The sequence below is a fragment of the Manacus vitellinus genome, unplaced genomic scaffold, assembly GCF_001715985.3.
Source record: "Manacus vitellinus isolate BGI_N305 unplaced genomic scaffold, ASM171598v3 scaffold_22_pilon, whole genome shotgun sequence".
NCBI lineage: Eukaryota > Metazoa > Chordata > Aves > Passeriformes > Pipridae > Manacus > Manacus vitellinus.
Window position 1 is genome coordinate 7,902,526 of NW_021939632.1, and position 144,179 is coordinate 8,046,704.

The 144,179-nt window shown below is 45.4% G+C and overlaps 2 protein-coding genes across 2 annotated transcripts in view; one reads left to right on the forward strand and one right to left on the reverse strand.

The window, feature by feature from the left end:
* Positions 1 to 4,726: 4,726 nt before the first annotated feature.
* On the reverse strand, positions 4,727 to 102,224 carry MARCHF4 (membrane associated ring-CH-type finger 4). The gene is given in 6 exon segments (XM_025895077.2): positions 4,727 to 5,349; positions 23,911 to 24,103; positions 33,090 to 33,245; positions 101,765 to 101,898; positions 101,901 to 101,946; positions 101,949 to 102,224. Coding segments are annotated over 6 exon segments (1,167 nt in total). The 3' UTR covers positions 4,727 to 4,987.
* A 19,602-nt stretch (positions 102,225 to 121,826) lies between these two features.
* Positions 121,827 to 144,179, forward strand: part of SMARCAL1 (SWI/SNF related, matrix associated, actin dependent regulator of chromatin, subfamily a like 1) — a 38,224-nt gene continuing 15,871 nt past the window's right edge. The window contains exons 1-9 of the mRNA XM_029959876.1: positions 121,827 to 121,910; positions 122,594 to 123,554; positions 124,249 to 124,299; positions 126,927 to 127,187; positions 128,385 to 128,435; positions 132,451 to 132,631; positions 133,585 to 133,735; positions 136,512 to 136,670; positions 138,414 to 138,479. Of these exons, the coding sequence (XP_029815736.1) occupies positions 121,857 to 121,910; positions 122,594 to 123,554; positions 124,249 to 124,299; positions 126,927 to 127,187; positions 128,385 to 128,435; positions 132,451 to 132,631; positions 133,585 to 133,735; positions 136,512 to 136,670; positions 138,414 to 138,479 (1,935 nt within the window). The 5' untranslated portion in view covers positions 121,827 to 121,856. The remainder of the gene's footprint in view (positions 121,911 to 122,593; positions 123,555 to 124,248; positions 124,300 to 126,926; positions 127,188 to 128,384; positions 128,436 to 132,450; positions 132,632 to 133,584; positions 133,736 to 136,511; positions 136,671 to 138,413; positions 138,480 to 144,179) is intronic.

Genomic DNA, 144,179 nt, shown 5'->3' on the forward strand with positions numbered 1-144,179 from the left:
CAGGTTGGAAGTGCTAATGGTGCAGCCTCCTCCTACACTCAAGCGTAGTAGTGCTTTAGTTTGCTTTAGTTTCCTCTTGAGGAAAACAGAGGATGCTTGAATGACTGACCACAGCATGTGGGCAGAGGATGGTCTTCAGGACTGGAAAGTCTTCAAAGTTGTCCTCCAGCTACAGGCATTGGCTATGATGTTTTACTGCTGCCGGATCAAGGCCTTTGAGAAGAGTCAGGGACCTGGCAGCATAAGCAGTAGTTTCCTGTCTCCCTGAGTAAAAACAGGACAGCCAACACTTCTCCCAACTAAAATCTATGCTGCTGACTTGCTCTTTCCTTGGGTCATCCATCATAGTAAGCTAAGACATGCTTCAGCACCTTGCTTGGGAAACCACAAAAGGGAACATACCTGATTTACTTCAAAAGGAGCCCATCATTTCTTACATTTTAAATTAGAAACCAAGTGTTACCTGGGTATATGGGTTTTGCTAGCATTATTGTGGTTTTTTGTGGCAACCAATTAACAGCAGGCACTGAGACTGGCAATGAAAATACATACCAAAGAAGACTGACTGATGCTTATAGAGTTTGACTTATTGATACAAACTCTTAATGGTCCCTGTGTTCTCTGATGACCCTTGGGTTAGTGCACGTGCTTGATCCATTGCAGGCACAGAGGAAGAAAGTTTGAACTTGGCAGTGAGTATTTACCAAGAGACAGGATGGCAAGAATAGAAGAGCTGTGGGAGCTGGAGGCCAGCACTGATGTTTCAGTAGTCAAGAACAGCATTGGCAACTGACACAGAGCAAAACACCTCTGAAGAGCATAACCAGAAAAGAATTACCAGAAAGAACTGTCAAAGCTGACAGAAAATCAGGGGACTGGCAGAAATCACAAGATTGAGCAGGACCATACACACACATTTTCTGATGAAGGCTGAACCCACTGACCACCCCCAAACAATGTCAGAGGACCACAAAGCCCAGGAACTGAAGGGTCTCCACAGTGATAGGATCTGGAATTTTCTCCACTGGGAGAAACAGCTGCCAAATTCTGCAAGCTTTGTTTGTCAGTGGAAGGCGATCTGACAGCTTTGTAACAAAATACAGGGAATGTCTCTTCAGGGACCCATCAGACAAGACTAGAGGAAAGACATGGGGAAGAAGAGATGCCTTCTGTAGCATAGCTCTGCCCCATCTCTTCTGTCAGCTAGAATCCCACAACACAAAACTTATTTTTCATGTCTCAGGAGTGTACTGTCTCTGTTTGCACCTTTGAAAGTCCTGCATAGTAGCACAAAGGGGATGGCACAGGGAGATTGTGGGAGATGAGAGAACTGTGCTATGGAAGGAAGAGATCCTCATCAGTGTTTCTTCCATCAATACTTTGGGGAGGAAAGAAAAAGAGAATTCAAAACCCCAACCCCCACACTAAATTTGCACTTGTTCTCTCAGATTGGCAGCCTAGAAGTTCATAAACTCAGAAGTACCTTGTTCTGGAGTAAACTGTTCTGAAAACAGTTTCCAATGCCTTCCTCAAGTTTGCTTTGCTGGTGGCAGCCCTTCGGCTCCGTGCTGGCACGTGTATGAAGCTCTCTGAACAAGTTTTGACCTTCCATTAGCCCCTCTGCCCATCAAGCCAGCTAATGACATGCTTTGTATTGCACAGAACACATACAATTGACAAGTTCATAGTGTTGTTTAAATATTAAACAGTCTAGACAGGCTTTTGAGTCTTATGCCACTATGACAAGGCTCAGACCACACCCATCTCTGAAATTGGGCTGCGGGATCATTTGCACAGTAAGACAGACAAAAAGACTTGTATACATTGCCATGCAACAGAATAGACCCCAAACCGCCAGCCCTAAGTGGAAAGTTTATTTCTAAGCACAATATATGGAAAAAACCAAACCAACAAACCCCACAGATATAGAAAACGTTGTAGCAAATCCCTGGTCAAGTAGGACTTCATGTCTGTCACTACCCTGCACCTCACAGCCGCTTAAAATGTCATGCAATGGAGGAGAGGGCACTTGGACGACACCCTCTGCTTCGGATCAAGGAGGATCTCCAAGCAGGAGAAGGCCGATGGAACTCCTGCTGAGTGATTCAGACTGTAACCAGCAAAAGGGCAGCGCTGCTCACCCCCACCACACACCTCGTGACTACCGGTGGTAGACTTAGCACTTCAACAGGCTTTACCAACGTGGGTTCTCACAACATCCCTGTGAGGTAGGTACGTATTGTTATTCCCCCTTTGCGTGGAGGGGGGACTGAGCCAAACAGCCCAAGGCTACAGAGTCAGTGGCAGAGCTGGAGTGAGAGTATGCAGAGTCCTGTGTGCTCAGAGTACCAGATCACACCACTCTTTCACAGCAAGTTGTGCTTCTGACCTCATAAACTTTTAGCCATTAGCCAAATTAAAGGAATTTGACTTCTCCATATTAAATGAGTGGAGGGCAGGGAGGGAAACAACATCATGGGTTACAGTTGTCCTTTCATCTGCATATGCTTTCCCCTTCCCAAAACCACCATAATTACTCATCTCTTGGAATGGGGACAGCTTCCAGAACAGGTATAGGGGCGAAAGGCTGCTGTGTTTGCTTGCTTTGGCCAGGTTTCTCTCTACTGTGGATCAGAAGCAGTTCTTCCAGAGGCTGTTAGTTGCAACACTTTCCTTCTGGGGATAGCTACTTTCAGAGATGACTGGAACTGCCCCTTCCCTTTCCCTCTGCCCACCAACACCCCCTTCTCCTCTCCACCAAAAGCACTCTTTGGTAGATAGTAAATCTGGTCAGATAAAGGTACAGTGGCCTCAGAAACCATGTTTCACATGGGTCCTCAGTAAATCAGCTTTTTTGAATGGTGTTTCACCTCCCACACTCTCTGCCACAGAAGTACCTGTTCTGTTGCATCCTGATATTTAAAGGGACACTGTCAAGTAATTGAGGTGAAAAATATGGCCTTGCCTTAAGACGCTAACCTCCATCTTCAACGTTGCAGAATGGCTGGTGCGCTCAAACCCAGGGGCTGAAGTCTGACACCTTCTCTGGTCCAGAAACACCTGACCTATGACAGCCTGGGTGCCAAAGGAGCTGGTAGCCCACGTTTGCCCTGTCTCCAATAGAAGCTGTGAGAGGTGCTGGTATGATATGGAGGGCAGTTGAATGCAGCCATTGTGCAACGTTGCTCGGCACTGCTGCTAAATGGATGCAGTTTGGCTGAAGTGCTTATCTTGATTTTCGGGGGAGCTGGGTTCAGGCTTGATCACCACAGGTTCATTGTTTTAGGACTGCTGAGCTGTTGCTCCTCAATTAGCTAATCTCTCTGTTTTTAAGGTTCTTGCTCTTATGCTTTCTTCATGGTAGATGCAAAATAGCTAAACACCACAGAGCTGGGACATACCCTCCACAGAGCCAGGACATTCAGCAGGAAATCAGCAATATGGATTTCCTCCTGTTGCAGAAGAAAGGTGGGGAGGAGAGGGAGAGGGATGATGAAAGGAATGGAGTGAGTGGAGAGAACCATACGTGCCCAAATGGAAAAGGACAAAATCGGTAGGGAAAGAAATTTTATTTTCAAGCTTGTAAGAGAATATTACAAACAATGGAGAGTAAAAAAAGCCCAAACCCTAAAAACTATTAAAAAGTACTTGACAGTGTCCCTTTAATATCCACAAATGATTCAGCCATTGTGCATTAAAAGAGAATGTTCCTGAAGAGCAACCGGTACCTTCGAGGATATATCCCAGAGAAGGAGACTTATTAGAAGTGTTACACAGTCAATCAGCAACTGTGCTCCCTCTTCAGACTAACTCTCTTTTGGATGATTGAATGGAATAGACTCCGTAATAAACTAACAGACTGGATGTGAAAGGATCAGCCTACAAGACTGAGTGAGACTGTTGCAAATTGAGCAGCAGGGATACAGACACAAAAAAAAAAAAAAGTACATCTCTAATGCATGAGTGTCTGAATTGGCAAGGGAGCAGACACCCACAGAGGATGGGTCATCTTGTGATTGGAGTAAAATGGAAGGAAATTAACCTGGAATGTCTGTATGGAAAATGATGTGTGTGAGTGGCAAGATTTGGATGCTGGATTTGGGGTTATGAAGGCATGAATCACACCAGTACTTGTGCTTGAAACACCTGCGGAACGTTTGTACAAAATTTGCCAAAAATGCCTATACGTTGAATAAAGGTCACGGAGCACCCTCCCCCCTCCCAGTTCTACCCTTACAAACCCCTCGTCAGGAACATTATGAAAAAAAAAAGGATTTTTGGTGAAATTTGCGTATGTCTGTATTTTTTTAAGATTTTGGTGAGATGTTTCAATCTCTCCTTCTGTAAATCAATACTGAAAAATCCCCAGCCATTTAACTTCAGGTACCCCATGGTAAATCAAACAAAGCTCCAGTGACTAATGAAACAAAACAACTCATAGCCCTGGTTAATCACAGTCTGGAAAATAAAAACACTCCAAATATTTCGTTCCCTTCCATGTTTTTATAAATCTCACACTATGTGTGTGTGTTTGTGTGCTCGTGCGTGTGTGTACGGGGGGTGTGTACAGAGCGTTACCTATTCCAGGTAATAGGATTTGTAAGACATGCTAAACCGTCTGTTCCTCTGCTTCCCCAGAACTCTGCCTACTCAGTTTGTAGTCTGTATTGCACTTGTTTTGTTGTTTTTTTTGTGATTTGTGTTGTAGGTTTTTTTTCTTTTTTTCTTTTTTTTTTTTTTTAAACAGGCTGGAAAACATTAACCTCTTTAGCATGAGTGTGCAGCTCTCCCTCCACCTGCTTTTTTCCTCAGCTGGCCAGGTGCCGCCTCTTATATCTTGTGCAGTTACTGAAAAATGAAAAGGAGAGGAGGAAAAAAAAAGAGAAAAAAGAAAAGGAAAGAGAAAGAAAAAGGCACACCATGCTCCTCTGCTTTATGAGTTCTTTGTCTCCTCCGCTTCATGTTAAGGCCTCCTGAATTCCTCGGCTCAGACCGTCGTGACCCTCATGACGAGCTCTCTGTTACTACTAGACTGACTCCTCTGTTCGTGAGGCCTCAGGTGGCTGAGTATATGCAGGATGGTATAAGCACAGTGGTGGTCAGAGAGGGTGCCTGTGGCATGGCCGGCAGCCCGTGCCCCGCTGTCGGCTGGAGCGGAGTTAGTGGCTGTACCACCAGTGGAGGACGAGTGGGTGGTTTGGGAGGAGGGGCGCTGATTTGTCCTGGTCCCTGTTTTTTGCTCCTCCATGTCCTTTGTTTTGTCATAGTTCAGCACTTTCCACTGCTGATTGACCGCCTGCCACCGTTTAAAAATCCGGTAAACCGAGGGCCCTTCGTGTATTATTAGACCTGGAGGGAAGTGGGAAAGAAATAAACATAAAACAGAAACAAAACTTTAGAAAGAACCACAAACCTACCCCAGCACCTTTCCCCAGCTAGCTGGTTAATCTCAGCTCTCCCTCAGCCAGTGTTTACTCCATATAAATCCTGTATTTTAATTACCGACAGTCAGAGCACTGGTGCTCCTCCTCTCCTGGATCCCTTTTCCCCCTGAATTAAAAGGATTACAGTTTTATCTCAGCCATCTATAAAAGGATCGTAAATGCAGCACAGTGAGTTATGCTCTTACAGCAACAGAGTATCTGTTTACCAATAAATGCCTGAGGTTCCTCAGTTGCTGGACTAATTTTTCATGATGCATAGGCATGATTCACTGAGCTAACGGCGTGTGTTTGGAGGGGGTGTAACTGGATCCGATGTTCCAGTGACGGCTGCTGCTCCAGCACCATGTGTGTGCACAGCCCGTGTCTCTCCCCACACACACAGCAGCAGAGCAGACACACATGTGCAGGCCAGAGGCAGCAATCAAGCCAAAAAAAAGGGTCCGTCTATTCCCGTAAGTGGTTTGTTATCCAAGGCAAAGTTTTGCTCATTTGCAGAGCAGGTACCTCGCTGTACGTCATTGCTTCGTCTCAAGGGGGAACTCAGCACACTTGACAGAAAGGGCAGATGAGCTCACACAGTGTGTGCTCACAGTGTGTGCACTGAGTGTGTCCTGCTGCCCACCTGCATTCACCAGAGCTGATGTCTGGGGGTGGCACTGGGCTGCACGACACCTGACTTCTAATGGTCTCCACATTCAAAAAAGAATGAGCAGCTCAGGCCCTTCCACCCAGCAGTTATCTCATCTCCCAGCTGTCTCCATCATCCTCCCCAACCTTGCCAGATGAATAAGGAATTAAATAATTTTAGTTGTTTAGATGACGACAGTACTCGAGTATTAAGCTCTGTTATTATTAAGTTGCCAGGCTCTGGCTAGACCCTTAGGAAGCACTAGGTCCAGCAGTGGCTGCAACACAGAGGTGTTCTTCTCCACTCGGGCTGGAGGAAGCTGCAACATCTCATGTAGATTAGCTGGCACGCTGTAATTTATCCCACAGGCTTTGCTAGACAATGGGATTTATGTGGAATGAGGGGGGTCTGAGTCTCCTTGTTTTGCAGCCATCTGTCTCTTAGGAAAGTGCCTTTTTATTCCATGCAACTAAAGCCAGACCAGCAGGCAGGACTGGGTGAGTTAGCACATGGACACCTTCATTGTTCTTAATGACTATGGCTTCACCATTCTCAATCAAGATCAAGATTATCGAAAACATTTCTAGGAAGAGTAGCTCTCTTACCTGCCTGTTGCAAGTGTAAAAGTACAAGAACAAAAGACCCACAAGAAATAAGAATCAAAATCATGCCTAAACAAAGGGGCTGACTTGACCAACAATGTGTGGAGAGATGATAGTCACCACAGAATAAAGTGGTTTATGGCTATTCCCAATGAATCAAATGCTACAGCTTTAGCCACCACCTGTCTTTCCTGGATTGTTCTAGTTTTTGATGGCAGATAATACTGGAGTAAACCCGTGCTACAGCAAAACCCCAAATACCTGAAGGTCATCTTACCCTTAGGGCTGATCTCCTCATTACTCACTGATGGGATGCAGCCACCCCATTTCTCAGGGTCTGCATCTGATGTTAGAGAGTTTAAATCACTGCTTCAGTACAGACTGAGTTTCTAGCCTGCCTGGTTTTAAGCATAACTAGGAGCCCTGCTGACTGGATCACAGATTAGCTTCAGGGGGACTCTCACATTCATTGAAATGGGGTGCCAAGCCTGCTCCCTGGCTGTAGAAGTAATTACATTGGATAGTTTAAGTATGCAGATCTGACTGTTTTGGGACAGGGCATGGCATAGGGCAGTACAGTATGAGAGAGCTCTACTCTCTGGTTCCCATAGGCCGTTGAGATTACACAGCTGTAATCCTGCAGTGGTGCTGGCTTTTCATAACCAAACACCATGACATCATAATAGAAAAATGTGGTTTTCCCCCCCTGCTTTGAAACATGGTTGAGAATTCTGACGTGGTCTGATCAAAGCATCAACAATTAAACGCAGGACTTAGGGAAAGCCTGCAGATCCAGCCAAGGAGATGGAGCTTTGAAGCAGGCCTGAAGTGGATCAGCCCATGACAAGGGACATTAGACATATATTTAAATGAGCTGTCTGATCTGTAATGAATGAAATTTCACTCTGATCAATGAGAGAGCCAGTGTTTCTCAGAGGCCACCTTAAGCCTGGGATAAAAGACTTGAAATCAAATGCTTTCTCTTTGGCTGTAGAACATTCTTCATAGAATCAAATCCATTCTACGAAGTATTAAACACTGAGCCAGGATTGTAAATCTATTCTTAATTACCTTATCACAAATATTTAATGCGCAGCCTGATTCAAGAGGGCTGTTTATAAAATTCTTGTTTGTTTGCCTTCTAATTATAAATGTTTATGATCTTATGCAATTAACTGTGTGATGCTGATGGATGGGTTGCTGAGTCAACTGAGCACCTGCTTTCTTAGATAATTCTGGTTTCCAAATATTTATAAAAGTACAAAATAACTTGTTTTCGTCTGTATTTACTGGGCTCTAAATTACTTATCGATTTCCCAGTGTCAAGCTCAGGAAGCTGTGAAATTAAGAAGAAACCAAGTGGAGGGGTGGGCAGGGAGGCGGAAGTAACAGTGATTCATTTGCAAGAGTAAATGCCAAGAGTAAGCAAGAGTCTGTCCCTTTATATCAAGCTGCAGGATGCTTAATGCTCCCATTGAAACAAATTTTGTCTGCCTTAGATAAATTAGGATTGGAATTTCTACATTCAGCTCTGTGAATCCCCTAACAAAAAAACCCCTCCCTCAAAGATCATTCTTGTTGACAGAAGTGAAACTTTCAAGTTTAAGGCCAGAATTCAGTGGGAAATCCTTCAGGAAGAACTGTATTCAACTTGACGTGTCCAGCTAAAGCCAATTATTCCATAAGTCAAATCCTCTGTGAGGGTGTGTAAGATTGCAGGTTGGTGTGAACTTCTCTCTCTGTGCAGTTCTCTCTTTTCAACACATAGAGAGTTTAAGATGGATTCTGGTAGTGTCCTGGTCCTTTTACACTCCTTCCCAGTTTACCTCACCCTCTTCTGTTTCACAAAATCTGTTCTCAATTGATCCTCTGTGAAAATCATCCTCTTCAGAAGGAAAATCTCTGTAAATTTTACATGGAACTTGTTGGTCCAGACTGTTGCCTGTTTTATGAAATCCTTAGTTCGTGGTGCTGGTGAAATAAAACTCTCATGGAATGTGGACACTGATGATGTGCTGTTCTCATTCCCATTTTCTTGTGTAGAGACCCAGCTGGACCAGCATTGGACAAAATTCCTTGAGCTGAAAGTTGTAGAAAGCTGGAATTCCTTGGTTTAGAAGGGATTGGATCAGCATTGGATCAGCAATGTGACAAAACTGATCAAGAGAAATGGCAGATGTAACAGGGACAACTGTGTTTATGTCTCTGGGTAAGGAAGGGGGAATCAGCTGGTGTACCATCAACTGTGAGGTTAACCAGGGAGTTGTGAACCTCCAATCTAAGGCAATTTTGGAGCAGCAGTTTCCCAGAAATGACAAGCAGTGACCTCCTAAACATGGTCAGACTCCGACACCAAGTTATCTTTTCACCAGGACTTTCAGTCTCTAATTAAAACTTTCCTCTTATTCCAACACTTACCATGCACTTTCTTGAAAGAAATAGGTAAATTCTTGGGAAAGGAACTGTTTCACCTCTTTGCCCATAAAAAACCCACCAAAACAGGGCTTCTGCTGACAGTGGGTGGTACATTATCCCTGCACTGACACTCTTATTATCTGCTGGAGGAAAAATCAGAGTCCATTCCAGCCAGTTACCTTCTCAAAAAGGCCCTCTCTTGCCACCTGAGTTGTCACCTCTTGTTTCCACCTTCAGCAGCACTTTGCTCTTTTGTTTTCCTTTCCAAATGCAGTTTCATCTCAGCCAGACAGCTGCCATGCTTTAGCCTGTTTCTGTTGCTTTCATTACTGGGTGTCAGGGGAAGATTATGGCAGCTGTGATCAAAGCTTAATGTTTGCATCCACAGCAGTGGTGACTCAGGCCAAGGTAAACCAAGCTTTCTGGGAGACAACACTTCTCATTGCCAGCTTTTCTCTCTACTGACATACACAAACACTTCCCTCCCTTTCTGCAAATTCTTTAATCTTTTGTGACAATCTCAAGTTTCTCCACTTTTATTTCCAAAACTCCAGCAGCTCAGCCCTCACTTATCTCTTTGCCTTAATCTCATCCTATTTGCTCCATCCTTAGTCACCTTTTATCTTGACCTAAGAGCAGGAAAGTGGCTCATGATAAACCAGGAAAAGAGAGCCAGAGGGATCTGTTCCAGGAAATACGGGCAGGGAAAGGGATACCTAGTATCTGGCATTCCCCAACATCGTGACCAGGTGAGTTCCAGCATGACATGTTCTTTAAACAACCTAGCATACAATCCTCCTGTGGATGATAATCAAGGCTATAGAGCTGTGCTCTTCAGGCAACAGGGAAGAGGGTAAACCAAGGAGTGGGGAGAGATAGTTTCATAATTGAAAATAATGTCATGGCACCAATGGGACTCTCACTTGGGCTGATTTGGGAGGAGAGGTGTGAACCTCAGAGCTGGCCAGGTTGGGAATGAGGTAATGTCCTTCTTCTCCTCATTCCTGTTCATGATCTCCAGAACTTCTTCATTTCATGCCCCTTTTTTCTTCATGTGAACTCCCCAGGAGGGTGCAGTCCCTAGATCATGGAGGTGCAGAATCTACACTGTACACACCACCTGCCTTTTGATTCCCTGATGAAATAAATTGATATGTCACAGAATTCCTGTCTTCAGCAATGTGACTGCCTGGTCCAGCTTGTGTTTGCACTTCTCTTTATTCGATTACATCTTGTTGATTCCTCCAATTTGCCAGAATCATTTAAAATTTCAAATGCTGATCTGATCCTCCAAAGTGCTTGCAGCCTTTCCAATCTTGGTGTCATATGTGAATTTTATAACAGCACTTCCTCTTTAATTATCTAAGTCATTAATAAAAATATTGAAGAGAGCAGAGTCCAAAACAGTCTCTACTTGAAATGGGTTCCCAGTTTACAGTACACCACTGACAGCTACTGAGAAAGCAGTTTTTCCACTGGCTGTACACTTGCACTATAATTATGTAATCTACAGCACATTTCTCTTGTTTATTTAGGAGAATCTAAAGGCAAGGAATCAAGAGCATTGCCCAAATCACAGCATAACAACCTAACTGCTTTCTCTTTAGCCACTAGTACAATGATCCTTCCAAATCACAAATGGTTATACCCTCATGCTCATCAGTTGGTTAGCTAAAAAAATATTCCACTATCTTTCTATGAATCAGTTAAGCTGATTTGCCCTTCATTTCCTTCATCCTCAATTCCTATTTTCTTTAATGATAGAGGTTATATTTAAAGATAGGTACTCTGCTTGCATTTCCCCAGCTGCCTGGCACCTCCTGCATCCTCCCCAAGTTCCTGATGATGAAATGCTCATGGGTCAGAGACTGTTCCTGCAGCTTCCTCTGAAGTTCATTAGGACACGCTGACAATGACAGAGCTAACTCATTTGAGGCTGTTCTCTTCTGATTCTGCCCTGGGCTTCCTTCTCCGCATTAAAATTATTTTAGCTAAGTTTTCAGGACTGAAACAAAGGCAACATTTAACTCTTTGGCCCTCTGTGTATCAAATATTACTTGAGCTCTTAGACTTGCCTTGTTCTTCTTCTTTACATATGCTTATGGACTCATTTCTTTTTGCCTTTTGTATTCCTGGATGGTCATCTTGGGGTTCAACCCTGATAGCTGCCCATGCCTGTGTGATTTCTAGAGACTTTTCATTAGTTGAAGGTTATTCTTTCTGCCTTTTGTGTGATTGCAGCTTCTGATTTTGGGTCCTCAAAGAGTTCCTGATATAGCTTCAGTGCTCTCTTCCCACGCTTCTGAGCTTTCCCCTGCACAGGCACAGTTTGCTGTTGTGCCTTCAGTATCATCCTTTTGGCAGCTGTGAGCTGTTCACAGCTCTTTTATCCTTCAAGTTCTCTTCCCAAGAGATGCTCCCTGCTCTGGTCCCCTGAGGCTGCTGCCACTGCTTTTCTGGAGTCCATTATCCTCACATCTTACTTTTCTTCAGCTCAGGAATGCTTTCATCAAACAGTCACTTTCCATACAAACTACTGCTACATTCAGATTTTCAGGGATTTTTTGCTTTCTGGTGAAATCGAAGAGGAAGTATAGACTCCTTCATAACTGCCATCTCCACTTTCCAAAACATAAATTTTGTCCCCAGAATGCTTCAAGAGCTTAGTGGACAGTCTACCCTGCATATAGGAGTAGTTCATAGTGAATGACTTAGAACCTCTGGTGCTGTCTTTTAGACATTTCTGGCAGTTGCAAGATGCTTGACCAGTGGTCACAAGACATCTAGCAAAGATTTGCTCTGAATAACACTTGAACTGTACTAGGAGGGTGAGCAAACTTAGCAACTGCCAGCACTGAATGAGAGACAGTATAAACTGAAAATGTATTCATAATGATTAGAGCTCAAATGAATGCTTAACATATGGAAAAATAATTAGCTGATTATAATCAGGCATTTTCTTATCAATCATTTTCAATGCACATTTTTTTAGTATCTTAAGAACTGATTATGTATGAATCTGGACTGTATTTTGTCTTGGCAGAACTGGGATGTCTGCATGGCTGGATTCTAACTGTTAGAGTGCTGTTGATCACTGGATGGCATGTGCCATTATGGAATCCATGGGTCTGGGGAAGATAAAACACACCTTCTGCTCTCTGAGTGCATTCACCGTAACAAGATTTCACTGTCACAGGGCTTTTGCAGCATGTGTGTGCCACGCTTGGATCCCCTCAGGCCACAGGGGCCACAACTCCATTGGGTCATTACAGCACAAACAGGCCAGTCCACAACCTTCAATTGATGACTAACCAGAAAACCTTGTGTTTATTACAGCTTATCTCCTCTTGTTCAAGGGCAGCTGTTCCTCAAAGCTTCCTCAACCCCTAGTGGGCCAGGGTCCCCCAGAAATGCAGAAAGAGCCCTTCTCCCTCCCTGCTTCCTCCGCTCCATCTGGCAGAGCCATGGGAGCAGCAGGTCCCATCTGGGCGGGTGATTAGCTGTGTCCCTGCAGCTCTCTGCAGCCATTAACACCCACCCCCAGACTCAGCAGGAGTCCTGCTTGGTGGGAGATGGATCCAGCGCCGGCATCTCAGAGAATCCCCACAGTTGCTGCTCCACCAGGCGAGTGATCATGGAGCAGAGCGTGGGGGGCTGGGGAGAGGAGGCAGCTCCTTTAGTACTGCTGGCAGTGCTTGGTGTGGCAGCTGGCAGCATCTCTCCCCCAGGCAGCACGGTGATTTTGCAGGATGCTGCTGAGCTATGTGGCAAGGAACAATTGCCAGGTTGTGATGCTGCAGCACGTCATGAGTTCATGTAACACAAGTATGCAGCAGTGATTCCTGTGTGCACAGAATGCTATGGGCTCCTCTTGGAAGCAGGACCAGTTCATCCCACAGACATGGCATTTGTAGCTGTGGGAGGACGAATGCTTTATCCAGCAGGATGAATTGAGTTGACAGGTAGGACTGCCTGTCATGGGGCTTGTGGAGCTTGTGGGAGCTGGGGACAGCATGTTGTAGAAGCATTTCGGGAGCTTTTATGGCTGCAAGGTAGATGCATCTTCTCTGCGAGCTGCTGCCTCCATCCCAGGGCAAACATCCTCAGCCATGTCCCCTGCCGACCCACGTACTCCTCTGCAACACACTGACTGGGCCCTGTAGGGATGAGCTGGTAAGGCCCAAAATGAGGAAAGTCTGGCAAAATTAAGGATCTGACAGGAGATGTCCAGTGGACAGGAAATTACTTTTCATTCAGCACTCCCACATGGTTTGTTTGCAATGGGACATTAGCACAGCCTGTCTGCAGGATGCTGTCTGTGACAGAGGAGCTGAGGTGACCCCAGCAGCTGCACACAGCAACACCCTTGCTCTAGAGATGCCACAATACTTGCAGCTGTAAGCATATGAAATATCAACCACTACTAATTTCTCCTGCGCTGCCCAGACTAGTACTTTTACTCCTTGCCTCAAAACTGCGACAAAAACCACTAAAAAACTAAAAGAAGAAATAACAGTGAAAATACATAAAATGAAACCCTAAGAAATCCTTGCTCGGGCAACAGATAAAACGTAAACTGAAGTACTCCCGTAAACCCAGCTGGCTGTGGACAGCTACAGCAAAATGGATGTTGTGCCCTTAAGGGCTCTTGTACTCCCGTGCTATTTAATTCACAGTGCACGATAAAGCAGAGGATTAAAGGGCAGTCTCTAGTTATGCAGGGAGCAATAAATGAGATTCTTCTTGGAAAAAGCAAGCCTTGCTTCTGAATCATGCCTTTCCAGCAGCATTCCCCACTTGTGAGTCTACCTGTAACTGTGCCAGGAAAGGAGGGATAGGGCTTGGAGGCAGTACTAACACATCCTTTTGCTCTCTTAAATTTCCCCCTCCTTATTTTGTAGCTAGGATTGTATAGATCCTCTTGGAGCCTTTTTTCATCAAATTTGAAACGGAGATCACAGCAACACCCCACATCTTGAAAAGGCTTTGTGCACAACAGGTGAAAGACGCTCATTGTGTGCATGACAGATACTCCAAGGTCTTTAAAAGAAGGGAGTAAATAATCATTTCAAGCTAGATTGAACAGAGCACTGGCTAAATGCACACCCTCATCTCTGGGTGATTTTATGAGTCTTTTCTACCTTTAGGTTTCCAGATATTCCCTGACAGAAGTCTATGGAGTTGAATACTCATGGTGAAAAGGAAAAAAGCATGTGGCTTCCATTTCAGAGTGCTTATACGAAGACAGTCATTGCTTCATGTCTGCATTCTGAACCTTGCTATACCATAGCTAATGTTACTTTGACCAAAACACTGCCTGTGCAGTCATGCTGGATCCTCAGCCATTCCCATGACACTCCTTTAAAGGCAAAGCTGGACAACAGCCCTGTTCTGTGTAGGGTTTGGGAATCTGTCTTCACGCTTGCTTGGAGTGAGATCTGAAAAAGTCACAATGTACCCCAGAAGGGAATAATACATATGTATTTTCAGACAGGTGAAAATGTTTCATTTGGACTTGAATATTTTTAAAATGTTGTATTCTAAAATCTGACACTGAATTTAAAATACTCAGCATGAGCAGTCGTCTCTAAATGCTAAATCAAAATGCTTTATTCAATAATGATCAAAACATGACATTTGCTTATTGAAGGTAGAATTAGTGCCTCCATCTCTGCTTTTATTAGCAAATGCAATTCTGTAGGGAAAAATGAGAATAGTTTCACATTTTTTCATTTTCTAAGGGATGCAGGTCCTGTCTGAGCCCAGTTCCTCCTTCATCCTGCTCCAGCCACCTCAGTACTCTTCCCCTAAGAGGATTAGGAACCAGTTAGGAGAGACACAAAGGTGAGCACGGATCACCCTTAACATCCCTCAGGGAAATACAGGGCACACAGGCTAAGTTAATGGACCTGAGAGTGCCTCTGATGTCACAGGTCAGCATGTGCATTGTGATTTTTTCTACTCCCTCATTGGAGCGAGGTGTGGGCATCTTTCCCTCCTGATGTGTAGGAAGGCATCCCATGGATGTCAGGCAGAAGATGCTCATGGTGCTCTTTGGCTAGCCTTTTGTTGGGATAAATGTATTCCTGGGATACACTGTGGTGCAGCCTGTGTTTGGCCGCTTTGTCCTGCACAGCCATGATAAAATCATTCATTGCAAATCCAGGATTTCTGTGAGATTCCCAGAAGCCTTCCATCTTGGGTGCTGCAGCCTCTCCTCTCTGCTCCTTACGCTGTCCTCACAGGTCTCACCAGCCTGCAAGGCCTTCACCTCTCCCACAGAAGGAGGAGAGATTTCAAAATTAATTAGGGTGGTAGAAGCCAAAAGGACAAGGGTCTATCATTTCTGATCTGTTACTAGCTAGGATCTCTAAGAGAGCAAAACTTTTTCCTTCCTACTCTGGGTATACAAGCTTCTTCCACCAGTGCTGAAGGCCTTTATGAGCTGTGATATCCAGCTGAGTGAATGCTGACGGTGGTTAATGGAGCAGGTAAGAGTTTACCTGCACCTGTGGGATCCACTAATGCTGAGCTGACAAGTATGACAGCAGTGAAAGGAACCAAGAGTGGCTAAGCCTGCAGCAAAGGTCTTCAGAAGAGCCTTGTATGATGCAGAGAGGTCCATGATGTGGCTGTGGCTGAGCAGAGTGAATTGTCCCACTTGAGCAGAGTGAAGTGACTGGACCTTCAGCTCTTCAGGCTTCTCTGCATTCAGCAGGTAGTGATGACTGCTCACTCCACACGGCCTGAATGTCATTGCTGTGAGCTTGTTTGCTGAGAAGGTAAAGTGTTGGCTGGACTATTAGGCATAGGATCCCTGGAGTTATTTAATATTACTGAACAATTTCTACTTAACACTGCACAGTCACAAGGGTATTATGGATCCAGCTCTGCCATGAGACAGAGGGACTCAGGCTATGGCTGCCATTGGTGGATCTTGGTGCAGGAAAAAAAGCTCTGTTTCAGGGAAAAACTTCCAGGAATAATTAAGTTTAGCAACTTTGCCCATGGGCCTGTTTGCAATTCTTCCTTATAGACTATTGTATTCTGGATCTGAAAGATGGCTCTGCCGGTAGGTAGCCGTCATCAGTCAGTCTCTAAGAAGTGATCCCAGAGCTGGATTAATGTGGTTTCATATTAATCTCCCCTTATGTCTGCTGCTGGCTCCCCACAGAGCGGGGGACACACCAAAAGCAGCTCCATCACTGCATGGGGGTGACCTCCTGTGATCTCATCTTTGACCACAGAGTTGAATTCTCTTGGTACAGCCGCAACAGAATGCCATGGACCACAGCTTCCTACCTCCAGGAGTAAAGTGTCTGTGGGGATGCAGGCAGTAGTAGGAGGAGCAATGGGACAGAAGGCAGTTGGAAAAACACAGCCTGGCAAAGAGCTGACTTTTTTTCATCCTTTAGTAGATAGCACAATTTGTGCAGCTGGCATGGGAGATCCTACCAGCTGCCTACAAGGGAATTTCCTGCCATAGTGTAGAAGCTACGACAGGCAGGTAAGTGCTTCTGCCTCTGCCTACGTATGGAAACTTAACCCAGGGACACCAGACACTTCATTTCAGCATGGAGTTTAGTGACAGGGAACCATCATTCTGATTATAACGTATCACACTTGAAAGCACAAGGTGCAATTCACAAGGCAAAAGATTTTTTTTCCCTCAGAAAATGTTAATTACATTGCCCTCATTAAATGCTAAACACATTGATCCACTGGAGCAGAGAGCACCATATGGTTACTCAGGATAAAATACATCTCTGGAGCCCTGTTGCAACAGTGGGACCCCGCATGGAGATAGACGTGGTGAAGGAGTGTGGAGCTGAACAGACACGTGTGAAAGGCCAGGTGCTGCTCTGATTCTGCTGGAAGCTGAGTTTGTTCCCTGCTAAAAGGGAGAGGGTTCAGAGGCAGGTCCAAACCCTGTGGCTCTGCTCAGCACCAACATGCTCACTCTGCAGAGAGCTGCCAGAGCTGCACTGGAGTTCAGTGGGCACATTGAGCCTCTGCAGACATGCCCGCTGGCTAGAGCAGCACCCATGCACGCACGCCAGCTGCCCCACTCTCTTATGGAATAATCAATGCAGCATTAGATAAAAACAGGTCCCATCTTTCAGGAACAGAGGGGTGGCCTGTCTGGATTCTGCCGAGCATCCGCTGTTCCTGGATAGCGGCCAAGGATTGGTTGTCAGATCAGCTGTGCAGCGTTGCTCCTCCTGGTGCCGGCCCAGCTACAAGGCCTGCAATAATTGCTCTCAGGAACAGACTTTGCCCAGCTGGATTGAGAGCCCCATAACATGACCTGTGGGGACTGTTCCTGTCTCCAAACCCCTCTTTACACCTGACAGATCAATGATTTGCTCAGTGGTTTTGCAAGCATGCACATTTGGCTGAATGTGTGCAAACCAGGGTTCACAGCGAAAAAACAGTGAACTGGCTGCCTGATTTTATCCTGACTGCTGGCTGTGAAGGTAGGACCTGGATCTGGTCACTTCAATTAGCTCCTGGTAGCTCCAGTTTACAGGCAAACTGGGTAATAAGTGCATGAAGAGCGTGGCAAGCAGTGCATCAAGTTGAAAGGCATGGAAGACTTCTGTATATTCTCATGGGTGTCAAAGCCACACACATTTGCTGCGTGTGCTGGTGTCAAGTCTCTCCTCCAGACATTTGCTGAACTTCTTTGCCTTGTGCTCTGTCTTTAGGGTGTCATCAAGCCAACACATGAGCTTGGTGTTTCCTCAAAACTGATTCCCTACTGCTGCTGTAAAAATTCTTCCTGCTTTGTACCTTGAGGAACTATGCAGACCTGAATGAAAACATCTGCTTTTCTTTTGAGAATTGGATCGATACAGATGAAGACTAAGACCCTGAAGACACCTCATTTCTCAGTTTCTCTTTATTTTGTTGTGACTTTGTCTCCTAAATCCTTTGAATGCTGAAGGCCCAAGTGACCTGGCTAGAAAATACCCTCAGGCTACCTCAGCCTGGCATTTTCTCTAGGAAGCAAAGCTCATTTAAAATGAAACCACATTAGTCTTGGCAGGAAGCTTGAATTGTCACTGTCTCAAGGAAGCTCCATTAATTATTGTTCCCATTGCACTATGAAAGATCAAATGCTGTGGATCAGTTTTAATTGGCTATTGATTTCTTATGTTATTACCTACGGTTGTGCTGAGATGCCGTCAGACATACTGGATGCTTTTGATTATTCTTTCTGGCAGCTGGGATTTGAAAACAGCAGGCAGACACTTCCTGATCTGTAATGGATTGCCATGGTGTGCCAAAAAAATCGTTGGCTGGATGAATGGTCCTGCTTTGCCTCTCTTGTACTCCTGAGCTGCAGTGCAGTTGCTGTTGTGGAGGCAAATACCGTCAGGGACTGGCTGCCAGGGAAAGAGTGGGAAAAGCTTCAAAGAACACAAGGATTTAGTCCCCATGGAAGTGCACTGCTGTCAGCACTGAGGCAGGGTGAGCCAGAGAGCAAGGACTGGTGGGCATGGACAAAGCAACAGTCCCCATCAGACAGTGATCCAAGGAGAGGCAGATTGGATTAGTTTTGCATTGCTGGGGATAAACCCCCCAGCATGCCAAGCTCAGGGACAGCCCTGTGTGAGCCCAAGCAGGATGGCACACACAGACCCTAATGGCAACAGCCCTGCACACACAGCCCACCCCAGGCCCTCCTGGGACGCACTTCTCCCTCGGAACTGATCTGGTGGTGCCTGAGCCTAGGCTGTGACATGTTTTCATTAGCTGGCAGAGTTCCTCCATGTTTAACAAGAGAAGGTTTCCTGTCCTACTGACACCAAATGACACCCTAATCTACCAATGCTGACTTTCCCTAATTGCACCTTGACAGAGAGAGAGGCAAACCCCTCCTTTCTCCTCCAAGGACTGTCATTTAATTAACAGGCAGGCATCTCTCAGGATTTACAGCCCAGCTCTTAGCTGCTACTCTCCCTACTCAGTAACTGAGGCCTACGAAGGCTCATTCCATTTATCTGTGCATTTCAATAACCTCATTTCTGCTAATCTCTATGCCAGCTTTCTGGATTTACCTCTCATGGACCGTGGAGAGAACAGTTAATCAAATGAACAATCCCCATTTCAATTCTCATTCCCTTCCTGGTTCTTGATCTTAAATCTTTGTGTTGTAGGTGGCTTCACAGCAGAGCAATACCTATGCTGGCACCATCACCAGGTTCTAGTTTAATCCAACTCTCATTATTTGTCCTACAGATGTGACCAGATATAGCACAGATGAAAGAGATCAGAATCAAAGATGTTGAGGCTGGCTGGATATCAAGAAGCATTTAATCGGTTCCTCCTTTGTGAACTGGGATCATCTCTCTGCAACCTGTTCTTGACATATTTCCAACAGGTTCTTAAAAAAAAATCCAGTACTGGAGGTTCCCAGAAATCCCAAGCAATCCTTTCCAGTTCCTCCTGCCCTCCTGTTAGATGTCTGAGAGCAAGGGGGAGAACAATGTTGAAAGACCATCTTTGCACATCTTGCCCAGATGGACATAGCTTCTGGTCCTTGGAGCCACACCGTCTGTCCTGCTGGTCATGAGGAGCCGACTGGTTGCATTTTGGTTGTAGTTTTATTTCCATGGTGGGTGAAGAGGTAGGAAATGGTGTCTGTCCCTTCCAATTGTTTTTGTGGAGCATGCTAGGATCTAGCAAAATCCAAAGAAAAGGAGAGTCCTACTGAATGTTGGTGGCTGAGGGTCAAAATCAGGACCCCTGGATTTTGTTGCAGAGATCAATAGCGTCTGAGTTAACAGACGTATTTTGAGAGCTCAGCTTTGAGACACTCTGACTATTACAGATCAAGTACAGCTCAAGTGAAGGTAACAACAACAAAATGATCTGTACTTAGGGAGCTATACATACAAAGGAGCACTTGTGACCTCTGACTCCATATTGGAAAGACCAGTTCTTCCATGAGATTACCCATTCAAATTGCCACAGATACCTCTATCTAGGCAAATTGCTACCTAAATCCCTTAATGACTTGGTAGAGAGGAGATCACACAAAACAGCTGTGCAGTTGCTGACGCAGGTGTGTATTCCCTGTTTGATGTTAGTCAGATCTCTGCAGATTTGGTGACTTCTCCAGCTCTGAGGCTCCACAGTGCCAGAGGAAGTGTTCTGCTGAGCACCTCCAGTGACAGGGTGTATAAACTGGCCTCCTGGACAAATGACCCTGGCTACCCAGTGGACATGAGACATTCAAAGACAACTGAAGGAGCTCTGTTTCAGAACATCTGCTCTTTAGTAAGTACCTTGTCTTTCAAACCTCTGCTCCTCTGCCAGTGAAAGCAAAACGTGGGGGTCAAACTGGAGAAAGAAACAATTGGAATTAGTGTAGGACCTACAGTATAACCTTCTGCTAGCTAAGGCTGCCTGGCCTGTCACCAAACAATGTACAGACAACGTGTGCGTTATATTAGCTGGAAAAAACAACTCTGTGATCTGAGTGCACCTAATGTCCTGCCCTTTCCCCATGACTGAACATTTCATAGTTCCTAAATCTTTCCTACACACCCACAGGCTGGATAGCAAAAGGAGAAAAGGGCTGTACTGCAGAGGAGGAGACATTGGATTGCACAGACAGCACTCCAGTGTTTCAAGATCTGTTGTCACTGCAATTATCCATGAGAGGTTTTATCCTGAACTTGCAGAAGTGGAACTAAAACCCAGGGAGGAGTAACAAGAGGCTTCGGGCCATGCTGGCAGTCAGCAGCAGAACTTTCAATCTCCAAAGCTGGCTTTGCCCAGTTGTAATCAAAAGACCCTGCATGAAGCAGCCAGGTTTGGGAGAAGGATAAAGAGAGGGAGAATAGCTGATCCACAGTGAAGAACTCACTGCAAATCTTCTAGGGAGCTGGAATTGCTGCATCCATCACAGTTGCACAAAACTATAATGAATGAGGAATTAAATTCAGTTGTGGTGTTCATAGAATTACAGAATGGGTTGGGTTGGAAGGGACCCTAAAGATCATCTAGTTTCAACCCCTCTGCTGTGGGCAACGATATTTTCCACTACATTGGGTTGCTCAAAACTCCATCCATCCTGGCCTTGAACATTTCCAGGGATGGGGCATCCACAAATTCTCTGGCAACCTGTTCCAGTGCCTCACCACCCCCACAGTAAAGAATTTCTTCCTAATATCTAATCTAAACCTACTCTCTTTCAAATTAAAGCCATTACCTCTGTCCTATCACTACATGCCCTTGTAAAAAGTCCCTCTTCATCTCTCTTGTAGGCCCTTTTATGTAATGGAAAGCTGGTATTCCCGGAGACTTCTCTTCTCCAGGCTGAACAACCCCAACAGTCTCAGACCTTCTTCATAGGAGAGTATTACTTCTGATGAATCACTTCCACTGGCCTGACCTGGCCTGGCCTCTCAATGGGACAGACTAGCCTTTTGGCTCAAGCTAGTGCAGCCCCCCAAAATCTGCAGGGCTAAAGAGAAGTCTCTCAGAGGAGAGACCTGACCACATGAACAGTCAGGGAGTCACAGATCCCCATGAAAATCTCATGTCACTAAGTTCAAACTGGGCAGAGGAAGAGGAGGAGGCAGGGAGGACAGTGAACACCCGACCTCAGCTAGCACTGCTCAGAGCTCCTTTCGTCTCCACTGCTGAGCGAGGAGCAGCAGCAGCTGGGACTGCAAAGAACATAGATGTACTACACAAGCAAGTTTTACCGTGGAGTGGCAGGGGCAGAGTGCTGGCACAGATGATCTTTTGTACAGAAATGGATACACAGGTTCACGTGGTCCAGAACATCGCTTCTCCCGGTTGAGTATGGGTGGGCTGCCTGGCAGCACAGGCAGACGTGCTGCACATAGCCCAAGTGGAGCCAGCTCTGGGTAGTTTCTGAGTGCTGAGCAAGAGAACCCACATACAGACATGTTAACTCACTGCATCTGTAATGCTTCCCACTGGCTTTTGAGTTTGTGGGAAAGCCAGCATGCCTGGCACCCCAGCTGTGCTGGGAAGAGCATGAGACAAGGGGCTGCCTCAAGTCACGACTCTGAAATTTTCCTGCAAATGGGATGGCTGCTTGTTCTTTGGCTGGAAAAAAGTCAAAGCTCCCAGCTTAGGTCATTAAGTTTAATAGTGACATTGGTGAAGATGCAAATGGGCTTATTTTCCCTCTGAGAAGGTGGAAAAGAGAAATAGAGGCCATATCCTTAGAAAAATGAACAGAAAAATAAAAAAATGAACCTCAAATCTGAATCTGTCTTCCTGATTCCCCTTCAATTCAAGACTGGCATGGTTTATTCTCTGCTATGTGGGAGGATTTAGCTCCTATTGACAGATGAGCTAATCAGTTCCCCTCAGCTCTTGAAGCTTTATCAAAGCCAGTTAATCATGTTACTGATGTCTGCCCAGGCCAGAGCTCTCCACTTCTGTCCTCCGCCAACAAATGCACACCATACGTGTGTAGGGATAGCTTTTTTCCACTTTCAGTTCCACCAGCAAGAGGACATCACCAGTGGCTATTCAGCCAACATGTGGGTGTTGCCCATCTCTCTTTCAGCCCCTTTGCCACCACTTCTTCCTGGGGAGATGTGGTAGCTCCACCAGCATCTCATGAAGGAGCAGGATGATCTCTACAGGCCAAGCTCACCTCTCATTGCTAGCACAGTGGTGGCAACAGTGGGAGGAATTGTCCTCGGTTTTGGAAGGCCCAAGTCCCATGCGGGAAGGCTGCTGAAGCCAAGAGCCATTTGAAACCAGATACCAGGGTGTGCACTCCAGAATTCTGTCCCTGCCACTGGGTTTGTTTTACTTCTGTACCCAAATTTCACCAACTGCTGCTCTGTCCTGCTTCTCCTGAGGGCTGAACTGGTGGCTGTGATCCTTCCCTCTGGAATGGCTCCATCCACACACACACACACACACATTTCCACCAAGTCAAGAAGATTGCCTTTTCCCACTGACTTTTGGACGGCTCCTTCCACCTTTATACCAATGATGGAAGTTCCCAGACATGAAGAAGTCTCTGGTCCCATTTTTGCTTCCTGTCAGGGTCACCTGAACTGATGTTACCTAGTGGCCTGTGCAGGTGGACACTGCTCAGGAGCACATTTGGAGGTTGCCGGTGTTCACCAGACTGTTTCAGTAACTGTTTCAGGTACTGGCAGCTGCATTCCCCCATCCTGCAGAACTGCACTAGGGCTAAAGCCTGAGCTCCCAGGGAGACTTCTGGGACCAGGCTGCCAGCATCTGCTCTCCCTCCGGGCATTTGCACTGTGAGTGACATGGCTTCATCCTCAGAGCTGCTCTGTTCCAATAACCTGACAAGTACCCCAGGCTGGTCCATGACCTGGTTGGAACCTGCAGCTCCAAGGTGGACCAAAGAAGGGGCTGCCACCTCTGCCTGGCAGAGAGAATGGGTTGGAGAGCCAAGGAGCTGCATGTGGAGAGACCCTGCCATGCCCAACCATGGGGCAGTCCCTAAACTAGCTATTCCAGATAGAAAGGAGTTTCTCTAAAGCCTTATACTTTCCAGCTTCCCCCAGACCTCCCCAGCCACTTTTCGATCTGAGGTGAGATTTGTTTCTCTGTGGGTTCGCTGCAGGTCCCTCTGCCATCCCAGCCAAGGAGACACTCTGGGGCCACCCAGAGGAGGAGAGAGGACAGTAAAGAAGGTGCCATAAAAGCAAAGAGGAGGAAAAGCCATGGATGCTCAATCCAAGCCAAGCTGTATGGGCTGGCTCTCCATGCCATCTCCTGCTCCTCTCCACAGGTGAGCAAGTGGGCGCCCTTGGCTGCGCCGTGAGACACGATCACCCACCTATACAGACAATGTCCATGAAGCCGTACATTCCATAGCAGATCTGGAAGAGCAGGTCCTGGCGCTGCCATTTGGCTGAAGGACTGAAGGTCGACCAGATGAGCCACGAGATACTGGCAATGAGGAAGAGGGAACCCAGGATGGCCGCTGCTATCTGAACCTTCTCAATGACTGTCAGAGAGATGGCCTGCCACTGCAACAGGAGGCAACAGGGAGAGGGGACAAGAGGGAGGGAGGAAGGAAAAAAGATAAGACATTAGTTACTTGGGGCACGTCACTGTTTTACATCATTGTGGTGGTTTTGGAGATCTCAAAGAGCACCTGTAAGCATAGGTGCTTTTACCTGGTCCACATCTGGGATGGAGCATGGCAGTTGTTCACCAGCACATGACCCCATGTTTCCTGACAGCACCGATTAAGAGGCAATGGAGAGGAATCCTGCATCTCACCAGTAAAGCATAGAGATTTGAGCGAGGTATGACAGACAAGGGTGAGACACCAAAAATAACATCCCCATGACAGTAGTTCTGTGATGGTGATCACAAACCAGGAAGTTCAGTTGCTCCCTCAAATAGAGGCCAGACAGCATCCTCAGCCAGGGCATCCTAGCACATAAGCATCTCAGAGAGCCAAGCTTTCTTTCAGAGGCCTCACATGAGCTGGCTCTGTGCCACTTAGTGAGATCTGGCAGGATCACAGCCCTAGGTAGGATCTTGCAGCGTCAATGCACATCCCACAGAACTAGCTGCAAACAACACAAGTTGCTCTGGTCAGGACACCCTGCCTTTAGGTGATGACAAATTCAGGCTGTATTCCAAGGTAAACGTCATTGCTTCTTCCTCAGAAGAAGAAAAAAATAGAAATAACTCCCCCAAATCCATTCACTATGTCAAATAGCTTTGTACAAGCTAAATTATAAATATCCTAAGCCTGGACTCCTCTCTGTCATCCAGCATAAAACCTCCCCACTCAGATTTACACTGCTGAGAAAACTGCCCTATAAAACCAAGAGTAGAAATTGGTGTCTTTAACAAGACTTGGGGATGTGGTCCATAGCCTCTCCTTCAAATCAAAAATCAAGCACGTAAACAGGCTGGGGAGAGACAGTCTCTCCTGGCATCCAAGTATATAGGCCACCTCTAGCTGTGAGATACATGCCCTTGAAATTGCAGTGGGACTGGCAGAAGGATAAACAAAGATGGACTTCAACCTCCTGCAGGTACAGAATATTCAGAGGAATTGAAAATGTTTAGCCTAGATTCCGCCCAAATCCAGTGTCCCCATGAAATGTCAGCTCTTCTGAGACCTCAGCACCCTGCATGATTGTCAAACATATCCTAGGACAGCAGGGTCACCCGTCAAGCTTGTCCCATCCTTCTGCAGGGTAAAAAGGAGTTCAGTTGCTGAGTTACTCTTTAATGCCCAGGTCAGTCAGGAATTAGGAATGTTTTCTGCAAGGTAGGGAGGACTTTGAACCCTGATCGAAGTGCAAGAAGGATAAGAGGTGGCTTGTCTGGTACAGGCATGCATGGCATTGCTACCAGTCCAAAGACCAGACCCCTGAACTGAATGCTCTCCTCTGAAAAGGGCTGGATTTGGAGAAGAACAGATGAGAGTTTCAGCCTGAGGCTGAGGTCTGCGGGCTGCAACTGGAAGGAGATTGCTCCGCCTCTGCCAGCCTTGCTCCTTGGCTTACATCCTGCAAGGGCAGACAGCCCTCAAATCGTCTATCATGGATGTGCAGCATCAGTGAGGTGGGTGGTACCAGCCATTTCATAGTTGGCCACAGAGTAAATGGCCATAGAGCTGCTGAGCAGAGAGAGAGCTTGTTCTGTGCTGAAGCAGGACTGGGTTCAGCTAAACCCAATCCCCTCTCTGGGCTCACTAGTCCCAGTCCCCTTCCTATCATCTGCCCCAGCAGCTGGCCCAGCCAAAGGTAAACACCAAATACTGGGGACACTCAATGATCCCTTCAACAGCCCATTTCCACTCTGCCACAGCCCAAACTGCTCCATGCCTCCACCAAATCCAGCCACACAAGTGGCCTCTTTGTGCCACTAAGATGTTGATGTAGTGAACAGACTCCCCTTAGGGCTGGAAGCTTGGTGGTAGCCGTCCCAATGGGTCAAGGCAGGGTGCATGGGTGCTGGAGGTCAAAGAAAGGCCGCAGCTGTGCAACTCCTCTCTTGACATAAAAGAGAGCAAAGGCCACCTAGCACCCATTGCCCCCAAATTTGTTTTCTGAGGGTGGGATCAGCAGCTATGCCTTCCTCCCATCGGCTCTTCAGCTTTGTTCTCAACAGCACTATAAGCCAATGCAGGACAAATCTGCAGTGCCATCAGCTCAGAGCTCCAGGACTAAATGCATGTGCCAGGAAGGGAGCTTAGATATGTGTGTGGGGTTGCACTTTCACCACTGCAGCTTTCCCCAGACCTATCTCCCTATCCAATAACTGGCTGATGCCGAGGGGAAGGGAGTGGAGGGAGCACAGGCTGGTGCTGCCTGCGAAGGCTTTCCTGCAGGTCCCTCACACTGACCCGCGTGCGCCTGTGCCAGCCAAATCATTCTGCATCATTTCTCTCTCTCGAGGAGGTAATGGACTGACTCCTCACCATCTGTCTGGCACACTGCAAGGCCTGTGGTGGCAACAGGTCCTTCCAAGGTAGCAATTAAAGACAGAAAAAGAAGAAGGAACTGCTAGAACAACTAGCAGCTATGTACAACCAACACCACTGTTTTGCAGAGAAAGGGAGGCTTAGGTGCAGTACTAAATACGCAGTCAAAGGGGATGGGACTCAGAGCGCAGAGAAGTCACACCTGGGTGCAAACGTCAAACCCTGCTCCTCTGGGTTGGGAACAGAGAAGCTGGAGCAGCAGCAGGGACACTGCCTGACACTGCTCAGCTGGCAGTGGCTGCCAGGAAGTTTGCTGTGGTGATAATGAAGAGGCTGGAGTCTGTCAGCCATGGCAGGGGGCAGGAGGTTCTCCCCCTGCATCTGGCACTAAGTGACAGTGACACACACAGCGGCAGTCCTGACTCTGTTCAGGAGATGGCACTGGGGTGTGATTACCCTCTGGCAAGGAGGTAAATGGGTCAGAGCTGAACACTGGGGAAAATAACCAGCTTGCAGAAGAATTTAATATTTTCCAGGGAAAAAAAATAAAGTAATAAGTATTGTATTTCTTCTCTGGCAACCCCAAGAACTGTGATTTAGCACCCTACATCTAGCTTGAGCCACCAATAACCAGAGTAATTATTTCTCATCTTTTAATTCCATTTTGCTACACAACTTAGGGTATGAGGTTTTTGAACAGAGAGGAGAAAAGGGGAGAGACAGAAGATAAAGCCTTTTACCCAGTGAGTGCACACACAGAAGGGTCCAAGAGCTGTTCAGAGGTAGAACTGCAGATGAATTCCAGCTGCAGGAGCTGGGCTTGATGTGTCCCTGCATTTCTGGCCTTGGGAGCCCACCTCAATCACAGCACTGTGCCTTTCAGATTTCATAACAGCCCTTAGAAAATCACCTCTTTTCTTAACCTCTCTCCACTGCCATTATGACCAGCAGATCAGGGATTTGGCAGGTGACCCTGTTAATCCTTGGGTCACCACTAGAGCTGCAAAGGAAGGTCTCAGCAACACTGCAGAGTCCCTTTACTGGTACATCTAAAACCTGCAAAGCTCTTTGTCTGAATGCCTGGCTGCATACACGACCCCCTCCCTCCAAATCTCCAGCTCAAATGTTCAAGCTCTAGCAAGATCACAGTGTCAAGCAATCCAACCTTGTGGGGATAGATCTAAAGATGAGCCCTTCTTCCTTCAGCTGATAATGACTGTTGAGTTCTCAGTAGCTACTGGGCTGCACTGAAGTGCACCATTAACAACCAGCAGCTCACCCAGGCTGTCAGTCAGGGATGTGACCTTTAGGCAGGTAGAAAGCTCTATAGATGCTCTGTCAGGGCAGAATGGGGCAGAACTAAGGACTTGGTGGTACCAGAAAGCTTTAAAGGCTTCTGCAGGATAACAGGAGCAGCTTTGTGAGCTCCAGGCTCTCAATGGCTTTAGAGTATGCCCATGCAGCTCTCTGTGATGGTTTGCCATCCACACTGGAAAAAGGGCTCCAACCCTCTGACCCATTCTGAAGAAGCTGTCTGGAGCTGTCTGTCTGTCCTCTGCTATCACCTCCCTTGGCCAAGTGCTTTGGCACACCACCCACATCTGCAGGTGCGATACACCACTCTCTCTCAGATCAATTTCCCCAAGTTTCTCCATTTTGCCCAAATTGCAAAGCTCTGCAGCCCAGATGCCTCAGAAACGGTTTCTTAGGAGTCCAGGTCTGACATTTGTGATGACCATAGCCAGGGGCCCAGCTGGGACCAGTGCCTGCCACTCATGTAACTCATTCTCTTGCACTGTTTCATAACCTACGTGTAGTACTTAGGACAAACCTGGTTCTCTGTTTGCTTCGGTGCTTCTGCTTGAAGGCTTGGAGTGAAAACCTGCAACTGCTAATGTAACACAGATGAATAATTTCATTACTATAATATTTAGGGCTTGATCTGTATTTCTCTTTCTTTGGCACCAGTAGTCTTCAAAGGTTCCCAAGCACCAGCACTGATAGATTCAAGGCAGTTATTGCCTGCATAAGATGTCTATGTCTTGCTGCAGCAGCTTGCAATGAAGCCTTGTTTGCTGGAAAAGCGTTCCCACACTCCCCTGAGAGCTCCCCCATGCCTGCCTCAGGCAGTTCAGTTTATTTTTATTGCTGTATCTGACACGTCCCCTTAATACGTATCATTAACATCCTGAGCTGTGCTAGCCAGCAATTTAATTCTCAGACCCAGGGTCACAAGCAAGAACAGCTTTTTCCTAGAAGGTTGGAAAGGATCATTTCCAGCACTGCTTAGGTCTGGCTCTCCCCTTGCTGCTGTCCCAAGTCCCTGGCTATCCTCCTCAATTATCTTTTGGAGGATGGCTTTTCTTTTTATAAATTCACCAAGCAAAGTTATGCCACCTCTGTGGCATAGCCTCCCTGCTGTACACTTACAGATGCTGTGGCTTATTCAGATACTAGAAAGGCAACAGAGAGGAGGGAGGGTCCAGTAGAGCCATGTAATGGAAATGTGCAGTGATGAAAACCCCTCTCTTCCATGTGCCAGAGCATTTGGTAAGACTAAGCATCGATATCCTAGAAAGTTCCCATTATAATGCACAGGCCAGGAAGTCTCTCTTGCAATGATGGCACCCACTGCTTGCAAGCTACAGCTGAAGCTCAGCAGGGACCAGGCAGAGCTCACACTCAGCACAACCAATTCAGCAGGATGGGACAGCCAGGAGACATCAGTAAACTTGCCTCAGGCTTTTTAGCTCAGGATCTCAGGCTGAGGTTCAAACACCCTGTGACCTCAGCGTGAGTGAAGTTCAAACACCCTGTGAACGCAGATGTGAGTGTCCTGATGAGGAGGCCATATAAGAGCACTCATCAGCTCTTAACAGTGCACCACCACAGACAAAATAGAGCCAGAAGAGACCGGATCCCAACCCCAGCACTGGAAAACTGAGAATCTTTGGAGCTGAAATAGCCCACAACACAGGACGAGTCAGTGATACCAACTGTAAATCAGTTGAACTCTCCAAGACTGCAGACAGTTGAAGGTCTGGGAAGGTTGGTTCAAACAGATTTTCTATTTGCTAAATAGAAGAAAATAGAGCATCAGAGTGGATGTGGCTCAGGAGCAACTACAAAGGATCTGTATAGATTAAATGCACTGCAGAGCCGCTCCATGGCAGATACCTGTTTCACTATGTATCAGCACCAGGGTGCAGGCAGTACTATCATGTGCTTCTAAAAACCTGTGTCTTCAGGGTCTTTTTAAAATCATGGGCTTTGCACAACTATCATGCAATATCGGAGGAGCATTTAAAGCCTCCACGCCCATGACTCCTGTCTTGGTGACTGGAAGACTGGAGAGCAAGAAAATGGATGGATGGATGGACAAAAGCTCTGAATCTTCTGGTTGCTCACAGCTGGTGGGATATTTTTGCTCATTTTCTGTTTGACTGCTGCTTGGCAGGACACCTGCCATGTTGTCTAACAACTTTAATCCCCCAGTCTCAGCAGGTCAGCAGTGTTGCTGCTTTAAGACCTTTGCTCTTAAATGCCTGCAGTCCAGGGAGAGGGGATGGAGTGGGTTAATTTATAGAGAGTAATTCTGCCAAAATACCAGACTAGAGGTCTCTCTCTGGTATGAAACATCATAATAGCCTGGAGGCTGGAAGGAGTCTGTGTTAATTATGCATGAACCCGGCTGTAACTTCTCTGCCCACACCATGGGTCTCCACACACATTTGGCCCATGCTGTGCTCCTAAGCACTCCAAAAACTGTGCAGATATCAAAATGGGCAGAGAAACATGCAGATCCTGGGGAATATGTGGGTGTTGGATGTGCTGCTCTGCTCAGACCAACTGGACAGGCTTCAGGGAGCCCTGGACCTGCCAGCTGCCTGGGTTTGGCGTTCCAGCAGTCTATCAGATGAGAGGACACAAGAGATAGGTAGGTCATGTTGTTGATTAGAATCCGGGCAGGCTCATATCATCACCCAAACAGTATTCACTTGACAAGGAGGTGAGGTTTGTGGGTCCTTGCCTGTATTATGGTTGGTCTGGAATAAACAGATGACCATGACTTCTTACAGCATTTCTGCTCCAAAAACTGTGTTTGAGAAATTCAGACATTTCTAGTAAGAATAAAGCTGGGCAGAAGTTCCAGCAGACCCTGAGAAGAAAGGTTAGGGACTTTGAGGCTTTACTTAGAGATATGCTTGTATGTCCAGCTGGCCCATGTTATGCACGTGTAGGGTGAAGACTAAGCAGAAAGGATGCTCTTCTCACCTGCACATGCTGTGACATGTTGTTACAGGACACAGTGTCAGGGCATTGCAGCTCCTGTGTCCTCTCTGCCTCCCTTTCCCGGCATCTCACCAAATGGTGGGAGCCACTGAGGAACAAGGCATGTGTAGTAATGGGTTATGGGCGGCCCAAGCCTTTGGTCCTCATGGGAAGCCCAGGCCTGGTGGATCAGCCACTTTTCACAGCATTTTGGAAACTAGTGCTAGTGTAGCATCTGTTTCCCAGCAGTGCCTTTGTGCTGGCACCAGACAGGCATCCAGGCACGCAGCTGTAACTCTACACATGCTGCATGTATTCCGAACCAAGAGACTTTTCACTCCAGTTGCTTCTTCCCACCCTTCAAATCTCCCAGTGCTTCTGCGAGAAGTGCTGTGAAGTCTAAGTCAGCAACATGAAGGTCCAAGCTGGGATCTGTACAGTCCTCTGGAACCTTTGCTCTCCAGAGCTGAGCTCTCTAACTCAGTTGTTCCTGCCACTCAGTTTTTGTGTTCATGGCAAAGGCCAGCAGATCAGGCCACTTTCTGACAGGGGAGCCCAGAAAGAGCAATGCTTTGCACAGGCTCTGAAACATGTAGGTGGGATGTGAGTTTGTCTGTGAACAGCTCCAACAAATTTTAGCTGAGTGAGGAATGGGAAGAAAATCACTGACCTACTGCTCTAAACAACCTGAAAGTGCAGAGCATTTGGAGGTCATTAATTAAAGGCAGTGCTGGCAACACACACGCTCCCAAATCTGCACCCACAAACCTTCAGTGCTGCTCAACATCACATCCTCGACTTGAGACATAGGAAGCATTAGGGCAGTCAAGGAGCAGCTTTTCAGAAATAAACAAATGCTGCTTTGTCCACATCCCTCCTCCTGTGTTTCAATCTGTTCTGAGTTACTAGGGCCAAAAAATTGAAACACTCTGGGTCTGAGGCTTGGGATTAAACTACTGATATCTCCAGATCAGGGTTCACAGAAAATTCAATCAGAAGCTGTAGGGACTCTCAGAGACCACGCAGGCTTTTTCCTTTCCAACAGCAAATCTTACCCATGATGCTCTCCTAATTTCCCTATTTCATTTAAGTCTGAAATCCTAAAGGGTTGTCCCTGTTTCTTCACTGTGGTTAGTGACCTCAGGCCTGGAGAAAGACACACAGAGGCCACAGTTTGAAGGAGAGAGCAGGAGTTTGCATTCCCCCTCAACCCTGTACAACCAGGGACCATCACTAGCACAGTCCTTGCCTCCTGGTAGAACATGACCTGCAGAGAGCCAGGAACTGTAAAGACCGACATCCCTACTGACATCACCCTGGTCTCTAAACCAATGTAATGTCTCTCCAGTCCAGATGATGCTAATTAAGCAGTAGTGCCTGGATGTGATGTGCTCTGAGGCATTAATGGTGCTCAGCAAAGGCATACAGCAATTAATCCATCTTCAGGTGTTGCTCCCGCAATAAACCAATAGCTATTAAGGATAACTTATCCCACTTTTAATAGTCACACAGTTTTACCCTTCTGAATCTTGATTTTAAATTACCAGTCCTCAGTGGGGCCTATTAAACCACAATGCCTTTGAACTCAGAAGAGAAAGAAGGTGGGTCTTTGGATGACTTTCACAGCCACTTCCATCAAGATGTGCTTTATCTGTTGTGTGCACATCTCCAAAAGCCCACCAAGAATAAGGCTTGAAGAGACCAGAGTATCAGAGTCAATACCCCTTGTGCCATGCCACAATCATGGGAGAGCAGTAAAGTGAAAAAGGTGGCAAGAGGAGAATTGTAAGAACCCTCCATCTGCCTCCTCCATCCTTCATGCCAGCAGAGAGGAGTCTCAGCAGGAGGAGATCAAGGTTGATGGAACAACTATAGACAAGTAGAGTCTCATCATACTCTTCTGTCACTGTCACAGACTGTGTCCTCTGTTGCAGTAAATCCCATAATGGCTCTGCCCCCTGGAGACAGGGGTCTCCAGTGGATGAACACATTTGAATGGCTATGGGGGTTATAGCACTATCATGGTCACACTGGAATTTTCAGCAAAAGGCAAGTGAATGTAAGAATTGCCAAGGACAAAAAAAGCTGATTCCTGAAGGATTCCCCTGGAACCACTGAGCAGAATATGGGGCCTCTTTGAACCAGCCCCCGACGACCCTTTCTAAATGTCTCAGACATATGAATCCATGTGCATAGGGAAGGAAAACCCACACAGGTAAAATCCACTTGCTCACAGAAACAAAAACTGAAACAAGAATAAATAGACTTTGAAATGTCTCTAGTACCTTTACCTGCAGAGGGTTCTTTGTGCTTATGGCAATGACGTGATACTTGTAGTAACACAGCTCACAGCTCCAGCAGCCTCTCTCGCTAATCCATTTGATCAGACATGGCTGGTGTGTGCACTTCACCGATCCATCGCATCGACACGGGCTCAGCAACTCCCCCTGAAAGAGAGAGACAGCATCAGCAAGGCTCCCCTCCTCCCCTCATCTCACAGGCATGGCACAGCACAGCACGACGTGGCACAGCATGGCCCGGCAGAAGTTCCATCATCCACCAATTTGATCTTTGTTCCTTTTTACCTGGTTTGGCTTAGGCAATCATGCTGCCTCCATTCACTTTCCCTCTAATAATGCTTGGCTGATGTGAACAGAGATTGACAGGGATGTAATGGTCTCAAATACTTGGGTCTTACATTTTTTTGTGGGAAAAGACAGCTGGGTAGATTAGAAGTGCCTAATCACCACTAAAGGAAAAGCTAAATGAACACAACTCTTACTAGGCACTAGAGGACCCACACTAGATAGACCACAACCAGCGAACACAGCTCTGCTGGCAACTGGATATCACTGGTACACTGCTCAGGTTTCTGTTTCTCTGCTACCTGTTTTATAAAGTGAGGTTGGTGGTGGGTATAGCTGTGAGACAGCCTCTGCTGCAGACTGGAGTCCTGCTCAGCCCAGGGCGGCTTCCTCAAGGCCAGGCAGGCAGGAGGGCGAGCACAGATATGGCAGCCCTTGGAATTTCTGTGCAGGCTGGCTTGTGCCAGCTGTGGAGGTGCTGTTCCTCCCTGGGAGCTGGCTTGAGCCCAGTACCATGCAGTAATTCCCAGGACTTGGCAAGCAGTGGGCATTTGCGGTGTTAGACACAAGACTCTCCTTCCCAGTGCTCCCAGACATGGAGGGACAAACCTGACCATGGGTGGCAGGTGTGTGCCTGGGGTCCAGGTTTTTGCATACTCATAGTCCATCAAGGAAAAGGTCCTCAAATTTCACTTCCCTCTCTGTCCACTTCCTCCAGGCAGTCATACCAATGCATAGCCTACAGGGCTGGCTCTTTGCACCCTAGGAACAAGCAAGATGGAGAACGAATTGTGTCCTGGATTGTGACAGAGATATTTATGAGCGGTGGCCAAAACACTGAACCTCCTGGCTTGCTCACTTTTTTCTGGCATAGCTTTAAATAAGGTATCCAGGAAAACCCAGTATTATTCTGATCCATCTGCTATTTTCCTGTTCTCCATGGGACTAAATTCCTCTCTGCACACAAGCTCAGGATCTCATTTTACAGTTTTTTGCCATCACTTTATTTAGGGAAGGACAGAGTCATTACATTTTAGTCCTCAACTCTTAGTGTTTAAAAGCCACAGTAGAGACCCCAATAGTGTATTTAGCTGTGCTTCAAGATTTAAAAGCTTTTAGAGGCAGAATAATACCTGTGGGACAGGGAAGGCTGGCATCATACTTTCAGTGTTGGGGAGATGATATCTGCTCTTACACCCACAGATTAGCCCCATCATTATCACTGATGGAGCACTGGGACAACTGACCCTGGATTTGGACATTGGTGGATATAGTAAAAGACACCCATTCCAACTGCCTCGGATTAGGAAACAGATCCTGCTCTTGCTAACCCTCGTGGGAAACTACCTCAGCTTCCAGGTCACTACATCAGGTCTCAGGACTTGTGGAACTGAGCACCACACCAGGCAAAGCGATACTCCTTTTTATGAAACCTAATGCAAACATGTTAATTGTTTCATTTGTTTCAGCTAGGTGACCTAGAAATGTCATCTTCTATGAAATTTTAGCAAAACCATAAATAACTGCTTATGTTACAAAACCAGCCTCAGCTCTGCTTGGTACTTGTTTTCATTACACACTGGAGGGACGCAAAGGAGGGTTGCAGGGCCCATGAACCTTTTTCACCTGGGAGGGGGGAACAGGACAAACCAGAAGAAGGGAAGCAGAGAAGGATTAGATGGGAGAAAGGAGCACGTGGGAAGGACCATTTGGCATTCAAAATGCCCATGTGAGGTCCAATTTGAGGGCTCAGGTTCAGCTGTGCATGTTTTTGACCTTTGACGAGACTGGGATCTTGTTGGAACAGCACAAGTGTGGTAAGGAGCCAACACTGGCACATACTGCCACACAGGATGCAAAAGGGAAAGGATCAGAGCTCAGCACAGCTACTCTGATTCCCATCTTGCCAACCTCTTCCACAGCAAGAGCTAGCCTCATACAAGGACCCCTGCTCTGTGTCTCTGGTCTATCCTTCTCATCTCAGACCCTGGTGCCTTATTTTCTCAACAGCTTCATTCCTCAGCACACAAGTGCATCCCCAGCAACAAGGAGGTAGAGCAGAAACCTCCCAGCTCTGCAGCATCCCTGCCTTTCTTTCCACCTCGCTGCACAGCAGGGTCTCCTGCAGGGCTCAAAGTGGTTAAGTGCGGGACCTGGGTTTTGTCTAACGAGTAGCTGGAGGCATCGGTGATGGAGGATCAGGAACAGAGCAGAATGGAGCAGGAACTAAGAGCAACAACCTCCAGGCAAAGGCAGAGGAGAAAAACTGTAGCTGCAGCCTGGACTCAAGTTGAGTCCTTTTTCTTGGGCTCTGTAATAATTGATCTATGAAATCTGAGCTTATCTCTTCAGAGTCAAGAGACGTTCATAGACATCCTACACTTCCATGGGCACCCAGTCCCTCTTCCCTAACTGAGATGCTCCAACCTAGACAGTTCTGCCAGCTCCTGTAACCTCAGGACTCAACTATGGAGATGAATCCCCCAGTTACTTCATTTTTGCAAATCCAGCAAAAACTCTATTTATCACATTTTCTCCAGCCGTGTGAAATATTATATCCTTGCATGTGGTGCACAGCTATTTTTGCATAGTGTGAAGCCCAATTCTGTCCACAGCAGGAATTTGTAAAACAGTGCCACATGCACACACACGCACATGCACTCCTGTACCAGCAGAAAAACAAACACCAGGGGCATATTAAAGGAATAAATCCTTTGTACAGCAAAGGAGAAGGAGTCTCATTGCTGGCTGTACAGAGAGCTCAGGAACAGACCATCGGCTGTGATACACAGGAAGGATTCACTGCCCAGAGAGTTCTGCTGCTAAAAGCTACATGAACATAAGAGCAAGCCTAAAGTGAGATGCAGATCACAGCAATCAGAGATGGAAATTAAATCCCCATGCCTGTTTCTACAGGTTTGTAGAAGATGGCTCTGCATAACATATTCTCCAGTGCTCAAACAGCAGCATTCCCACCAATTCCCTTTGGGGACTGCTCTCCGAAGACCCTTTGAAGGGTCTATTCCCTATTTCACAACACTTATTTTTGCAATTTTGCTTTGTAGAGTTACATCTCATCACTGGGATGAGCCTAAGCAGCATTTCTTCTTTGTCAGCAACTAGTGGAGAAATGCTCCCCAGCTGCAAGCTTCCTCCTCAGCTTGCTCAGTACCACCTTGTTCTTCTGAAACAAGCAAGTGCGCTTTGGATTTAGGGCCCCTGACTTTTTTTTCTGCTGTTGTCTAAGTCTAAATTAGAAAAAAAAAACAGAGTTAAGAAAAAGTGAAGGGTGGTCTGGCTTCAGCCATAACCATCTCAACATATGCGGGAAATACTCTTCCCTATGTATTACTCTTCCCTACCTCTGGGGAGAGTAATATATTAAGCAATTATTTATAATATTGTTTCCTATTTCTGGCTTTAATGGGAGCTCATCTCTAGGAGCAGCAAGGGCAAGGCCAGGCTGAACTGGCTTTACCCTGAGGAGGACAGTACTGCTGGAGATGAACCAGGAGTCCAGGTCTGTTCCAGCTTTATCCTCTCCTTCTGAATTCCCAATCTGTACCCATTGCAGTACATCAAAGTGGTTAATGATTATCTGGCCACTGCTATTTTAAGCCTACTGGGAGGAGTACTGAGAAAGGATGGAAAAAAAATTATCGCCAGTGCGTGCTTCTGGTGCTCAGTATATCAGGGGAAAAATAACCACGCCAGGAGCAGCATCACCCCTGTGGAGTGCTGGTGGCAGTGTTTCACCTGGCCATTTTATTTGTCATTTATCAGTGCTGGGAGACCATCCACACATTGCTACCACAGCTGCAGCTGCTCGCCCACCAGCAGGCAGACATGGGATGTGTTTCTTGGGCCTGGTCTTTTAACTGCAATTAAGTATAGCAAATTTGCCCACCCAGTCTGCTTTAAACACAGCAGGGCTGGGGACAATGGTGTAACCAGGCCAGGATGTGGCCTTCTGGGCTGGCCCAGCTCCAGTTGTGCTAACCTATATCTGCAGCCTGGGTTGCTCCTAAGCACCAGCTCAGCTGGAAACAGCCCAGTTATCAACATCCTGCTACCACAACCATTAAAGCAAACATTTTGAAAGTCAGTGCAAGCTGTACAGAAAACCAAGATAGCTGACGGTGATCTTAAGACCTGTAGTTTTTCTTCACCAGCTTAGGTGTGTAAAGTAGCATGAACATCACCCACAGGACCAGTGCCCTGGACAGGTCAATGAGAAGATGCTGAAGGAGTTGTCCATATGACAAGGGCTACCATCTCTCTCTGAGTGTGCATATGCAGCTGCTCCTGCTCACAGATCTTCACACATGGATCTGACTGCTAGCATTTATCTGAGTTTGTCTTGTTTGGAAAAGGAAGCCAGGAATATTTAATTTCAGGTCTTCAGCTGTGTCTCCTAAATATACTTAAATCTTCACATTGAATTTAAATTCAATGGGAAGTTTTATTATGGCAAATAAATGCCAAATGATTTCTATATTAGGAACATAATTACCGACAAATTAAGTCCGATGGCAAAGAGAAATCCATTTTTGCAGAGCTGGTAAACTTCAATAAACATCTACTAATGATCACTCTGTCTTCACACACAGTTACAAGAGCTGCCCTTCCATCCTTTGAAATTAAACATGTATGTTACTACCACCAGCTCAAATGCTTCCCGTGAGTACCCTCATGAGTGCAAGCACTGTGCCAACCAGCAACAGACAACGAGGGACTTGAAATAGGTATCTATGTGTATGTGTGTGTGTGTATGTATATATACGTGTATATGTATATGTATATGTATATATATATAATGAAATTCTCCAGCACTGGGGGAGATTGATGCAGAGTGTGAACCCAGAGAAGCGCAGACTTAGGTCTCCTGTAGTGTCAGGACAGCACAGGACATGGTTATGTTTGGGGCTCTGTGGCATCTCCCGAGGCCCCTCAGCAGAGCTGGGTGCCGATCCCAATCTCCATTTTGGCAGCAATTGGCTGAGAGACTTTTCTTGACTCACCTGGGGGGATCCCCTGACAGGACAGCACCCTAAAAACTGGAGAACCAACATGAAAATCTATGTGAGTAATTATAAAAAGAAATCATCCAGACTCTGCCACTTCTGTGACCAGGACTGTCTCATCCCACAGCAACCCTGCAAGACTGGGCATCCCTGTGGAATGCAGAGGCAGCGCTGTCCCACTGCAGGCAAGATCTGTGTGCCCTGTGGTGCAATGAGTATCTCCACCCCAGCAGCAAGAGAAAATGAACTCCCTTAAAGGACTGAAGAAAAATCCAGCTCTGGACAATTCTTTGTGTTGCTCAGATGTGGCATTAAGCCTGTGGCTACCTGGTTGCAGTCTCTAGTGTGGGCTCTTGGCCTGGCAGCTCCCTGGGGAAGGACCACATCTCTGCAGGGCTCAGCTCGGTAGAGGTGTGGGTTGCCCTCTGGGGCTCCTCATCCCTATGGCAGTATGAGTGAGCAGCCACAGCTGGACACTTCAGGCTGGGGGCTCTGAGATGGGTGTAGGGGGCACAGCTCTGCTTTTTCATGGTTTTCTGCAATTTTAATGATATTAGCTGTTCTGGCAGCCCTGTGAATGGGGCACTTATCTCTGATAGGGCGATGAGAACTCTAGCAACAAAACGCAGGCATTTCCCTGCCTACAAGCTGGGTGCAAGCAGATAGGCATCTCAGCTTTAATGCACCCAGTAAAACCACCACACACCCCTTCAGGACCATCAAGAGTATTTTGGTGATGTCTGGAAATGTGGGCGCTGGTCAGGAGAGGGATATATCTCACACAGTCCTGAGCTGAAACCCAATGTTTGTTCCAGAGCGAGTCCTGTCTGAAAAGCCATCATGTCTGCAGAGCTCCCAGTTCTCCAAAAACAGCACAAATTACCTTTCCGCCCACGGAGGCTGCTGCTGCAGCACCTGTGAGGAGTGCCGAGGCTGCCACACTACTCAGGCTCTTTCTGCACCTCTCTGATGAAAACATGAAAGGTTGCAGCCAGAGCTGCGAGGAGGGCAGGGTGGGACCTGCCTTGCAGCCTCCTGCTGGAAAACTCATCCTACTGCTACGACAAGAGACATGACTTCCCAGCTGAGCAGCTGATCCTCACAGCCTTTGGCTTTACCATGGACAAAAGAAATTTTAAGTTATCTCTGTTACTTCCTGTCTGCAGTGTTTTGTGCCTGCCACCACTGCTAAGACAGACAATGACAGGGGTGGCAGCTCAGAATTTGGGAGTGGGATGGAGAAGTGGGAAGGGAGACTCCTTTTTCCAATCATTACTGTTCCCCTTGGGGACTCTGTCACTGCAAAGCTGAGGGACCATCACCTCATCTGGCTGCTCATCAGGGCAGCAGAGAAGCTTGCTCATGTTTTAAGTCAAACAACGTTTTTTCGGTTCAAGCAGATGACTCAAGAGTCTCAGCTGCGTTGGAGGCAGGCAGAAGGTGAAACTCCTGTGCTCTCATGCCCCACAACAGTGCAGGAATTTGGGGGAGAGGCATATGGCTGATCCCATCCCAGGGTTGTGCCCTGGGAGGCAGAGAACAGGAAAGTCCCAAGAGAGCCCTGAGCTGCACCATGATGTTGGTTGCCCTCTTTATCAAATTGCTCTGCTCCTACTCTGACACCTCTGAGCAGGGTGTTCAAAAGCAAGACTCCTCACAGCTCTGTCCATGTGCCCCCGTGGGATCCCCACTGCTTATGAACAGGATGGGTGCCATGTCAGAAAAGCCTGAGAGCAACCTCCGCATTCCACCTTTCCCACAGTGTAAGCAATGGTGCCACAGACTCAGCTGGGCAGGAGCAAGGATGGACTTCCTCTGCACACAGATCAGCTCTCAGCTCCGCCAGGGAGCAGAAAAAATGGCTTCATTTCCTCCCTTAATTGCTAAAACCTTAAAGAGTTCTGCAGGGTAGGAAGGTGGGTGAGAGAAATGAAGACGAGGAACAAAACTCATGAAGAAAAGAAGAAGGAGGGAGAGGCTTGAGAAGTCCTGGGTGCAGAAAGCCCAGTGCATTAGAGAGTGGCAGCTCTGGCTCCCTCAGACAGGAACCTTTGCCGTGGTGACTCATCCTTGGAGCAGTCTGGAGTGGTGGCTCTGCTGCATGGCTTTGCTCTCACTCCTTCCCTGATTTCCAGGGGAAGGTGATTGAACGCAGCTCCACTGAACTTAATGTGAACTGTCAGGGAGCTGGGGCGCATTTATGCAATGCCTTGGTAACAGAAAACAGGAAAGCTGCAGAGTTTAACGTAAAATATTTGGACATGACCCTATCCCTTCCCACTATAAAAAGGAAAAAAAGGATTTAATCTAGGCTAGGGCTATTTCAATATTTATCTGACAGTAACTTGCCCATGTGTTTGCCCACAGAATGGCACCATCCAACTGCTCTGGGTGCTTCCCTGCCACCACTGGTAAAGACCAAAAGGAGGTTTTTCAGGAAGGACCAGGTGTCTCATAGCTTACCACCAATTTCCTTTAAAGGAAAGTACTTTAAAGAAGCAGAAAGCATGCATTTTTGTGAGAAACAGAGAATCACAGATTATTTTTTGTTCAATGAGCTATGGAGTATTTTAACACCTGGTTTCAGGCCAGTGAAATGTAAGTCCCACTTGGCTGGGAAAGGGAGACAGCATGGAAAGGGGATTAGTTCTCACCTGGGACAGCCACTGCTGGGGAAATGAGAGGGAAGGACACTCCCTAAGGGTCCCTTTAACTGAGAGGAAAGATCAGCTCCATCTCTGTGTGCAGGTCTTGCCAACAGATGGGCCTTTCTCAGAGGAGATTCCTCTAAACAGGAATCCTGATCCATCAGTTTTCCTCAGAGCAAATCACAACAAATCAGTCCTCAGAGCAAATCTGCTTTCCTCAGCAAACGCAGGTCATGCTGCCACCATCGAACCCATGATGAAGAAGCTGGTACTGCCCCTGCCCTGTGCCTGTCAGGCTGGGCTGCTCTACACTGTGCAATGCAGCACAAGGGCTCTATAACTTCAGAGAGGAGAAAGCACCAGCCCTAACTTCCCACAGGTGTTTTTCTCTAGCTGTTCGTGCCAGTGGTATCCCTTGCTTTATTTCTCATCAAAATGGAAGCCCTCAGTTTGCAGAGTCCAGGTAGTTTAGCCAGGTCTCTCTGCTGCACCTGTACCCAATCAGTCCCTCACAAAGGGGGACAAAGCAGCACAAAGTGTTGTGGTCCCCTCTGCATGGATAGGAGGAGCTTGCCCAGCTTCCAGAGATGGAGGTTACATGAGATTGGAGGTGAATTGTCCCCTGCTCTGCCCACTGAACCAAGCTTCAAACTTTGCACCTTTAGAGCTCCGCCAGCTTGTCATTTCAACATCAGCCCTCTTTTGGGTAGCCAAACTCCATGGAAATTGATTTCCTGAAGTCGGAGAACATCCTTGTTAAGGGATTCAATATAAACCTATTCAACAGAAACAGGAACTGGTGGCCCAATGTTGGAAAGGCCCACACCACTGTCTACATGCAACACCATCAAAATCCACCTGCAAACAGACCCATTGTCCCATTTTCCTGCCATGGAAAGACAGACACCAGGCTGTCCCGGTTGCACACAGAGGTGTTCGCAGACCCCAGCTACAGCCCAGTTGTACCTCTGTGTGCCCTTGCTTTGGTACCTATCACACAGGCTCTTGTCCAGTCTTGGCTATGCTACCAAAGCATGAGTAGGAAACGTTTGTGAAAACCTGTCCCACTAAAGCAAAGCCAAACCTTACCTGAAATATGAAATAAGAAAGGATTTTCAGGAATTAAATATCAATAGCCCAAGGAGCAGGGAGCTTACAATATATGGATCATACTGGTATTTATTTGCTTTTCTCTCTACAGAAGGATTTCCACAAGAAGAATAACTTCACTTAGGTGTTCTACAGCCCACTTCATTCTAATGTCATTGAACATGTTTTTGATTAGCTGATTTAAGTAATTCTTACTAAATGTTGCTCGGTTGCAAGGAATCAAAAGGTAAGCATCTCAAATATCACCTGCTGTGCCTCATCAGGTGTGATAATAGCACCGATTAAGTGAAGAGCCTTCAGTGCATAGAAATCACAGCACTGCGCATGTGAAATCAAGATACATGAATATCCCTGGGTGTTGGAGTGAGTTCAGCTCCAGACTTGTCCTGAATACAGAGTGAAGCTGTTTCAGCATCTTAGAGAAGAAATGTCCTAGTCTGTAGCTCTTGGGCTTTCATCAGAAGTACTGAGGCTTTAAACTTCTGGAGACTTACTGTAGATCCCATTCATTTCATGAGCTAGAACAATCTAGTTACTTCTGAAAGAGAAATCCACTGTTGTTTCACTCTGGCTCTTCTTAATTAAATTTAAAGTATTTCAGACAATACTTAGATTTATCCTGTGTGAGATACAAGAGTGAGCTCAATTTTTCTCCCTAGGATGCTGGAATAAATCTTATGCAACACCATGAAGCCAAACAACTCTTCAGCACAAATCAAGTACCTTTATGTTATGGCTTGTTGCAGTAAATTTTCAACCAATTAAAGAGGTTTTTCATTAATCTTTTTTTTTTTTGCTACAAATGGCTTTTTTACTAGAAAATTCTCAGCTAAACAGAATTCTTCTAAATATACTTCTTTTTTTTTTTTTTTCCATGGGAAAAAAAAAAGACAGCAATTATTCCTTATTATCTCTAATCCTTGGGGACCTTTACCTTTCCACTTCTTCAGTCCTCATCAGATTCATCAATGTGTATTTTAGAAGTTCAAAGTATAAAGCTTTCAGTGTGCAAGTACCATATAATGCAATTCTTATCCGAGATGTACTCATAATTCAGCAAATTGAACTTTGCAGCTACTTCCCTGGGAAGCTCTTCATAAAGATACTCAGCTAATGGCCATTTCAGAAAACATTATGCCATCAGCTGCTGAGGAGCAGCCATGGAAAATCCACAGAAAAGGATGCTGGTTTGACTCTCCAGATGATAGATCCCACTTTTAAAGACAGTGAAACAAACAGAGCAATAGGCTTTTTTTCTCTTTTTTCCTTTTTTCTCTGAGAAAGCTGAAAAACCCTTCAACATTAGAACTGAGAAAATCTTTACTCTGTAATATTTGCCTTATCTTCCTGCTTTCTTCACAAACAAGAAAACTGCCAGGTGCTGTTGGCAGCCTTACAGCAGTGAGATGTTCCTTCCAAAAGTGCAGCACCTGCACTAAATAGCTGCTTCATGCTGGTACCATCAGCTCATCAATGGAGGGGAGTGGAAAATGACAATAGCACAGGATTTGAGGGTTCTCATTTGCCATAGTACCCTCAAGTGAGCCCCAGCCATGACTGAGGGCAGGGGGGTGGGGAACTGGGGGAGCAGGGAACACATTCAATACGTGCAAGCCAATATTAGGGTGCGAACAGTAGCACAGAGCAAATCTCCAGCACTCAATGGCAGCATTTCCCAGCGGGGAGCGGAGATGAGGATGTGACAGGAGGAACTGTCCCAGCCGGTCTGGATGGGAATGGTTATGCAGGAGCTTTTCCTGCTCCATCTGGGCTGGTCAGGACTGGCAGCTCAGAGATGGAAACCCTTCAAATCCATATCTGTCTCCAAAGCTGTCTCCAAAGCTCCAAACCACCTCTCCTGTGGTGCGAGGTAGTTCTTGAATGGGGGCAGCTGTTGGCCTTGGGTGCACCTGGGGTAAAGGCTGCCCCTGGGGCTGGGAACAGCTGGGAAGAGGGCTGAAAGCAGAAGTAAGGTGGGAGACAGCACAACACACACGGGGCTGCTGCAGGGTCAGGGAGCCGCAATACAAAATAATGAGTGTGGTTTGTTTATTTTAGCTTCGCTAGCACTGCAGGACTGAGCTGTTTCATTAAGACGTGGCCTGATCTGCTTTTCCTTTCTGCCTCCCAGACTCAAGGAGAAGAATATGCAATTACAAAGTTCACTCATGTAGAGCCCTTCAATTACTGGGTAGCTCTGTTATGGCTTTTCTAAACATTACAAGACTCGTGCAATAGGACATGACATCTGAAGTAATTCATTTTTCATCTACCGATTAGCAGAAATTAAAATGGTTCTCAGAACATCCCAATTTATGTGAGATCAAGTTCCTTATTACTACACATTGTCTTAGTAGTGAAGGCATTTCTTTTTAATGTCTCAGGCAACCCTGCAAGCAGAGATACTGAGCAAAAATACATGAAGGAGGCAGCAGAAAGGAGAATAGAGGCCCACAGTGACCATGGGGAGGTGGAGCTTCAGAGCCTTGCCTTCCAATCCTGCCATAAGGTCATTTAAATATTTGGCAAAAAGTCAAAATGCTTGCTGGCAAAACGTGCACTGGAGGCAGAGGCACCTCCATTGGAAATGATGCAGCGACAGAGTGAGGCTGAACTGCCTTTACTGGCAGTGAGCTAAAAACCAGACATAAATATAAAGTGTTTCTTCAGGAGGTGCCTGCCAGCGGCAGCAGAGCAGCTGCCTGCAGGATGCACTCATGCAGAGATGATGGATGCTGCTCCGGACCTCAACATGCCAAACCGCCAGTAACAACTCTCCAATGGGATCTAGGGAAGTACTCATGGGGCTGGGGTGGGGAGTGCCTGCAAGACTGGCAGCTCAAGGTCACCCTGGGGGAAGTCAGGGGGCTGTGAGACAGAAGAGCAAGTGGCAGCATGGAGCAGCCAGAGCAAGTGATGGGATTAAGAGAGAGGATAAAAGCAGGGGGTCTCACACCACTTGGCCGTGACAAGTGGTCACAAGCCCTTTTGCTTGCATTTGATTTTCAAGGCATCCCAGGTGCTGGGAAAGCAGGTGAAGTCCCCTGGGGAAAGGCTGGGATTAGGAGGTGGGTGGGCATGCTCTTGCTGACTCTGAGCACCATCTTCCCCATGACTGCAGGAGCATGGTCCAGAGCTCATGAACTCATAGGCTCACTTAGCTGAAGAGCAGCAAAAATGAACCGTGGGAAAAGAGAACAGGCAGCTTAATCCCCAAATCCCTTTGCCTCGCGTGACAACTTTCCAGTCAAGAGCAGCTCAATAGGATAGAGCTGAAGGTACCAGTGGCATTGGCCACACTGCCCCCAGGGGAAGCTGCACAACATTAATTACGTTTTTTTCAATGCTGCCCTGGCCAAAGGCCTCCTGTATGCAAAGTTGCATGAATCCATACACCTCCTGGTGAAAAGCCTTGTTGTGTTTTCCTACTGCAGATGGGGAATCCAGCTTTCCCTTTCCCAGACAGACTATGAAACAGAGGAGAGAAGGTAGATATAAATGTAAGAATTGCCGTAACATCAGTCAAGTGGGCTATAGAGGCCATTTTCTTTTTTTTTCAGTCTTCCTTTTGCACAAGGAGAAGATAAGGTTTATTGTGTGCATAAAAGTGAAATACACTCACGGAGATGTGTATATATAAACAGTGCCAAGGCTTTGAGGTTTCAGCACTGTCAGTATAAAGATATTAAGCATTACACAGGATGATTTATTATCTGACTCTACAATAACCTTTTGAAGATATACTGATTGGCAATTTACATATTAACAAATACATCAACACTGAGGCAATGTCAGATGCTATGCACGGCTGTGTTCCACTCCGGAGGTGGCTGAATTTCAAACAGTGGCCAAATAATTTGTATCCCTCAGCATGAAAGATGCCCTATTGAAATATAAATTATTACCTCTCTGTTGTTGGTCTTTATTGTGCTTTGTCAAATTGGTTCTCCTGCTCACTACACATGGGATTTGCTGTATCAGATACAGAACCTGTTTCTGCCATGCAAGGTTCCTCTTACCACACCTGGATTAGTTTAATTCAGTGAACTATGTCCAGTCAGACTGGGCTGTCACAAGTCTTCCAGCATCCTCCTGTAGCTAGAGGGTAGGCTGTCTTCTGGCAACACATATCCTCTGTAGCAACTTACAATTCCCTCAGCAAGTTGTGCTTTCACAGAGGAAGGGTCAAGTACCTGTTGCTGAGCTCCAGCAAAGGAGGTTTTATTGTCTTTCTAACCTGCATTCAGCTTTTAGGATGGGATTGTCCTTTGCATCCACCCAGCTGCTCTACTCCATTTCCTGGTGCACCAAGCTAGGAAAAACATGAAAATGCCCAGACTGTTTCCCTGACAGTGACCTGCTGTATTCTGGCAGGATTAGTTACTCCTTCACTACTGTTCATGCTGCAAGCAGCTCAGATGGAAGAGGGTCACTGAAGAGAGAAGAGGAAAGAGGGCTGCTGTTCTCGTTGCTTTGCCCTGGGTGTCATGGGTAGAAAGGAGACAGGGTTGGAAGTCCCAAGAGTTGAGTTCTTTTAGTGCAGCGCTCCTGGGCTTTGTTATGCCAGAAAGATTTTAAGAGGTTTTTGAAAGCTCCTGTTTTTTTTTTCCTTGCCTTTGCAAAACTGGGGTTGGTAGAGACAAGCACAGACATTATCACTATCCACACACGTGTGTTACCTGGAAGAAGTCCCACTAACTGTGTAATCAGCTACTCATCTGCTCTTTGGTGTCAAACGCTGAGAAGTTGTGTCTGTAGAGCTGAAGTCATTCAAGCAAGACTAAAGAAACTCATTATCCAGCTATCACCCCTCACAGCGATGCTCCAGGAATGGGAAATACCTGCAGCAGCCACAGACACTCCTCCTGGGCTGCAGCGTGATGGGAAGCACAACCATCTGGGATTGGCAGGGGCAGAATGCACCTTGCCCCCAGCTCTCCCCCTTACAGCTCTGCTGATGACACACTGTTGGATTTGGGGCAATATCCAGCTTGAGATCCTTGCTCTGTGTATCAGGGTAATGACTCTTATCCACCACACATGGACAGCTGTAGACTTCATTAGTCTGCATGTGTCAAGGGCTTAAACTTCTTGAAAAAAATAAGACTGTTGAAGAGAAAATGATTAAATGTGGCTTTCCACCTGTCTGCATGGACATTGACCTTCACTGGTGTGCCTTTGCTGCTCTGACAGTCAGAGCATGTCCCAGCCTTGAACACCGGGGCGGCCCATGTCTTCTCTGGAGGAAGGCCCCATCCCTTGCAGCAGTCCCATTCACTTGCAGGGGTGTTTAAGTGGAAGGTGTCCTTCAGAAGAACCCTGCCAGTGTTCTGTGAGCCTTTGAGGAAAAAAGGAATTATCTTATTACTGCACATTCACCTAGTCGGGGGCTTCTCTTTTTCAGTATGTGTACACACAAACTCTGTCTGACTTCTGTGTTCTGGATAAAAGGAATGTGCAGTGGCTGATGATTTGTCAGAACTTCGTTTCCAAAACAAGTACTACCAACTACCATGAAACCCCTGTGAAGTGCCAGGGCTCAGCAGTCTCTCACTGCAGGGATAGCAGAGCAGGGTCGAGGTACCCTGGCAGAGATACACAGCTCTTGCCCAAGCTGCATCTGCCTTCATCTCTTGTATCCACACATTTCCGCAGGCAGTAAATAGCTTTGAGATTTTTTTTTTTGAGAGGCAGCAAGTATGAAATGAAACCAGTGGTGTCTGCCGGCAAGGGTACTTCAGTCACCCTGAGAAACTGGAGGACTTCTGACAGCCCCAGGGCCTTTGGGGTGGAAACACTCCTTCTGTGTCCTCCAGATCCTCTCCTTGTGCTTGGCCACATCCCTGGGCTCTGGTAGCAGCCAGGGAAGCTGAGCGAGATCTCTTGGTGGGACCTGCATCCTGGGCTTCACTGTTCAGTATCTCCAGCAATTTTGTCCTCCTGCTGCTGGGAGGAGAGCAATATTTTTTTTTTTAATTTTTAATGTAATTTCTTTAATTTCTTTGGAGATACCAGAGATGAAAGTCTGCCTAGTAACAGCACTGATGAGCACAAGCACACAGGGGGGCAGGTCTTGAAATATGCTCTGCTGCACTGCCACGTGTTTCAGGGCTGGCTGTATTACAAACCAAAAGCAGGGTGACGAGGTCCCTCCTGAGCAGCTTTTCTGGTTAAATTCATTGCTTAATAGGAAAAAAATAATAATCCAAGCCCGCAAGTATTAGATCTGCCTATCGTTACAGAGGGGAGCCTCCCTCCTTATCTGATTAGATCTCAAGGAAACAGGGGCACAAGTTGAACGAGCGATTCCCCAAGGTGAGCTGGAAACACGGGCATCTTTGTCACCACGGGAAGGGTTTTATTTGCACAGCCTGCAGGTAACCTGGGCAGGTGAAGGCAAGGCTCAGTGTTTGGGCTGGAGCACAGGAAAGGCAAGGCAGAGGGGAAGCAGTCACCTCGGCGTAATGTGATGAAAGGAAGCGAGGTGTGAAACTGCAAAGGAAACAGAGATGCGGGAGCTGCACTGCAAAGAGTAAACACGGGCTGGCAGCAGCACAGAGCCCTGCCCGCGCTGCCAGCACACTGCCTGCGGTCGATACTGGCCGGCTGTGCAGAAAGAGCCAGGCAGCAGCCTGGGGAGATTTGTTATTTGGTTTTCCCTATGAGGCAGGGATAAACTGCTGCTAGGACCGAATGTGTTAAAGTCATGCCATTTCGAGACCGCCGGCAGATCCAGTCCTGCCTTAACCTGGGTGATGCTTTGGTTATCTGCCTCGGGCCTTAGGATTTTGGGCAGACAGACCTCAGGGGCTGATTACTTGCTCATCGTCCCAAGGCATAAGCCCTTCAGAGCACGGCTGTCTCAGGCTTTCGCTGTTCCCAGCTTTGTACAGACCCTTACACATTGTTTTCCAGAAGCAAACCCAGCACTTCCCCTGCCTTAACTATGAAGCAAGCTCAGATACGCACAGGCAGTCACTCAAACGTGCCTGCCTCTGCCAGAACCTTCCCTTTCCTCCCTCTCTGCTCTTTACAACGCCTCTCTACATGCATGAATTTCTCCTCTTTCATTCCAGACTGTCAGGAGGAGATGGTAACAGAGAGCTGCTTACCCTATGTGATGTCCACCTGCACGGTTGCCTCAGGAGGAAGATCATGTAGTACAGCTGTGAAAGGTGATGGGGTAATACCTTGGGACAGACACAGAGATTGAGGGCTTGCAAGGGAAACAGCATTATCCATCATCAGTGTGGCTGTACTCAGGCTTTTTACACACTGATATTTGGTTATGGAGATTTGTCACACATAGAAAAGCTTCTCTGTCCCCACCAGGCAGCACAGGAAGGATCCTAAAGTGCCCTAGAACACAGAACAGTCCTATTACAGTTTTTAAGTATTAATATTGAATTAAAACTAAAAGCATCCTGGCTAAAGTAGAAAATATTTCCAGGAACCTAACTGCCAAAAATACAGTTTGGAATTCACCAGCTCAGACCTCTTCCACAAGGACCCCACACCATCTTCACAGCCTACTTGCAGATGCTGCAGCACTCCACCTCTCCAAAGGGTGTCCCAGGAGGACTTCTGCCCAAACCTTCTCTTTACCTTTGTTATTAAAGACACCTGTGGAAAGCCATTGGGTTCATTTCCACACTCTTTGAGAGTGGAAAGTGAGGCTGGTTTGGACGAGACAGCAGGGTCTCAGGCTACCTGACCAGGATCCCCCAATCTTAGGATCCCCAGGAGTGAAGTCTCCACAGCTTGAATTGTCTCTCAGAGCAGCTGTGAGGAGGTACTTTCTAAGCCTCTGTTAAAGCAGAGAGCTGGCTGGACTTGGGCTGCTTTTGCTGGCTCTCTGGTGCTGCTGCTGGTATTTGGGTGGCTGTGTTTATGATCAGCTCTGTTGAAAAGCAACACGGGAATTCCTGAAGTCTTTGGTGGGGCCAGAGAAGATGAAGATTTATAGAAGGGAACCTTTCCTTGAAAGCCATGTGGAAGGAGGCTGAGCTCCCTTTTAGGCAGCAGTGTTATGGCTTGGTTTGGCTTTAGTGGGTTGTGGTATGTTACTCTGAGCCATGCAAGATTGGTTTACCTGGTACAGTGACAATGTTAGGCTGACCTCCCTCCTATGGAGAGTTAGGTCACCAGTTTGTTGGTTCATGGAGGGCAGGTATCACAGATTTTTCTCAGCCCCCCCTTTCCTGTCTCCTCTGCTTGTCTCTTAGTGGGCACGCAGTGCCTGCATGTACTCTGAGCTCGTTCTCAGCCACGTATTGTAAGTATTTAATAATGAAATGCAAACTAATTTTATTCCTAGAACACAGCTATTGTCACGGGGAAGAAAAAAAGTACTCTGGAAGCCTGTGATGACCAGAAAACACCTAAAATCACTTCTCATCAAGGAATCTGCCCCTGCCCCAGGCTGAGCAGCCCCACAAGACACCTTGAAGACCTAGGGGACAGATTTGTTGGTCCTGGTCCACAATGAATCCAGGTGCAAATGGAACTATGAGCTCTGAACTGAGCTGACTGGGATTCCTCCTACATCCACCTTTACTCTGGATGCTTCTCAGGTAGAGAATTTCCCAAGAGCAGATTAATGGCTGAATGTGAGCAGGCAGCTGGCATGAGCTTTCTAACTTGATGCTAAACACACTTCATCTTTAACCATCTGTGATTCAAAAGCCCCTCACAGTACTCCGGTCCACAAAGGAGACTTTCAGCTCTGCACAGAGCAGGACTAGAAAATGAGACTGCTATAGATGTAAAAGTTATAGATTGTGTGTAGCATACTCACCCTTGCTGGATTTTAGGCTCCAGACTTGTCTCCTCTATCATGAACCTGAATAGAGACCCTCAGTCAATGGGGAGGAAACATTTTTCACCAAAGATCTGATCTAGTTCTGATATTTTTTTCTCTTCTCTGATCCTTGAGAGTTTGATATGATCTTGAGACTAAAAATCAGTTTTCTGTCCATGAACTCACTGTTTCTCTCATGTTTAAGGACCACAATGATGGCTTTGCTCACCTCTGGTTACAGTTGGTGCTCAGCATTCTTCCCTCTCTCAATTTGGGGCTTGCATCATTTCCCTCCTCTCTTACACTACACTACCTCCCAGGGCTGCCCATCCTCACCTTTTTCTGTATAACCAGATTAAGCCAGAGCCTCTGTATCTGGCCTGTGCTTGCCATAGTCTTTTTCTGTGGTTCAGGATAGTTTTTCACCCATATCAACTCAGCTGATGAAAGCCATTACCTCTCACTGCAAACCTTGCTGTGGACTATGGGACTGCACTTACCCTGCCCTATCTCCAGGCTCACAGAAACAAGCCACTGCAACCCAGCAGCCTTTCAGGTAGGCATTTACTTATTTCTCTAATTTTGCTGTAATTGTGTTGTTTTGCTGTAATTGTGTTGTTTGTAATTGTGTTGTTGTGAAGTGGGTGTTGGCAGCACTGACACTGCTACCTGCATTACTGTGAACCTGCAATAAGGCATCACTCACCTCTGAATTGTCATCTCAGGCTCTCTGCAAATGCAGGCAACAGTCTCTGGGCCACCATAATCCATCTTTAACAATCATTTTTGCAAGTGTGACAGGATAAGGCATTGTGAAACTGAAGACTGAGACTCTTGGGAACAATTATGAAACACGTAACTCAAAGACCCTCATTTTCTTCTTGCAATTTTGTGTTTTCATTTACACTACAAGAAAACTACTGTACCCTGTGTTATCTGAGAGACAAGCACTGGCAGCAGCAGGCTGGAGATGCTGTTGAGTTCTTTGGGATGCTTTTCCTCAGGGCAAAGACTATTTTTTTTCTCTACTCTACTGAATGGCTCATTAGACCCTATTTAGGTGGAAACAGTACTTATTTCACTTGGGAGATACTCAGAGCTATATGCCAGACAAGCACTATCTACCTGGAAGTATTCTGAAGGATGCTCTTCTGCAATACTACAGTAATTGTAAAAATATCACCCAGGTGTATTAGCAAACTGGGAGCTTAGAGTGATAATGTTAAATGAGCAGTAAGTTGTTTGCTAATTTGAGGTTTATTTGCTTCCTCACATGTGTGTGTGTGAGTTTGGAGCTGGTTGCTTTCAGTGATCATGGCTGGTTTGAAGATTGCTTGTCCTGATTCAGATTTGCAAAACCCAGTGGGGGTTTAGCACAGGGGAATATCCATGCTAGAATCAGCAAAAACATTGGAGAGGCACATGGTTTTATGAAAGCCAGGTCAGGGAATGAGAGTGATTATTTAGTAAAGAGAAGCAATCGGAGAAAGTGACCAAAAATCCCCCATGTGGCAAGGGTCCACTTTAGCCTGGATGATGCTCTTCTGTTCTGGGGAGGGTTTTCCCCTCACATTGATTCTGGCTGTCAGGCATTGTGACTTGCAATGCTTCTGCTGTTTCTGTGTGTACCTTTTCTGGGTTGCTTCTGTATTAGGAATAACACACCATTCATCCTTGTAGTCAGAGGAGAAAAAAAAAGCTTAAATGCATTCAAGGAAGGCTCTCCTAGAAAGAGAGCATGGTTGGGTTTGATTTTAAAGGAAGGAGCTTTTGGTGCCAAAATTTTGTTGCCTTGCACAGTGGCTTGACAATATCTTCTTAGAGAGAGTAGATCATTGCAGGCAGATCTGGGCTGTGGGGAGAGGCCCTTGTCCTGGTGTCCAGCCATGTCTTCCCTTCTAACTGAAGTAAATTCCTTTACATTAGGAAACTGAAGCTTGCTTTGAGCAGAAGGATAAGATTGAAGAGATCACTTCAGCAGTCAGCTCCAGCCTCCTGTTATTGCATGTCATAAATTTGCTCTCAAATGTGCTCTGCTTCATTATAAAATCAGTTCAGTTTAATGACCCAGCTCCTCCAATAGCTCCCTACTTGGTCAGTTAGAAACTTGCTGGCGATTTTCACTGTAAATTCATTCAAATTCTATTTATATTAAATATTCCTGCTGCAGAATAATTGGAAGGGGGGGGCTTGAAGAACTCTTTTTCCTACTCAGAGTTATTTCTCTCTTGGGTGTTTACAGGGACAAATCAGGTCCCCTGTCAGCAGCTTCTTTTTCCCTGGTATTAATATTGCAGAGAACAGTGGGGGAGACTGTTTTTCACCATGTTGCAGGATCACATTTGTCTTTTTCAACTGAGAAGCACTTTGGTCATTCAAAATTTCTGTATGTTCAGCAACAACACCAAGACTTGGTGTTACAGACACACAGGTCCCAGACTTCCTCAAGGAGCTCAGTTACCTTCTCTCTGTTCCAGGGGTAGAAATGTCAGACACAAGGAACCATACATCTTTCTGCTTTTGATGCATACAGGACTTTACAGCAGCAAATGCAGGAATATTATTTGTACCAGAAGGCATACACCAGAGCCTTGTGAGACCAGCCTGTTTGAGGTGGAAGCCTCACAAGTTAATAAATTTTTTATTATTTGTGCATTAGAGACTGAGATATTTTATAACAAGATGCCACACCTTTGGGATTGCTCGACACTACATCAGATCCAGACTTGCCCGAGTCTCATCTGGAACTAAACCCCACCTTCTTCTCTCATATCCTACCTGCTCTAGCACTAGGGTAAGGATCTGAGCTACTCCTAAAGCCAAATGGTCTTTAAATGATGGGAACCCCTAGCTACAAAAAGCCAAAAACTGTGAAGGAAAAGCATGAAGGGGCACAGCAGGAAAAGCCCAGATGAGCTGAAGATTTTCTTCAGCAAAGCAGAAGCCTTTAGTGTCCCTCTTGTCTGTGTTTCCCTCCAAGACACAAGGCACAGTGAGCACTTCCATGCACTGAGGCTCTAAGCCATGGAGCTGGGAGGGGGGATGGCCCTGCTGCTGGGAGGACTCTCACTTCTCTTTAATGGTGGAATTTCTGTGTTTCCTGCTCATTTGTTCAAGTGTTACATTGTCCAAACAATTCATTACAAAAGGGAATTGAACAAACATCTCCTTTCATTTTCCACAATAATAGTTTTATTCCCGAGAAACCTTGTTTGGTGCATAATTATTTAATAGGTATAAGACAAATATACTGATTAACTAACTGTTTCTAAATTTACTCACCTGGGGCAACAAAAGGGAGCTTAACCTTGCAATGATGGGATTTGAATGACTGGTACCTTTGAGAGGCAGGTCAGGATATAAGGCCAAATAAGGACCTGTCCTGGGGAAGCCTGCTGCTCTGTTCCTCTGTGCCTCTCCAGCTGTTCCTGCATTTTGGGCAGAGCACTGAATGGGAAGTAGAGGTTCAGACTTCTATTTAAAATACCCTTGGTGCCATTCAGTAGAAGACAGTCCTTCTCCCAGGTGAGCTCAGGCTGGCTGTGGCAATAGTAGTGTCATACCACGATCTCGGGTTCACAAGATGCATAAGAGGAAAGTCTTGTGTGTGTTATTTTCTGCTTGCTATGTTTTGAAGTCTGTGGCTATTTTCAGACCTCATCCTGTGAAGCCCGTTGCAGGCAAAGATCTTGAAGTGCTTTCTGGATCCCTTTGGTGCATCACCCCCCAGAGCACAACAGCAATAGTGCTCAACTAATAGTGCTAGAAAAGCAACAGGGTGGTGAATGCATTTCCTAGCACTTTCCTTCTGCTGCTTTTGCAGAGGAAGGGCACAATCTCCAAGCTGATGTTTCAAGTCCACCATAGTTTGGGCGAATTTGTCCTTTGGGTTTCAGTGCAGCCTGTGAATGTGGCTGGTGTCTTGATGGCTGGTTACTGGAGATGGGCTAACTGTCCTTATTCTGCAGTGAGACATCTTCCATGTCACAGCAAGGGAAAACCCTGAGTCACAGTGATGCCCAATTTAGCTGTGATATCTGGATTGGATTAATAACCTGGTCAGCTTCACATAATTGTAAAGAAGGGAGGGCAAAATCCAAGGAGCTGCCACTAAAACTAGTTCATTCAGGCCTGCAGCCAGCATCCCAGATGTTCTGAATCTTCTGGGACATGTGGCAGAAAGAAAAAAAACCAACAACAACAACAAAACCCCTAGCTCTTTACATTTAATTAACATAATTTTTTATGCTTTTTCTTATCCATGCTGTCATGGCTTGTGAGAGTATGAAGGCACTCTAAGGATACAGGCAAAGATTTAAGGCATAATCCCTTCAATTTCAGATATTTAAAAATATGAATGCACTACCAGAGTAACTGCCCCTCCCTGGTCTAAGAGATGTTAGTAGTCTGCGAAAGGAAGGTCAGAAAGGACAAAAGACTCAATCTTCCTCTCCAGCAAATACAACAGCAAGCCTCTTTTTGACTGCTGAAATTGGGACCTTGAAGAAAGTGTCTCCTGCTGTAACACACTGAGGATATTTTAAAACCAGATTAATAAATAATTGGACCATCTGCATCAGAGTCTGTAAGTGGAGTGACACACGGAGGGTGTCTCTAAATGGAACAGCTTCAAATATGCAGAGTAAAATACACAGAGGAATGGATTATTTTTTTTTCCAGAATAGACATAATTATTGCCAATTTAGGTCTCTTTTGCAAGCACTGCCTTAGAAGATGGGTTGATTTCTCCTAAGAACTGAACAGACAGATAGTGAAATATTGCGCCTGCCCTGCAGAGGTGACCATCATATTAGTAAGACAGACCAGGGTCAGGAGCAATAGAAAGGAAATGGTTTTCCTGAGGCTATGCAGCAGATCAGCTTCCCATTTCCTATAGTCCAGCTGGGCCCCTTTGATTTCTGACAGGAGATGGTATTGCCTCTAAGGCTACCAATACCTGTTGAATCTCCTCCCATCACTACTGGGCACTGTTTGTCCTGCGCTGGACAGCTCTTTTAATTAGTGTTCCTCTTGGGGCTGCAACAGTGGTTGGGGTTAACGTTTCAGAGCCACAATCTTCATAAGAACAGGGTCAAATCACAGCTCATTGAAAGGGGCTGCTTCTGGACCACTGAGTTTAATAACTCCTGATCCCTCTTTCAGGTGTTTTTATTCTTTTTTTCCTCCTGCAACATCCCAAGGAAGTGAGCTGCCCAGCTGATAAAATGTGCTTCCTTCTGCTGCCTTTTGATCTAGTAGCTGGGCACCCTTTGGCACTTGTATTGGAAGAATCAATGAGTAATTAACTGTTCCACATTCTTGATTCTGTTCTTGATTTTATAGCTTTCTCCCCTAAAGTCCCCACTACCACTCCTTTGCTGAGCCAAGGTGAGCTCGTTATTTACCTTCTTGCTTTCTAGAAACAGCAAAGAAAGGTGGTGTATTCTGGGGGTGAAAATGTCTCATTTGCATAATCTATAGATAGTAGCCACATCAGCCTTTTTTAAAACTTGAAATGGAGAAGAACATTGAGAAAGGCACTGACAGCAAGAGATACAGTTTGACTGAGAGACAGAGTGTGTGATTTATCACATCTAGTGTGCAGTACTCCCATGCAGACATCTCCACTGAGGTTGTCTCCCTGGGCTGCTGGTTTAGGAGCGAGTCAAGACAGGTAAGAGAGGACAGGGCTGATTTGGTATATTTTGGGTGAGATGATGCCTGTCCTACAGCCCTCAGTCTAATGAAGGCTGAGGCAGATGTGGGCACCTGCTTTTTAATGTGAGAACACTGATGTAAATTAAGAGTCTTGAGCTGGGAGCTGTAGTGTAACCATTAACTATCCGTGGCAAATGAGTTGGTCTTGACACTTCCTTGCTGTGCCACATCTGTTATTGATCCAGGTGGATAGTGCTTGCTTGCTAGATGTTTCTGAAGGTATGTGGGGTGCAGTGTGCTCACTTTCCTCTGTGCACCTGGAAATTTCTGATCTCCATGGCAGAAATTAAGTCTCAAGAAATCTGAGAAGTGATATTTTTAGGCTTTTTGCTGCACAATAAGGCTGACTAGAATTTAAATTTTTTATAAATGCAAAAATATTTTTGATGAGTTGATGTCTCGTTTACACTAATAGTCTTTGAATATAATTAGTTATTATAAGGATAATTTCCCTATTTTTAAATTGTAGTTGAAATTGCATTATATGTGTGTAGAGGGGGGGACAGGCTTTTCTGTTTCAGTTGATTTAAATATATTTTTACCGTGAATAATGCCCTTCATATTTTTTACAGAACAAAGAAGAAAATCTATATCTCACTTCACTTCTTTTAGTGTCCTCATGAGCAAAAGAAAACAGCAGCATTAGCATGAAGCAGATGCTAAACTTATTAAATACATGCCAAAGACCTTTAGGTCCTTACTTATGGTAGCAATGGAATCTATCTCTAAAAAAATTACAGAGGAGTAGAGATAATTATATAGACATGTAGATAAAACTGTACAGGAATAGAGCATCCCCTTGAAAAAAAGGGAAGGTCCCACCTGGATGGTAGAACAGATAAGGCTTCCAGTAACAATCAGGCCCTAACTTTAGACAGCTGCCAGTGTGTGACCCAAAGAATGGGACAATACCAGGACTGTACCCATGAGTGCACAACTGCAGGGGTACCAGGAGACACAAACCCTGCAGCACCTCTCTGCAGGCACTGCCCTGCAACCAAGCAAGGCCAAGACTGAGGACCTCACCCAAGCAAGCAGTTAGAGATCATGGGAACTAAAAATGGGGGAGAGAATGGAGAAGTGAAAATAGCAGATGTTGCCATGTGGATCCCATCCCTTCACTTGCCTCTGTTTTCCCTAATGTGAGTGTCCAAGAAAAATGCATGGACAGAGACAAATCAAAAGAGTAATTTTTGCCAGGATGGACATGACACACATCCATACTACACCATCAGGATAACCCATGTTCCCTGCTTTCATCTGAGGCAGTTTAAGGCCAGTCCCTGCCGGCATCAGTGGGTGCTTGAGCACAGTTCTACCCTCAGTCCCACCAGCCTCACCATGTAAGATTCTCCAGTGGAGTCACCAGTCACAAGCTGTACTCAGACCCTTCACCTGATGGGATGGTAAGGCAACATTTGTGAAACCTTGGGAGCCTTTTATGCTCCTTGGTCTTATAGTCTTAACCCTCAAGGGTAGGCAGTTGGTTTTCATGAGCAACCTTCACCCCAAACCACCTGACCATTCCCTGTTGAAATTCACAGCTGTAGGTTGGGGAAAGGTGGCCATCACAGTTTCTGTGGGAGACTGGGGACAAGAAGCATAGAGGCAGCTCCAGCTTGCCACTGCTGGCAGGTTTGATAATGGTTTAGTCCTCATGCAATGTCTCCTCTCTGCATCCAGCTATTCAATGAATGTAAAGCAAAAATAAAAGAATTGCCTCATTAAAATCTGGTCACAGAGCTGGAGATAATACCCCTCTCTTTGTCAGATATGAAGTCACGCGAGTCCCAGCAAGGAAGGGAAATGATAGATGGAGTAAACTGTACCTCCTGTCCCTCAGACACCCCGTGCTCCATTGCAATCACATCAGAGGCTGCGGTCAGCACGTAACATCTCTGGCAATAATGAGTGACTGGCAGTGCTGCACAAATCCCTGCTGGAGAGGTGTCAGTCAGGGGCTCCCTGGAGGAAAGACTGAAGAAATGGGATGAACCTGATTGAAGAAATAACCCCTCATGCAGATCTCCAGTGACTAACTGCCCACCCTCATCAGAGGATCCAGGTGCAACTCTAAGGGCTGATGTCTGAGTGCCACTGCAGCTCCTTCTCTTCACATTCAGCACTGACTTTAGGGTTTATCACTCCAAACTCCTGGCTGAAGGTTAGTTCCCTTGCTCCTGGCCTCTTCTTGAGCATGACCCATGCTGGGGAGCCACCTACCACTTGTTCCCCTTTCACAAAAACTCCCAACTCCCCCAAAACTCCCTGACTTCAACCCAGCCCCACTAACACCTAGCTGTGAGCACACCTTGATGTCTTGCTCTAGCAAAACCACCTGGTTCAGGTTCAGCTCTTTTCCCTACAGGACCACCCTACATGGGCATTCGCTGACCAGGATTTAGACCAGTGAGATAGAAAGGAAAAAGCACTAGTTTTTCCTGATTCCAGCCCCCTGAGTGCATGGAAGCTGTGAATGTTCTGAGTTTTCGGAAAGGAAGCAACACCTGACAACAATGGGGATAGACTCCTGGAGAAATCAGGCAGCACTGAAGTTTCTGATCTGAAGAAAGGGAAGGGACACAACATAAATCTAGATCTTAGAAAAACCTTTTCAAAGAGCCTCTGAAAAGGCCTTCTCCCCCAAGGTTTAGCATTTCTAAATGCACTGAACTCTAGAGATATGCCCAGCAGTGTTGTTAGAATAACTGGAAGATGGGAGCTGATCTGAAGTGACCCAAAAGCTGATGAATTCAGGTCTGATGAATTCAGGAATGTCCCATATGGGGATCACACCCACAACCTTGGTGTTATTAGCACCATGCTCTAGCCAGCTGAGCTAATCTCATGGATTCAGTCTGTGATAACAGGACCAGGATGCAGACCATGCAAATGAGATCATTAGTACTGATATGAATCTGGAGCTGAAATGTTGCAGCTCTCTAGACAGGGGTTGGCTTTGCATCTTGGCAGGTTTTCATTGGCCCCAGTGTCACCTGGACTTAATAAGTCACTCACAGCAGCATCCCCCCATCCCAAAACAGCTCACAAAAGTGCCCAGACACAAAAGTCTTAGACTGCAGCATCTCTTTGGTCGATTGCTGAAAATAGAACACGCACTTGGTGGAAAATATAATGTACTGTGACTGTAAATACTATGTGAATTATTAATTTGCTGTTTACTAACTTCAATATTTTTCTATTCAATTATTCTCTATAGATAGAGCAAAGGACTCCACTGATTTTTAAATAATACGCAAATTATTTTTTGTACATATTTACAGGAAGAATTTTTGCACATCTTTTTCCTTGAATAGATTTGAATTATTTGTTGCATGTTTTATTAAAGCAGCTCTTCAATAATTAAGGAGGGTATATAATTATATGTAAGACTACTGTGTGCTCTGTATTGCAGTATTTATTAGCACCATGTTGAAAATACAACCCCTCTCATATGAGTTGTTTTTCAGGATTACTTCAGAGGTAAGGAGAACAACTGTCTGCAATTTACTGCTGGGGAAACTGAGGCATGGGAACGGCAGATGCTTCAGGGGTCTGAATGTGATTTAAGAGTTAAACCCAGGACTCAAGACTCAGTACAGAAGTCCAGCCACCAAACACTGCAGCCTCCTGGCATGTTTTGCATTCCCCTGTAAGACTCTCAACAGCACTCAACTTCTGTGAGCAAAGCAATAATCTTCCTGCAAAAGGAGTGTGCATAACTAAAATCCTTATTGCTGTACGGGCGTTCTGTAGGCAGTGATTGACCTCAGCATTCAGAAGAGACAGGTCCCAGATCTTCTATGAAGATGACATTTAAACACTAATGGCCTTAAAAGCTATCCAGGAAAACTTGCTGACTCAGGAAAAGGAGTGCTCATGTTTAGGCTGAAACCAATTGCACGTGCTCTGATGTAATTTACTGTTCACAATACACAACTTATTTAAGGCCTTGCAAGCTGCGAAATATTCAAATCAGTAAGAGGGTGACTTTGAATGCTGTTGCTGAAACAGGGTGGAAATGCCTTCAGCCTAAGGGTCAGGGAGTTTGGAGCTGTTCTGTTCCTTGCCGGTCATCACAAAATGAGTCCAAAAGGCAGTGGGTTTCTGCTTAAATGCAGGGATCTCAGCCCAGGTTTTCACTTATTTATTAACTATATGCAGCAGTAACCCCCAGACACATAGTGGGGCTGGACAGGGGTATAAATCTAGCTGAAAAAAACACTGTACAAAAAAAACTGTAACAACTGATCTTGTCCAAGGCAACATTTCCTCCTAACTTTTCCTTTTCGTTAGACGCAGTCCCAGCTCCTCAGAGTTATGAATCAGGCTTCCATGAATGCCTTGTAAAAATGACACAAGAGGTCCAGGTTGGAATGGTGCGGGAGCAACAACTGCACACAGTGAAGAGGAGTCTCGGCTGTGGGCAGAGATTTTACAGAGCAGCCTGGCAGGAAGGTGTGCACATCAGGAGCTGGAGGAGGTTTGCTTTCCAGCTTTCCTTGACAACAGGGAATTAGCCCCCCATGCTGAGCTGCTCACCTCTTTTGGTTTTTTGTGGCTCTTTTTTTTTTTTTCCTGTAAGGCCTTTGTATTGCATGAACTTTGTTTTGTCCTTGCTATGAGTTTCAGAGTCAACAAAGACAAAATTCTCTCCTAAACTGGATTTGAGTAAATCTAGCCCACTCTATATCCTTGGCACCCCACAAATATTGCAGCACCTTTGTGCAGATCTTTACATAAAGATCCTGGTAACTGATGATTGGTGTCAGGTGAAGAACACATTTTTTCTCCTGTCTGTAGTGTGTATCTCCCACAGAAATTAAAGGAAACTGGTTTTATTCCACCTCCCCTGCCAACAGGATCTGTTACCCCTCAGTGACAGTCTCAGCTTTCTTTGTGCTGGCAGTTTCTAGCCCTGTTGCACCCAGACTTTCGCATGGATGATCCACCTCTTAGAGCACCACTGGGTTCGTTTCATAGTCCCATTTATAGGAATGGATTTCCAAGGGTTATGTGACCCCACTGGCTAAGAGAACCTCCAATTTGGCAACTAAACTGATGCAGAGGTCAAAGCTGTGGTGTACTGCACAGTGTAGAGACTGGCTTGACACTATTGATCTGGTGATGCCAAGGCTGCTTTTTATGGGGAATAAAATCCTGGCTTCTTTCCTGGAAAAGTGAGACCATTTTGGACTACTCCTATGTGATGGAACAATTTATGGAAAGCTCTACTGCTTTCTGGCAGACAAATAAAAGTGGCAGATCTGGTGTGAACGTGCTTGCTTCCACGGCACTGACACTGGAACTGGTCTAAATCACCATGATGCTGTGGAGCACAGGGGCTTGGTTCAGTCAGCCCATTTGAATCCAAAACTGCCACCCCATGACACCACCACAAAACCAGTGCCTGGACTGCAAACTAACAGGTAAAATTCAGCCTCTGCTGCTAATGGTGTGAGATGAAGCTTATAGAAACTGTGGTCAGATCACCTCTCTCAAGCTTCTTAGTTTATTTATCCAGCTGGTGCTTCCCACACCAGCCAAGCTGCGGACAACGCACCATTGCTCAGGATGTGCCATTTACCTGGGGAATGATGCAGAGCCTGAGTTTCCTACAGCCTGCTGGGAAACAACTGAGCCCATGGCCATGATAGTACAGGAGAACCAGTTCTGGGTGCCAGCTACTTGCAGGAACCCAAGAAGAGTTCATGTTGCAGCCAACCTCAGAGAGGCCTCCAACACTAAAACCCTCCAAAAATCCAGCCCTCCTGGGCACCAATCTCCCTGTGCCATGAAGCCCCAAATTTACCTGCTGCAGATGAAATGAAGTGGCAGAGTTCAATTACTGACACCTCTTGGCTCATGATTATGATGTTACTAATTAACCACCTTGAGCACACCACAAAGACCTTCCCCTTGATAAATGGTCCGTTCTGTTACCATGCCTGGTGGACAGGGCAGTGACAGAGGTGGGCAAATGTCTGGGGCACTGGCCCTAGCCCTGTACAGGGAGCCCTTTTGATTCATCACACTGTTGCCCCCACGATGTAGAGCTTCTCGCATGTCATTCAATCTTACTCTACCAGATGCACAAACTGCCAGAGCATACAGAGTTTCTCACCTCCCCTCTGATCTCCTTCTCCTCTCTCCTCAGCAAGAAGATCAGAAAAGCCACAGTTATCACTGTTTGAGGGTAATACTGGGGTGGTTTACCAGCATGTAACTTGGAGGTCTCATAGTGGAGGTAACTTGGACCCTCATAGTGATAATGATGTCCGTTTTGGATATGGTGTCCAACCCCCACCCGGGACTACTCAGGTTTCCTCTACAAGCCTATATAACAACTCCTCCCCCCAAATAATACCATTCCCAAGCTCTGCTGCTCATTTCTTCCCAAAAAGATGCTGTGGGGTGGGCTGGATAAGGCACTCAGACTCTCAAAGCTGCGCCTTCCTTGTCATTTGGGAGAACTTATAATTACAATTCCCATTACTGTAAGTTGTGTACACAATCTTGTAAAACATGACACTTTAAGCCTATTAATTGCCACGTTTTGAATTCTTGCCAGCAATTTACTCTCTCCCACCCCCAAAGACCCAACACCCAAAAAAGAAATTATTCAATCATATCTGTAGCAGAACATTACAGCCACAAGAGAAACCAGATTCCTGCAGCTGGGTTTGGGGCTCCCAAAGAGCTGTCCTGATGCATGATCCACATGGGCTTGTAGGGTCTTTCTCCCAGCTGTTGGCAAGGTCTGCTCTTCCCATGGGATTAGTACCTTCAAGACTCTGACAAAACCCAGGCTCATGCACGCCAGATGCTTCTCCCCCTCCCCAATCCTGCTCAGCCTCACCCTTCCCCAGAGGGTGTCTGAGCTTAATTAGGACAACCCCTGAGCTTAGACTCCTTTCTGGTCCCCAGTGCTCAGCTCTGAATCATGGTAGACTCTCAATCCAGATCCTTCAGGCTGCCAAGAAAGAGCGAGCTAGCTTGCCAGGAAAGTGGGGGTTCAGCATACCCCAAATGAGCCAAAATGACCTAAAACCTCTCTGTATCCACTTTACAGGCACAAGTGCGTTAGTCCTTATCTTCTGCTCAAACTTCAGCTTTCTTCCTAGGAAGAAGTCCCTGTTCTTCAGCTCATTTTTATTTCCAGAGCATTTTGAGTGTCTGGCCCCAGTTAATGTTGTGCCTTTGATGGCAGTGACCTTCTTCCCTCCCTCCACAAGTTCCAGCAGCAGCAGGATCCCAAGCCTTGTCCTTGCAAATCGCTTTGGAGCCCTTTAAGCAGAAAGTAATGTTGCAGATGCAAAAGATCTGTATGCAGCAAAGACTGAGTGGATTTAAAATACTAATAATTTTTCTGTCTGGAGCACATGTGAGGACACCAAAGGGTTTTGCAAACAGTGGTGAGGTTCTGATCATGTCGTGATGTGGGAAGACAAAGAAACCATGTGTAATCAGAAATCGAAGCAAATGGAGATGGTCAAGAGCCAAAATGGGGACAGGGGTCCTGCTTGCCTTTGGCTTCTCCTACACTTGGGACATCTCACTGGCTTCAGAAGGGAGGAAAGAGAACTCCCTTTGAGAGAGTTGTTCTTCAACCAAACAAGAAGGAGCAGAGTGGAGGACACAAAAGCACGACGTGGAGATCTTCCTCAGAGCCAGGCTCTAGCACAAGAGCCCCAAGAGCTGCATCCAGCTCTTTTCTAATCCCTCACCAAGTGGACTTTCATCATACTCATAATTAGGGATAATAATTTAAAGAGATAGTTGAATAACCAAATCTGCTAATCCTTTAGTGGAGCCTCTTTCCTTTAATCTCTCTCTGGTTCACTAATGCATGAAAATATAGCCAGGCACCCACTGCCCTCATTAGAGGGAAACTTTACCCTCCTCCTCTTGGCCTCAGAGGCATGCCAGTGATGAACAGAGAGCACAAAGGCAGCCCTCTGACTGCTCGAGACATGCGAGAACTTTGAAAACATCAACCTGGGCTTGTTTCAAGACCGATGTCACAACAGAGGCCAGTTGTCATGGAAACAGGTTATCAGCTATCAAAAACCATCCATGAAAAAAGTGTCACAAGGAGAGATGGCAACTGGGGCTGTGAAGAGGCGAAGGCCCTGCACATAGGAAACTCTGACTTCTTCAAGCCTCTTCCTTCATCTGACCAGATGAACATCCTCCCCTTTACCATAATTTCTGTGGTCACAATGAGCCACCCTGCTCTTCTTGTGGCAAAGCTTGGTTTGCCACCAACAGGATGCTTTTGCACATCCCCTCCAGCCCTCTTGTTAGTGCTCTGGCCACTGTGCTCCCACGGTGGGCCATTGGGAGCCCACTGTGGGGACCAGGAATACCAGTGCCAGCATCTGCCTAGTAAGAGCTGATGCACTTGCTGAGCTATGAGCAGTCGCAAGTGGGAAGCCATTGTTAATTAATCAGATACGCCATGTAATAGCATTAATCACAATCAATATATTAGATAGGGATGATGAAGATGCTGTGCAATCTCTGCCAGATAGCAAACACACCCACACAGCACAGCCACACACAGTCCTTGGAATGTCCACGTTCTTTGCCTGATCCTCCTGGCTTGATTACAGCATCAAGCTCTCTTTTCGCCTCTGCTTCTGGGATCTTGTCATTCTCCTCTCCCCTGCCTGCCTCTGGGTTCACCCTTTCAATCTGTCTCCCTCTTCCCTCCATCCTGCCTGCGTTCCTTGTTTTTCTCCCATGACGTAACTTGGAGAGCTGCTCTGAGAGGCACCTGTCTCATCCACACATGCCTCCATCTCCAGAGCTGGCAAAAGCTTTCGGAAAGGATGGAATTGAGACCTTGATGTGCTGTTGTGTAGGTGGGCAGTGAGGGCTGTGCTGTTCCTCTCAGAGGCCCTCTGCTCCACCAGAAAAGCATGTTAGCCTTTGCCAGAGCTGAGTGACAGTAGAGACTGCCTAAAAATGCAACATGATCCCACCATTCATCTCAACTGCTCTTCCCATGTTTTCCCGAGGAACAAACTCCATGTTCTCTTCTCCTGGTGTCCCTTATCCCAGGAGCAGGAATTCTGTGATGGAAAGGCATCTGCACTTGGATAAAGGGTCCTTCCAGAAAAAACACTCCTCCCTTCCCACACACACAGCCACAACCTCTCTGCAGAAGCTGGAAGGGTAATGCATTTTCTCTGGCAGCTGCCACCACAGACATAAGAGGCATGTTTGAGATAACAAGACTTCATTTCAAACAGGAATGGTTTTCATGGCAGGCACAGTGAATAAATGTAAGTCGTCTATTCTTGCTTCAAGTCCTGCTCTCCCTAACAGTGTGGAAAAGAAACCCCAGACATACCAAAAACTTTGACAGAGTTAACGACCAGTCCAGGCTTTAAAACAGAAAATAATGCCTTAATCTTGGGTTAAAAAGGAAAACTAAATGCATTCCATTAAAAGTAGATGAGAGGATATGAAAAATGCTTTTGGAAGCTAAATAATAGTAAAAACATTTTAAACATCCTAACAAATTGGCAGAAAAGCCTAGTGAGTCATTTAATGCTCTCCATGCAGGCGGCATTACTGGCTGGGTAATTTGTGCTTCTTCACAGCATGGTCTCAGGGCAGGTCGCTCCAGGATGGTGTGTTCAAACCCACCATTTTTTCAGCTATGAAGAACAAGAGGCCTCTTCCTGTGCTCACTCAGTCTTGAGGGAGGTTTTCTACCTGCACTGGGGCCATGACAAAGCAGGTTGGGAACTGGTCTTTGATGGTGAACCAAGCAGCTTCAGCAGGAGGTCTGCTGTTCCCCAGGATGGCAGTGCCAGCAGGGCAGGAGCAGGATAGAGACCCCCAGCAGGAGCTGGGACTCTCATGTGCGGAGTGTAAACAGGACCAGGAGAAAGGCTGTTACATGAGAACAGAGAATGAGGGGCATTTGAAGAGTCCTACCACACGTGAAGGCTGAAGGAATAATTGCATACAAGTTTTGCTTGGGTTTGATGAAGGCCAGCATTCTCCTCTGAGTGAAGAAGAAACACAAAGCAGTCGCTCTGGGATGGAACAGCCAAGCATGGCCAAACTCCTCCTTGCTCAGTTGCTTTCTTACCACCCTTCTCGGACCCTGATTTGTTGGGCTGTAGAGATACTTCTAGGTGGAGAGGTCTGACAAATTGTGTGGGGCGACAGGAGACTGCTTCCCCCAGTGACCACCCACCCCAATGACTGTCTCAATTTGTACTTTCCATGTTTTCATGAGGTCTCAGAAAAGTTGAAGCTATCAATTTAAAGCAGACCTTGCAATTTCTCAGTGCAAAAATACAGTCTCTCACAGTGCTCTGAACACAAGCTGAAAAGCCTGCTGCCCCTTGGTCAGGCCCAGGAGGGAGCCTGATTCCCCGCTGCACTTCTTGGGAGTTTCTGAGCCTTTTCCTAGCAGAGAGCATTAGGTATGTTGATAAATTCAGGTGCTGCAGAGGCTGCACTGCCTGGCACAGATGGCTGAGATACAATGGGACCGTCATTACCAGCCTGCATTAGCTACAGGTAATGAGCTATGGCCAATGCCAACCCCAGTTGCCTTCCATTCAGCTGGGTTTGTCCTCAGATAGCATACTGGACATCCATCAGTCCAACAGAAGCTTAAATACTGACCTGAATGATCTACCTCTTATCTCCTCACTTTAAGACCATGTGAGCTGAGACAAAGCCAAGACAAGGTCTTGGTGTCTGTGCCTGTTGTGTTCTCGCTTATGAGAGCAGGAGCTGGACGGAGCAAATCTCCTCTCTATACTTCCTGACAGCTGATCTGGATACTTAGGTGGGATGAAAAGTGTGAGTGGAGATCTAGACCTTTCCCAAATTCAATATTCTGAGTTCAGAGGAAGCTTTACTCTGATTAACACCCATTTCTTTACTAGATGTAGATTACAAAGATGAACTGTCTGATTTATAGTTCTAGTTTTCGAGCAGGGAGAAGAAACTAGAGATGATGAAATAGTCATAAGTTCAAAGTTATTTTTAGTTTCCTAGAGACTGAGTCTCAAATCAGTGAAACAAACAAATCCAGCTGGGATTAACAAATTGCACATATAGAATTGTATACCTACTTTTGCAATCTCACATCCCTCTTCTCCCAGATAAGGCTTTGTGCCACCTTCTTACCTGTAACCACCTAAATTTATAATTTTGGCAAATGAGTGTTGGGTGTGTGAAGAACAGTAGGATTAAAGACTTGGGGACATAAAATGGTGGGTGATTTACATGAGACTTTTCTGAACTGACTGTTATTATGGGGGTGACTCTGAACTTGGATAAAGTTGCATGATTCCACGGCAAGCCTCAATCCCAAGTTAAGGACTCGGTCTTTTACAAGTAGTTTTTCCTTTCATGTCATTCCTATTGAGAAGCTGTTTCTGAATTTCTGTTCCTTTGAGAACCATGCTGACCACTAGTGTACATTGCTCTTTCATGCTGTGGTCTCCCATCTCCAGCAGAGCTGGAACAGTCCAGCATTTCTCCTTCAGACTTTGCTTTCTTAGGCTAAACACATGGCTGGTGTCTTTGTCTCATCCAATGGGTCTTCATTCCTGTGGCCATCCCAGAAACCCTCCTCTGCTCAGGCCTCCCCAGGAGAGCTTGCCAATGCCATGGTCATGATTTCCCCGTCTCTGCATGAAACACCTGGTCTGCTAGGTCCAGCACTGTCCTTTCCAGCTGCAACACTGGAAGTCCAGGTTGTTATTCCCTGTACCCCTAAATACATTTTACATCATTTCTATTACTCAGAGCAATCCAAAGCTGAGGTTCCCACTCTCCTCTCCACGGAAAATGCCTCTGAACCTCATGCCATCAGCAGATTTCATTAGCGCATTCCAGTGATAGCCCACCAAACCACTCTGTCCTTCAATCAGGCTTTTCCTGTCCCTCAGGAAATCTGATAAGCAAAACCCACCATGCCAGCAGCCATGGCTAAGGCTCTGCTAGCAGTGTGGGGACTGCAGTTCTGGTGCTTATTCTGGAAGTGCTCAGAAATGGAGAAAGCTGAAGAGACTCCAGCTCTTTCTCCGTTACACATAATTTTGTTTTCTTTTCCTTTTTTCTTATCTTTTAGTTTTACATCTCATGTTTTCCCAACCTTCTCATGTTCTTTGGTTTTTAAGGTGCAAAAAGAAATGTGAATCCATACATGTATACCATGCCCAGAGAAGTTGTGGACGCCCCATCCCCAACAGTGTTCAAGGCCACGCTGGATGGGGCATTGAGCAACCTGGTCTAGCGGGAGGTCCCTCTGGCCATGGCAGTGGTGTTGGAAACTAAATGATCTTTAAGGTCCCTTCCAACCAAAACCATCTATGATTCTATACTGTGAACACCCATGATTGCTGCATGGAAAAGGATCTTTGCATGGGAGATCTTCTCAGTGTTGAACAGTCTCTTTTGTAGTCTTAGTGGGACTAGCATTCCTGAGGCTTGAAGTTATCACCCATGACCTTAAGTACAAGTGCTTGAACACCCTATCCTGTGTGTTTTGTTGAAGTTCAGGGGGACAATGAGGGGACATTTTAACCACCACAGGGACACTGACTTCAAGAGGTCAGTAGTCTGATCCACTCGCCCTGCCCAGCCAGCTAATAATCTCCTTGCTTGCTGAGAAATTTAGTCAGTGTTAAATTACATGTTTGATTGCCTGTGGTAAATGCATTTAGCTGGGATTTATAACCAAAATGACAGGCAGATCCTTAAACTCTTCCTCACCATTTATAAGGATTAATTATTTTTAGTCTGAACATTGTAAAAATGTATCTACTACCTAAGACCTTTCACAGGACAGAAAGAGAACTGGGTCCCCACAATTTGCACAACTTCACAATTAACATGTACATTTATCCACTAAGCTTCACTCATTAGGCAAGAAATTCAGAAACCACTTCCCCATTGCAAGGTGTGACACATTGGAGGCATTTTCTGGTCTGCCCAACCATCACCGTATCACCTTCCTGGGAAAGCAGATTCTTCCTCTGGAGAAGTCTTATTGCTCTTGGAAGTCTGATGCCACCTAAAGGCATCAAATGTACTGCTCAATGTCCAACTCACCTACTTAACACATGGAGAGCAAGTGTATGTATAGGTAACTAGAAACATGGGAGATTAGGCTGGGAGGCAGTAGATTGAGACTAAAAGTAGTAATTTATCCTCAATGCCACTAGTGTTGGCAGGCCTACCACAATTTCATAATTCTGAGGAGAGATCTAGGCAGACAGCAGGAGCAGTGGTTTTCCCAGCCTAGCGAGTGGCCCAGACACTTGTTTGGATGCCCTTTCACCAAGACACTGTTGTTTGGATGCCCTTTCCAAAAGCATCATGAGAACTTTCATGCCCATCAGTGAGAACAGGCACTGCCATTCTGATTGAAAGCAAGTTTTTTGAGATAAACACGAGCTTTAACATCACACTGGGGACCAGAAGAAGGTGGAAGATATCTCCTTAACTCAGTAACACTGCTCCAAGCAGTCTATTGGGTCTGGAATGGAAAGGTCCCCAACCCACATTGTGGTGACACTGGGATCAATTCCAACAATTACTCTTCTTTCTACCCCCTGTGAAGCTTGGAGCTGTACTCATTATTAATGAGTACATTAAACCAAATCAGCTAGTAAGGAATTCATGTTTCACAGACAACATGACAAAACAGCATGCAAAGACAGCAGATTGGACATCTTGCAGTCTCCAGCTCAGAGGCCTATCCCACCCACTGCTCCTGGGTGACAGCAATGACAGAATGTCCTCACACTGCCAGGATGAAAAATGTGCATTTACACCGAGGCAGGAACATGCAGTTGAGGAGTGTGGCTTGGCCTGAAATCCAGAGACAGAGATCCTCTTCAAGACTTGGCATGTCTGGTCAGGCAGGACATGTCCTGGCTTTAGAGCAGTTGTTATTTGGAACCTTGATCCCAGTGTTAGCAAGGTAGGAGATCATGACAGTAGCAATGGGAACAGTTATATGAAGCTGCTTAAACTTACAAACTTCTAAGAAGTTTCAGGCTGAGCTTTGGATCAATTCTTATTCCTTCCAGATTGCTTCACTCATCCCTCCTGGGTACTCTTGATCAAATCACAAAAATGCTGAGCAGATTCTTACACCGTACTTTCTAATAAACCGTTTAGGAAAGCAGAGTTGACAGCATCTTACAGTTTTTTCTTCTTTCTTCTTTTTTAAACTAGCTCCCCAGTCTCTGCCAAATTCAAAGATGCCAAGTATGATCAGGCTGTGGATGGCACCATTCATTTGTGTCAATCCTCTTCATACTAGATGAGCAGACAGGACATATGGGCCTATCCTTAACAGAGTGCACACAAGAAATAAATGGGAGATTTCTGCAAACCAGTAAACTTCCAAGTGCAAGATTAACCCAAGGACTGCCAGATGCAGAGGGGAGCTGCTCTAAGTAGAGGAAGTTGAGAATTGTTCTTTCATCTCTGATTCCTGTGAATACACCCTGGAAGAGGATATGGTGGAGAGGAGAGGTCTCCAAGACTGTACTGCACTGTGCTTCATCTCCATGGACCAGAGTTTGGCAAATCAGCATCTCAGACAGTGTGTTCAGCCTCTCAAACACAGTCTACACCTTATCCTCATGTCTTGAGGTTAGTCTGGTCATCTGGACCATCTGGAGAGTACCCCGACACCCCACAACCCTCCTACCATTTCAGAGGTGAAAATCAGAACTGTGAGTCTGTGTTTGGGAAAACTGGTCTCTCTAGTGAGTAGAGAGAGAAGCTTAATCTGCTTAGCTTAATTAAGAGAAGGTGAAGACGTGATGTGACTGTAATCTGTTAAGTACTACCACTGAGAGAAGGCTTTTAACAGTGAAGGGCTTTTTAATCCAGTAGACAGACAGAATGAGATCCAGTAGATGGAAGATGAAGGTGAGCAGATACAGTCTATAAATAAAGTGCATTTTTTTTGAAACAGTGAAAGCAATTAGCTACTAAAGAACCTATAGAGAGATGCACTAGGTCCCCCAACTCCTGAAGTCTTAATCAAGACCTAGTTATGTTTGAAATTACAGGTGCCACTGGGTCTGAAATGGGGGAAACCTGACAGAATTTCACACCTCATAGAAACCGGGATAGCTGCTTTATAAAAGACCTGCTTAAAAAAAAATCCACAAATTTACCTTTGCTTCCTAAAGGCTTCTGCATGTCTGTTTAATAGCTGTCACCTTCCAGCTACGAGTTGTGCATTGTGCAGTTACACTCATTCTCCACAGGAGAACGTTAATCAGGCTCTTAATCACTCACACCTCTCCTGGTTCAATTTTCAAGGGCCCTGAAGTAACCGTGACCTCTGCTCCACTCCTGTACATGACCAGAATAATCTGCCTCCTCTTGCAGCCCACCTCCCTGCTCTCTTCTTGCATGCTCCCTGAATTTCTTGGGCATAAGCATTCCCCATCTCTCCCCTGGATGCTCTCAGAGGCTTCAAATGCATCTCAACCCAGCCAGAACATCTGGCTCCCAGTATGGAATGTGTTTCTCCCTGTTTTCGTGCTTGCTGGGGCATGTGGAGAATCTCTGTGCTGCTCAGGCTCACACCGACTTCCAGATGCCTCTCCATCCCCCACCTGAAAACAGTTTTTCTGGCCAAGCTGCTACACTCTGAATAACAGAAAAAGTTCCACAAGCAAAAAGACATCCATCTGGCGACCAAAGGGCCACATGGGCACTGTCGAGAAAATCAAGGACTTTCTTTCCTACTTACTGCAGTCATGGCAATGACATGTCCCATGGGCTTTTTCCATTTTCATTGGCAGGTTGAGTACTTGCCAGAGACCTTCTTGCCCAACCCCCTGAGATGCTTTGGCAGCCTAGCCCTGAAGCCCTTCCTTGGGGACACAACATGCTTGTGCACTAATTCAGGCAGAAATGTATACACCAGTTCCTCCCTGCCCCAGTTTTCCCAGTGTCCCCCAAAAGTCTGTCCAGTTCTCTAGCCCAGACTGTGAAATCCACAAGAACTTAACATGGAGGTATTCAAAACAATGCTCAGCCACACCTGAAGTATCAGCCTTTGGCCGGAACTGCAGTTTTTTGGATCGTCCCAGCACATGTCAAATACATCCAATTATATCAGCAGCACTGCTGAATGTAATTCTTTCTTCTCTCCTGCAGTCAGAGCTACCCCACCTCTGTCATCACTGCCATCTCTACAATGTTGCATCTTCCCCTACTATGACTTGTCTCATCTCACCAGATATCACAGAGTCTCATCAGGTTTTGCTCCTCCCCGTTTTATCATGGTTTGTAATGGGAACGAGACTTACAAGACTGCAGAGTTGGTAATACTTGGGCCCGTGTATACTCCCCAATAACTCATTTTTTAGTCACTGGCCGCTTTCAGCCAAACTTGGCAAGGATAGGAGGGTTCTAAAATAAAATTGCTTATGTGTCTTGAAAATAGGGGAATGTACAGAAGAGAGAAACCTTATTAAAAAATGTCAGAGTAGGAAAATCAATAGACTGAGCTAAATTCCTTATTAGGCTCTGGAGTACCCACACAAGGTGGAGCGGACACAAAGACAGGTTCAGAAATGCCCTGCTGTCCTGAAAATTGCTTTAGTTCACATGGTTAGAATACCAGAGAATTTGAAAGGCACAGAGGAAAGCAGTCTTGATCTGCCTTGATGTACCTTTTCTTCAAGACCTTCCTGAAGACCCAGGGTCTTTTTCTCCTGGAAACCACAGAGCTAGGACCAGGTGCCAGCACTGGAGACAATGTTTTCCGAGGCTGTTCGGTGAAGGATCCCTCCATCTTGAACCTAACAAGCAGGAAGAACACATTTTCCAAGCTTCTCTGGAGTTCCCTCTCTGCCTGCAGAGCAGCCATGTAACTCTGTGTGACTGGGAGATGTGCTGAGGAGCAGAGAAGGCAGAGACTTCACCAGAAGATAGACTGGGAGTTTTCCCTCCACAAGGAACCTGTAGGTGTTTGGGGGTTTTACTACAGGTGGAAAGCCTGTCTGAGAAGACCAGAGGGAAATCCAGGCACTGAGATTCCCACCTTGTGCAAAATCACCCCAGCAGAACAGCACTCTCAAGGCAGAGCTGGAGAGTGAGCAAGGGGTCCAGCAAGACCTAATACAGCCACTGGGACTTAGAAGTCATCCCAATGGGGTCAATGCTCTGGCACTAGATCAGATGTGACTGTCCTATGCCCCCAGCCTGACTGGGATGTAGAGAGCACAGAGTGCTCTGAGACACACAGCTCCTGCTGTGTGCAAACATGCTCTGCACAGCTTGGACAGCCACTGGGGTCCTGCTCCTTCATGAGCTGGTGTTACGTGTGGCTGTGACATGGCTTCTGGCCACACATTGTCCCTGCTTGAGGCCAATCCTTGGACTCTCCCTTGGATTTATCCAAATGCCCAGTAATTCATTTGGCTGCTCCTAGAAGGCATGCTTTGTGCTGTCATGCTTTCCCAGTGCTACCCCAGGAGTTGTCAGCCCCACTTGGATTTAATCTGTGCAAACCTCAGGCATGCCACACAGAAAGGCAGGGCCAACGACTCAGCAGGTGATATCCTTAGAGGAGAGGAAACTAAAGAGGTGTAAGGGCAAGAAAATGCAAGTGCTGCATAAACCCCATTTCTCCTACCTCCTCCCCTCAGTGTGACAGCCTGTCTGTGGGCTACCTCGCCAGTATTCCCATTCTGTGCTTGAGCAGCCCCAGCCTGGATACTGTGATGTCCTCATGTCCCTATCCTTCAGATGAGTTCTTCGTGGGGACCTTCAAATCTGCTTGTGCTGGTGCTGACACCTATTCACAGCATGACTGGGGCACTGCTGGGATATAAATACAGCAATGGGGACCATCAGCAGCCAGCGCTGCTGTGTGGGAGGGGTCGGTGTGTGAGGCTGCATTGATGTGCATTTTGCTGGCACAGGCAAACTCCCTCTGCCTGTGCAGAGAGCAGCTGAGCTCTGGGCCTGCTGTGTGAACCAGAAATCACCTAGATGCCTTTAGCTCTGCCGAAAACCTATATTTCCTTCCTGTTTAAGACTGACACTGACTCCAGATACGGCCAGAGCCTTTGTTTCAACCTGCAGAGACTGTAGCTGTACCTGGGAGAGGCACTGGTGTACAGCACTGTACATGGAACCACCAGGAAGAAACTCAGTCACTGTGGCAACAAGAAGTGTCACTGCTTCATCCCCAGGGCCTTTGAACTCCGTTGTCAATCTCCACTTTGCGCCCTCCCGCTCGGAGAAAGAGCATCAAATGGTGTAGAGGGCTACATAGGCAGAAGAGGAGGAAGGGTTGGGAAGCAGAGAGTGCTGAGGCTCCCAGCACAGCAGGAGAAGTGGAGAGGGGGATGCTGGGGACATAAACAGCAATGACTTTCAAAGCAAAACTGTCAGGGTACTGTGTATGATTTTCCAGTTCTTCCTACCTATCCAGGCTTCCTGTTCACTCAGTGACACTTAGAGCAGTCTCCTGGAAAGACATTTTTGCACCGAGTGCTCCTGCCTTTCATGTTTTCCAGGGCTGTGGCAGCTGCAGTGGGAACAGGAAGGGAGAAGAGCCACAGCCAGGTCAGTGCTGGGGCCTGCTCAGCACCCTAGGCACGAGGAATGGGGAGAGGAGAGACGGAGCTTTCTGTTGGCTCTCCTGATGAAACTCCAGCTGGCTTTATTTCTGGTTACATCGTTTCTCTGAAATCCCAGGCTGCACACACAAATTTACTACTGTGGGGTTACTCCTTCAGAAGAGGTTGCTACATAAATGCATTTATTTTAATGAGAAGACAAGTGCTATGGAAGGATTTGTTCTGAAACCCAGGGAGATTGTCAAAGAGGCATCACACGAATGAGTGCTAGCCATCCACAGTTGCTGCTGGGTTTGAGACTCAAGTGCTGGGCTATGACTGCTTTTTCAGACCAGGAGCTGAGTCTTCAGAGTGGGGTGTTCAACTTCATCCCCAGCTATGGTTCTATGAGATACCTTGGCATAACCAGCTGCAAAAGAACCAGGTGCCATCAAAAAACAGGCATGAATGCACTTGTTCGCATCTGTGCTTATTTGAAGATAATAGTTTGAATAAAGCTCCAGGACACAATGAAAAGTCACTTAATGCCAAGGAGATTATGATCTATTGGACAATGAGGCTCATTAATGGGAAGGGCTGGCAAGCTGAGTGAAAAACTGCATTTCCTGAAGCTGAGCTTCCTAAAAAGACCCATATCTGAAGACAGCACATTTTCCTCTGACAGCCCTTATAGGTTGGGATGTAAAGTAGAGGATGGTGGTGAGTCATTATGACCTTTTTTTCCCCTTAGTGGATAAGGAAACTGAGGCACAGGCAGCCAATTAAATGGAGATAATCAGTGCATATCTGAGAGCTAGCGTGGAGACACGCAAACTTCTCTTCCAGGCCATAAACATCTGTAGTTAATGACAAAATGTTAATTACTGGCAATCAGCTAATGAGGGTAAAAGCTGAACTAATTTTCTGCTGCCTGAAATGCTACTCTAGATCGTGTTTTGCCCATCAGCTGAACTGCTATTTAAAAAGAGGATGAAAAGGAAAAGAAAAAAGCATTTTGGCACCTCGCTCTGCCTCCTCTGCCAGACCAGATTAGTGCAGGGGGGAAGTTCTCTGGTAGGAGACAAGCTCTAGTTCATTTTCCTGTGTCAGGCAGGGAATTGGCTAAGAGCTCAGAGGCCCTGCTACCCAGCCTTACCTCCCACTGAGATCAGCTGAAATGACTTTAATGCAAGGGTGGAAATTTGGGTTCTTCCTTATGCTCAGAAGAAACTCTGCACAACCCTGTTCCCCATAGAAGGACAGAGACAGTTTGCTGCCCCTTTTTTTGCCCATCTAGCGACTCAGCCCTACTCAGCTATGGCATGGAGCAGGTCTATATCACTCCCTTCTCGCATTTTGAAGAGGCAGCTGGAGATGACCCTCCTGGAGCAGTAAGCCAGCACGTATTGCTGCTGTGCATGAGTAACCAGCAGCCATTCTGGAGGAGGCTGTGCACGACCGCTGGGCAGAATGATTCATCTCTATGTCACCGACACGGTAGCAATAGCCCAGTAACAAAAGGCAGAGCCATGGGGTAATTTGTCATTATGGTGGCTATCAGCCTTGGACTGATCAGCCTGGGTGCTCACATCTCCAAAGCCTGCAATAAAACCTCTACGACACCGAGGAGGGAAAGACACCAAGTTGGAGTCACTGAGGATCTGGCCCTAGTAGGGACTCTGAATCAGTATATTGTACAAAGTTTTTGTTTTGGGGTTATGGAGATGAGCTAGGGGGGTTGAGATTAGCCTTAGTGCTGCCTATGATACAGTAAAACCAAGTTTGACTGGCACTGTGCTTTACTCTGCCCTGGCACAGTGGTTTCATGGCAGCTCCATGCTCAGGGAGCAGAAATGCCAGGCTGAATCTCAGGCAGGATAAGCAGCTAAATGTCCCTTATTCTCCAACTCAGTTGCCAGGGACAGCTACTTCTGAAAATTGCTAGCTCCAAAATTCACTTTTAAATCTAGTGTTTCAGATCAGTCCCAAGCCCTCACTTACAGCCCATGTTCCAGGGATTTGTCTGTGGCTTCTTTCCTGTGGTCACATCAAACCAGGTTTCTCATGCAGCACATCCCAACTGCTGTCCTGCAAGCCCTTCTCCTCAGGCTCGGGGAGCCTGGCACTCAAGTGTCTGCCATGGTCCCCCACTACACTCCTCCAACCCAATGGATACCTTCAGGCACTACTGCCAACAGATGTGTTTTCTGCCCAGATACCAGCTGAAGAAAACTCTTCCTGATTAAGCTGATTCCCAGCCCTTTGCAGAGTCACCTCCACACTGCCACGATGCTGACTGTCAATCAGCTTCTACTTGCTGGTGCAATTAATTCCATCTCCCTTTGCAGCCCCAGTTCACTGCGTGCAGGGACAGCTATCACATTTCATGCTCTAAAGGGCTTAACACGCCACTACACACACATGCATCTACACACCAGCAGGGTGGCCAGCAGGGTGACTGGAAACAGACTGAAGGAACAGGAGGCCTCACAGACAAGGCCACCCTAAATCAGATTTAGGGGGTGAGAGGACAAAGCAAATGTGAGCTGTTCCTGTGCAGCGTGGCACGTCTTCACCGTAACACACATACGCCTCTTACCCGGGTCAGGGCTGCATCCATCTCACAGCCCTGTGGGTGAGGGTCACCTGAGCTCTGCATTTTACCACCTGGGATACAGCAACTGCAACATCCTGGTAGTTCTTTTCCCAGTTAAAAGCTACTTGCCTTGAAAAGGGGCCAGGTGGAGGGGTAACTGGGGGACAACTAATATGTTTAGTGTTTAGCTCCCCAAAGAGCATCCCCTGTCATGGCACTAAGACTGGGTGTTGGCTATTCACACTGAGCCCAGCCAGCATGGATACATCCCACCAGGCAGCATTTCCATAGATGGTTGTGCCAGCTCTGAACCCAGGGAGATAAAGTGAGCCCAGGGATGGCTTAAAGAGGGAAAACATTTTGCTACAGAGCCTGGGACTGGGAGACAGCACTGCCAGGAATCCAAATACCAATTCCTCTATGTCTTCTGCAGAACTCTTCCAGTGAGTTCCAAAGCTCTCCAAATTCAGCACATTTCCCAGCAATGCCACCACCCTCTCGGCTAATGCCATGGAAAAATACTTCTCGACTACTGCTGCCAACAGCTCTCCAGTTGACTGTAGTGGGAAAATCCTACAGGTCACCTTAGCGTATGATATTCAGGCTACATTTTACAGATGTGCTCTCTCTGGCTCAGCTCGGAAAGAGCAAACGAGCTGTGTGACGCGTGCAGGGGTTGCTGCACCTCTCGCTTCTCCTGCATTAGCACAACATGGCTGGTGCACCTGGTGCTGCAAGATCGAGTCAGTAGCTACTACTGTTATTATCTTTATTAATCAATAATAATATCCTTATTTCCTCTTGTGGGGCTTCCCAGCACATCCTTTCTTATTTATCCTCTGTTTTATTTACATCCCAAGCTTGCAATTAGATCTGTGTGAGCAGCAGTCAGCACTGACCCAGCTGCCAAAACCCAGCCACACTCTTGCAGGCAAGTCCCTTTCAGAGCAGGGACAATTCGACTGACTTCAGTCAGCCTGCCTGTGAGGAGGGAGCCCTGTGGAGCCACGGCCAAAGCCATCAGCTCCTGTAGGCAGCTCTGTTTGAGCTGAAAGGGCTGTAAATACCTAACATCCCCCCAGGGAGACACTGAGACATCTGCAGCAGCTGCAAAAATACATAAAATGAGGCAAGGGTAAGAGTGGCTATCCTGGGCATTTGTGCCTCTGCCTCCTTCTCTCAGTAGTTTGAGGGCTGTGTAATTGTCAATGCCTTTACCTGATATTTCCCTGGGGAAAAACGGACAGCACAGTGCCCCCAGTGCCCAGGCAGGAGCTGGTGTGCAGGCAGAGACTCACTGGAGAACACATAGGAGGTCTTTGCAGAGATCTATGCCACAGGCTTCCAAATGCCAGGTGAGAGGTTTCACATTGGCACCATCCTTCTTTCCAGCCTCATGTCCCTCCATGGCTTTGCATTCAGCCCCCTTCTAATGAAACCAGTTGGTCCTGCCCTGCCTGGCAACACCCCCTCAAAAACCACGGCAAATTCCTGAGCTAACCCACATTTTAGCAATGAGAAGCGACCTCTCCACGAGAGAGTTCTTGCTCTTAGAGAGAACAAAACTCGTTCTGCCTAATTGCTCCTGGCAGCGCACTCTGCCGTAATGAAGGCGGGAGCACAGTGGCAGGGGAAGGCAGTGCTACTCCTTGCCAGTGAGCCTCAAAATCCATCCTTTTGTGCTAAAAGCACAACACGAGGCCGGGCTTGCTCCTTCAAGTCACTTGTGCTGTGGAAAGCAGAGCCTGCTTTGAGCCCAAATCTGCCTTGCACACACCCCTGGCTCTGAGTGCTGGGAGGAGGTTCGTCTCGCTTTATTTTTAATCCTATGAAAGGCCTAAAATACGTCACAAGTGAGGATTTGCATTGTGGAAAGGCTTTTTCATAGACACTTTGGACTCTCTTTCATGCACCCAGAGGGCTTTGCAACAGTTAATTTTGCCTCCCAGCTCCTGGGAGGGAAGAAGGAAGGGATGGAGGGAGGTGTTACTATTTGCGGTTTGCCAAGAGGACTGTGAGGTAGATGGCTGAGAAATAAAGTCTGTGGCCTGATGGTGCTTCTCGAAAGCATTAACACACTTTCTTCCTTCTCACCCACAGGCACAGTGACGTTTCACACTTCTGCTTGGGTCTGGCTCTCTGGAGGCCTGGTAGCCGTTCCCTAATGCCTCTCCTTTCACAGCAGCTTAAATAAGAGTCAGAGCCAGTGCCACAATTGGGAAAATGGGTCCTCTGCAAAACAGTAGTGTGGTACCAAACACCGCACAGAGACTAGGAAAGCTGACCCTGTCCAGGGACAGAGAGGCTGGTTATGGCACTTAATGCAAACTCAGTGTAGGACAACAGGAGGGAAATTTTAAAAGAGGAAATTAGTAGCTATTTAAAGGAGTATCAATCAATCATTTCACCATTTTGGAGGCTGAAGGTCTGATTTTGGTTAAATAAAGGACTTTGCAGGCACAAAATCAAATAGGTCTCAAGTAGCCTGGATTTGAGGACAGGCTAGAAATTGGTCAAGATTTCCCAGCCGTCCCCCGTGCAGGCATGCTCCTGGTCTGTCCTGAGCAAAAGCAGGTAGGGAAGAAAGTCCCAGCTGGTGCTTAGGAGACACAGAGGTTTCCTGTGGCAACCAGACCTGTCCAGGTGAGCCCATGCTGCCTGTCCAGAGCCACCCTCTTCAGCTGGCTCCTCTACTAGGGCAGGCTGCATTTTAGGATCGCTTTTTCCCTTGGCAGAACAGGACCAGACTTAAAACCTTTCACCTGCTCCCATGAGGGAGAAAATAAGCAGCATTTACACGCATGCTTCAGGTGACCACCTCATGCCTTTTGATAGCTGAATCCTGCAGACACAAACAGCCATCAAGGAGCAAACAGGGAAGCTATTTTCACTTGAAAGAAGGTACTGTAGTGAGGCAGGGACATAGCTCTTTTTTTCTTTCTTTCAGCATCACAAATGAAATCCATTAAGCAGTGATGAGCAGACGGCACTGAAAACAAACACCAAATTAAGCACACCCACTCCAAGGGAGAGGTTTTGCCTGCCTTCTCCATCCAAACTCCTGCTGGGGAGGAAGGTGAAGATTAAGGGAGGGCCCCCAGCAAGACCACTTCTGGAGGCTGGGCTGGGAAAGGGGAGATGTGCAGATGATGGGGATGTGCCAAAGGAGAAAGAGTCCTGTGTGAGGATGATCACAAATGTAGTGACTGTAGTACTGAGCTTGGAAGGGGACTGGGAAGTGGAGGTGTAAGAGAGGTGCTTTCTCATTCCTGGCTGCTTTCCCCTATTTGTTCTCTGATGAAGAAATGGCAGCAGCAGTACTGGGACAGGCACAGACACACAGCTTGTCCAGGCACTCCAGGATCTCATAAGTGATACAGGCTTGGAGGACACTATTTCCATCTCTGCTGGGAGGGAGGGGATGAGGAAGTGGAGGCACCAAACCTGGTCTCATGCTCACCAGAGGGAGCTAAGGGGTCATTGGAGTGTGGCTTTGTCCCCAGTCCCACTCTGCTGCTAGAAAGTGGTCAAGGAATTGCTGTTCCCAAGAAGGACAGAAGGGACCTTCTGCCCAGGTCAGAGCACCAGATCTGAAGGAGAGAGGAGGAAATGTTAATTTGATCTCAAAAGTGCAGCAGGTGAAGGACAGCAATACCAACCTCCCTGACAGGAACCTCCTGGGCATCAGTCATGTGCCAACTGCTGCCACCAGTTCAAGAGGCCATAGCTTTGAAGGCAGGCAAGTGGGTGGGCTCACATCTCTGCATGTGTAAGAACCTTCTCCCCTCCACATCCTTCTCCAGAATAAGAAGGGTAAAACCTATGAGCAGCAACACTGCAACCACTTCTCAATCCCCTCATCCTGTGGTTTTTGTAGGGTCACAGTATTTAGGTTGGGAGGTCTCTGGATTTCTTTAGTCCAACCTCCTGCTCAAAACAAGGCTGTTTCAAGGTTGCTCAGAGCTTTGTTTTGCCAAACCTTGAAGATGTCAGAGGACTGAAATCCTACCATATGTCTGGGCCTTTGTCTCAGAGCTGCTCCTCTCTCACTGTGAGTTTGTTTCTGTCTATACAATGAGCATCTCCCTTGCTGCAACTTGTGCCAGTGCCTCTTGTCCTTTCCTGTGCCCCTCTGGCTCCATGGTCTTTATAATCTGACTTTAAGTAGCAGAAGACAGCAGATTTCCCCTTTCATCTTCTTGTTGCCAGACTGAACAAGTCCAAATCCCTCCACCTCTCCTCACACATAATGTACTTCTATCCCTTTACCATTTTAGCATCCCCCACTGGACTAGCTCACATTGTTAATCTCTTTTATGCTGGGGGGGCCTTTGGGCACTGGGAAAAAAATCTCTGAAATTGCAGCCTGCGACCAACTCATACAGCCCTAGTATAGCCCTTCTTCCCAGGCTGTCCAGAAGACATTGCATGCCTGATCTAGGAACAACTTCACTGTCACTTGGCAAAAACTGCAAAATGTATAAGAACAAAAATGGCATGCTCCATGCCTAAATGTGCCACTGACTTTCTCTGTCCCTTTACAGAGGTAAAAGGGACTCCCTCCTGGGATAGATATTCAGATGTCAGGCCAGGCAAGGAACTTGTTTTCTTGAAAAGCTGAGCCCAAAATTTGCTTTATCTCACTGGGCTGAATATAGAATAATCCCCTTGAAATTGCTGCAGTATATCTTCAAATGCCTTATACTTCATTGTTGCTAGAAGGGAATTGGTATCTGGATGCAATTCTATGCACAGTTTATGCTAAGTCTGTGCTGCCATCTTCCCCTTGCCCTGCCAGGTGTGCTGCCCTGCCCCTTCACCAGTGCTGGGTTGGTGACCAGGTGGTCAGATGGGGGAACTGATTCAACAGAAAGTCAATCAAAAATTTTAAAAAGTTGATTCTTGTTGGATCAAGTCCCTGGCTGCATAGAGACTGGTGCTAGAGCTTGGAAACAGTGGAAATGCAGAGCTGAGATTGCTGCTCACTATAGCTGCAAGGACTTAGACTGTCTCAGCTTGCTCATGACCACACATCACCAAGAGACTGGACAGTCACTCTTACCCTGAAGAAAGGTCTGTAGATAAGACTTCACCTTCTTTCAGTGACACCAACCTCTTCTTCAACTTCAGTGACACCTTTTTCTTTCCCATGGGAATGTCCCTGCTGCTCCTGGCTGAATTGCTGTGCAGGGAGACACCACAGTGGGAGGATACAGTTTCTGAACTGACCTTAGCCTGACTATGCTCACAGTGGATATTTTACCTTCCAGCATTGCATGTCTTGTTTCATGGAGCCTTTACCCAAGCAACTCATTTGTGCCAGCCATCCCCCCCCTCCATCCAGTCCCAAGCAAGGTGTCAGTCTTCATTAGCAGAGGAGTGTGGGGTTTAGCTGATATAATTTCCCCAAGTAGTCTGGCTGAATACACAGTCCCAGTGAAGCAAAGGCACTCCAGGCCTTGGCTCAGTGTTGTGAACTGGGGCCCTCATGCTGGCAGGGCCCTCCTGTGGGTATCCCTGATCTCAGGCAGGGTAGGGGTTCCCTGAGGTCTGAGCTCCTGGGAGTTTTCTCTCAGGACAGATGCACAGAAATACTTATCTCCATACTATGACCAGCCCAGCTCCCTCTCTAGAGGGGATCTCTGACTTAGAAGTTTCAAGGAGATCTAACTCCTCTTTATTATAAATATCCAGACATGTCAGTGTCAGAGGGAGATGCACCCCTCTTAATCCTTCCCAACAGCATTAACTAAACAAATCATGAAGAAATTAATTAAGCAAAAGAAAAAACATATTGGATATCCAGGAAAATGTCTTGACATTGAGTTGCCTTATGATAATCTCTTAAGGACTTGGGGGTGGCGGTGGTACTCCTGGCATATGGAAACAGGTGTAGAAAAGCAATAGAGAAAGCAGTGAGAGCAACGTGTAGGTACTGCAAAGTACAAATGAGGAAGGAAACAACAAGCCTTTGATATCTGTGGCACTGCTGGAAGACGGATAGATTCAGCCAGCTTGGATTTTAAAAAATCCCAATAATGCAAATTCCTTAAGTACAAGCCAAGCCTATGAATAAGATAAATCTCTTAGTCACTTTGCCAGTGATATCCTTCTAATCTCATCCTTCCTCTACGATGCTGCTCAGAGAGTGAAACACTTAGCATAAATGGGTTTGCTGCTCAGAGCAATCACTCATGCCTCCCACTCTGACCCCAGGATTAGAGAAGTCCCCTGGATTAAGGATGTTACTATTTAGAGTCCAGGGTGAACCAGCTAAGCACGGGCTCAAGGGAACTTTCAAGTGATTGCAAGAGAGAGAGAAAAAGAGAAGGAGAGGCGAACAGGAGGCCACCACCATCTTAGGGAATTGCATGTCGCATGCTGGTGTTGAACTGTACTTAAAGTGCTTTACAAAGACAAATGACCCAATAACAAGAATTATCAATATACGCATGGGAAAATAACAAACAGTAACTCAAAGGCCAACCAAGCCAACTTTTTCTTTAAAAAATAAAAATTACATTGAACTGCTGGTGCTGTTTCCAGAGATGCTGAGTGCCTTGGTCCCCAGCAGACATCTCTGTCTGCTGAGTAGGCCCAGCAGTCTGAAATTCAGAGCCAAGGGCTGCTGAACTGTCCCTCCCAAAACAGAGATTGGAAATGACCTGCTGATTAAAATGTCAGCTGAGAATCAGAGATGGATCCTCCATGCTCCTGAGCCCAAGAAGCATGGTGGAGCCATTTACACCCAAATGAGGAGAGCCTCAGCACCAGCTCAGATTTCAGAGAGACTTCAAGCTACTTCATGGAGGTGGAAAGATCATTTTGAATGCCAAAAATAGGAAAACCATGTCAGTTGATCCAAATTACATCTAGGACCGTGATCAACCATTTGCCTTTTGCTTACCGTTCCCTTGTATCACAGACTCATGCGAGAACTGCTCTCAGTACTACTTAGGTAGCATATACGGTAGTAAAGTATGTAATCCCTTAAAATACAAGAGCTTTCCTTACAATCTGTGCCTATGTAAACCCAGACAAATATTTAATACATTCTTATCACACCAACGGGAAATAGTTTTATCATCTCTGACAGACACATGAATTTCCAGGAGCGCCTGTCACACGTTTACTACATCAGTCCCCAAGAATGGCTCCCTTTGATTATTTCTCTATGGAGACCCCCTCTGCTGATGCTCTCCCCTCCCCGTGGGAGAGTTTCCAGCAGCAATTCCAGTTGGATATTGGAAAAGGGAAAATAGGAACTTCTCAGAAGCCTGACTTTCGGTGTTTTGCCAGGAGAAAAGTATCCTCATGCAACTTCTGCCTAGGTTTGCAGAACAGCATTTCTAGGCTTTGATTAATTAAAATACAGCATGTCTTGCACAACTTTTGAACTCTATTTCTGTAAAAGATACGTGAGGCTGCAGGCTGTCTGTCACATTATGCATGTCCCCTGTTCCAAGACCGTAGTCTTCTATTTGACTGTAAGTCATCCATTAGATGTAAGACAATTATTATTGTTTTTTAGTGAGTCATTTTTCTCTCAGTAATTAGTAGTTGTCAGTTCAACTCAGCCCAGTGCTGATGTAACTCAGTGACTTCAAAGCTGTGTTTAAAGTCTCTTTTCTCCCACACAGCAGCTCACCACAAACAGTATCACTTTTCCTGCCTCATCCACTGGAGCTGTGTTGCCCCATGGAGCTGTGTTGCCAGGCCAGCAACAAGAAGGGTTTGCTGTCTGAGCACAGAAGGTACTGCCCAACAGGAGAAGAACTTTGCCAAGAAAAGGCAGCTCACCTCCTTGACCCCATTTTATTGCTATATGCTTCAAATCCTGGCTGCGTCTGTCTTGCTATAAAAATGTCAGACTGTCTCTAACACTTATTTTTGCTCGCCGCTTCAGCGTGGCCTTACTTGGCAACTTCTCCCATCTGTTTACTACTCTTCAATGTTGTGCATGCATTTCTGAATGCTGTTTACTTATAATAATGTGAACAGTCAGCATTTGCAGAGCACCTAGCTTTGAAGTGGTTTTAGTGTTTTATAGTTGAACAAGGATCCCTTACAGCATTCTTAGAAGAAAGTGAAGATCTCCAGTCCTGCTTCATGGTGGCATGAAAGGGTCCTATGCATCACTACAGGTGAATCCAGGTCCAGAGAGACTATATCTAGATGTAGCAGCTATATGAGCACTGGATGTCCTTGTCCCCGTATAATCGATGGAGGTCTAGTCAATGTTGACAGCAGAGCCCCGGGAGTGAGTCAGCTGAGCAAATGTAGGTGTCTAGCTCTCCAGCTCCACTGACTGTATTGACTAGGGGCACAATTATCTACCTCAAGATGTTTTCCACTAAGAAATCATTGCGTGGGCATGAGTCAAGCTCTTGATTTTTCACTGCCTAGACATTCAGTCCACATGCAGACACCTACGTTGTGACACTCACATTGAGGTGTCTGCAATTCAGAGCTGTGTCCCACCTCGGTGATGTGCCCAGAATCACAGCTTATATACAAAGCTCAGAGGAGAAGCTGAGATCCTTGGTTGCTGTTCATTCTCTTTCATCCGCTTGAACTGGAAGAGAGACCTCCTCTAGTCAAGCCAACACCATAGGGGAACTACTTCAAAAGTGTCCTCTTAGAGCCAGAGAGCAACCCTCTACCTTGGCTGGGACCTGTTATCAAGTGATCAAGCTGCCACCTTGATTCTAAAATGTGGGGTTTTTTAACACTGTTCTCTAGGTTAGCTCTCATCTGAGAGGACTGTGTTTGCTGCTCAGTTCCCCACACCGTTCTGTCTATTTCTTTTTCTCTAGCAGGAAGGCAAACTCTGGCTCTGCAGAAAGCAGAGATGCCCCCCTCTGAGCACTCATGGAGGCAGGCCATGTGGTTTCCCTCCATATCACACTGTGCTATTTGCTTAGAGATCTTCTAACATGGGGTGAATACCACCCTGCCCAGGAACTTTTCTTTACCACTTGTACCATCCAGCAAGGGCTCACAATCATTTCATGGTCACAGCTCTGACATCCTAGTGTCAGAAAGTGCTCAAGCCTAAATCAAGTTCTGAAACATCCTTGTATCTTGGATCTTTCCAGGTCAGCCTGCTTTCATGACCTGGTGAACTTCCTGGATGGTCGGTCAGATGGAAAGATCTTTTTCAGTGGGTGAACATCAAGCACTGATAAGAGGACTGAAACAACAGAAGACATGCAGGCCTGATCTGTGAGCCATTGTGATTCAGCACAATTCTCACACACTGTTAATCACCACACTGCACTGGACATGCCATGCACATACTACTGGGAGGAACAGCCAATGTGCAGATCTGTAACTAGAAATGTACCAGTAGCAGCAAAGAGTAGTCACATTCCAAAGGAACACTTTCCTCACAGGGACATCCCTGGATGGGGGAGCTCTTAGCTGCTGTGTTGTGTTTCCAACCCTGTAGTGAGCTCAGCAGAGTCCTCTGGGAAAGTGCCTCGCAGCAGCTGAAACTCTGCTGCATCTGCTCCACAGCCCAGATGTGCACCATGCCATCAATCTGCCCTCTGCAGGAAAACGTGACCCTCAAATGACCATTTAATCTCCTTCTCAATCCAATTTGGCTCAGCCATGTGTCATCTGCTTTCTCCCACGCTGCCACAAACACACGTACAGCCAGTCCCTGCTCCATAGTGAGTGCTGGGATCAGCACACGCTGCGGCAGCGCCTGAAGGCTGACTGCTGCCTGGAGATCATGAAGAACCTCCAAAGACAGAAGGGTCATGGAGTGTGCTGGTGAGAACCCAGGTCCCTGACCCCCATGAAGCTCTGACCATCTCATAAAAGCCCCGAAGCCCAGAAGCAGAGCAATGCACTGCAGATACCTACCTCCAATGCTGCTGTGCGTATTTCAGGAGTGAAGGAAAACAGCTCAAGGCAATGTAGACACAGTGATTTAAAAGGAAACAGATTAAAGACGGTCACATGAGTGCAGATGTGTCCCAGCAGTTGTGCCATAAGCATTGACAGGTAGATAGGTATCTTGCAAAAATCCCTCTCTCTCCCTTGACAAGATATAAATCACAGGAAGGGCTATTATTCATGCTGCAATCCACCCATTACATGTGAAGCTGTGTCGGAGAGTACCAAACAGTGTTGACCAGAAGGACTTGTGGGTTTTACCTCACCCTGGGAACAAATACCACAGGGCAGTCTGAGAAAGGGGACTCAGTGGGTGGATATTTGTTCCAAAAACACGGTTAAGGCAGGCCAAATGGGAAGGATCTGGATGGTTTTCCCAATCTCTGTGCATTTGTGCAGCCTCCTTTTGACTCATCAGTATATCCAGCATACAAATAGCTAAGGACCTTAGGAGCATTTACCTAGGGGTAAAGACCTTAGCCTGTACTGGTGGTTGGTGAGTGTATGAAAATGCAAAACAGCTGTCAGTGGAAGTGAGTTTTGAACTCCAAGTTGTTTCATTTCCAGCTGAGCACATTTTCTTTTATTTTAGAGGATACAGAGAGAACATACTCTCTTGTGCCTAAGCACCACTCCTTGTCTCTGCAATACAACAGAACAAATAGCCTAATCAGGCCAAAATGCAGAGCATGCTGAAAAACTGGGAACATTCAGGATGTAGTTAAGAGAAAGTGGAAATCTCCCCTGTAGCCCAGGAGGGCTGGTATTGCTGCTCCAATCACATTGCTTAGGGGTAGAGGATTATCTGGCGAGAAAAGACAGAGAGTTACATTCCCCAGTTGGAGACACATCACCTGGAGAGGGATAAATTACAGATCCCTGACCCCCATTTGAAGGAGACACAAACGTGGAGAAAAGCTGAACTGGGATACAAAGAAAGAAGGAGCTGATGAATGCCACTGGGCCTTTTTGGTGGCAGTGGGATAGTCCGTGGGAATGAATGAGTGAGGCTCCATGAGGTACAACATGGCCTTGTGCTGATCAGAGAAGCAGAGCATGTGTTTTCCAGCCTTGTCTGCCCCAAGATCATCCCCCTGCATCTTCTGTTTCATCACAGAAACCCAATCTCAGTAGCCTTCTCACATCCATTACAAGGAAAAATAGCTGGATCCAACCCAAACAGAAAACAGAGCCACGCTATGGTAGCAAACCTCCTGCCAGCTTCAGAGATTGCGACATTTGCCCCATATGTTTCTGATCCTCCCAAACACACGCAGAGCAGCTCAGTTACACACACACTCATTTGTATGCCTTTGCAAATAATCTCTGATGTGGGGCCTCTCAGACTGCTCCTTAGAAATCCATAAGCCTGTAGCAGTCCCTGCATCCCCTTTGGCTTACTACACCACTAAGAACTTCTGAAGAGTCCCAGCAGCTTAGCTCGCTTTCCTACTGACAGATGCACTTTGGATGCCTCTGATCAAAATTCCTCCTCTTGTTAAGTTGCACAGAATTATTTCTGATATTCTCTCTGCCATTCATTATCACTTAACTGGTCTACAATTGTTCCCCTGGTCACCTGGCTCTCCAATCCAGCTGAGTTTGCTACAGTGATGGAGTGACATGTAGGATTCTGCAGACTTGGGGAAGAGGTGCTGCCTTCAACTACCAATTACCAAAGATGCTGGTCCAGGCTTTCAAGCCATCCCAGCTAGTGCTGCATCAACCTCCTCTATGCCTGTGCTGCCTGAAGGGCAAGTACCATTCAGCTGTGTGTGACTGCCCCGTTGGGAAGTGCCCTTGAAAGAGGCCGACTGAAATAACAGATCTTGGACTGGGGTCAGTGGAGAAGCCTCTAAAACTTTCACTATGCACTTCCTTTGTTTTCCTAAGTGTACCGTTTTCTGAAATACGCCGGTACTGCACTCAAACTTGCTAGCTCAGCTTCTGCTGGCAGATGGATCTTTTTCTTGTCTTTCTGTAAACAAAATTAAGAACAAAGACAACAGCAAAACCAGAAGTTCTCAGAGCAATGGACCCAAATAACGGGTAGGTTCCCCCTGAATTGAACGTGGGAGTAAAGTGGCTTCTTTGATATCTAGTAGTTGTGGACCTGTTATGACAATTCCCTTCCATGGCACCACAAACCCAGTATGGGGGGTATGCCCCCTTGGCCACACATTTTCATGCAACTCATAAGAGCTCAGGAGTTCTGCAGCCTTTATTTATCAAAGGTGGCTGAATTTGGCAGAGAAGTTTAAATGTCACAGAGTGTATCTTGTGGACACAGAACTGACATGGAGAACTATCGATGCTTAGGGAAGCAAGTAAGAAAGAGAGAAAAGAATATTTTCATTTTTATTAAAACACATCTTGGGACAGGTTTTGAACAGCTTTCCAGGCAAATTACTTGAAGGCAGAGAGCAAAAATGGCCTGTAGAAAGGAGAATGGCTGTAAGCTTCCAGAAAGCAGCAATTGAAACATAATGCTTCTGTTTGTTACAAAGAAGCTAATGGAGGTTTTCGCAGTAATTAAACATTGTATAATAAATTTCAGTTATATTGCACATTTTTGAGGATTCCTAATTTTTCAAAATCTGCTTTTGTAAAGTTGAAAACCTTAGTTACAGATCTCTTTCTGCTTATCCTTCTGTTCAATTTAAGCAGAAACAGTTCTTGCTCAATCAAGTTTTTCTACCACCAGCATTTCTGTAAGACTCAGATTTGACATAGTATCACCTCTTGGAGGTTTAGTGATTATTGGATCAAAAAGTGTCCTGGCTATGACAAAGAGAAATATCTGAGCCTTTGCTATTATTAGCAATGTTTGTTCTCATTCTTCAAGCTATAGAGGGGCAGCTATTTTCCCTTGCTATTTATCTGACTACCATTACAAAAATCTCAGCCCCTGTGAAAATCCATCCTGGGGAATTAGAGCAGACATTTAATCCTATCTTTTGCACAGCTCTTCCTAAAATCACTGTAAAAGCTAAGGGGAGATCTTACTGCTATCTTCAGCCACCTCATAGAAAGGTACAGCAAGAAAGCCTACTCTTCTCCAAGCTGCATGGTTACAAGACAAGAGGAAACAGATACAATTTGAAACATAAGAAATATGATTATAAATAAAAAATAGAACCCTCATATCTTCACCATAAGGGAGGTCAAACATTAAACCAGGGCCAGAGAGGTGTGTGGAATAACTGTCTTTGGAGCTATCCAGCTCTGAATATCTGGTCAGATCTGCTTGAGTAGGCATTGAACAAAATGACCTCCTGAGGTTTCTGCATCCAAAATTATTCTGAGGTTGTGCGATTTTGTTTGATCTGAGCTACAACACTCAGAATTGTCACCATCACCTGACATTCGCATCACCTGTCTGAGCACACCTTCAGAGATGAGGCTCTTGTCTGGTATTACCAAGAAAAAGGTGAAAGAAGAAATCTTATGAATAGTTGCAGGTTGGGAAGGCCAGGGACTCTCCTGCAGATTTCACACGTCTGCAAGAAGGGCAAGAAATTAATCATAAGGAGTGGGAAAGAGAATAAAGATGGCAGCTGGGCCAGGTCATGACAGTTTAGCAAGCTGAACTTTATGTAGGATTCCTCACTGCAGGCTATGGGGGCTGTAGAAATGTTTTTCTTAGAAATTATGTAGCCATCCCATGTATGAAGAAAATTTTCCAAATGTGGGTTAAATGTAGGTGACAGCACTTCTGCTCTCATATGTCAGAGGAGGCTATGAACTGTGTTTTTCCTAACTAGCTGAATCCCATGAGTGTTTTTCCAGGCTGAAAGTTTCTTCCTTTTAATCTGATGTGGAATAAAACTGTCTTCAAACACAGAACTTCTTCCATGAGGGAAATCTTCTCTGCCAGCTAGCCCAAGGGTTTTTGAAGCTGGTTTCTAAGGATGCACACAGTACACAGTACTTTCTGTGACAGAAAAGACAAAAGTTGATATGCAAAGACAGTTTCAGTTCTCTTGTTTCCCCAGATTTTCTCCTTGGGCACTGCAACAATTTCCCATTGTTGGGAGATCTGAAAATCAAGATGGGATATTTCTTCTCCAGTCCTTGCACAGCTATTAACCTTCAAGCAGGAATTTCATTCAGGGAACTTATTTCACTGCTAATATAGAGAGGTTCAGACTAGACTGGCCCAATAACTCCCTCTGGCCCTAAATCTTTTACGATTGCATGTCTCTTCAATGTTAAGGAAATGTTGGGGTTTATGTCCTAAATGTGAACTCTTTAGGGCAAGAAAAGCCTTTGTTTCACTTCTTGGTGCAATGCTTGACATACTGACAGCCTGTAAAGGTTACCATAGTATTAAAATAAAGAATGGTCTAGAGGCCAGAAGCACCCATAACTCTCCTGCCTCTTGTGCAAACCCTCTCTTTAATTACTTAACTGCTATTTCTCTCCGATACAGTATTTTATTATTACCTACTTTTCTTGAATGCTCATCTGATCCGTCTTAATGTTCTTTTAATATCACTTGGAATGGGATAATAATATTCTTGTACTTTTCCAGCACTTTAAATCCTGAAAGGTCCTAGTGTGCTTAACAAGGAGAAGAGGGAAGTGCTTAATTCATCAGACAGTGCAAGGTCATGCAACATATGAGACAAGCTGAGAAGAACACCTGACACAACTAAAAGCAGTGGGGTGTTTGGAGGGGCAGCTTTAGCCCATCACCCCCCAACTTGCAGAAAGTGCAAACCATCCATTGAACTTTAGTTCACCACCTGCATGAAATTGCCAGGGTAGGTGCTGATGTGATGTGGGTGAAGTGTCAGCGGGATTCCTGTGTGCTGATGCTGTGTGTTATGTCTTCAACAGATTCTTCCACATGGCTTTCTTAGCTCTCCCAAAGAATGAGAATTGGAGTGAAAAACAATACAGGACCTGTCTTGGTAAGGACGGGGAACACTGATGGGCAGGGACATGCACATGGAAGTTCTTGGAAAACCACTTCTTCCATCAAGATAGCAGTCAAAGAAGTGATCTGCTTGGTTTTGACTCAAGGGAAGCAGGGCAATGCCTGTGCTAGGAAGTTGGAGAAAAAGGTATCACAGAAATGAAAGCAAGAAATGAGGATGTGAGCAAGTATCTGTTATACCCTGAAGTAGTAAGCAAATGAAGACCTAGGCACAACATGAATACACAACAGGGAAATGAGAGAAAAGAATCTCAAGGTGAGGGTAGGGTTAATGCCCAAGTGACAGTGCTAGTACAAGAAGGTGGAGGAAATGTGAGCTACCCCATCCATAAAGTGATTGGAGAAGCAGGAGAGAAGTGGGTGATGGGGGCAACATTTCAGCAGGACTGGCTAGAGCCCTAAATCTGTCAGGAAAGTCATATTCAGCCTTGCTGAGAGTGGCTTTAACTGGGGCAGAGAGCAGACACCTGAACTGAAGTAATGAGGATCCATTTGCTCCTCTTCCACATGGCTATAAACGGGCAATGACAGGACCAGCCTCAGCCATAAGTCTTTTCTATGGCAGTCAAGGGATCCTTTAAGAAAAGCACAGCTGCTCCTCCAGCCTTTTCCTCCCAACTCTCCTCAGGAGGCAAGGCAGAAGAGCTCAAATCATTAATGACCTCAAAGATTCAACAGACTTAATGCTTAGTGCATCTGCAGGCCCTCCTGGAAGGGGCTGCTACTGAGGAAAAAGGGATGCAATTCAGTAAGGCCAAATACAGCTCCTCCAATGAGAGAGTAATGCAAAGTGCACAGAGTCAGGATGGAGAACTGCTCAAGAAGCAGCTCTGAAGGACAAGGAGACCATACTGGATCATGAGTTGAGTAACAATCAATAATCTTCTGCTGTTCCATAAATAAATAAATAAATAAATAGAGCGAACATTACCCTGGAATGGATGACTTCTGTTACTTGTTAAACAGGATTCAAGACCTTTCTGCACTGCTCAGCACTGACAAGGATTCAGCTGGAGAATTGTTTCCAGTGCATTTAAAGCAAAGTATGGACCACTTGGGGAGAGTCCAGAGGACAACACCAAGGATGATTAGCAGTCTACAAAACAGGTCATAAGAGCAAAGGCAGAATTGGAATTGTTCAGTCTAGAGAAGAACAGGGAATGTTATGGCTTCAGTTGTCACCTGAACTTGTGAAGTCCTGAAAGGATGAATTTTCACTGTGTAGCTACTGGAAAATACCTTCAGTTACTTACTTCTTGGAAAACAAGTAAAGGTAAAAATAATCTGTTGTCCTCCTAATGGGAGGGCAAGAAGAAATGAGCTGCAGCAGGAAAGACAGATTCTCCAGCCATGCTCATCCTTAAGAACTGGTTAGATCAGCCTCAGGATTTTGGATGGATGGACTCAGTCTCTTGAGACCTGGGCATTGGCTCATGCTTGGGCATGATCAGTGCATGGATTAAGAAACAGAAGCTAAACCCACATAGTACCCGGGGTTACAATGGCAGTCACAAGGAACAACTTGACAGAGGATGCAGCCACAGGACTCTCTTCAGGCCATGAGGGCAAACACCTACAAATGCTTAATGCACTATAAAACTTAAAGGTGCCTCTAACACTCATCTCTTAGCTAATGGCACAGACTTTTGCATGGGAAAGGTGACCCCATGGCCTTATCTTAAATGTAAACACACTGTCAATCAAGCAATCCTCGGTAAACTTCTGCTAAAAGCGACATGCAAAGACACTACAAAGACAATAGCAGTCTTTGGCCTCCAAACTGGTGGAATATCAAGTTTATTTTCTCTCCTGTTCTGCAAAATTGTTTTGTATGTGGACCTGCTGGTCTAAATGTCTGTGATTCCATAGTAAAAAGTAAGTCTGACAGTCCAATTCTCCAACCATAATGGAAGCTTGCCAGGAAGTTCTTTTACAGAGGAAACAAAACTTTTTCAGGGTTCCTTTCAAGATTGAACTATCCCATCCTCCACGGAGTTTACACAGTTTTCCCCAAGAACAGCCTGGTTTCTCCAATGAACACAAGGCACTAGATGTAGGAAAGACTAAAATAATACGTAAACCATATTTTTGCTTATCATTCTCCCATTCTGTACCATCCCATCCCTCACTCCCCACACAGGGAAGCAGGTTAAACTTGTGTGACTGTTTTGAGTCATGTCATCAGTGTTCAAGCTGCACACAGAGAAGGCTTGGATATGATGGTAAATAGGCCATAGGAGAACTTGTGCAGAGTAGAACAAGATAGGATGGGTGGGGCCAAGATCTGATGCGTGAATTGACTTTAGCCAAGAAGAAGAGAAAGAAGAGGAGGTGAGAGAAAACCACCAAAGACCGTAAAGGAGAAATGACATGAGAGAAGAAAATACGTGTGAGGATTTCAGGGTATGGGCCCTGCCACTGCAATCAGTCTGCCCACCATGATTTTGCCTTATCACTTCTCACAGTGGGGCATGGGGGGCAGCCCATTTATTATCTAAATACATTTTCAGGTCTTGCTGTTATTTTCTTCATCAGAAGAAAGTCATCACTCATCATTCTCCACTGCCAAGAATGTAATCTGTTCTACTGCAACCAGGGATAAATCAGAAAAGGATAAAAGGTAGGTTGTGAAAAGATGGGGGAAGATAAGAAAGTCTTCGGCATCAAGCAATTCATTTTAGGTAAGCAATCCTGATTAACAAAGGAAAAGGAGAAAGATAAAAAGTTAACAAGCTATTCTGTAAGTCTGGTTTCCCATGGAAACCATATGATGATGGGGTTGTTCTTTTTTTGTCTGATGGGATACACATTCCTGTTAAAGCAGTTGTTCCATCTGAAGCTTTGTCCTCCATGTCCTGCAGTGTCTACCACAGACAATAACTATAATCTCTCCCACAACAGGACATTTCTAGCTTTCCTCTTCTTTATCCAGCTAGTTTTCATGAAACTTACAGGAATTTAATGCTTTTCAGATCTCAATTCTCTGCCAAATCTGGCTGAAATTAGCCAATTGGTTGAGGAGGGCTGATGAACATAAACTGTAACAGCTAACACCACCACATGGCTTTATTCCTTTAGCAATCAGCTAATAAAAGGATGGGATGGCCACAGATATGGACCAGTAACAATTGTAGTTACTTCTTATTATCTTACTCCAGCCTAGGAGTGGTGGAGACACGTGCAGCAGATGCATAGGACACGCAGAATCACAGATTTTTGGCACAACCACATTTCTGACTTCTGGACTGGGTCAGCCTTGAATGGAAAAACACAAATGTGAGCAAAAGGCTGCCACAGAGGAGGCCCTTGCCGGGAATGAATTTTTGCTTGAAAGACAACCTGAATGCAATTCATTTTTGTATGAACAGAGCCCTTCCAGGAGCAAGCGTTGCCTTTGTGGAAATAACGGTGACTCTACAGATGGAAACAATGGAGCTACATGCTTTTGCATTGCTTGTTCTGTCACTAACTGACATCAGCCACTGGTAATCATGGCCTGAAATGTATATTTAAGAAACAGTGACATGAACACAGACAAGTTCCTTCATGAAGCCTTTTATATGGGGAAAAGTGAAAGAAAAGAAAAACTGCTGCTCAGGCTAGCTAGTGGCACCGAAATAAATGGGTCAGGCATCAGAGTTTCAGCAGGCACAGAAGGTGAAAACCCTGTCTTCTGGAGCAATTAAAAGTCAATGGGATTAGTGGCTTTCACTATTATTTATAGAAACCCTGCTGTGTGCACAACATTATTGAAATACAGGGGTCGGGTCCCTGCTACTGGATGCCTACACTTTTGCTGTTGAAGTTAATGGGAGCTTTGCCAATCAACTCTGTGGCAACAGCATCTAAATCTAAAATAGACGGCATCCTGGGCTCCATTCAGTTGATGGCTCAAGCAAAGCTTTTGCCAAAGCCAAGAATGGTCTGCCTACACAGCATAGATTTGATCCTGGGACAGATGAAACAGGAGAATTAGCTATAGAGGCATTAAGATTCAAAGATGGGAAGGCAGAGAGGTGGACTGAATGTCATAGGAAGCATCTTCTCTTCCTTTCTGTCATAAATTACAATATACAGATTGAAATCTAAACAGCTGCATCCCAAAATCTCTTAGTCTTCAGTTTTAGCAGGACTGGCTGTTTTCCAATTAATGATTCTCCTTCTAACACCAAGTTAATGAACCCTGTGGGAACACACCTATGAAAGGACATGGATGGGAACCCTGCACTGTCATTCTGTGATTCAGTGTTTGAAAAGAGCATCCTGATGGTCTAGCCAGTTTGGACAGACTCCTTGAAATACCAGCATCTCCATTCCCAAGTTTTCCTGGCTTTGGACATGGTTGTGATGATGGTTGCACAGTTGTTTCTTCTTCCACTCATTCACTATCACACCTGTGCCCTGCATTACACCACAGCCTGCCTCTTTTTGTCTCACTCCAGAAAACAGGTACCTGATTCTCCTTGATCTTACAATGTTGTAAATCAGAAATCAGGCATCCCAGAGGTCTCATGCACTCCTCTGTGCTGCTGAGAGACCAGTCTGTAGAGTGGCAATATTTTCTGGCTTAGCTCATGCCTTTTCTGCAAATCCTACTAGGCAGGGGGCTAAAGATGCTTTTTGCCTGTGCCTGGAACAGGAATGTGGCTGAGATTCTCAGTAGTTATTTCAAGCAACACATGCTAATGACCAGCCATTCAACAGTACTGACCATTCACTGATCCTACATAGGACCTCCAAGAATGTGTGTTAATCCAGACTGAGTAATTTAGGCTCATCTTAGCTCTAGAGAAGTCCTGAACATGGCAGGTGCCTTGATGATGAAGACATTACATTACATGTGCATGAAATCCAGACATGCACCTGCAGAGGAAGATCCCACTGGTTACACACAAGAGGCTGGTGAGCTGTGGGGTTAGAGACCAGCCCCAAGGCTTTGCTCCTCTTCAGTCTTACCCTGATCTCTAGATTGGCTTCAGATGTGAAGTGTGAATATTACTTGCAGAAGTGTTATCATTAATTGTTCTGACACTAAGTAGTCTTAATAACCACATGGCTTTACAATCACTCATTAAACTTTAGTTCCTTGTCTTGCTGATGTCCTGCAGCAAGGAGCTCCACAGCCTAATCACATATCACATGGAAATGTATGCCCTAATATCCATTGTAAATTGTCTTCCCTTCCAATTTCCTTGAAGGTCTTCATGTTCTCTTATTAAGGAGTTGGTGTCCCAAAAGTCTAGAGGGAACTTTGGTGGGAAAGATAGTCTATTTTCAAGCATTTCTATCGAATTCTGAGCTAAGTCCAAGCCTGCAAGCAAAATAGTCCACAAACTGTTCTCTCTGATCCTCCTTATCCAACCAAATCTATCTGCACTGACTTTTCAAATCTCCATCCTTACAGCATCTTTCCTCAGAACAGAGAAACAGAGAAATGCAGACTGAAACTGATAGGTAAGAAAAGATGTACACGCACTCTAACTGACAATCTAACAAGCAATCCTTGAAACATATGGATTTCCAAATTATCTCAGTTTTATTTAAGAACGCTTTTCTATTTATTTTCAGCACAGCTAGCATAACTTCCAAGATCCCAAACTCCACAGTACTGCTAACTCCTTGTGACATGGGCAAACAGTTTATCTGCTGATGTGAAGGGACTTTTCACCCATGTTTTTTCCTGCTCATCTCCACAACTTGCTCTCAGCTTGGAATCATACCAAATACTGTGAAACATTTGTGAGAGTAGAGCTCATCTTCATTTCTTTCTCTTGCAGAATATTGTCAGAGATCCAGGAAAGCCAATAAAATTCTGCAAACACTTAGCACTACCCAAAACAGAAGAAAATACTCCAGCATTTTCATTTCTTGCTTTCTCTCCAGAGCTCTGACGTTCAATCCAGAGCCTCAGAATTTCCTGACACAACGGTGCCGGATGTTCAGTCATTGAAACCTTTGAAAATGCCAAGCAAGTCCCCGAAAGGCAATGCCATTACCAAGTGCAGAGTTCAGTCTCTCAGCTTTCATGATGTTAAGCTCTCATTTTCAGTGAAAGCAATTGCCTTTTTCAGCTGCCAGACCTGAGAAGAGCTTGCTGGTCGTGCCCTCAAATGGGAGCCCAGATGCTGTGATCCCCCGATCACCAGATCCACTCTTTCTTGTCTGCAACCCACATTTCTCTTGAGTAACATGCAAGGATCAGAATAGTTTCACAATAATGAGCTTTCCTCCTTCCTACAGTCCTCAGCACATTTTTAAATGAAAGAATCAGCTTACCCATAAGAGCCACAAACACACACGAGGAGCTTAAGATATAAGCAATTCAGTAACCTGAAGTATCATGTATATTGGGCAATCATAAATTTAAAGTGAAAATCCCTACTGATTTTGTTTTGCATTATATATTAAGTAAAACCTATTGCAAAGCCAGATTACTAAGAAACCTTTTTGGCTGTTGTTTTGGTTAGGTTTTTTTATATCGAAGCAGGATTAAAACTTCTTTTGGAGACTCACTGTCATTTTATCTGGGTAAATAAGCTTAGAGCACCTAACAGTCAATTTATAATGATGGCTTTTGTTCTTGGTACTGTGATGCAGCCCCGCAAATTTACCCACAGCTGCAGCAGTTTTAGATGGTTTTGACAGGTAAATAAAACAGTGTTTATATCTGTCATTGTCATTAATCTACAGAGTAAAGAACTAGCAATTATATTTTGTTTCCAAGCAGATAAATTTTCGTGATGATCTTGGGAGAGGTGGTAGAGAGTAATGTGCATCTATGACTTTTATAGTTGTGAAAGTCCAAAACATGAAGAGTCTTTGCTCAGCTGTTGAGTTGGAAAACAAATGGGAAACAAAGACTAAACCAGTAATAACCACCATAATAACAAAGAAAAGGAATTTGGGATTTAGCCCCATTGGATTTTTATTGACATAAGGGCCAAGTAAACCAAAGTACAGGTCTTGACATCATCTGCACCAATTCAGCACTCAGTTATTCTGAAACATACTTCCAGGAATCTGTGTCAGGATCTGGGGATCTGGCTGTGCTTTAAAACCTCATGATTTGGGCCTCCATAATGTGCTTCCCAGCTGCTGCAGGGCAAAGGGTTTCAGATACTCCTCAAGCTATGCTGGTGAAGAAAAAATTATTTACAGAATAAGGTAAAGCTCAAGGACGAGTGGCAGAATCCAGCCATAAGTGTCTTATTATATTGGTCAGAAACTGTGAGAAGCAAAAAAAAGAGAAATCCCGGTGAAACTCTATTGATGCCAGTCACGTCTGCCCAGCTTCTCACTCAGGTAGGCTGGCAGATGGTCAGCAAATAGTCTCACTTTTACAATGCAACCTACACTGGTTTTCAGTGTGAAAATTAGCATCCAATTATTTTCAAGCATTAATGTTCTCCAAGGAAGAGAGCTACCTTTATTTTAATTCTGCTTAGGTTCTATTTGCTCTGACACGTAAGCCAATCTTGCAGGTGCTACGTCTCATGTACACAGGCAGAATGGCAAGCCAGGGAAGAGTACTAGAAATGTGGAATAATGTAAATTCCCAGGGAGTGAATTGCATGGCTTCCAACTTTGAGAAGAGACATGAAGAAGACAAATAAGTGAGAAAGGCATACGATATCTCCAAAAAAGAATTATTTTCCCCATCCCCATCTAAAATCCTATGATCAAAACTGTCTCACAGCATAAACCATTAGAGATGGCTACTGAGAACTGAGCTGTGACCTATGGGACCCTTGGTATGACACATCCAGCAGGGCTGTGGATATTGGGATGGGTTGGTGGCAGGCCCTGCTTCTCCCAAAGAAGAATGGAAGCCTATTCCGCACCTCCCAGCCCCCATCACCACCATCCTTGAACCAGCATAAGGGAAGGCACGATCACTGCATTACAGATGTAGGTAGCTCTGGGAAAGGCAGGATGTGTGCCAGAGCGTGGCCACTCTCAGATGAGAACTAGCTTTCCTTAGCACAGCACACAGGTCTGTGAAGGGGAAAGAAGATATGGGGCAAACCCCATTCAAGGTTTCAATGTATTACCTTACATGCCAGAATCTGTGCCCAAAATGGAAATAATATCAGTATAGTCAAATCTCTTAACCCTTTCCCATGCAAAGATCCCCTATTAAGACAGTTAATGGGACTATCCCAAGTAGGAAAGGTTATCAGCATATATGGGCTTGATCCCACAGAGGTCTGCAGCCTTCCTTGTCACCTGCAAGCCATGTCATATTAGGTACAAATGTTGCTGAGTACATCACTATAAGGAAGTTGCCAGCCTGAAAATGCACGAGCTGCTTTTAATTGTCATTAAATATGGAGAATAATGCCCTAAGGTGGCATCTTATGTTCTAGCACAGTTGCATTTGTTTCATTCTCCTGTGTGGTGTAGGGAAACTTCACTGGCCTAACCTCAGTCTGTTCCAACAAGCACCTCAAGGCTCAAGCTTCAACAGCTACAGTTGTAACCACACGGTTTTCTCCTCCAGCTAGTGCAACTGGGAGCATGGGAGCAGTGGAGCACCTGCAGAGCTCCTACTAGCCGTCCCCTGGGAACCACTGAAGTGGAGCTGTCTCCTGCCACATGTCTTTGTAGAGGCTGAAGCTGTATTTTTAAAAGCAAACAGCACATTAAACTCGTCCTTTGCATCACTTCTGGTATCATTGCAACTGGGCACCCACAAAGCAAGGAAAAGCCTCCCTTGCTGAGCTCCACTCTGCTTCAAGAAGGCGTCAGCGCGTCCCTCCCATGCCACAGCTGTACAGCTCTGAGGCTGGGCATGGGCTCCCGGGGCAGGACTGCCCCGGGAGAGGGCAGATGGAGCAGACCTCCACCCCACGCTTCCCGGGGAAACACTACCGAGGTGCAAAATCCTAAAGCCCGGGCCTGGGCAGAAGGCAGAGGCTCCATGGCTTTCGGGTCCTGCTCCGGGCACCAGTGACATCCCTGCAAGCATCAGGCCCCACGTCCCGCAGGCTGGGGCATCGCTGCCATCGGTCCCCCCGCCCCGGTGCCCACCGCCCGCGGCCGCTCACCTGCTCGGGCCCCTGGAAGCAGATCCTGCAGAGCGGGGTGCGGATGCCGCTGTCGACGCTGCTGCCCAGCGAGTATCGGTCCTCGGCCTTGCCCTTGCCGAAGTCATCCGAGGAGGTGCTGCTGGGCAGGGAGGCGGCGGCTCCCCCGCCGGGCTGCCCCACTCCTCGGCGGCCGGCTGCCCGCGCCGCCGCCGCCGCCCGCCGCCGCCCGCCAGCCGGGCCCGCGCCCCCCGGGCGGAGCGGCCCCCGCCGCCGCCTCTGCGCCGCCGGGCATGGGGAGCGGCGGCGGCGGGGAGGGCGGCGGCGGCGCGGGGGGTCTCCGCAGCAGGAAGACCTTCAGGTCATTGAAGAGCATGCGGCAGCGGCACTTGAGGAGGCCTTGGTTTCGCAACATCTGTCTCGGACGGAGGAGCCCGCAGCAGCAGTAGCAGAAAATGCCCGCGCCGGGTGGTATTAACATGTGCCTTTCCTTGGCAGGCGGGCACGGGGGGGAAAAGAAAAGGGCAGGAGCCGGGCGCCCCGCGGCCGGGGGGCTCCGCGGCGGCCGCAGTGCCCGGGGGCTGCGCTGGTCGCCGGGGAAGGGACAAAAGCAGAGCCGGAGGGCGAGGGGGCGGAATCCCCGGCAGCCCGCTGCAACCCGGCGGGGATAGCCACTGAAAGAAAAATCCACACCAGAAAAAAACCCGACTCTGCGCTGCTCGGGGACCCTTTGCTCCCCTCCACAAGTTTGCTTAGAAATCAGCGGGAGGAGGAGGGAATAAATCTCCCACGCCCGAGGGTCCAGGGGCGCAGGCAGCGGGCTCGGGAGAAAAGCCCCCGATCAGCTCTCGCAACTCCTAAGCCTTTAAAAAAGAAGGGTCCACGTCTCCAGTGGGTGTGGGGAGGAGGGAGAAAATGGTTCTCTCGACAGTATTTGGCATCTCAAGTAATTTTCCTTTTTCTTCTATTTTGTAATTTTTTTTCAATTAAAAAATAAAACCTGATCACACGAATCCTGGTGTGAACCCAGACAAAATAGCAGCTGGTCTGGCTATCAAAATGCAAAATTGGTAGCTGTTGTTATTATCAAAATTGCTTCTTTGACAAAAAAGACCTTCACATTGTTTGTGGGAAAACACCCTACGTTTCCAACACTGTACTCCCAGGTGGCTTCAGATTTTACCGTTGCCTTTAAAAGATTTCATTGTAAATATTAAAAGTCCTGAAAGAAATAATTAGCATTCAATGAGCTTAATCCCAGAGGTACTGAGACAAATATATTTTTATATATATAATATATATATCATATATATTTTATATATATTTATATATTCTGACCTTCTCTATTCCAGCAGCTGTCTGGACCACACACAAAAAAAAAAATCAGAGCGAAATTGGTGAGGGAAGGCAGCTGTATTATTCCCTAAGCTGTTACCATCCTGGACCAAAAAACCCCGTCGAAATCGAATCTATTCTTCGCATGTAATTGACCGGGGAAACGTGGATCTTACATGGTCACGTTTCCTTTCCTCCTTTCACAAAACAGGAACGTCATCAAACGCATTGGCAGCTTGTACAGACCATTGTGGATGGCGAGGCGGCCAGGACTCTATCAGCAATTGCAGGAACCTCCTTTTGATGCATTGGACGAGGCTCCTTCTTTCTCTCCACCACCGTCCCCACCTTCATTTTCCTCCCCTTCTGTCCTCCTCCTCTGACTGTTGCTCTCTCTCACAGGCATTGACATTCAACCATCGCAAGTCTGTCGCACTCTCGCTGTCAGGAAAAAAAAAATCGGAGCAGATAATTCTCTTCTTCCTCCTAAAAGGCTAGGATAAAGCACAATGCGCCAGACACATGGGGCAGCATGGCTTATTTTTCGTGCGGCTCCTACCGCTTTGGCAACATCGAGCTGGTGTATGCGTGTGTGCCTTCCTCTCTCAGCAGCAGCCTCCTCTCCGCTCTCCCATCCGGCTTGCCGTGATGATGTTGCTGTTGCTACCTCCCTTGGATGCAATGGGGAAGGCAGATTGTTTGCAGTGCGAGCGGGGATTTGCAGGAAGGGAGGGGTGGAACGTGGCCGCGCTCTCCTCCCTCCCCGGCTCAAAAAAAAAAAAAAAAAAAAAAAAAGGAAAGAAGAAGCAAAAAGGCGGGGTGAGGAGGGGGAGAATCAAGGAATCAAGGGAGGAATGGGGCCCTTCCCAACCTTTGATGCCCCGGGCTGTCGGCTGCCTGCGAGAGCCCACGCCGGGGAGGAAGGGGAGGAGGGGCGGGGGAAGGGGCTGGGCGGCCGCTGCGGCTTCAGCACCACGGGGCGCGGACAGCTCCGCCGGGCGGGGCGCGGCGTCTCCGCGCTGCGCTGCGCCTCCGGCCGCTCCCCGCCCGCCCCCCGCCCGCGGCGGCCCCGGAGTCCCGCACCGGCCCCGCCGAGCGCGGCACTGCGGGACGCGGCCCCGCCGCCTCGGGGGAGCCGGAAGGCAGCGAAGCCTCTGCGCCCCGGCGTGTTCCAGGCTGGTTTCCACCTCCCTCCGACCGCTGCGTGGACCTGTGAAACACGGGAACTTCCAGGGGCAGGTGGCAGCGCCCGCGCGTTCAGTGATGTATCGGGCAGCGGTGCCGGCTTTACAGGTTCCCAGCAGGAAGCCGAAATACCACCAACAAACTTTTCCCTGGCAGATTAATTAGTTACAGAGGATTTCATGGTCTAATAGCTATGATATTATTTTTTCATTTTACTCCAGCAGCGTTTACTCACTGATAATTTGGGGGTTTTTTTTCAGTAGCATATATTGCAGTAGAAATATGTGTTCCTTGTAGCCCAATGAAGGGTAAATATGACTGAACACTATTGCTTAATTAGAAGAGTTTTGCTGCAAGTAACAAATTGATGCCAAGGCCGATAATTTTTACTCTCTCAGCCCGCTTGAAAATTTTAAGTAGCAGCTGCTGAAGGCCATTAGCTTTTCCCTGCAATCATCAGCAGAAGAGGCTTTCTCCACATTGTCCTCCTATATGTGTCCATGCAGACCCATCCAGCCTCTGAATACAACGGGAAACTCAGGTCTTCACTGGACTTCATATTTGCCATCCCAGGCAGAACAGTTGACAAAGGTGCTGGGTTTGATGTGGACCAAAAGTACTCAATGATAAAGAAGATCTGAAGGCTTCTAGACCATGCAGTATGGCTAATGTCAGTGCAATGTCTCAGCTCAGGGACCAGTGAACACTCTCCAGATGGGATGCACCTCTTGGTGCCCGGGTTTGCCATCATGTCAACACCTTGAAACTTCAGGCTCCTTAATTTGGTTTCTCCATAGGATTTCCTTCTGCTTCAGGAGGCCATAGCAGGTACCAATGCCCAGTCTGAGTTCTCTAGCTGGTCTTGTGCATGAGGTCTTCAATGGCAGTGACCTAAGCATTACCACTGACACATAATCTCATGTCTTAAAAGTTGTACTGGGTCCTAGACAATGATTTGAAATTGTTTCCCATAGAAAAAGACGTGATATGCATAGACCACTGTGTCATGATTAGCAGAGGAATCTATGTTGTTACCTAATTAAAAAGGGAGCAAAACTGATTATTCACTACAGGAAAATGAAAACAGCACATGCAATTAATTTCCAGGAAATAAATTACACATTGGGATGCTCTAAAACATTCATCAATGCAGCCTGCCATTCCTCAGAAAAACTGGGCAGATTTGCCAGTGTGTCTCTCTACAACATATTTAAAGCTTCTCAGAATTTCACACGTGTCTAATGGGGTCATTAGAGAAATAATAATGGAAAGAGCTTTTTAGAGACTTCCTGAGCATGCGACAGGCTGGCTAGAGGCCAAGTCTCTGTGTCCATGCTCCCACTAACCACCTCATCCCTGCTTTTTATTGCTCCCATCTTCTTGTCTTGATGTCACTAACATTTTCAAAATGGTTCCATCGATAACAGAATTGGAGAAAAATATATTGTTGTCATCCTTTTCCTGTGTAAAGTATCTTCCATCCTTCCTTCCTGCCCATGCTTGGTTTTACAAAAAGGATATGCTCAGAGTAGAAGAGATCTTTGTGTTACACTCTGGGTTTTAATGTATGGGTTGTGTGCCCAAACAGCTGAATGGCTGATAAGTGTGACAAAATAAATAAAACAAATAATAAAACAGGGGTGCTCCATATGCTTCCCAGAGGTGAGTGGGTACTATTATTCCTGCTTCAGTAAATGGGCCAGCTGCCAATGTTTTCACACTTGGATGCAGCATTCAGGTCCCTTGGTATGGATCAAGGCACCTTGCTTAAAATGCTCTCACTGGAAGGAGCTGGCCCTAGACACTTTGGCAACATCCCAGTGAGAGTCAGGGGCTGTCAGGAGGCCAATGCAGCCTTCCTAAATTTGCTCCACAAGAAGCAATGTGCAGCAAATAATGGGCAACACCTTCTCCTTTTGCAGAAGGGCCTGTTTCTGGGAGTTTTGATGCTGTGTCTCTTGACCCCACTAACAGGCAAGAGGTTAACATAGGAAAGAAACATACAGGAGACATCATCTCTGACACTACCTCTGTCCTCCTCAGGTACAGAAAGAGGAACAAAAAGACATAGATTGATCAGCTAAGAGTGGAGAACTGGTTCCTCTTGGTTGGTTACATTCAAGCTACTGACTGAGAAATCAGAAGGGGAGATGCCCAGGCATCTCAGCACAGACCTGCAGGCCTGTTTGTTTTGGAAGGATTCAGGTGTCAGGCTGCAGGTTGGTCTCACAGCAGACATTCTAATGCTGCTTTCTAGAGCAGAGTGTGGGCCCACTGGCCCTCAGCTACCGCCTCAACAAGGAGGAAAAAACCTCTCTGTACAAGTCATCCCTCAGAGCAGAGGGAGTGGAGGAAGGAAGAAAGAGGGTGGCTAGAGCTGCAGCAACACTTGATCCGCCTATGTGGCAGCCTGATATAAAATCATATCAGCGATTTTTTTTTATTTTAATGTTGTTAGGTCACGGATTTAAAAAAAGGCAGAGATAGTGAGAGGGCAAATGCAAGCAGGAAAGCACTGTGTGGACTGCAGCAGAACAGCTTGAACACAGCATACTGTTCATTGTGCACAAGTATGTGATAGACAGACAATATAAATGCTGATTTGGACAGTGAGGACCGGGGAGTCAGAAAGCTGCCAGAGAAACATTCCTTTCTGTTTTCCATCTCTCAGAAAGTAAACAGTTACCTAAACCCATTTTCTTGCCCACCTACTCGGTCAATAGCTGCACTGCGCCTCCTGCTCCACTTACAGCTCCTTAATGGTGCAGAGGAGCTTTGATTGCCGTGGCGTGGGCCCTATCCCTCTGGCAAACCATTACTTAAATCCAACACATCGAAGGTTCCTACTGCTCTCTCACTGATGGGGAGCTGCTCATCAGCTGAGTACCCTCTGATTGCTTGTCACAGCCAGACTTCCTAGTTCTTTTTCCCGGATGGAGATATCAAATAAATCTCAAGTGATGTAATTACCATAACTCAGTTGAGGAAGCTTGTGGGCAGATGGAGCAAGGTGCTGGAGGGAGCCCTGTCACATTTTCTTTGGTCTTTCTTTCTGGGCAGTTGCAAATGTGCTGGTGCAAAGGATATTGCTGCTGGGAAGCCAGGATGATCAGGTGGGGGTTATGCAATCCTCCCAGCATTCAGAAATAATCCTTGTATTGATTGGAATGATCTTCTCAAAGGACATCAGAAATAATTTCTGGAGTGTTGTGCCTTGGTATATCTGCTGCCTTGGACTCTTGCCTTGGAGCAAAAATCATGGCACTCTGCACATAGGGAGTTCCTGTGCTACTGCTTTTTCCCCAAGCAAAGACTTGAACATCCACTCACTCTCTTCCTGCAAGAATCATGATCTGTCTCTGAGTTGACAGAGAGCAAATTTTTCTACTTCCATGGCAGCTTGCTCTCTACAAAGGGAAGAAAAGGATTGGTTCTTCTTTGAAAAATCAGGCATGTCCAGCAACAGGAGCCAAAGCAAAGCAGTACAATTGCACATCTCTTTACTTGTGTTCAGGAAGAAATTCAGGTCTTTGTTTTATTGAGCCTTCTCTACAAGCAGGCTTGAGGCTAGTCAATGTGCAGGAGAATGTGAGTAAGAGGATACTATTGCTTATGAGGACAGCCCCCACCTTTCCTCCTTTAGTCACTGGATTTAAAATTCAAACTTGCAATGCCACAGCAATTCTCTTCAGGACTAGACAACCCTAAACATGGAGCTTTCCTGGTAACAAGTCCTACACTACCTCCTACAAAAGGAATTCCTTCTCCCCTTGGATGACTAGTCAGAACTGTGACTGGAATAGAGCAGCTGCAATAGATGGTGTGTTTCAGGATATCTTCAGAAGGCATTTAGCCAAATGTTGAGTGGTTTTAACTATCCAGGAATGTAGTAGTTGTCATGAAATCCCAAACCTAAAAGGACCTGGAAATTAGGCATTTAAAAAAAAAAAAAAGAGAGAGAGAGAAAGTATATACTCATAGATCCCTTGGATATTTCCACTATTCTCCTAAGTCAAGTCAAATTTGTTTCAAGTCTCTAATTGCATTCGCAGATGTATGTTATTTTAGCGACATGCAACAGCCCTAGAACTAGCTCTCACTTGTCTGACAGGGGATTTAGAGAAAAAACAATGTTGTTAAACAAGCCCAGTAGGGGCTGATCCTGAGGGATATACCGTGCTTTCCAGATCCAGGTGAATGGAAAGGATGTGTGTCATCAGGCATTTGCTTAGTTACAAGGATTCATGATCAGATACAGTAACACTGAGGATTTCCCTTAGGACCATCATGTGACACAACACTGCCATACTCAACTTCAGAAAAAAGGAGCAATTTTGTATGGGAAGATTGAACGTCTGTCCTCAGAAGGACCCATTCCTGGTATAAAGGGGGTCATATGTGGTGACATCATGCCAGGATGTCCAGGATATGAATCCTGTGAATCCTGTGATAAGCTGAGATCCCTCTTGAGCTAAAATTCTGCTTCAGTATAATAAATATCTTGGACATTTGAGACTGCTTACCCAAATTCTTACCACTACATATCTTAGGATTTAACATGTTAGGCTGCCCAGATAATTTCCTTAACTACAGCAGCTTGTTTTAGGATCAGCAGGCAGATATACACATGTTGCGTAAATACAATTCAGGCAGTAAAGTCAGCAGCCAGATAATCTTCTTAGTTTCATCAGTAGCAGATGAGTTTCCATGTTGGCAGAGGCCAAGATCCACACATGAGAAGAAGTACATTGTAGGAGGACATCCTAGTGTCTCCCTGTGCTGAAGAAGCACCCACCACATGCACCAGCTTTACATAATTTTCACAGCAGGAGCAGTCTGTAGACTTCCAGATCTGCTGGGAAATGTCAGGTACAAAACACTGGGCTGACCCAGAGCCTGTTAAGATACCATGTTGTCCCTCTCTCTCTTGCCTGGAATATCCTCCACTGCACACCAGAAGTACAGGAAAGCTCAAAACTGTCTCTAAAAAGTGCACAAAGATTTCACTGGCAGATATCACTCTCCTTGGTGACTTCACCCTGCACCTTTGCACAAAGGACAAGTGCAGTGTTTGTTGATGAACGGACTGAAGGCTCCATCAGGAAGAGAGTGTGGATTTAAAGGCAGGGCTGTTGGAGATGGAGTGCTGCCAGGAATTAAAGCAGAGAGAAATGAAAGAGCTGTGAGTGGGAAAAGTTAGTGGATTTACACCCATGGGAACAGGAGTTGATTTTTGACCATTGCATTGCTAAGGAAGGTCTCCCAATAGTACATCACTATGGAAACCTTGTTTTGAAAGGGAAGTCTTGGCCTTGCATGTGGCCCAGACACAGCATTTGAAAGGGAACTTAAGCATTACACTCTCCCAAGGCCTCAGGACCACATAAAGCGAGAGACTGTTACATCCAAGTGATGGCCTAGATCTACTGCTTCCTAACACACTTTATGTTAATTAAAGGAAGATTTCAAAACCATACACATTTTCTTGCCAAGATACTTAATTGATTTAGAAGCTTATGTAGTTAAAGAGTTTTGTAATTACGTTTTATTGTGGGGGAGTATTTTAGGGATGGATGTTGCCATGTGCTGAACACCTTCATGAAGTGCTGAGTGCTTGGGTTTCCCAGTGGGCTGAACCCTCAGTGCTGATGCGCTGGAAATTTCCTCTGGTCCTTGGGGTCACACAGCTCCTAATGACATGATCCCACTAGACTGAAGTATTCAGTCTCACAGACCCCAAAAGGAAACCCTCAAAATAACTGGCTTCGGAGTCAGTGTCTGCATGTAGGCAGCAATTCCCTGCTGTTAAAGGGGCTCTCCCTCCTAACATGCTTTGGCTCTCTCTGGTGATTTTTTGAACCCTCAGGTCAGATGCATCTGTGTGGATGGGCTGACTCTAACACCAGTCCTTTCCATCTTAAGTCTAATGTGGTTTCTCTGAATCTTCCTCCCAGACAAATGCTTGCTCTCATTCAAGAAGAGGGGGAAAACACAAGCTGTTAACCCCAGGAAACACCTCTCTCTCTGCATCATCCCCAAACTCACATCCCTGCCTTCCTGACCTGCCCTGTGAGGGCACAAATAAATTCCTGGCCCTGAAAGCACTTAAGCTAGATGGGAAGAGCTTCAATTTCCATAGGGAAACTGAGGCAGAGGCAGGACAATTCCCGCATTCAAGTCAGCATCGAAGTGCCATAAGGGGATCTATTTTACCTCATAGCAAGACTCTCTTCTGAGAGCAATTTGCACATCCTTGTGTGATGTGCAAATAAGCACACATGCAATATATATCTATTTTTCTCCTCTCTCTTTATGACTGAATAATCACACAATCTTTGTTCCATGTAAGTTTGAATGCTGCTGTTTATTGCCCCCTGGAAACGGAATGACAACAGCCCACGGCTCCTCCACGGCAACTCGCAAAGGTCTCCTAAGCAGAGAATTATGCCCGTTGGAGGCAATAAACAGCAGGAACAGTGGAGTGACTAAGCACCAAAGATCCTGCATTTGTGTAGAAACTAGCGATGAGAAGGAGGCAAGGATGCCCTGGAGGATAGATAGTGCCTTAGGAAAAAAGTTTCCAGCATGTTCTAAAGAGAAAGGTTTCCATGCATAAAACACAGGTCAAATTTGAACCTCATTCCACCCTTGAATCTGCCTGTGGTCCTGGGTAAGGCTTCCATGCCAGGCATCAAGGCTTACTGGAAAAATGGAAGATCACAGGAGAATTGGCCCAGTGTATCCTGAGATACATCCTCCTGCCCCTCCTGAAGCGGTTTGAGTGTATGGTATCAGGAGAACTTGCAGACAGTAATGGCATCTTTTCTATCTGAAGCCATCATGTGCCAGGACTCTGTTGAGCTCACCTCTGTCTGGTGCTGGTGCCCTTTGGGGATCCCTCATTTAGGCAGATAAGGATTAAAACCATGAGGGATCTCAGCACAGGATACTGCCCACCCAGTCTCTTTTCTCTGTGGCAGAGCTGATCCTGTGGTAGCATTGGCACTATGTGCTCCTACAAATTTGCTGTCCCAATGAAATCCTGATGGACATAGGAAAAAAAATTAATCTCCTTTTGTTTTCTTCCCTGACCACCTCCTTCCTACATTTCTCTTTTTGATTAATTTTTACATTCAGTGGTATAAATTTTCCAGGTCAGTGCCAAGTCCCTTGGCTGTGTGATCTTTACATACCAGCAGACATATTCAGGGACATGAGAGGAGACCGAGTGCAAACCAATCCATCCTACTGACACTTTTATTTATCTATTTTCTTTTCCCATCTGCCACTGCTCAACTCCCTCTCTGTGCATGTGTGTGAAAGAGGGATGGGGAAAAGGGGTTGGGATACTGGAGCCACCGAAAAGCTCTCTGCTTGCAACTGTAGCTGTTCGCTTTCTTTCCTGCTACCCTGCTCCATCCATTGCTCATGTTCTGCTTTGTGGGAGAAAAAAAAAAGACTAATGTATCAAATAAAAATAACACAGGGCTTTTTAGTGCTGTTGCAAGATGCCAGGGTTACAGTCAGGAAGCTGGAGCCATCTGCCAAGCCCAGACTCAACACCAGTGGCAAAGCTGCCCTGCTGCCGGGTGCATTGAGGGCTCCCAAGTGAAAAGCACCTGTGTCCGCAGCCTGAGCTGAGCTCAGTGCTGAAATCAAATACAGATGAACATCATCTGTGGATCAGGCAGAGAGAGGGACTCTTAACACACACTGACTATTAATATTTCATGGTCGTGACATCCAGCAACCACACTGTGAGGAGAAACAGGAGTTTGTTCTAGGTTTGCATTTAACCATGCCTTCCCACTGAATGTGCGAGCCAAGGTTAATCATGGTACACGGGGGAGTTCTTTGCTCACTAGACTTGGGCCAAGACCCAGATTTTTTCATTTAGTCTGTATCAGCTGTAATAATTTGTACTCTACTCTGATCCAAGATGGTTCTGAATCATCAACTACAAGCAAGATCCAGTGGCTGTTAAGTCTCTCAGATACTAAATCGTTCAGATAATCTCCATCTAGAGTACTTAACTTTTTCAGCAATCCTGTTTTCTCTTCTATGACCTAAGCCTCAAGAACTCAAATGCCAGGTATTTGTGGAGTGGCATGCATTCAAAATGCACTTTTATAGCTGTGGTGTTATCACATAGCGAGCTTGTTCTTGGAATGAGCATTACTTAAGCGTTGTCAATACTTTAATCTGATTTATACAAGCTGTGTTCTCCCTCTCTCTCCCTCTTCCCTCAATAAGCACTAATAAGTTCTCAACCTGGACAAATCCCAGGTAGTTGGATCACTACCTGGCAATATATCAGCTTTGTTGCTGAAATCAGGGATGAAGCAGGGACAACTGGAAATGTTTTTCCCAGTTGTTTTTAATTCTGCTTTTGAATAGCTTGGTGCCTGTCTCAAGTATGACTGCCCTATAGGAATACACTTCAATTCTTATACCACTGTGTGCCAATTAAGTAATTAATGGAAGTCTGGAAAATCTATAAAAAAAAAGTTGGTTGCATCCACAGGGAACATTAATACTGCAAGGTGTCATGCCTATGAATAAAACCTGACAGCATCTGCAAATTCAGAGGGAACTACCTGTTCTGTGTTAAAAGATCAAGTTCAGGCACTGATCAAATGATTTTCAAAACCTGGTCTTTAACTTGTCTGTGGACTGGAAAGTATTTGCAGGGCATATGGGGGTTAGTCTTTGTCCTCCAGGACTCAGTTGTCACTTTACAACCATATGATGCATTAGACATTGCTAGACATGAATATCAGTGCTTTTAGCCTCAAATTCTGTCAGCATGATATGGTGCCGTGATGCAATCTCAGTCAGCATCTTGATTTGATTTGTGCATTGCTTCACAATTTGCTCCAGAAGGGCTCAGGGTCCTGTTCTGCAAACAGCTCTGCAAATGAGAAAAGTCATCCCTGCCACTGGTTACAGACCTTGACAGCCAGCAGCACTCTCAGAGCATGGGACAGCACCACCCATCCTGGCAAAATTACGTGGAAATGGTGGCCATTTCCAAACTTCACTTGACCTCAGAGGCAATGCTTGATTTCTCCGTGTTACAGTGAATCCAGATGGACAACAGGGAAGGAATCAAGGGACTTGCTGAAAACCCAGCTGCTGCTTCTGAGCTTGAATTTTCCAGGTCAATACATTTCAAAATTTTTTCCACTGATAGAATGAAAAGAAAACATCACTCTTCCACAACTGGCCTTAAATCAGGCTCCTGCAAGATAATCCTAAAAAGAATTTTTTGCCTGTTGAAAGAGGAGACCCACTCCCAACCCACACTTCTGCACTGACTGTCTTTTGCTTCAATTGTGCCCCATACCAATGAGCAGAGCTTCATCACCATCCCTCTAGACAGTAAGGGTCTACATACCAAAGGTAGGTTTTGTAGCATGTACACCTGTTTTCTAGAACCTGGATCAAGAATCATAAACTCATTTCACACACATGAATGAGCAGCTGTCCGAGAGCAACAGCTCTCAACCCTCATCCCAACTAAATGCAGGCCAAGAAGTTTCTGGCAGAAAACTCCCAATTCATCAACAAACTTTGGAGGTACTTCTGTTTTAAGCAATAGCAGCACAATCTCAGTTTAGTACACTAAATCATGAACCCAGGAGATTACTCTATCAGCAAGTACATATATCTGTATGTACATAATATGTGCATGTGTATAAACTCAATATGTGTACTGTCTGTGTATGTGTGCACCTTCACATAACAGGAGATCCAATCAGACAACTCTTGCACTTTTCTCCTTTCCTAATATAAGAGCTATGGAGCAACCATGGAATATGAGAGATGAAAAATGTCAAATAGACCATCAGAAATAATTGTTGTTAAAACATATGATGAGCAAGGGAAATGTATTGCCCCACAATATCACCTAGAATCAAAATGTGCATTTTATAGTGGACAGCTGTGTGATAATCACATGATCACACGATCTATCACCTAAAACCTGGGTCTGATGCCTAGTACAGGCAAAAGAAAGGATTCAGTGGGCAACCATGCTGAGTGGGACAAGTATTTCCTTTATTCTTGTATTATTAAGCTAAATCTCCTCATTTTTTATTGTTATAATTCTTGTGCTTTGTAATCCCTTTTACTGGACATAAATATTCCAAACAACAGTAGTCTCTTGAGTCCCAGAAGTTGAGCTTAGACAAACTTTCTCAAACCATGACAGGCAAACTTTCTGTGGATCCTTCATGAACCCTTTTCAAGGTTAGGCAAGAACTGTCCTCTGGATGTTACGCAAAACATCACATGTGAGCTTATAGTTGAATTTTTGTCTACATGACAAACACTAAACTCGTTACTTGTGGTACAGTGTATAACATCTATGTTTAGTTATAACTCCACTGGGGAAAGTACAACTTTGTTCTACTCACCTGTGAAAACCCTGCATACCCGTGCCACCACAGGAATACAAAAATATTAATTGCACTACCAGTCCCTTGAGCTATTCATGCCACTCCTTCTCCCTCATCACACTGTATTAAGCCTTTTAAAGCCAAAAGTGGCGTAAATCTTTCTAAATGCCAGAGGACCATTTTGCTAAAACACTATCCATCTTAACAGCATGTCAGATTTCTGAATGAGAATGACTTCTTTGGTGGGAACAGGCCTATAACTTATACTGCTTCTCATTTCCCGAAGCACTGGAATTGTGCTGCTCCCTAATGTTATTTTATTAAGATGCGATTTGTCATCATGTTGCTGAAAACAAGATAAAATGCTGGCTAATTAAATTCCTTATTTAACTTGATGGGCATCTGCTTTCTGTAGTCACATTCTTTTAAACAGAACCTTTATAACTGCTTCTCAGGATCTGGCTATCAGAATGGGAAAATACCTTCCCTACATAAAGCACGTGCATTTCCATTGCCTATGACCCTTATTATTTATAATAAGAGACGTACAGGCAACTGCAGCAGCACCTTGTGAGTGCACTGCCCTGACACTTCAAGAGCACTCCCTGTTGTGGAATAATTGTTATCCCATGGAGCCCAGTGGAATGCACTGAGAGAAGCTGGTAGCAAAATACTGCAGCTGACAGCAAGTGTTTTCTAGATCAGGCTGCTATACAAAATGTAACAAAAAAATCACCTTGTGACTTCCCCCTTCTGTAGCAGATGAGACTCCCAAGATAAAGGAAAGTCTTCTCTGTTGAAGGAGCAAGCTTAACAAGCTTAAGCACACACTTCAAGTTGAGCGTGTGCTTAAGAGCGCTGTTTGTCAAGGCCAGATTCTGGCTCACTTTCTAAGCACTGCATTCACAGAGGTTTCTAAGAGGAGAGCAACCCTTCCTGCGTCATTGGTTGAGTGGAGTCTGAGGTAGAATAGAGTCCTGCACTGAGTCCACATTTCTAATCTAAGCAGTGGTCTTATGCTGCTCCCATCTAAGTCACAGCAGAGGATGTCAAACAATTGTATCAGAACCCACTGTAAGCTCAGGGCTTTTAGGAAAATCTTGAGCATGCCACAAGCCTGGGTCTGTTTCTTGGAAGCCTTGTCATAACACTGCATCACACACAGCTCCAGAGCTGCTTTGCCAACTCCTCTTGGTCTGGAATGTGTGTTGAGATCCTTCATGGAAAGATGCTGCTCCTGTGAAAGGACAGAGGACCATTAATATTACATTGGTGCTAATTATTTAACATCAGTGACCTCTGATTCTACTGCTTAAAGGATTTCTCTATATCTCTGGGTCTCTCATGCACCAGGAGAAGAAAGGGCAGAGAACTGTGGCTAGCATTAACAAACGGGACCTCAAAAGTTGGCTTCATATCACTACTGAGACCATAGGATTAGCTGCTCATTCTGAGCTTGAAAACCAGGCCAGTAATTTAAGTTCCAGAATAGAACTAGGAATGCAACTTTGGTTTGTTTAACCTCATTTCCTAAAGAAATACAGCCTATGGAGTTAAATTGTGTCCACACAAGCCTTTCCCTCTAACTTTGGACCCTTCTGCCAGTTCAACTGTGTTTCACGAAGATAGAGTTCTGTTCAGCATCTGGCCAAAAAAACCCAACCAGTTGTGTAAAGCAGAGGAGTGTGCTCTGCCCTCATCTTAAGCGTAAGACATCTGAGTCCACATTGCCAGTGCCCTCACGCCAGCTGGATCACACATTGTATTAAATACTGGCAACTCAGAAGGTTTGGAAACACTGTTTGAATCTCACTGTAGGATATGTGGTTTTTTCTCTTTTAAAACTTTGTTCTGGGTGCCAATGAACTGCCCTCCACACCTGGGCTGCATCACACAAAAGATCACGAGTCAGCTCAGCTTTGCAGCAGCCCTGTGGGGAGGCAGTGGCCTGGCAGCAAAGTGGGACCATGTGCTGTGCAGACCATTGCTCTGGACTGGAGCTGGGGAGAGGAATCTAGCCAAAAAGGACAGAAGGCAGAAAAGAGACCCTGCAATCTGTTGGAGGGGTTGTACTATAAACAAGAGCAGGAAGGTTTCAGCATGCCAGAGAAGAACAAGCTGTGTAGATAAAAGAGGCTGCTTCAAAGGAATGGAGGGTAACTAATTTTTCTTGCACTGAGTCGCCAAAAAGCAGGGGAAAAGAAGTGGTCTTCACTAAGCTGGCAGTCAGAGGAGGGGAGCAACCTTCTCATGCTAGAAAAACTCACAGAAAAGCCTCTGCAGATCCTCTTTCATCAGAGTTTCAAGAGCAGCAGGATTCAGCAAACTCCACATTTTGTCTTTGGTCCTACAAAGATGCTCAGTGAAAGGGCCTGGGCTGTCAGATGGGCCAGCAGGCCATGGTCCTCGATGTGCCTCAGTGGCAGAGGAAAAGTAGAGTGAATTAACAGTTATGTAAGAAAAGAAATCCAGGGAATGGTAGAGGATGCAGGGTCCGCATCTCCCCAAAACAAAGCATGCCCTGGCCCTCTAAGCCCAGGGCTCTGGTTGCCCCTTAGGCAGCTTAGACCTTGCTGAGGATCCCAAACCAGAGCAGAGGAAGCACAAGCCCACAGCCTACAGAAGACAGGTCCTATAAAGAGTAGCAGCCCAAAAGAAAGGCTTCTCCAACCAGAAGCAGCTCTGCCAGTCCAGTGGCTTTTCTTTGACTCTCCTGCCCCAAGATGTTCTCTGAAGAGCTGACCTGCATGTCCCCAGTCCAGCCACTTGACTGGTTTTAGCTGGGAAGAAACTTATAAGGCTCAAGAGCACGGGATAAATTTATTTTAGAAAGTGCAGCTACAAGTTCTCCACAGTTTGTCAAAGACTGGTACGTTTGGGCACCGGTTATGGTGTCTCTGAGCTCAGTGTGGGCTACCAAAACCCTGCAAGAAGCTGAGGCATCTCAGGGTTGTTAGCCTGGGCTGATTTCCAGTTCTATCTTTGCTACAGACAGCAGCTCTGCATGCAATTCAGCCCCAGCAGAGTGCAGGCTGGCCACACATCCAGGAGGAAGGAAGCCAGCCCAGTTCATGTGGAGAACCACCAAGGTGTGTTGGCAAGGTGGTGAAATGGGGCAAATACATTCAATATGACAGCAGTAGAACCTCCAAAGAGCAGCTTGAAACCTCTCAAAGGACATTTCACGAGATTCTAGAATAGCTCTGGAGCCCTGGATGACTCGTATTTCAGACACTAGCTGTTGCTCATGTAAGATGTACAGCACAGGCAGTTCTAGCTCATTTCAAGCCAGCAGTCAGGACCAGCCAACCCAGCCCATAAGAAGATGTTTAGAGCATGATCCAAGTGATAGCAAGATCCTGATAAGAACAGCACTGAGAATCTCATTTCCTTAAGTTTTTTCACTGGTGGGAGCATTTCTTCATACGGGGGGTGAACCATTTCCTCTGCAGCAGAGCTGGGGTGTGCTAACCCTCCTAGTCTTCCCAGGATTTTCACCCTGCATCTCTGCTCCCTGACCCAGTATATGGAAGATGAGTCCAAGCCACTGCTGGAAGCATGTTCTGACTGAAGGGACACCTGGAGTGCTACCAGCAAACTGCTCGCAAATGGCCTCTCATTTTGTAGGTCTGTTCTCTGCATGGCCGGGCTGTTCCTTGTGTCTTGCTGAAGTTGTGCCATATGGAGCAAATGCTTCAACGTCTGTCTGTGTCTGTCCGACCATGCAACCCAAGGGCTCTCTGCAAATGATGCTCTGCTCTCAAAGTTTTCACGAGTTGGGGACAGTCCCTGGCAGGGCCTTTTCTCCACTTTTCCCAAGTTTAATTTTTTTCCCCTAGACCTCCCAAAGCATAAGGAGCCATCAACAGAGACCTGGAACTCGATAGCTGTTGGCAGGGAAAAGGTGGCTGGAAACAGTTGCAGGATTATGCTCTGCGTATTCTCTCTCTAGCCCATATGTGACACTGGGATCTGGTTTAGCTTTAGGCAGTTAAAAATGCAACAAGGAGAAGAAAAAAAAGGACTCTTGTCCATTCCTTTCTCTCTCTGCTGTGTAGCCAGCTGGAGTCTGCATGGGAAGAAAGGGCAAAGGAGGAAGCTCTGGACAGAGACCGTGGGGCTGAGCATCCTTTTCTAGCAAACCGCTCTGCAGTGAGGGGACCTGGAACCTGAAAAAAGGTTTGACTTTTTCTCTTAAGGGACGATGGGATGTAACCTTGGACCCAATCTCTCTTTAGCCTATGGTTTTCTTTAAAAGCGGTGTGTTTGCGAGTGCCTGTGTGGATGTGACGTGCTCACGCCTGGGTGTGTGTGATTCCCAGGTAACAGCACTCCGTGTTGTGGCGTGTGTCAAGCTGCACCTTGTTCTTGCTGCCTGCCTTGTTTTTCTCGGGCTGACAAGCTCCTGACTAATGGCAGTCACTGCTGCTTAATCAGGAAGCAATTTAATGATAACCCTTTCTAATTAACCAGCAAAGAGAAGAATGAATAAACTGTGAAACAGCCAGCTGGCTTCAGTGTCTCCAGCCAAAGGATCTGTCAGGCAGAAGAAAATGGTATCTGGGGACAGGGGTAGCAGCTCTGGACCTGCCACTGGGCAGAGTAAAATTTTGAGACGTGAGAGGGTTCTGGTGCTCCCCAGGGCCTTTCCTCTGCTTTCTCCCCAGTTGCTGCTCTGGTCATGCACATGGGTATCATGACTGTCCAGGAAGGGCATCTTGATGTGTGTAATCCAGACACATGTGTAATTAGAACCGTGGGAGACCCTTTTATTTTAACTTTGAAGCAAATATGAGTGAAGGTACCTTATTAAGAAGGTGTTCACAGAATCATAAACGAGCCCAGGTTGAAAGGGACCTCAAAAGACCATCTGGTCTAACTTTTTGTGGGAAAGAGAGCCCAGATGAGGTTATCTATCACCCTGTCCAATTGGATCTTGAAAACTTCCAGTGATGAGGACTCCACCATGTCCCTGGGGAGGTTGTTTTAGTGATTGATTATTCTCAATGAAAAAAGTTTCTGTCTCACGTCAAGATGAAACCTCTTCCAGTACAATTCGTTAAACAGCATGGGGCCCAGTACTGATCCCTGAGGCATCTCTCTTGTGACAGGTTGCCAGCCTGAATAAAACCCATTGATCACTGACTTCTGCATGTGGCCTGTGAGCCAATTTCCTATTCATCTCACAGACCACCCCTCCAGTCTGTATCTGGTCAGTTCATCCATGAGAAGGCTATTTCCTCAGGTAGACAAAAAATGTTATTTTGCTGTATGTGATCAGGTTAGTCTGCCATGATTCGCCTTTAGTAAATCTGTACTGGCCTTCCCAGTCACCTGCTTAATTTGGTTTGCAATAGTTTCTCAGAAGACTCACTCTACAATTTTCCCAGGGTCTGGAGTAAGACTAACAGACCTGTAGTTTCCTGTATCCTCCTTTGCTTGTAGATAGCTCTAACATCTGCCTTCTTCCAGCCTCCAGGCACATCCCCTCATCTGTCCAGTCACTAGTGATGTCCCCCAGGGATCAGTGTTGGGCCGAGTCCTGTTTAACATCTTTATCAATGATCTGGATGAGGGGATCAAGCTGACCATTGGCAAATTCATGGACGACACCAAGTTGGGTCAGTGTGTCGCTCTACTGGAGGGCAGGAAGGCTCTGCAGAGGAATCTGGACAGGCTGGATCGATGGGCTGAGGTTGAACAAGACTGAGCGCTGGGTCCTGCACTTTGGCCACAATAACCCCCAGGCAGCACTACAGGCTAGGGGAACAGTGGCTGGAAAGCAGCCCAGAGGAAAAGGACCTGGGTGTGTTGGTTGACAGCTGCTGAACATGAACCAGTGTGTATGCCCACGTGGCCAAGAAGGCCAGTGGCATCCTGGCCTTTATTAGGAATAGTGTGGCCAGCAAGACTAGGGAAGTGATTGCCCCTTCTATTCAGCACTGGTGAAGCCACACCTCAAGTGCTGTGTCCAGTTCTGGGCCCCTCAATTCAGACAGGGCATTGAGGTGTTGGAGCGTGTCCAGAGAAAGCCAATAGAGCTGGTGAAGGGTCTGGAACACATGTCTTGTAAGGAGCACCTGAGGGAGCTGGGGGTGTTCGATCTGGAGAAAAGGAGACTCGAGGATGACCTTATCACTCTCTACAACTACTTGAAAGGAGGTTGTACCCATGTGGGCTTAAGCCTCTTCTCCCAGGCAACCAGCAACAGGACAAGAAAACAGAGTCTTAGGCTGTGCCACAAGAGGTTTAGATTGGACATAGGAAGAATTTATTTACAGAAAGGATGATTAGATATTGGAATGGACTGCCAAGGGAGGTGGCAGAGTCACCATCCCTGGAAGTGTTTAAGGAAAGACTGGATGTAGAACATGGTGCCATGGTCTAGTTGACATGGTGGTGTTTGGTCATAGATTGGACTCAATGATCCCAGAGATGTTTTCCAACCTAATTGATTCTGTGATCACCACTGTTCAAAAATGTCAGAGAGTGGCCTTGCACAAATGTCAGCTACAGCTCCTAATACCCCAGGGTGGACTCCTTCCTCAGTACTGAAAAGCGTTGTCACCCCTTCTCACACATCACCTCCAGCGTTTACTCCCCACTCAGACTCCAGTTAAGAGGCACACACGCTGGTGTGCCAGACCCACTCAGCAGGGGCAGCAAGCAGGGTGCCCTGCTCCGTCCGTGCAGCACCAGGTGCTGGCTGGAGCAAACCCTCGGCCTGGGGCCGGTAGCAGACTCCCCGCACCCCGTATGTGGCCCTGAACCCAACAGGGGCAAGCGGGTGGCAGGGGCGGCCCCTGGACCCCCGCCTGCTCCGGTGTGACAGCCGCAGCGGCCCCGACATGGCGCCCTCAGCACAAGACTACACTTCCCAGCTCCCTGCGCGCCCCGCGCCGCTTGCATCTCGTCACACCGCGCGCTGCCGGCCGCTCGGTGCTGCCAGGCAGTGGCGCGGGGACTGCTGGGAGCTGTAGTCCCTCGGCGGTACGGGGCTGCGCCTGCTGGCGGGTGAGCGAGGGGCGGCGGAGTCCCCGGGGCGGGCGGCACCGCGGTGCAGCCCCCGCGCCGGGGAGGGCGGCAGTGCCGGGACCGGGGGCGGGCGGGGGGCGGCGGGGGGGGGGCGGGGGCGGGGGAGGGTCGCGGGCCAAGGACCTCCGCGGAGTTTGGGACGGGAGCCTGCCCGGCGCATGGGAGAGGAGCCGGCAGGGAGCGACCTCCCCGCTCCCAGGGTGGTGAGGAATGTGCGTGAATGGAGGGCTGGAGCGGGCGGGCGGCCCCGGGCATGAGGCGGAGAGGAGATGGAGCGAGGCCGGTTCCTGGGAGATGTGGCGGGAACCGGGTCTGCGCTTCTATCCGTGAGCTGCGGGTCGACCTTTCTCAAGGCAGGAGCCGACTCTGCCCTTTGGGGTTCAATATGTACCTGCCACGCTCTGTCAGGTACCCAAAGAGCCGAAGGTGAACAGGGAGGATGGCCATCGTTCCATCTTTGCTGATGGGTACCCGAAATAGGACACATTTCCACAAACACTGTGCAGAGATGTGTTGCTTTGCCTGCGTTTACCTTTGCAGAGCTGGCTCTGCAGTGCAGTGTGTCCCTGTGCTTTGCTATTTCATCAGTTCTGCTGGGATTTGCAGACAAGAGTGCTCAGAACTGTAGTGGGATAGGGGTTTTCTCCTTTTTCTGTATGTTTTATCTACATGGGACTGGCATCAATGGTTGTCACCACCTACTTGCTGATAATGGCTGAGCCTTGGTCTGACAGCTTTACTGTACTACCAGATATTTGTGTAGGATCAGATACAGTAATACTCAATCACTAATAATACAATCAATACTTAACAATACAATAATCATTTGGGGGAACTGAGTTGAAACTTCCTGTCTCTATTTGTTGGTGTTCTATTTTTTTTTTTTTTTAAGTAGACTGGCCCCCGTTCCTGTAAAGAAGCAGGTGCCTCTGTGATTAATTCCCCATGTAGTGTTGGTGCAGATTTATTATTTGAATTGTTGAAGATGTCGTCGGGCCTTACAGAGGAACAAAAGAGGAGAATTGAAGAGAATCGGCAGATAGCTTTGGCTCGGAGAGCAGAGAGGCTGGCACTCCAGAGAGCTGGGCAGGTGGGGATTGCTGCACCTCAGGTGAAAGAACAGAGCCCAGGCAATCAGGGAAACTCGAAGGAAGAAAACAACCATGCCAGGTTCACCAGCCAGCACCAAGAGAATCCAAACAATCCTGTGGAGCAGAAGAGCTATCTTCAGAAAAGTTATAACCATTACACTGCAAACCAACAGATGGCTGGTTCACAAAGGGAACAGCAAAAGAATTGTTCAGAGGACTCGGAACAAGCAAGTGGCCTTAAGCATTTCCCTACAACGATCCCAAATTCTCTGAGTTATTCCCATAAACATTACTTGGATGCTGGTGGTCAGGAACATGGACAACAAGCTTTAAATAATCTTGGAACCTTCCAGCAGTCCAAATGCTACCCAGCTTTCAAAAACTCCACAGAATCATCTCATCCTCGATTAATTGATAACACACACCCTGACGGTAGTAAAAATTTACAAAGTCTGAACAAATCTACCATAAAATATGTTTTGCCATCAAGCAGTGCCACCCCAAGTGATTCAGAAATGCTGATAAACACAAGCAGACTGACAGAAAGAATAGGGGAAGGTTTTGTCTCTCAGGCCAGTGGTAGGATGCAGAAGCTGACCAACTCTGCTGGTGTGGACTCTACCTTTGAAACTGCCTCTGGCAAGAAAGCAAATAATGTTACAAAAGGAAAATGTGTGAAATATGGGGAAGACCGATTCCAGGTCGAAATAGGGTATAATGCTGAACTTATTACTGTGTTTAAGAAGGTACCAAGCAAAGCCTATGGTAAGAATTGATTGTTTATTGCTATCTCTGTGTTACATTGGGTTGAAGTTTTGGCATCTGCTGCAATTGTAGTTGCTATATGCACCTACTAGTGTACCTATTGCTGGGGTGGAATGGGTGGTATTAATGGAGCCTAAAAAAATAAAGACAGATGAAATGGGATAGAAATTCTGGGTATAAATAGCTTGAGCTTGGATTTAGAAAAGAAATCAGAAGCCTTGCTTTATGAACAGTGCTCTGAGAAATTTAGTGGCAGCAGCTGGTCAGAGTCTTTAGGGAGTGAAGGAAGGGAAGTTATTCATAAATTGATAGGGGGAAAATGGGTCACTTCTGCTGTAGTTCAGAGTTGATAAGCTGATTCTGTTAACTGGGTTACTGAAAGCAGCAGAATCTCCACCTTTTGGCTTGCTTCTGATCTTTCCCCCCTGCCTTTATTTGCTATATTCTACTTTTGTTTCCCCCGTGTGTTGCTGATCCCTGTGAATGGCTGCTGCATTCTTCTTGTCTTGATACTGATATGGCCTATGGCTTTTTTGGTGTCACATAGCTATGAACTGTTATAACTGGGTATAACTGGTTTTCAGATATATGGCAAAAAGTTTGCATGAGTAGATTTAATTCTCTTACCTCACATGAACATTGCATACCACCACTTTTTTCTACCTCAAATGATTCATATTCTACCCTATTTTAGATCCTGCTCTGAAAAAATGGAATTTCAGCTTGGGAGATTACCGCAGTCTCAGTAAGTAAATTGGTTGTTTAATGATAAAAAAGCATTGAAATCTTGACACATACCCCCCTTCCCCTGCCTTCCATAGTTATTATTTCGCTTTGTTATTGTCTTGGATAATAAAAATAGTGCTACTCAAAGATAATGCCTATCTTTTAGGCATCTAGCTCATAGCATTTTTCTGACACTTTGTAGTTGATTAGAAATAATTTAATTTTTCATGTAATCTAAATACCAAGCACAGGTTAAACTTCTACCATTGCCGAGTTCTTCAGCAACCAAGAAGATCGTAGGAAAATTATCTGCTGTGCTGGTACTTCATTTGAATTTGTATTGAGAATTGAGTGTGTTCCAGTGGCTAATGCTTAATTTCTGCATCCGTTCATGTATTTTCTTTTTAAATAGCTCTTTTGAAACACTTTTCCTGTTAATTTTGTGTGTAATAAAAGGATAGAGGGTAACTCTCCAGAGCTTTGAGTGAGACTGAAAATGGATTTGCCTTTTTTTGGCATAACAAGGATGGCTTTATCTTTTTTTCCCTCTCCTATCATTTTGTTCTGGAAAGATTGAGAGATGATAGAGGCAAACACTTCAGGTAAGCTTTTCAAAAGCACACTATATTGAAGTGAGTGATAAATCACTATTGATTTCAGTGGGAACAGAATTAGGCCTGTGTTGAGCACTTTGAAAAGCCACAGTTGAGTGCTGGTATTTTAGCTTCCCATGTGGGTTGCCACACATTTATAATTTAAATGCTGCTGGTTTGCTTGAATTGTATCGAGTACAGATGAGAGCAGAGTCTGCACCAAGGAGCTTGCAAATGAAGAGGATGGCTTTTAGAAATCAGACATTTTTCCTTAAAGCTATCAAATATATGAGTACTCTGTGGAAAGTTCCTGTTTACAAGTGAAGACAATATGTGATCAATATTGGGCAATGAAATTGTGGAAAAATAGTCTGAGAAAAGGGAACTGAATTAAGAGGGCCTTGAAGTCTTGACAGTGTAAAACAATTACTTTAAAAGTTCCCACTCTTAATATAGTTCTTCTGAATAATGTGGTCTTGTATCACCTTTCTTTCTTTGTGCTATAAATTAAACATGCAGCCAAGCCTAGAAACAAATGTTGAAATAAGAATAAAATACACTTTTTTCCCCCCATTTTCTTTCAGTATTGTAGAGGTGAGATCTAACAGTAGCATCTGAAATGTTTTGCTTAGTGCATTTGCAGGAGAAAGTCTAAATTGGTGGTTTCCTGTTCTTTAAAAATTACTTTCAAAGGATGCTCTTAAACTTTTTATTTGGAGTAGAAATCTCAAATACTTGGATTTATTTTGGAAGTCACTTATCTTAAAAGAAGATTGGATTAAATCCGAATGATATATTTATTAACTGGTTAGGAAGAAACTGTCTGAATGTCCTTCTCCCATTTCAGATCTTGACCACTGAACTTAAATTTTGTATATTTTGTTGCATATCAGTTAGCTGGACTGTTTAAAAAGAAGCAGAGTGGATCATGATGTGCAGGTCAATGCTCAAAGGACTGGATTCACCTGGATCTACTCTAAACAGCTACCAGATAGGGGAAGTTGCCTCTTCACAATACATGGAGGCAGAATGTGCTTAGTGATCTCCTGCTTTTGAGTCTAATGGACTCTGGAGATGTTCATGAATCTTTGTGTTACTGTAGTACCTGTGAGTTGGAGTCCTGGGGACAAATTGCACTATTTTGGTGCTGTAAAAAAATACAAGAAAAGTTATTCCTGTAGCTTAACCATCAGAGTTCAGTTATAATAATGGAGACAACACATGGGTATAGATTGGCTGAGCAACACAGGAATAAGTGGCACATTTATTATGTTGATAGCTGTGTTCTCAGGCTAACAGCTGTAAAATGCTGCATCCCTTCTCTCTCCATGCCCTGACGTGACAGAGGGGGTTGCTAGCGATGGGTAAGGCAGGAGTGCAGATGGCTGGTCAAGACAGTACAAGCCTAACTGTAAGACACAGTAGAATAAAGGGTGATGAACTTAAGTTGTAACAAAAGGGATTTAGGAATTTGGACTAGTTCCCTTCCTGCAGCACTGTGAATATGCAGTGTTCTTCCTAGATGAGATTGCCTATCAGACATTGGCAGGAGGCAGGTATTTTTAGATCTTTCTCCTTTGCTGTTTACAGAAGCACCTTCCCATCTTTTCAGGCACATACCATTGATCACCATGCCCCTGTCCCTGTGATTTTGTAAGTGAAAATGCTGTATGGCTGTGTGCAATTTACTGCTAAATGTAGTTCTGCAGATTGCTTGCCCTGGCTTAGTGAGCCACATGTTAGGATTGCTGACAGAGAAGGAGCCTAATGCAGTGACAATGCTGGACAGGGCCTTGTTCACCTACTGTCATATGTTCCCTTTGCCATGACTATATTCTCTATGGAAAATCCCACCAATCTGCTCCTCCAGGCCATTCCTCTCTCTAGTCTTTGTCCCTGTGAGTGAAAGGAGGGAATCATCATTCCTTTTTAACTTGAAGGTGCATGGTTTGTTATCCTCATCCCTTTTCTTCGCCAAGTATCCTATGCATCTTTAGTTTATTGGTGTTCTCTGTCATTTATTCTTTTCTGTATCTCATGTTTTTATCCCTAGTGGAAGCAGCGAATCAACTTTCATCAGTAGTTCTGGCACCACTGGAAGGAGAAAATGCAGTTGGCTTGGCATCAGGCTCTCATTTCGTTGGCAGTGGGGTTGATGTGAAATCCCTCTTGCAGATGTGTAAGAACTGGAAGAAACCCTCAGCCCTTGTCAAAGGGAAGTGTGTGCTGATCTCGCGCTTGCGATTTGAGGTTGATATTGGGTATTCTGCAGAAGTGATTGGAGTGTTTAAACAGATGGATTCCAGAAATTATGGTGAGTCTCATGGTTTTTTTTGCTTTTTTTTTTAATGACCTTGTTGGGGCTGCTCTTGCTTCAGAGAAGACAGATTGTGAGAGTACATCTCTCTGAAAGAGCATAAGAGATTGTGCTTTGGTGAAGATTTTGAGAGCTCTTGTAGTTCTGTTATAGTGCTGTATCTGTGTCCAGCATTTTATCCCATGGCAGAACATGTCTCCTGGGCCTGTTAGCCAAGGTAATATTTCAGAACCCAGCATGATGACATTTACATTTGAGGTGGGATGTGCTGATAATTTGCCAGTATTACGAAGACCATGTGAAGTTCTTGCCTTTATTATCAAATGCAGTTGGACATTCTCTTATTTCTCCTGCTTTACTCTGGTGTATAATGGCTGCAACTGCCTGGGCAGATTTAATTTACCAGCAGTTTTACCAATATTTTTGAGGCAAGTGTAACTGTAGAACACTTTTTATGTCAGCATTCAGATTTCAATGGTAAATATAATTTTTTTCCCCTTGTAATTTGGGGAAGGAGGCACAGAGTGATGAGGTGACCTGCACAGTGTCACAGCAGATCACTGACAGCATAGAGAACAAATTCCAGATTGCTTGTTCTTTGGGCAGGGCCTCGCCTGGCTCATTGTTCAGCTAATTCTGGACTCTCTCTGTTTCCCTGGATGTTGTAGGCAGGTGCTACTCAGAGATAAACCTGCCAGATAGGTCTGGCATGATGTTACATTTTGGATATTGTTGAATTGGTGAATTTCCTTTGTACCCTCCTGAGCACATCAATTGTAGAGTACAGAGGTACAACTGAAAGTGATTGTTCTACTGACTGAAGCCAGAGTTTGTTAATTAACAAATGGGAACCTTCATGCACATTCTCCATCACTTCTTGCAGTGAAAAGAAAGAGGTTGCCAAAATTCTTGAGCAGATGGGTTCATTACAGTGGTTCATTTGGAGAGCTGACTTTGGCTTGCTCCGGTGATACCAGTTCTAGATGTGTGCTCATAATTTTAAATCTTCTCCAAACTGTTTGCTTAACATGAAAGCAAACAGAGGAGAATTGATTTTGAAGAAGGTAACAATTCTTTTAAAGCAGTTCTGAAATCTGTAGCAGAAGATATGGATGAATAGACAGGTTCTTATGGACAGAGAATTCAGTCTTTATTGAAATAGACTTATGACAGTGTTTGCTGTAACTATTGCAGATGTGAACACCAGAAAGTGGAATTTCCTGCTGGAGGATTACCCCAAACTAAGTGAGTAGCTGCATTTCCCTGGTGAGGGCTATTTTCTGGGGAGGCAAATGAATTCTAACTTTATTTTTTCTTTATTTTCACTCTGGAAAGACAAGTTGCTAATGAACTGTGAGGCCAGCATCATCCTGTTTTGTCAAACATTTACACTGTTTGCCCAGACTCAAAACTTTATTAATGTGTGCTATTCATGACAGTACTTTAGGGGCCCATTGGGAAGGCAGCTTTAGCTTTTGTCAGATTCTGCACTGAATTTGTGGACCATTTCTTAAAGCATGGGTGTATTTACTATCACAAAGTTACTTTTATTGCTTATAACGTAAAGCAGCTCTACTTGAACTGAGGAGTTACAGGAGAATGGATTCCTTTGTTTCCACTTGCCACATTTGAAGAGGTTGACATGGTGGCTGCCAAGCCTACCTGTCCTTACAGAAATTCTGTCAAACTGATGTGTTTTAGCTGTGCTCCCCTTCCCCTCAGTGCCAACCCTCCTTGCACTCTTTTGTGTGTATATCAATTCATACACTGTCACAGCCACCCCTTGCTTAGAAAACAAACATGTATCAGGCAGTTTTGCTTCCATTTCCTTAGTAGTTTGCATGGTGGTGTGCTAGTTCATTTCACACCCAGTAAATTTGGTTTTTCAGATCAGAGCACTAGGTTTTCAAGTCAGATGATGGCTTCTGTAACGACCAGTTCATCTACAGTTACAGTCTGAGTGCTGTCTAGTTGATTTTGTTCAGCCTCATATGTTACTGCTGGTAATAATGGCTTTGCAGGCAGCACACAACTATTAAGTTTTTAGTTGATGTCTGCAGCAGGTTAGAATTCAGGTTGCTTCTATAGATGAGTTGATTCTGAGGCAAACAAGAGTTGCTTGTTTCTCTTGCAGAATTGTGCAGATCTGCTTGAAGCAGAGGCATTCTTGAAGCTGAATTTCATATTCTACTAAAATGTTTTGATGCTGTTTGGATGCTTAAAAGAAAGCTTAGCAAGAAAAAAAGCATCCTATTTTTCCTTGCAAGTGGAATCTAAGCACATAGTGTCACTACAGAGTTAATTGCTTGGTAGAAGTTGGTCAGTAGATTCAGAATCACAGAATGGGTCAGGTTAGAAGGGACCAATGTGGGTCATCTGGTCCAACCTCCCTCAGGCAGGGTCATCCTAGAGCACATGGCACAAGATTGCATCCAGATGGTTTGTGGATATTTCTCCAGTGAGGGAGACTCCACAACCTCTTGGTCACTCGCACAGTAAAGAAGTTCTTCCTCATATTCAGGTGGAACTTCCTGTGCATCAGTTTCTGCCCACTGCATTTTGCCTTTATGCATCTGTGTAATCCTGCTGAAACTGTGACTTGCTGAACTGAAATGTAGAACTGTGGTTTGTTGTGTTGCAGTGATTTTTTATTTTTTTAATGGGTGCAACTTTGCAGAATAATCCAGTCTCAGCAGCGTGCTTCCAGCACATCTGCTTCTTAGTCTTCTATGTTTAGTTAGAATTTATAGAATGCTTGGAGACGAATAGCATTACACAAGTCCTAAGTGTTAGGATTATTATTTTTCATCCCAGTTGACCTGCTGTGTTTGCCTTAGTACTTGTATGTGCCTGTGGAATTTGGTTGGGGTAAGCTTCAGGAAGACAGTAAGCAAGGTGCTCTACACACATTCTTAGAAAATGTGACTGAGCCTTTCAGAGATGAAAAGCTGTTGCTTAGAGTAGTTTTTATCCAGCGTGTGCTCCTGCTTCCACAGGATTCCAAAGCATGTTTAATAATTGAGTATATGCATGCTTCTATGATGCATGCCTTAATAACGTTAGTAATGGCTGTAGAGCTGAAAGCCATGCAGTGGGGCTGTGTAGGAATGCCAGGTCTTGAAAACAAGAGAGTGTGTCTTGGTGGAGACTATTATGAAACCGCAGGGTTGGGATGCTGACAGGTCCTGATTTCAGTGAGAGCTGGTGTTCACTCACAATTTGCTAAAAAGGCCTTTTGTACGTGCAAAGGGCCTGATCCTGTAGCACATGCTAGGCAGTCTGAGCAAGCACATCACCTCCCAGTCTGTCACAGCTTCAGTCATGCTGGCTGGCAGTCGTATACATTGCATGAAGTATTGAGAATCCCACAGATTTGAGGAAAGAAAAAAAATTTCCATGAATCTTGCAGGGTATAATTTGTGAGGGCATTTGAGGCTTCTAGCACGTGCCTTTTAGAGAAACAGCATTTGCTTTGTTGCCTGTTCATTTGCCTACATCAGAATAAAAAAAGAGGAGAGAATTTAAAAAGGCTGGTTGCCATTTCCAGCAGAGAGATCTGTTAGCTGAAAACTGTTTATAGAGGTTAATGTCTCTTTGCCTAGTTGCTCAGTCATCTTTATATAAAGGTCACTTCACTAAAAAATGTCTGTTGGATGAATCATGCTGGTGGCAGATATATCTTAATCACTTTCCCAGCTCATGTACAGAACAATAGCAACAGAATTTTCAGTGAGCAAATTGTAGCAATTATGCTAACACGCAGCTCGGTCTGTGAGTGTAATAACAAGCTTCTGCTGTACTTCGGGTGGAGAGAGTTCCTGCTATTGAAGAAGTATAAATTAAACTGGAGAGTTTAAAAAGTTTGGTCATTGCCCAACCACAAATGGAAATCTTTTCATATGTATATTTCTTGGAATTGCTTTTCCCCTTTACATGGCAGGGGTCCATCCTGCTGCTTTCCTCTTGGAGATAACTGAAACAAAAATACCTAACTGAATTCTGATGCATTTACTGTTGATATAGTGAGTTCTTTTTTTCAGTTGTTTTTCCAAACAGTTTTTTTTTATGTCTTCTGGACTTCATATACAAACCAACCACTAAATAAAAAAGAAAGTTGCTTCCTGCAGTGAAGATCTGTGCATGTGCATTTGTGTTCCTAGTGTAGAGGTGTCTTTTGTTTCATAGTCACTGGTCAAAAATTACTAAATATGTTTTCCTGGTCACAGTTCACTGCATGTTTTAAACAGGTATTTATTTTCATGGAAATTCACTGTTGGATTAAAAAGAATACTTTTATTGAGGGGGGATGGGATAGAGAGGCTGCTGGAGGGAACTGAAATAAGGTTGTCTAGGAGGAGAATTGCCTAGATGCTTTGTTTATTATGATGCATGGGTGAAGGCCTCAAGGTCTTTGTATAATGGAGGCTGGGGAATCCCTTTAGTTCAGCTGGGAAGGTAAAGCTCAGGGGCTTCGTGGGTGAAACAACATAAGTATTGAAGAACTCAAGTGACTGCCTGTGGGCTGGTTCTGACCTGCAAGCTGCTTCTGTCCAGGACAACAGCAGTGGACACCAGCTAAGCAGGGAGGTGCTGTTGTTACTGAAGGAGGGCTGTCAGAGTGCTGCTGACAGCGGCACAAGAGCAGTTTCTCTGACTCCTGGGGTGATTCCTGTTTTCTTACCCAAATGTAGTAAACGAGGGGGATGAAGTGGAGACAGAACTCAACCTGTGTGAATTTGGGGAACAGGAGGAAAAGAGAGTTTTCAAAGCTGAACACGTATGATATTCTTCCGGTAACTGTCTTGGGTCACTGCTGGTGATTTGGACATGGTGGAAACCTCAGAGGTGTTTAATGCAGAATCCCAAGGTCAAGATAAAGATGCCCCTGCCTTCTAGGCTTCAGGAGCTCTTTTGTTAAAATCCATACTTTCATTTCTGAGTAAGTGTGCCCTAAGCTGCCCTCAGTGTGAATAATCCAGCTCCAGCTGTATTAGTAGCAATCATCTCAGAATGATGGCGTCAGAGTTTAATTTTTTTTATAACCAAGTCTAAATACGAGGGGAGGAGATGTGATTCATCATGTGGTTCTGAAATAGACTTCAGGGAACAGCCAGGCTAACACCTGTGCATGATGCAGTGATTTCTGTGAGCTGTTTCAGGACAGGAAATAATATTGCTGATGAGGTTGTGCCCTGACATGCATAATGTAAGTTGTGTGTATGTTGCCCCTTGCAATCATAAACTACTCTGTTCTTTGCAGTGGAAGTGTTACAGAGCCTCGTGTCAGTAGAAGTGGAGCCACTGCCCCAGGCAGTAATACAGACCTTTGCTGCTCAGCTGCAGAGATCCCCGTCACGCACAGACATTCCTGATGCCGACCTTTCAGTAGTGGACTCCAAAATTGTGACGAGCCTCATGCCCTTTCAGCGGGAAGGTGTGAAGTATGTCCTTTTTGCATGCTGTTAAGGGCTACTCCTTGCCTAGAATTATCTAGTTTATATTGGTGCCCGGGTTGCATTCTCTTCCATGGAAGGCTCCGCATTTCTTCAGTCTTGGTCTCTCATACTCTGGCATTCTGGGCTTTTGGGTGTTTGGTATAGTATGGTTTATTTGGTTGGGATTTCTTTTTGTGGAATTTCTGAGTGACACATCTTGTGTCACTCACTTGTGTTTTGTTTCTAGATAGAATTCATCATGAGTCAGGAGCAAAGTAGCATTTTGCTAGTCTGAAAAAATTGTTCAAATGATACATCTCTGATTTCCCTCTTGTGATTCAGTATGTACATAATTGTCATATGATTTTTTTATTTTGTAAGGTAAAATATTTTTTTATGAGTGCATCTCTTTTGTTGTTGTTGCTTTTTGAATATTAACTACACAGGGGAAGGGACCAGGAAATGGGACCAAGGCCCTGACAGATTCAAAATGACTAATTGTATGTACAGATAAACTCTTAAATGACCCTGTACCCATCGTATATGATCGTTTGTTGTTGTCTTCAATATACAGTCCAGGAAAGTCTGTTCTTAGTGGCCTTAAATTGCCATTGTTATAGGTAATGATTTCTTAGCTCAGCCAGGATGAACTCTGGGACAGAATGTAACACCATGTAAAGAATGTGCTTTAAATAATTGTATGGTCTTGACACTACTTCTCATATGAAATCAGTCTCTAAGGACTGGGCTGAACCACTCTGTTCAGGAGCTTCCAAGCTGTGAGAGATCTGTAAGAGTTGCTCGTGTCTGTTAAGACTAAGGGAGAAAATCCAAGTTTACTGAAGAACCCAGATCACTTCCAGGTGATCCACATTAGAGGCTTGGTGATGACTTGTGCTCATCTTGGTTGCCAGATAGTAACACAATTCTTGACCCTTATTTCCCTCTGTTTTCCCCAGTTTTGCAATTTTGAGAAATGGACGTTTACTCCTTGCGGATGACATGGGCTTGGGCAAGACCATCCAGGCGATCTGCATTGCTGCCTATTACCAAAAGGAATGGCCCTTGCTGGTGGTGACTCCTTCTTCTGTGAGGTTTACATGGGCAGAGGTACTGTGAGCTTGAGCATGGGCAGGTGGCCAGTAAAGGGCCTATGAGATGGTTATACTGTATTGCACTTTGTAAAAGTTAAATTTTTAATATATTAAGGCGAAGAAACTAAAAATTATACTGATTTAGAAACTTGAAGTTTGGGAAATTGCTTAGCATTGACTATATGGTATATGCCAATTTTGTTTTATTGGCCGTTTTTCTTCTTGTGGTCCAGCTGATCCGTTGGAAAGAGGGAAAACTAGAGAATATCTCCTCTGACCCTCTGTTAACTTTGTTCCTACAAGTCAGCTGGCTCCAAGGGGGCATTTTACTCATCAGTGTCAAAGATAATAGTTACATTCAAGCAATTCTCTTGTATTCAAGCCCATTGTAGCAGTATTTGCCAGTTCCTTGGCTGGAACAGGGGCCCAGATGCTGGGATTCTCTGCTCTGTTCAAAAGGCCCCATTATCACCATCATTAAGTGTGTGTCATATTACGTCTTTTGGCCTGTCCACTGTATGCTGCTGACTCCACTGAGTCCTTAATTAATGGATGGTTGGGAATGTATCTCAAAATAAATCACTGCCATGGCCTGTACACTGTTGGGTTGCCATAGGCTAGTGAGATGCTCACTGTGGGAGAAGAAGGTGAGCCAGAGGTTTTAGGTCAGTAAATTCATGCCAGAGCAGGAGGGGGTGGCAGTTTAGCTTTTCCTGGAATATTGCTTTGATGAGAAGAGTATTGATTGGGATTTGCTGTTTTTGTGCTGTAACCAGGTTGTTAGAGCATCCTGGTGTATGTTTTCACATCCAGTAGTGCAACAAAGTGTAGGGCTGAAAAGAAAAGAAAATGGGAGAAGGGAGTGATGCTCATCAGACTTGAAATTTCAAGGCCTGTAGACCTCTGGGACAACACCATCACTTCTGTGGGATATCTACCAGGAACAATTTGAGGCTTGGTTTCCTGAATTATTGGGCACCTGCAACTAAATTTCTACATTTTCCTTCAAAAGATTTAAGCAATATGATGCATTTTTGTTTGTTTCTTTGAGTACTTGATTTCTTCTTCCTTCCCCTAATCCTGACTCCCCAGGAGGCTGTTGTATATGTTTTGTTAGGTCACTTGCTTTAGATGTGTTGCTTTTTGAGTATGTGAAAGATGCAGGTGTAAGGAAAATATGTCACAGAAAGTGGAAGTAGGTGAGGTTTATTATAGTCTCTAATCTACTCAGTTCATTCTTGCACGTGTTTTACTGTAATGGTAGAAACTCTCTGGAGCCAAATTGGCAGAAATTTTCTTCATCTTAGTGTTATCAGTGGTTTATTTTGGCTTTTTGGGCTCAGGCCACTCAGTGACTTCATACTCGGGGTGTCATAGGAAGCTAGTGGGAAGATGCAAGGTACTCTTGGGTGAGAAGCGCTGCAGCATTTAGAGTTCAGAATTGAAACTTGATTATTTAATGGTCAGGGCAGTTTCGAGGCACCTCTTGTGGACGAAGGTCAGTATCATGTGAGAAGTACAGCATCACTTTTGTGGTGTGAATTAGTCACATACTCTTTATGAAAGGAGAGGGCAGTACAATTAGGGGCTTCCAGATACTTTCCTCTTGCTGCCGCCTTTGTTTAAGATTTGACTTGGCGCCAGCCACATGTTTTTTGGTTGGGATCTAACCTGCATGTTGGCTTGTTTTGGTTGTGGTGCTTATAGTAAGTGGTGAAGGATAGTTAATTGTTACTTTTTCACATACTGAGAAATGTGGAAGCTCTCATCTAACTCCTCTTGCTGCTGCAGGTGGTTGCTGAACAGTGGAGAGGAATGATGGTTGGGGTATTGGGTATTGGGCAGTGGGCTTAGAGACAGAGATGACATTTATCATCACCACTTGGTTACATTTCTGTAGGGATCAGATTCGGATGGCCAAAGTCCCAGACAGTTTTCTGCAGTGCAACATCAGCAGAACTCAAATGTTGCAGAGAGCTTGGTGTCATTTGGGACAAAATTACAAGGGAAATGGTGGGTGGTCTGTGGCTAACAGATGGGTTTGGGGGAGGATATCTTGCTCTGGTGTGTGGAGCATTTCAAGAGGTTGATTGAATGACTATTACCACATGTATTTCAGCTGCTGTCATAGAGCAGCTGGTGTGTTGTCAACTTGATCTTTTCATTTTTTATTTTTGTTTGGCACGTTGTTATTTTTTTTCTGTAGACCTTTTCAGAAGAGGTAGTGGAAGAGTTTTGTTGATCTGGATGAGTTGTACTTTATCCTCACTGTGGAGTAAACATTGCTATAGTAATAGATGTTTACTGCTCAGAAGTCTGTGTTTCACAGCCTGAGGTTTCCTGTTGAGTAGGGAAACTAAATTTCCCTGTAAGAAGTGGTTGCATCATTCTCTGGCTCTGAGCATAGCAGGTAACATTGTCAGGAGGTTATCCACATTTCTACTACAGATCAGGGGCTTTGTTTGTTTTATTGGGGTTTTTTGGTTTTTTTTTCTTTTGTCTGTCTTGCTTTTTATTTTTTCAGTAAGAAGAAAGAATAGAGCATGTTTGAGCTTTCCTAGCTGTGGAAGGTAGATTTTGCCTTACAGCCTGAATTGTGGTCTTGATCTTCCCATTACTAGGGTGGTTGGGGGAAGGCTGCTTACCCTTACTGTGCTCCCAGGTGATGTCTAGTGGTGGATGGGGTGGCTCCATGTTCTAAGTATTCATGAGGATATTCTGTGAAGTGCTTTGGGATCTTGAAAAAGAAGATAAGCACCAGAATGCAATTAATTTCTTTCCTCTTCCTCCAGGCATTTCACAGGTGGCTTCCATCCTTGAGTCCAGATAGCACTAATGTCATAGTGACTGGCAAAGACAACCTAACAGGAAGCTTGATCAACATCATCAGTTTTGACCTTCTCAGTAAGATGGACAAGCAACTTAAGAGCACATTCCAAGTAGTTATTGTTGTAAGTGGTACACTAAAATTTCCAAGTTAATTGTATGCTGCAAATGGGGTGACCTATGTACAGCAGAGAAGTGCAAAGTGGGCCTTATGTGAAACTGAAACTATCTTATAATCGTGGCTTTGATCACAGCTGTCTTCGTGAGTACAAGGAGGTTTTTCTGAAACCATTTGAAATAACTAGTGGAGTTTAATTTTTTCTGATTCCTGAGGCTGTGTTTTCACTTTTACTGTTATGGTGCCTCTCTGATTTCATTGTGGTTGGTCATGTCCTCTGCTGGAGAGAAAGGTGTTTAATATGGTGTGTCAATACAATAGTCTTGGAATTGTATCTTCTTAAGGGGATTGGACTTCAGGGTAGTGTTACTGTTTATCCAGTAAACCAGGTAACTTCTCAACAATCAAGTATGTGGGTAAAGCCTCTAAAAAATCTCCCTTTACTTGTGTTCCACTGACAATCTGCATTAAGCCTTCTTTGATCACTTGTATTGTTTTTTTTGTAAATTACTTCAAAATCCATTTTTTATCCTTTTACAGAGCCACAGTAAAAGGTGTTTTTCTGGATTTCAGTTATTAAAAATTCGAAACATCTAGTGTTTCAAATCCAGCTTGGATCAATAGAGAGCAAAAGTGTATACGTAGCTTACTATGAGTGTTTGATGTTCTCAGTCTAGTTTTCAGCACACATGCACCTGTCCAAAGATATGACAATTGGAACATACTAATCCTTTTGTTTCTCAGCATTAGATGAGAATGTGGTAATAGGTGGAGTTCTTTGGAGACCAAACTACTCATGAGGGAATTGATTTTTTCACTTTTATATTTTTTCCCTTACACACTCTCTGACAGGAAATTCTGTTGCTCTTGTAGACTAGGGGTGGAACTGGGCTCTACTGCCCTGGAACTTTTTACCAGCCCTGAACTGGCAAATGTTCTTTCTCTGTGTCTATATGTTCAAATTTGGACCCTGTGTATGTTTTTACAGAAGAGAATAGTCCTATTGAGTGCTGAGCTTTCCCATTTTTTCTTCCAGTGTTTTTGATGCCTGGGAAATTTAATGTAGCTTATTTGTTAATCAGGAGGGAGAAGCCTGTGCCTGAGAGGCTAAGCAGTTGTACTGTCTTTGCATGCATGGTTGCTTGCCTCTACACACGTGGAAAGATGAGAATGTACCTTTGGAGGGCACTGATTATTTTTGTGTCTAAGTTCTGCCTTGCTACAGCAGTAGAAATGAAGCCTGTTTGAGGGTGATGTTTAAGTAGGAAACTATTACCCACCTGGTGAGCCCTATCAGCAGAACAGTTGGGTCTTAATTGGATTTCTTTTTTTTTTTATAATTTTCATTCACCCCTTATTAAGGGAACTGGCACTGTAGAGGCCTCCTATGTTTGCTGCATTTAAAGGATACATAGGGGCAAATGAGTATCAGTGGTGGAAATAATATTCCTTTCTCCTTCCCTCTCCAGCCCCCTCTTCTCACATGTTTTTTTGTGGTCATTTATGATTCATGGCTACCAGGTTTGGTTTCTGTTCCATTTGCTTGCAGTTGCAGTTTTGAATGTTGGAAGCCTGCTACTCTCCATCCTGTCTTTTTGTTTAGAATTTGATGTGACTATCCCAATGCCCGAAATACCGTCTGACATGAGAGGCTTGTAACACTAGCTGAGAATACTGGGAATTTGTTCTGTAACCTGCAGTTGGACTATGGATCAGAACTGACTTCGTTTTCATTCCTGTTTTGTTTCAGGATGAATCTCATTTCCTAAAGAACATAAAAACTGCACGATGCCGAGCTGCCATGCCTCTACTCAAGGTGCGTGTGCTGGTGGCAAACCTCAAAGGATCAAACTGCTAAGGCCAGGCTCCCAAGGCAGTGTTGCTCCATTTACCAGGTTTAGGAGCCAGCAGCTGAATTCTTGCATTGTTCAAGGAGAAATCCAGCTAAAAGTGTAGATCCAAAAGCAAAATTTGTCTCTGGCATTACTACTTGTTTCTATACAAATATTAGATGGCAAGACCTAACAAAACAACTTCAGAAGCTCCCTTGATCTCATTGTGGTACTGCCACTGATGAGTTTTATGGTGACAGGAGAAAGGGAATATCAAACCTTACCGAATATATTCAGGGAGAGTAGAAAGAATCTAGTGATGTCAACACAGCTTCTTTAATGAAAATAATCATCAGTTACTTCTTGGCACACAAATTGCTGCTGTTTATAAGAAAGACATTGCCTAGGTCCCTTCCTTGGCTTTGGATTAGGGCTTTAGTCTGTTACTGCAAGCTTCCAATGTATTTGTGTGGCTGGGGCTCAGGATCATTCCTGCTGGTTAAATGTACAGATCTACTAGGAAATGGCAAAATGTGAGGTTAGCAAGACAAGTGGCCCACAGAAGGGAGGCAGTAGTCAATTATGTGGTAACAGGAAAAATGCAAATTCTCATGTTTTCCTGTTGTCCTGGGATCAAAGAATCAAACTCTCCTTGGTAGCTTCAAACAGATACAGATTAAAGTTATGGGTAGTTTCTAGATACTGCAAGTCTGTACATTAGAAGAAGGTACATGCAATTCCTCTTCAACCATTAATCAGCAAGTATGTATTAAGAGAAGATTTGATGTGTGATAGCTTTATAGCAATCAACTTTCATATACAAGATTCTTAATGGCAAACTGAAGGTGGTTGTCCTTGAATAATTTCATTGTTCTCCTTAAAGGCCTGACTCTTGTCTTCTCTTGGTTTTCAGATCACTTTAAGACTTTTAATGTTTGGAAACTAAGTAGGGGGTCCAATTTTAAGAGTAGTTTGAAATACAATAATTAGGGTATCTGTCTGAAAGTGGTGGAAAATAACAAATTTACCTCATTGCAAAATGCTCAAAAAGCAACTTTATCCTTTCCTACATGAATTGTTAGGATCAGCTTGTCAGAATTATTTGCAAGCTACAAGATATGAGAATGAAGTATGGTAGCCGTTAGGCAAAGGTTAATTGCCTGTATGCACTTACTGAGAATTTACAGTTTTATGCTGTCACATCACTGGTCTTAAAGAATTGATAAGTGATGCTTCTGAAACTGAATTCCAGCACTAAGAGTTTCATGTTCATATCATGCGTTATCTCACCTGCACTCAGCATGCAGTGCCAGCTATTTTGTATTAGATGTTCAGGTAAATTTTATTCTTCTGCTTGCTGACAATAACTTCTGACCTGAGTACGTGCTCTAATAGTCACTTTTCTGCCCTCCTTCCTTTCCAACATAGGCATTTTGCTCTAAAACTAGCCCCTTTGGCAGCTTTGTCTTCAGCTCCTAGTGAGTGATGCTGTTTGCTACTGGCACAGCACATCACACCAGTGCTTTTGTATATAAAGAACTGCCAAAATATCAGGTGCTTTCATCACTTGAATACTAGATTTAACAACTGTACTGTCATTTTTATAGTAAATAGTCAATGGGTTAACAGGGAGTATTTTCAGTATTTTACATGATGCTTTGAGATTATTGAAAAAGAGGGATTGATAAACATGCTGCTATGGATAATATTCTTGCTTGCCTTCTTTATGTTAAAAAGGTTAGAGTAGTACTGGGGTTCTTAGAAGAGACCAAAAAAAGGGATATCCATAGGAAAGTCCTTGATAGGTAAACTGCTTCTAGCACCTCATCCCTACCTTAAGGTCCCAATGGGAAGCCATGCCAATGCTGTATCCAGAGCCTCTGGAGCTATCTCCTGCCTTGTCTGTCTGCCTTTTAAGTGTTGCTACTTTTAACTGTTGTTAGCATTATAATACTTTTAACTGGCTTTAGCAGTATAATACTTTAAACTGTCTGAAATTGCCGTAGTTGCTTATATTCCTATGAGGTTCCCAACATCCTAAGGCATGAAAGCTTAGCCTTGAACTTTTAGAGACATAAAAAAACCCCACCCTTGGTCCTTACATGCTACGAAGATTTATGAGTCCATAATGACACTGGACAGATCTAAGTTAAAATGTTTTTGAGCCAGAAATATTTCTGTCACTTCCATCCATACTTGTTATCCTGATAGAATTTGCTCTTGTGACTTCTCCATTTGAATAGTAAATAAAATACATAAATTGTTGCAAGTGTTCATACAGAACTTCACAGTAATCAGATTAAATCAGTGCATTCATAATAAAGATGACTTACCTTGGATATTAATTTTAAATCTGTCTTGTTAGACAGCCAAACTGAATCTCCACCTCTGAAATATTTGACCCACGGTTACAGCATTTAAAGCCTCATTATAGCTTTAATATCTAACATTGACCAGTTTTCAAAATTAAATGGTATTTTTAGCCACTCAATAATAATAATTCATCTTTTCCTGCTCTCTTGTATATATTGCAGTACAAGTGTGGTATGGAATTCTCAAGGAAAGCCATGTATTAAACATGTGACCTAAGTTTGTCGGTTGGAAACTTCTGGACATATTTTTAATACTAACAAAAGCCACAAACTCTGTGTGTGCAGTACTCTGTATCTTTTCTGACATACTTGGCTGCTACCCTGACAGAGATTTAGAAAAGTTTTGCTTGAGACAGTGGGAGCTGTGAACAGAAGAACTTCTATAATGACTGGATGTATGCAGTGGCTGTGCTCGCTGCCTCAGCCTGCCCCAGGTTGTCATTAGCTTAGAGTAAGTATATAGACATGTTGTGCCCAATTTATTGTTACTGGACAGAACTTTGAGAGGAACTTGTAATTGCACAAACAGTAAGATAAGGTGAAATGGCAGCAGCAGCAAGATGTTTAGGCCAGATTTCTTACTCCCTTCATGTCCCCAGTGGATGTGCAAACTTGTGGGTGTGCAGACTTGTACGTGGGGGAGAATGCTTTATCCGCCTGCGTGGAAGCAGGTGGCAGAGTTTGTACACAGTCTGTGTGCATCCCTGCAAAATTATGAAGCAGGATGGTTTGAAAATTGTAGTAGAAAAAAGTCCTTTGATGTTTGATGGAGTGGCAAAACCCCTGCTTTCAAGGTCAGCCAGCTTTCACACTGGCTGGTCTGTGCCAGCAGCTTTGTGAGATCTGTCCCCAGCTGCAGCACCTCTCACAGTTCTCAAGAGGGCTAGAAGTTGCTGTGCTCAAAGTGGTCCTTTTGTCTTGTTTCCATGGACATCAAAGTGAGAATGGCTTCATCCTGTGGGGCTTTGATTGAGTGGTTAGGCCTGGTTTGTCCTGTTTAGGCCTGGATTGTCCTTACCCCCAATTGAAAGCTATGGCAATGGGACCTAGTTGTCACCTGCTGTTTTCTGTAGTCTCATGTCTGGGTGACTAAATTCTCCTGGATGTACTGATAAATACTGGTTGCTCCCTTCACCTCTGCCGTGCATCTGCCTCACTCAGAGGCAGAGAGTGCCAATGGTGTTACACCTTTTGTAAGTATTTTGTTTTTTCCTTCAAAGATTAGACTGACCCAGAGACATAAACATAGGAGAGGGACCATACATGCTACCAGCATCTTAAAACAGCAAAGCCTCAACAATGTAGATGGAGAAGAAATGGCAAAACAGAAGTTTTTCATTGATCTGCAGTGGGATCTCTTAGGGACCAGATTGAAAAGGATTTGACCAGCCAAAGTGCTGCATGGTCTTTATTCTTCTGTAGTTGCATGGAGTACTGCAATGCAGTAGAAACTGGGAAAGGTCCCAATGGAAAATGGATGAGTTTTTTGGAAGCATGACAGTAACTAGTGAAGAACTGGGTTATAAATTGAGAAATAAAAGGTAATATCTAATAAAAAATTCCAGTAGCATTAAATATTCTTATTCCCTTTGTGCTCTCTATGGGCATTGTTCTCCAACATTTGAGTAATATTAATAATGTGACTGTTCCCACTGAGCTGCTGTTCCAGTTAACAGCATGATGCACATCCTGATGTTTGGGTTAAAGGTCCTTGGTTTTATTAGGGGAGTAAAATATACCCTTTGTTCTTGTTTCAATAGAGCAACTTAAAAATAATGAAGGGAAACAGGTCAATGCTGAAGGTAGAAGGTGAGGAGAAAACACAAATTTCCCTTTCTAGTGGGAAATAAACAGCAGTTGTCTTTAAGTCTTACAGATGTGTATGGATTAGATAAATAAGCCTTTCCTTGTCACCTGCTGAGAGAAGGAACTTCATCTTGAAACTGAAGAAGCCCTCAGGGCTGCATCTTCAGATCTGCTCTTACCCTGCAATTTCCCTTCCTTCTTGGAATAAGAAGGTAGTGTAATTTGCTTCAGTCATAGCTTATCACTGCTGTTTGACACACATTGTCTGTCTAGATGTCACTTAAGAATAGGGAAAGGTATTTATATTTTTTGGAATAACTACTGTAGGATCATCTTATGAAATCCACAGCCCTATCTACCTTGCCCAGGTATAGAAACAGATTCCTCAAAACAGCTGCTACTCTTTCCCTTTATCAAATCTTTTACTTCATCAGGTGATTATTATATTATGGCCCCTCTCAGATTTTTCATTTCGGAGGATAAGCTATTCTTATTCTAAGTAGTTCAAAATGACACAGTAAGCAAAAACTGGGGACACAAGTAATTGTGCAGCCAGAACCAGCCACACTTACTTAAAAAAGTATGTCGTCTTTTAGCATATGGCAGAGCTCATGCTGTGAAATTCATTTAACACAGAGACAGTCATTGTATGTTAATGAGGCTCTTTGCACGTTCAATTATTTGTTTGTTGCATAACCCCTCGTCACCTATTCCCGTTCAAATTGGTTGATTGCTGCGTTTTGACCTCTGAAGTGCGTGCCATCATTTTACAAATTATTCTTTGACTTTCAAAAGTGACTTTTGTAAATGTTCTCACACCTGTGGAATTAATTCTTGCTGGTGTATTGTGAAATGCTACAAAGCCATATTTGTCTCACCTTACTTAGTAAATGAGAACTGCAGACCAGGTCTCCACTAGCTCCATGAATTCCATACCTAAATTCAACTGAGCAGCTAATGTTAGTTCTTCTGTGTGGAAATATATATCAGTTGCTAACAGATCTGATTTTGCGAGAAAGCCCTTTCTGGTCCCTGCAATCTTACTTTCTCTGGTGGTGTTCTGTATTATTCTTACAGACCTGAGAAGGAAGAGGCTAAGCTCTCACTCTTGGCTGCACAGAAGGTTCAACAGGAAACAAGAATTAAGCAATGATCAGCAGAGACTTCTCTGCAGGAGCAAATCTTTATTGGCATCTATTCAAAATGAGTTGCCACTAGAAAAAAAATGGGAATCAAACCCATTTCTTTCATCCAGAATTTAAGTCAGCCTTTAGCACTTGGAAATTTGTCTTCTTAGGATTTCTTTTCTTCTGTTTTTTCTTGAGCTTCATCTGTCATGGGTTTTAAAACTAAAAGGGACCTTTGGAATAATGAGTTAGACCACCTATGTTACACAATTTTCTGGAATTAATTTCTCAAGTTCTTCGTAGCTCTTGTAGAGTCACTGTCTTTTGAGGTTTTTGTTCTTTTTTTTTTTTATTGTCGGGGTTTTTTACTTTTCAATTT